At 44.5% G+C, this 121896-nt stretch overlaps 1 protein-coding gene across 2 annotated transcripts; it reads left to right on the top strand.

Moving 5' to 3' along the window:
* The first annotated feature begins 1667 nt into the window (after positions 1–1667).
* BTAF1 (B-TFIID TATA-box binding protein associated factor 1) lies at positions 1668–115442 on the top strand. Of its 2 annotated transcripts, XM_053308218.1 has the most exons (38): positions 1668–1977; positions 13156–13279; positions 15467–15581; positions 17399–17545; positions 18654–18817; positions 19362–19498; positions 28352–28463; positions 31183–31251; positions 33584–33673; positions 47905–48000; positions 48105–48281; positions 48621–48761; positions 49056–49180; positions 49775–49895; positions 50182–50286; positions 50568–50717; positions 57536–57678; positions 57825–57999; positions 59007–59210; positions 61459–61885; positions 69044–69231; positions 70576–70729; positions 70812–70921; positions 72807–73008; positions 75630–75778; positions 94514–94666; positions 105367–105488; positions 105582–105749; positions 106009–106086; positions 106172–106301; positions 106773–106914; positions 107027–107157; positions 108251–108376; positions 109682–109834; positions 110918–111129; positions 112252–112411; positions 113176–113346; positions 113778–115442. In XM_053308218.1, the coding sequence occupies exons 1-38, from the start codon at positions 1964–1966 to the stop codon at positions 113925–113927; spliced, it is 5535 nt and encodes a 1844-aa protein (XP_053164193.1). In that variant the 5' UTR covers positions 1668–1963; the 3' UTR covers positions 113928–115442. The 2 variants fall into 2 exon arrangements, with proteins under 2 accessions (XP_053164193.1, XP_053164194.1); XM_053308219.1 differs by lacking the exons at positions 109682–109834; positions 110918–111129; positions 112252–112411; positions 113176–113346; positions 113778–115442 and adding an exon at positions 109570–109608 and having other exon boundaries at positions 108251–108397.
* Positions 115443–121896: the final 6454 nt, after the last annotated feature.

The following is a 121896-nucleotide window of genomic DNA, read 5'->3' as shown; positions in this document are numbered from 1 at the left end:
TGAGGATGAACTTACCCACCACCACCGTGTTTCCCCTGCCGACGCTTGGTTTCTTAAACATCCATCAGGGCAGCAGCGTACCCCCTTTGCTACATTTTCTGGAAGTACCTGGAAGTAGTGGATGCACCTGCGCATGTCGCGCACAGGTGCATCCGCTACTTCCGGAAAACGTAGCAAAAGGGGCAGCAGGGAGGTAGATTGATTGATTGTCAGGAAATTTAGGACCAGCAAACAGAAGTACTTTTTCACATAACGCATAATCAACTTGTGGAATTCTCTGCCACATGACGTGGTGAAAGCCAACAACCTGGATGGCTTGAAGAGGGGCTTGGATAACTTAATGGAGGAGAGGTCTATCAACAACTACTAGTCAGAGGGCTATAGGCCACCTCCAGCCTCAAAGGCAGGTTGCCTCTGAGTACCAGTTGCAGGGGAATAACAGCAGGAGAGAGGGCACGCCCTCAGCTCCTGCCTGTAGGCTTCCAGCGGCTTCTGGTGGGCCACTGTGTGAAACAGGATGCTGGACTAGAAAAGGCCTTGGGCTGGACTAGATGGGCCTTATGTTCTTATGAGGTACGCTGCCGCCCCGATGGATGTTTAAGAAACGGAGCGCCGGCAGGGGAAACGTGGGGGTGGGGGATGTAAGTGCATCCTCTCCCGCCCTTAAAGCTGCATCCCCACCCCCACCGTTGAACCGGCATTCCGTGCACATTCCTACTTCCAAGTAGTAGTACAGTGCAATATTTTTAGAAGCTGAACTTTCTGTTCTTCCTCGAAAATGACTTTTTAGTATGTTTTTATTTTGCATCATGTCTATATTCTTTCTGTTAATCTGGAAAGTTTGAGAAGGGGGATACACCTTATTTTCTAATGTTTCAGACTGACAGAAACTGTATGGAAAGGTCCAGGGGTGTAGCTGAGGGAGAGGGGTTTTGTGTTCGCCCCTCTCCCAGTAGCCCCCTGGGGAGATAATGAAGAAATTAGGGAGGGGTGGATCTGAGGGGCTCTTGGGTTCTTTGAACCCATCAGCTCAATTATAGCTACACCCCTGGAAAGGTAACTGAAAAACTATTGTACAGGCAGGAGCCTCTTCATGTCCCCATGAAGCTGGCCTCACGGAACCGTACATGAGAGTAACAGTAACTGCAAGCCATCATGTATCCCTAAAGCACTCGACAAGGAAGAAGACACGCCCACTCCATACTTGAGCGCGCAATGCGCACTGGGACTTGCAGTCCTATCTTCAAGTTCAAGGCGTAGGCAGCCCTGTTCTTGCCTACAGCCGGCCACAATTGCAGGTTAATTCCATTGCATGAGCTTGCGGGGGAGGATATTTGTCTTTTGAGTTAATGTATTCAGCGCTTTGTTTTACTAATCAAATATATTAGACAAGTCGCAGAAACGAAAAATATGGGCTGCTTTCATCTCCGAAGCTGGGAGACTGATACAGTTGCCGAGTTCGTTTTTTCTCCTCTCACCCGGGTGGGTGAATGGCACTGCCCACAGCTACTGCCTCCTCTGCGAGGCTCGGCGAAATCAATGGCAGATTCCGATTTAGCCCCCGTCTGTCCCCACCCTCGCGCTGCTTTTCAAAGGGCTCGTGCTATTGGCTACGACGTAGCGTTCGTACCAATCAGGAAGCAGCTTCCATGGAGGAAGGGAATAAATACAAGATGGCTGCTCATATAAAACCAGGCATCGGGCTTCTCCCTGGTGATGGAGGAATAGAAGCTTTAATCCGCGCGGCTACTATTTCGTGTCGCCGCCACTCGCACAGACGCCCGAAGGGGGGAGGGGGGCTTGAGCCGCCGCCGGCTGCAGCCGCGTCTAGCCGCTGTCCCGCTTGTGGGCCGCGGCGGGCTTCCCGGAGGCCCAGGCCAGGGCCCTGCCCCCCTCCTTCCTGCCAGAACCGTGGCGGCTCTTTTCCTGCCCAGCCAGGCCCCGGTTGCGTCTCTCTCCAGCCATGGCCGTCTCCAGGTCGGTGTGAGGTGGTGGGCATGTGGGCTAGGGGAGCCGGTAGCTTACACGAGTCTAGTCCCTTATCTTGGCAAGTTTCTCCCTACGCCCGAGTTTCTGTCCCCGAGGACGAGGAGGCCTCGTGGGGCGGCGGAAGGGAGGCTGCCAATTGAGTCCTGGGGAGGCAAGCATCGCTTCCGTCCGTGAGAGCAAGGGAAAGTGCAGGCCAAAGGAGCTGGGCCCTTCACCCCCAGGTTAAGGGCTTGCCTAGCTTCTCCCTAAGCTTAAAGGCCCCCATGCGGGGAAGCGTTATCCGCCGCTTCTTCTTTTCGCCCTCTGGGCAATCTAAATTATTAAGAGATTTCTGCTGGATGAGTAGCCACCTCATATCCGATGAGCCAGAGGAGTTACTCATTCTTTAGCTTTCAGAGTGCAGTTCTGGCTCGACGGAAATGAATGAGAATCCTTAGGGCAGTCAGGATTTTGCCTGCTTATATGTGTGCACCTGTGTGCAGTTAGGCTTTCATTTTAATAAAGAAGCATTTCATCTGTCAACCTATGTTCATTGGGCATGGAATGCTTTATAATGCTACTGCATTTCAGTACCAAGGGATTAGCTATGCACCCCGCTTAGCTAGTCAGATGTTTTTCTATGTGATGCTCACTTATTTGCTCATATATGTTGCAGCCTTCTAGACTTATTATAATTGTACTTCTGTATGGGGATTTTCCACAATTGCTGCTGTTTGTGCCTGTCACTAGTGCTGTTTCCACAGCACTAACTGTAAGCTGAAAACTATAATTCAGGACAGTTTCAAAAATGAACTCTTTTCTCATAATGTGCAACTTGCTATCTGTTTGACATATTTATTAATGTACTTGGTCTTTTTCCTAGTAACGGGGGGAAGCCTTATTGGTGTGATGCCTGGCCAAAAAAGAAAAAACATTGTAAAGCTAATCAGTAGTGTACAGAATGGTAAAACTTGTTAAACATCATTAAAATCTTGTGTTCATTGTGTGTATTGTACACAGCTGTTGGTGAAAGACTGTCTGAAAAATGTGTGTAATGTATGACTTTGAGAAAAGTAATAGTGGTGTATTTTGAAAGCGTTGAGCATCTCTGCAAATTAAGTCTAAGTCTTTACTCTGTATGTAAAGTAAAGACTTTGGTTACAATTTTAAACATTCTATCTAGAGCAGTGTTTCTCAACCACCAGTCCATGGACCGGTGCCGGTCTGCAAGTTGTTGGGTACTGGTCCATGAGGCATCACTAATAAAAATCACTCTCCCACACACACAAAAACCCCATTTTGGGCTAGCAGGGGCTCTCCAGAACTCATTTTCAGGCAGCCCTCGCTGCTGGATAATGTTCACTTCAAAATGAACATTATCCAGCAGCAAGGGCTGCCCGGAAATGAGCTCTTGTTTTTTGTGGGGTGCCTGGAGGTTGGGTTGGGGGCGAGGGTGGAGATCCCTTTACTAACTGCGGGTCTGGGAAACTGTGCACGAATAACATACCAGTCCATGACGCCAAAAACATTGAGAAACACTGTTCTAGAGAGTAAGTTGCATTGAACTTGCAAGTAGTTTTAAACCTACTTAAGAATGTGCTGTTTGAAGCTCAGTAACCCAGTTCAGATTAATGAACATTATGGTGTAGCATAGGACTGTCTCAAGCCTTGAACTACAGCACTCCTCCCCATTTCACATAGGACAAGAGAAAGTCTCCAACTAACAAGCTGAGGTTTGTCATGATGTCCAAATCTGGTACATTGTGAAGTGGTTAGAACAAACCAGGATTAGCTTGGTTCAGATGTCACAACAAATCCTGGCTTTTCTTTTTAAAAACTTTGCTTTTAAGGAGAGGAAGGAGTGTGTGAGCCCAAAGCTTGCAATGTTCACAGTAAACCACAGTTAAGCCTTGGTGTTGAATGACATACGAACCAGGCAAATGGAACTTAAGCCCATAAAATAGCAATAGAAGTTGGAACTTCCTAGGTTGTGATCTTTTTTTTTTTAAATTTGGTCTCTCTCCTGTTAATCAGTGCTGTTATACCATAAATCCCCCCCTCTTGGTAATAGAGAAAGCTTACTGAAGAACCTCTGTTTCTGAACATGTGAATGTAAAATCTATTCTTATCTGTATTAGCCTACAATAACGATAGTTGGCTTCTGCCATTGCCCACTGTGTGTGTTAAATCTTCTTTCTGTTTCTGTTCTTCCTGTTTCTTTGGGACCAGCGTTCTTCAAGTTACTCATAAATGGTTTAGAAATTGGAGTAAGTAGCAAGCAAGGTAATCAAGTTCGCAGGTAACACAAAACTATTTAGGGCAGTGGAATCCAAAACTAATTATGAGGAGCTCCAAAAGGATCTCTCCAAACCAGGAGGGTGGGCAACAAAATAGCAAATGTGGTTCAGTATAAGTAAGTGTAAAGTTATGCATATTGGGGCAATAACACACACACACACCCCACACATTTCCAACATTGCATATACACTGATAGGGTTTGAACTGTCTGGCTAAATAGGAGAGAGATCTTGGGACATTTCACTGAAAATGTTAACTCTGTGCACAGCAGCTGTGAAAAAGGCAAACTCCATGCTAGGGATCACTAGGAAGGGCCCTGTTTGAAAGTAAAACTACTAGCATTATGATGTTTTTATACAAGCCTATGGTCTGGCCACACTTTGAATACTATGTACAGTTCTGATCACCATATATCAAAAAGAATAATGTAGAGCTGGAAGAGGGCAACCATGGTGCTCAGGGGTCTAGACCAAAGATTCTCAACATTGGGTTCCTAGATGTTATTGAACTTGAACTCCCATAATCCCTAACCAAAGGTCACTGTTTTTTTTAATATATATTTTATATCCCGCGCTTCCTCCAAGGAGCCCAGAGTGGTGTACTACATACTTAAGTTTCTCCTCACAACAACCCTGTGAAGGTAGGTTAGGCTGAGAGCTAAGTGACTGGCCCAGAGTCACCCAGCAAGTATCATGGCTGAATGGGGATTTGAACTCGAGTCTGGAAGTTGAAGTCCAATAACATCTGGGGACCCAATGCTGAGAATCCCTGGTCTAGAGCACTTTCCTTATGAAATTAGATAACAACAAAGCTGCTTAACTTCAGTCCCCTTGCAGATGTTGGTCTACAAATCCCATAGTCCCTGGCTGTTGGCCACTGTGGCTAGGGATTATGGGAGTTGTAGTCCAAAAATAGCTGGAGGAGGGCAGAGTTGAGCAGGCCTGGACTACAATATCTGGTGCTCTTTGGTTTAGAAAAAAGGCAACTTGCAAAAAAAAAAAAGGCAAATGATAGTAGTTCACAGAACTATGAAGGCCTCTCGCAGTACTAGAACCAAGAGGTATCCCCTGAAATGGATTGCTGGGAAATAAGTACTTTTTGTCAGTTCTACTTCATGCAGTGCTTAATTAATCTGTGGAATTCTCTGCCACAGGATGTGGTGATGGCCACTAGTTTGAATAGAGGATGAGCCTGTCAGTGGCTACTAGTCTTGATGGCTATAGGCTACCTCCTGGTTCAGAGGCAGGAATGCCAGCTGCAGAGGAAAAGCAGCAGAAGAGTGGGCATGTCTTCATCTCCTGGTTTTGGCCTTCCCAGAGGCTGCTGTGGGAGACAGTGCTGGACTAGATAGGCCTTGGTCCTGATCCAACAAGGCTGCTCTTACGTTAAATATCAATTTGTTTTTTGCATAATTGTTATGCTGTACTTCATGACAGAATTACAGTGTATCTCTTTGAGGAGGGCTGCAGCTCAGTAGTAGAGCTCTTGCTTTGCATGTAGAAAGTGCCTGGATCAATCCTTGGTATTCTCATCGAATGGCTCTTTAGAAGGAAGATTTAGAAAGACCTTTGCCTGAAGCCTTGGAAGCCTGCTGCTGGTTTGTGTAGACTAGGACTGCACAATTCTGGCTCTCCACATGTTGGACTCCCATCATCCCTGTCTGTTGATCACTGTGGCTGAGGATGATGGGAGTTGTAATACAGCAACAGCTGAAGAGCTGAAGCATCCTTGGAGACAGTACTGAATGAAAAAAATCGAAGGTGGCATTTTCAGAATAAGGTTAAAGATAACAAAACAAATACAGAAAGTGAAAAATCCTGAAGATAAATGTGCTGAGGACATTATTTCTAAAATAAGGCCATAGCTCTGAGTTAACCACAATATCCTTAACTCTTTAAGAAACCAAGATTCCAACATGGTTGCATGTGTTTCATACAAAGGTATCTAAAGGGGATATCTTCAACTACCACTTGACATCACTACTTCTGCTACTTTATGGAAAGACTAAAATGACTGTTAGATATGATGCACTCAGGTTTATCGGGTAATGAGTCAGCCATTATTTGTGTTCACCTCCAAACCCTCTTCTTCCCCCAAATCCTTTTTGGCACACAAGCAGAGGACTTGAGAGAAGTGGCTCTTCTCTCATTTGCACTGGAATGTGAAGAGGGTAATATATAGTGGGAGTTTTCTTCTATTCAAAAGGAATTCCTGTCATTTCTTACCTTCTCAAAAATAGCATAGGGATTCTTTGGGGAAGAGATCTGTATAGTGCTGGTTATCCTGCTTACCAAAAGGCTGGTGGCAATTGGTGAGCTGGCAATTGTTTTTGTGGATATCTGTCATTAGTAGTAGTTCACTTTATAGTGGTGGGGAAATGAACCTAGCTGACATCAAACATAACGCAACACGTCTATGGCTCTGTTACGATTTGAACCCAGATCTGTTTTTCTACTCCCTGGTTCCCAGCAAATAATTTCTACACGGCAGTTTGTCACTATTTTAAAAGTGGCAGCCACTTTGGCAAAAAACTTTCAGTGTGAGAGCTAGGGATGTGCACAGAACTGGGCAGGGGTGGCTCGAGGGGGTGGGGTTGCCACTTTAAGGGCGGGGGAAGGGTGCTCTTACCCCCCCCCCACCGGTGCTCATTTTCCATAAAAGCCTTTGCAGCGGCAGTGTACCTCCCTGCCGCTCCTTCCCACTCTTCGGCCGGAAATACTGGATGTGTGTGCTCGTGTCAGGTGGGTGCACGCGCACCTTGTACTCCAGTCAAAGAGAGGGAAGGGGCGGCAGGGAGGTACACTGCTGCTCTGAAGGCTTTTATGGAAAACGACTGCTGGTGGGGGGAGGGGTAAGTGCATCCCCCCCCCTCAAAGTGGCACCCCCCCCCGGCTTTGAAGTTCAAACACCACCACCCAGTGTTTGAACCTGTTTGGAGGCCCATAATAGGGTCCTAGTGAGAGCCATTTCCCACTGTGCTGACCTCTGTACAGTACTGTATGTTTCTCAGTGTTGGGATGGCCCTTTAAGAAAAACAGAGTCCTCTGAAGAGCTCTATGGGGAAAACACTGGGAAGCACTCAGTACACACCTTTCAAGACGGTGCAGGGATTTGAGCACTCTGTTCTTCTTAAAGGTTACACACAGCCTGCTGAGCACTGCACAGTGGGAATGTCACCTCCCAAGTGGTGCTAGGGGGACTGGCAGAGTATTTGGCTTTGGCTGAAGCTTCATACAGGCCCAAGAAACAGTTAAGGGGCTGCACTCAGGATTGATAGGGCCTACCACTAGCCCCTGGGCCTTACAATGAAGAACACAGATCTAATCTTTTGCAGTAATATATCAGGTTTTTGTATATAGGTTTAGTGTACATAAGAACAGCCCTGCTGGATCTAGTCCAGCATCCTGTTTCACACAGTGGCCCATCAGATTCCTCTGGAAAGCCCACAGGCAAGAAGTGAGGACATGCCCTCTCTCTTGCTGTTGCTCCCTTGCAACTGTTATTGAAAGGCCTTTTGCCTCTGAGGCTGGAAGTGGCCCATAGCCACCAGACTAGTAGCCATTGACAGACCTGTCCTCCCAAGAACATGTCTAAGCCCCTTTTAAAGCCATCCAAGCTGGTGGCCATCATCACATCCCATGACAACGAATTCCATAGATTATGAGCTGTATAAAAAAAGTGCTTCCTCTTATCAGTCCTAATTTTTCCCACCTTCAGTTTCATGGGGTGACCCTTGATTCTAGTGTTGTGAGAGGGAGAAATTTTTTCTATCTACTTTCTCTACTCCATGCATAATTTTATGCAATCATGTCTTCCCTTAGTTGCCTCTTTTCTAAACTAAAGAGCCCCAGATGCTGTATCCTTGCCTCATAAGGAAGGTATTCCAGGCCCCTCACCATCTTGGTTGACCTCTTCTGTACTAGGGATGTGCACGAACCAGTTTGGCTGGTGCAGGGGCATTGTCTTTTAAGGAGCAGGGAGGGTGTTCTCACACACACACACCTGCGCATTTCCCCCGCTGGCGCTGTACGCAGAATCGCTGGTGTGGGGCAGTAGCATACCCACTTGCCATCCTGTCAGACCAGAAGTGGCCGGTGTGTGTGCATGCACGCACACTGGCTACTTTTAGTCTGGTGCTGACTGAGGTGGCAAGAGGGTATGCTGCCAGCCGCCCAATGCCAGGGATTTTGAGCATAGTGCCGGCGGGGAACCGTGGGGTGGGGGTGTAAGAGCACCCTCCCTGCTCCTTAAAGGTAACCCCCCCGCCGCCGAACCGGCTATCTGCCGGTTTGTGAACATCCCTATTCTGAACCTTTTCCAGTTCTACAATATCCTTCTAAAGATATAGTGACCAGAATTGTATGCAGTACTCCAAATGTGGCTGCACCATAGATTTGTATAAGGGCATTATAATATTAGCAGTTTTATTTTCAATCCTCTTTCTAATGATCCCCAGCTCCTGGTATCCTCAGGAGTGCAACAGGGTCCAAACTTCAAAATGAGTTTGGAAACAATACAATGGTTACCTCTGTCAATATTAAACCTTCTAGGGTTTTGTTTTTTAAAAAAGAAAATCACTTAAGCTGCACTTATTCAGAATTAGATTTTAGGGTGATAGTCTTGCCTATCAATAGTAACTATTTTAACATTAAAAAGCCTTAGCTTAAATTAGACTTCTGTTGGGAACATAACATCTGCATCCTTCCTGCATTTCCTTTGTCTTTATCTCTGTGGACATACTTGGTCCTGTGTTACATATATGCCTGCTTGAAATAACAAATCTGTGACTTTGTAGTACTTTTAGAAAACTAAAAAAAGGCTTGCCGCACTTGATGTAGGTATGTCGAAGAATTGTTGCTCAACTTCGCAGAATTGCCTAAACCACTCCATATTTCTAGTTTGGTATGAGACCAAACACCTCTCATACACAGAACACATTGTCCTATTCTTTATTGCAACTCAGTTACATAAAGGAAGATTTATACTGTAAATTAATAGTTTCAATATTTCACTAAAGTCTTAAAGCATCTGACTTTTTAGTGCTGGGTTGTTGTTTTTAATTAATCCAAAAATAATTCTTACAAATATTCAGTTATTTTACAGTGGAAAAACCCTTCCCATATACCACGTTTTTTAAAATACAGGCAAACCTCATTATTTGTGATTCGATAGCCGCGTATTCACGTATCCGTGGTAAGGAAAAAGAGACCCAATCTTGGCATACATGGGGAAAAAACACCAAAAAAACCCTCTGCAAAATCTCTGCTTCTTGGTCCAATGAAGACATTCAGAAAACTTGACAAAGAGTGTTTAGGAAAAAGCTGAACTTTACTTATGCATTTAGGATTGTTTAGCTGCAATAAATAGTACTAGCTTAACCTGCACAGAGCATCTACATGCTAGTACTTGATTGCTCACCTCACCCCCCTCACCTGAACCGCACTCCTCCTCCTCAATCCTTTTGTTTCCATCCCCCTCACCCCTTTTGGTCACGGCTGCAGCATTGTGGTGCCTATATGCCAAGCTATCCCCAGAGACCTCCCCACCCAAGCCCTGCTCCTGCTGCTCCCCACAGGAGCAGCAGCAGTTGACCAAGCCCTTCCTTGCTGCCGTTTGTTCCACTCAGTGCCATGGCTGCTTGGTCCCCTCGGGCTGCTGACAGACTCGGGTCCGTCCCTCGCCCTTCCTTCCTTCCTTCCTTCCTCTCTCTCTCTCCCTTCCTGAGTTAACTGATCTTGTTTTTCTTGTTTCTGGCTCTGATTCACACAATGGCAGCCTCCTCATGAAGGGGCTCTTTCCTCCCTCACGACCCCTCTTTTCGCAGACAGCTGCCCACTATACGTGTGTGTGTGTGTGTGTGTGTGTATTTCCCCTCCCTCCTCTACAATCAAGAACTTTTTCTAGCCATTACTCCTTGAATTCCAACTGTCCTTAACCATCACAGGCTCCTCTTCCCTATCTGCATATGGAATCCCCACTGCCCAATCACCATGGTGCTTCTGCTCTCACAGGCTCCTCCTCCCTATCTGCATATGGAATCCCCACTGCCCAATCACCATGGTGCTTCTGCTTGCGAACTCTCGCGAGAGCTGCCACACATGGGATTAGCCATGGGTACGTCTTAGAGAATTATATAGATAGAAGATGTTAAAAGAGGAAATACTAAGACATACAAAACAGCACTGAAATATCTGATAGTTGATCCAGAAGTCTTTTAATCTTTTCTGTGGTCCACTGCGCAATCACACATATGGGAGCTATGCCTTCATAGATTCCTGTTCAAGAAACTTCTTCAGCTCCTCAAGGTGCTCTGTCATAACTCCCATGTGTTCAGTGTAGCTGTTAGAACTGGGCCATTAGCTCAAGATCTTAATTTCCTTTCTGATTGCCGTGCAAGCAGCAGGAGAAACCTGCTCCTCTGGGGGAGACATATTTCAGAGGGAGAGGTTCATCGTATACTGACTTTCTCCTTCTTTTTGGGTGAATAGGGTTGTACTGTTCTTGTTAAACTGTTTTTATGGACTCTAAACAAACACACTTAAGAGATGTCAGTGCAATTAAAAAATCCCTTCCTCTTGGCATGATTACTGTCTTCTTTTTTCAGTCTAGGACCATAGGGCAAGGCTGCTTCAGCCTTCCTGCAGATGTTGGCCTACAGCTCCCATAATCCCTGGCTATTGGCCACTCTGACTGGGGATTATGGGAGTTGCAGTCCAAAAACAGGTGGGGGACTTAAGTTGAGCAGGCCTGCCATAGGGTCTTAAGCTGCAAAATTTGTTTACGTTCTTCCAAACAAGTCAGGAAAAGCAGCGAGTAGTGTTGTATATGGTCTGGTAGTTAGTTAACTAGTAAATTTTTGTTGACTTATTGTAAGTGGCAAAAATAGCTGTTAAAGACTCTGCTGTGGTCAAAACATGATAGACATGTTTTTAACTGTGGTTCAGAGGTAACATGGGTTTTGTGTGCCATCTCACACACACCCTTCCATTTCACATGGATGAATTCAGATTCTGGTTAAGGACAAGTCAGGTACATTCATTATATTTGAACTGTGGATTCTGACTAATTTTAACCAGTGTTACCAAACAAACCAGGATCTGAACCTGAAATTGAATCTTGGGTGGACAACTGCCAACTTCTGATAAACTACTTAGTACTGCTGCTTGCTGGAATTATTGAACTGAATTCTGCACAAGGTAGACCATGGTCTCTTCAAGTGAGATACCCCTTACGCTCTTCATCAAGAGTACATATTTGCAATCTCTTCAGGCTATAGAACTGTGGCAGACTTGCTTATGCCTTTATACACAACTGTCACATCTTCTCTGACATGAATTCAGGCTTTTGTTGATGTGATGGTTTCTGAGCTATTTGTCTTCCAGACAACTTCACTACAGGGATAACTTCCTGGAATAATGAAAATCAAGTACCAAAAATTGGCATGTTAGTTATGAGTAGCAATGAGTTCTTGAACCCCTGCTGCATGTTGAAATTGCCATTGTGAAAGTCTCAAATTCACTTTGAATAACTGCTGTTGTTTCTCACCACCTCTTTGTCTGGGCCAAACACAGCATTGCATTAAGTTCTTGCTGCCCTTTCTGTTCTTGTTCCATTGGGGAAAGCCTGAGACTCTAGTAATGCCAGAAATGCTTTGTGTGGTTTAGGTACCAGGCTAGAATTCAGCCCTGTGAATGGCTTCAACTGCTTTATGACTGAAGCAAAAATTTAGATCCCTATAGGATGCATACCACACTTTCATTTGAGAAAGCTGCAATCTTCCTAAGCACACTTACTCTAGTAAATTCCTTTGAACTTGGAGTCACAGCTGAGTAAACATGATTAGGATTTCATTGCCCATCTCAAAACCATCTATGGCTGTTAATCCTAAATTTAAGTCTCACGATTTGCTTTTGAAATAATAAAATTATTTGAAGCTTTAACTGAAGTCAGTGTTTTGTCCTAAATATGCTGGAAAAAGTAAACGCTAAGATATAGATCATTTTGCAAGATGGATGAAACTGTCCCATGCAGATTGAGTCATATCAGCTTATGTTGCCTTACAACATCTTAAGATTGGATTTTGACAATTATTCAGATCTCTTTTCAAATAGGTTTTCATTGTGTTTGAATTCATATCAGACATTTTATGCTAGAAAACCTGGTTTATATCTAGAAAATAGGTATTGTTTGCCTTATCATTAGACTACTTAGCTATTTTTAGCTAAATGTTTTAAAATAAGCATGCTACTTTTAATTGAGCTTGGTTTGGCTGGCATAGTAAGGAGACTGGCTGTCACTACTTGAATATGCAATAATACGCATGTCTGCAGTATACAAGTGGCCTTGTGGAAATATGCTATATATAAAAAAGAGAGAATTGTCCTATAACTGTAAGATATGCAACAAACTTAAAGAAAGCTGCTTGCTGTGCAAATTAGTAAATTGGCTGATTTGCTTTGTGTAACTTTTGAATGTTTGAAATTTTCAGTTTACACAGTTAAACTAGGTTAACTGTTTCTTTCTTTCCAAAGTGTGTGTGTGTGTGTGTGTGTGTTCTTGGATGGGGGAATCCAAGTTGGCATGCAATGTTGCAAGTCAGCCTGAATATTCAAGATTTGGATGACCATATGATTATGCTTTGCCCTCTGCTCCATTAAATAAATGACTGAACCCAAGTTCTTGGTCAATTTCATTGTCGTTACCAAGATATTTAATCCCCTGTGAAGTACAGACAATGGAAAGTATAGTAATGAGCAAGTCATATAGAAAGAGTAGCTACTACACTGTTAATCTTGTCATTTTTAGGATAAGTAGCCTCAAACTTTGTTGGGGCAGGATAAAAATATTTTAAATACAGTATTTATACATTATTTTTGTCATGCATATTAGGCTTGATCGTCTCTTTATCTTACTGGACACTGGCACAACACCAGTGACAAGGAAAGCAGCTGCGCAACAACTTGGAGAAGTTGTGAAACTTCATCCACATGAACTAAATAATCTCTTGGCTAAAGTAAGTATTTTGTTAAGTAATGTTATGCTGAAGCTATTCTTCATCATTAAAATGAACTCTAAGTGAATTTCTGCAGTATTCAGTCATTGGAGATTGTGCTTCTGCCACATAAAGAATCCTGAAATGTACTCAAGGAGATCTCTCATTTAGGGCATGGGCCATTCATATATATTGTAACTTCTAATTTTCAGCAAATATATAGACTATCTGTATCATTGTGTACAATATGTTGATTTTCTCCATCACTCCCTATGGTGCCAGACTTAAAATATGTGTGGCTATTCTTTCCTAATTTGAGGTAAACCAATTTGTCATTTCATCCATACTGACAAATTGTGGTTTGTCCAAACAACTCTATGCTGACTCCTCTATTCATGTCAGGTTTGACCCGAAAGGGGCTCTGACAGACCCCATTGCCATGTCTAGAGGAGTCAGACAAGGTTGTCTTTTGGCCCCAGCCCTTTTAAATTTATTTATTAATGACCTGGCCTCTGAGTTGAATAAGGTGGACTCTCACTCCCCCAAGTTGGCAGACATCGGGTTCTGGTGCTCCTATATGCAGATGATTTGATCCTTCTGTCCCAGACCCGAATTGGTCTCCTCAGACTTTTGAGAGTGTTGCTCAATATTGTAATGATAACCATCTTACCATCAACTTTGCTAAATCTAAGGTGCTGGTGTTTTCAAACGCGAAGTGGTTTTTATTAAAGGAGTATAAATACATTTTCCCCTTGATGAAGTTATTTATTTATTGGTTTATATCCCACTCTTCCTCCAAGGTTGTTTATCCTTCCAATAACCCTGTGACTTAGGTTAGGCTGAGGGATAAGTGACTGGCCTAGATTTACCCAGTGAATTTCGTGTCTGAATTGGGATTTGAACATGGGTCTTCCCAGTCCTAATATTTTCAAATATTTTAAATAATATTTTCAGAACATGGTGGAAATGCTAAGAATGTGAAGCTGTTTTCTGTTCTTTGAGTTGTTGAGCTTCTGTGCCACCATTGCCTCTGTCTTCTGAAAGATTAAGGATATGCCTGAATATTGAGTATCTTCTGTAGAAATACATAGTTTCAGCTCGGCTACAGAACTGCAATGCAGAAAACCTTATGATGCTCAGCTATTTTCATGTAAATCCTTAGGTTCGATAATCTCAGGTCCTTTGAGTAATAAACCCACATTGTTTTATTTAAAAAACTAGTAGGTGAGGCCTGTCATTGACCAGGCAAAGTCACTTGCTTAAATTATATTGATAGAAAAATTAAATATAATATATATATATTATGTATGTGCTTACAAAAGGGAAGTAAAATAAGTTTGACATTTGTAGGATTTCAACTTCAAACACTATTGATTTAATTGAATAATTACCACGTATGGTGAATTTGAATCATAGTAAAATTGAATTTGTGAAAGATCCTCTGCTTCTTTTTGGCATGATGTTTTTGAATTACCAATCTGATTGAGTCTTAAAAATCTGTTGAGAACAATAATATTTAAATCTGCTGATTATATTCAGAATTTCTTCTTTAAAAATCAAACTATACACCAAGCACATTCCAGTGTAAAAAGTAGTGCATTCAGTTAATTTCAGTGCCAGGGTTGTGTATGCAAAACTTGGTTTCTGTAGGTCATCGGGAAGTATGACAATATTTTGCTCAGTCAACCAAGTTTTTCAAAGTATATAATAGATCTCTTATACAGTTCAAGAGTGGCAGAGGCAGCCACTCACATTTTGGATATCTCTATGCAGTTCCTTACATTTCTGGTTCCAGTGGGGAGGGCCTCTTCTATAGAAATGGAAGCCTATATGCCACATTGGGAAGGTACGCAAGGCATCTGGGAACTATAGTTCCTCTCGGGTTTATCCCCATGGGGGCTGGGAGGAACTTCAGTTCCCAACTAGGCTGTATGCTTCTGTTGCTTTAGAAGAACCACCCCCACCCCACCCCAGTGCTGGAAATGTGAGCAGATGCACATATGAGTGGCTGTCTCTGCATGGCACCAGGGAAGTGCTGCAGATTCATTGGCATTGGATGTTCCAATGCACAGCCCTATCCATTGTACTGCTAACGTATTGAGTATCATCCAGGATAGATAATCATCTAGATAGATAGATGGTTACTGAATGAATACCATATATTTTAAGATGTGAAGTACAACTAATTCATATTTGAACTTCATAAAGGTATTGATACACTTAAGGAGTACAAATTGGGATACCCGAATCGCAGCTGGACAAGCTGTGGAAGCAATAGTGAAAAATGTACCAGAATGGAATCCAGCTCCACGACCAAAACAAGGTGATTCAAAGAAAACTATATAAAATTACTGTGAAGTACATTATGTTGGGCTTTCTAAACTTGTTCTGCAACACCTCTTTCATTGTATTGTATATTAAGAAATCAGTAATCAGCTCCAGGCAGTCCTGGATGAATCTGATTACTTAGATCCTTTCCAGTCTGGCTTCTGACCTGAATATGGGACTGAAACTGCCTTTGTCACCCTGGTGAATGACCTACACTGGGAGATAGACAGAGGGAGTGTGACTCTGTTGATCCTCCTGGACCTCTCAGTGGCTTTCGATACCATCAACCATGGTATTCTTCTGGGATGTCTCTCTGGGTTGGGACTTGGGTGAATGGTTATACAGTGGCTCCGCTCCTACCTGGAGGGTTGTACTCAGAAGGTGGTGTCAGGAGATGCCTGTTCCACCCCTTGGCCTTTGGCTAAGGGGTGCCACAGGGACCTATTCTGTCCCCCATGCTGTTTAACATATACATGAAACCCTTGGGAGAAGTCATCCGTTGGTGTGGGCTGCGCTGCCATCAGTATGCTGATGACACTCAGCTCTACATATCTTTTAAGTCAGAAGACACTAGGAAGGCAGTGGATGCTCTGAACTGGGGCTTGGAGGCTATTCTGGACTGGATGGGGGCAAACAGGCTGAAACTTAATCCAGATAAAACGGAAGTGCTCTGGCTTGGTAGAACTGATCATCTGAGTAATGAGGTAAATATGGTCTTGGACGGGGTCACACTCCCTCTGAAAGACAAAGCCTGCAGCTTGGAAGTGCTCCTGGACCCGTTGTTATTCTTGAAGGTGCAGGTGGCGGTGGTGTGCAGAAGCGCCTTTTACCAACTATGGCTGGTTCGCCAGCTGCGACCCTTCTTGGAGAAGTCGGACCTGTCCTCAGTCACTCATGTGTTGGTAACATCCAGATTGGACTACTGCAATATGCTATACGTGCGGCTGCCCTTGAAGACTGTTCGGAAGCTTCAGCAGATCCAGAATCCTGCTGCAAGGATGCTTGTGGATGCAAGTTGTTCCATGAGTATCACACCCATCCTGCGGCAGCTTCATTGGTTACCAGTCTGCTTCCGGGCTAGATTCAAGCTGCTGGTCTTGACCTTTTAAAGCTCTCCACTGCTTGGGGCCAGGATATTTGTTGGACTGTATTCAGCCATATCAATCTGCCAGGTCCCTCTGTCTATTGTCTCAGGCCCTGCTCATGGCCCCGCCACTAACAGTGATCCGGTTGGCAGGGACTAGAGACAGGGCCTTTTTGGTTGTGGTCCCTTGGCTTTGGAATGCCCTCCCTGGAGAGCTTTGCCATGCTCCTTCCCTCAGTATTTTTAAAAAACAACTAAAAATGCACCTTTTAAAGGAGGCTTTTTAATGCTCCATCCATCTTTGGTTATATCTGGTAGGTACTTTAGTTTTTAGTTTTTATAATTCTCTTTAGCTTTTAAAATATAACTTTAATTTGAACGTAATACTGATAGTTTTTAACCTAACTTTTCATTTGTTTACTCAAATTTTTTAATTTTATTACTTTAATTGTATACTGTATCTATTTTATTGTTGTGAGCCGCCCCGAGCAGTAGTGTACTGGAGGGGCAGAATATAAATATTTTAAATAAATAAACAAGTGTTTTTTTCTTGTCCTCTCTACAATAAGTTACATGGTTTGCTTTTTATTTTTTACTATGCTCGGACATGTGTAAGGCTTCAGCTTATTTCTAAAATAGAAGACTTTGAATGGCAAAAAACTTTATGGCACTTTCTTTGGTCCAGTACAGTCTTATTCCAATTAAGTTTTCTATCCATTTTTACCTAGAGCGTGGCTGTGAAAGTCCAGTGGAAGAAATACCTGCCTCTGATCGGTTGCACTTTGACCGATTTGATATCTGCCGACTTTTGAAACATGGTGCTTCTCTTCTTGGGTCTGCTGGTGCAGAATTTGAAGTTCAGGATGACACATTAGGTACCTGTCCCTTTACTACTACTCATCAGTTATGCAATATCTACTTTGAAGAACTTCATATTTTGGCATCTTGTTTTATCTTGAATAATTAAGTTAGTATTGTACTCCATAAGCTTTCAGGTTTTGAAAGTACAAACTATTTTTAGTACAAGTTCTTCGTTCTGGAACGAAGCAAATAATTAGTTGAGCTTTTGTAATTCAGATATATATGTAACATGTTTATCCTTAACTCATACTGAGTAGGGAAAAAAAATCACTCATAGCATAACCATGGAAAATATGATGGCATTTTGCATGTACTACAGAGGTGCATGTCCATATTTCTCAAATAGTTCTGCTCTAAATTTGGTCCCAAGACTTTTCCTGAAGACATGTCTATTTTTAGCTTATGAGACATAATGTTGGAAGCCAAGGAAATCCTCAATCTCTAACTCCTCAAATGTGTAGCAAACTGTTTATAGAAAAGGTTTTAACTGGTTAAAGGTTCAATTAGTTAGCTAAAGGATGTCAATTTCTTTAATCTTTCAATTACAAATCAATCTGATACATGACATAGATATACTGATTCTACAGCACTGATGTAGTCTGTGTCTCTGGTATGTATTTGACTTTAACAGTCTAAACACTGTTTGTGTTTGCACTTGAGTAATCTGAAATAGCAAGAGAGCTTTTTCAGAATATTTGACTTTGAATAATACAGTATGTTCACCTGTTGATTCTGACTTATTAAAGCTGGCTTGAGTGTATTTGGATTGAAGGATGAATGATAGATCCAACAATAATCTGGTGTCTATATAGTATAATGTACTTCCAAATAGGCAGAAACTTTGCCTCTTTAAAGAAGGCTGCACGGACAGACTAAATATACATATTTGTATCGTAAACAGATATTGATATGGAACTTTTTCCTAACCTTGCTACACTAGTCAAGAGAGATTTTAATAAAGTAAGTTGCACTTCATGCCTGAAAAGTTCAATGAAGGTGGTACTGAAAGATGCAAGAACACTTAGGTTTCTCTTTAACTGAATGCTTGATTTTAAATGAGTTCAAATCTTTGATTTTATCAAAGGATAAACATGGTTTAAAAATCTCTCTTTTGCTTTTAAGGGGAAATTGATTCCAAAGAGAGGATAGCACGACAGAGAAAGCTGCTCCAAAAGAAACTTGGCCTTGATATGGGAGCTGCAATTGGAATGAATACAGAAGACCTGTTCAATGATGAGGATTTGGACTACACGCCTGCTTCATCATTTCTTGTACACAAACAACCTGTAGGTAAAACCTCAGGCTGTTTGACTGCAAGGACTCGAATAAATAAGGCTTTGTTTGTGCTCCTGCCATTGTAAAGCATTACTCTCTTTTAAAAGATGCCTGTCCTATAACTTCAGTTTTATGAAAATATGTTATTCCAAACAGTAATCTTATTTAATACATTGGAAAAATTGCTGCTCTGGTTTCAAGTTGAGAATTATATGGAACATTTCTGTTTCATTCTCTCCAAAATCACCAACATGGGATGGTGTCAGGAGAGCCTTTGGTGCAAGCACAGGGCACTTCTGCTTGCATAAGGGGCTGTGTTTCTAATTTCCAGTGATTTCTCCCCCTTCTGGCTTCTGTGCCTTCCGTGCAACATACCACTCTCTTAAGGAAAGTCTCTTAACCTTCATGAGTAGCTTTGGGAGGCAGAACACAAGGGTTGAAGTGGAGAAGAGGCGGCATGAAAGCCTCATTGTGTGAGCAAAACTCTACTGGTGCTTCTCTATATCAAAATAACTGCAAATTGGATTAGGCACTGAATCCTTGAATATTTTTCAGACTCTTCAAGCTGCTGAGTTGATTGATTCAGAATTTCGAGCTGGTATGAGTAGCAGACAAAAGAATAAAGCTAAAAGAATGGCCAAGCTGTTTGCGAAACAGAGATCAAGAGATACAGTAGAAACCAACGAAAAGAGGTACTGTACAAGTTAGGTGTAACTGAAATTTATTCTTATAGAACACACAAGAACTTGTTCATTGTGAGGTCCTCCGATCACTCAGATTTGCATAAAGACTTTTGACATAATCTCAGTGTGCAACAGCCTTGAGTACTGTTTTATAATCTTATAATCTGGATCTAGATGAATAAGAATGGGTTCTGCGCCTGTGTGGAGACCATGCGGTAGCCATGCCATAGCTGGCTATATCCTGTCGAGGCGTCCAAGCCCCACCCCCACACGTGCAGCGTGCTATTTAAGGGCAGCTGGACATCGCGTTCCTCAGTTCTTTTCTGTCCGCCTTAGCGTTAGGACCTCGGTCTGCCATTGCAGTCGGAAGTTCCTTGTGAGTTCGTTCTTTTTAAGAGAAACTGCTTTAAAATTTGTATCCCGTTTTAATTGGACTGGCTGATGTTTCTTGCTTGTGTGTTACCCGGACTGGCTAAAATGACTGTTTTTGTGTGTTGACCCGGACTGGCTGACGTGCTTGTATAATGTTTGACTCGGACTGGCTGACAAAGTGTTCCCGGCTCTAGACCAAAGGAAATGGACTTGACCAATCTTGTGAGATGGCGGACATGAGGGTTGTAATGCCAAACTCCCCTCAAAAGACTTGCACGATCTTTGTTTAATGTGCCTGGGAGAGGAGCATAATGTGGCAGCGTGCAAGATTTGCCTCTTCTTCTCCAAGCAAACCCGAAAGAATGGGGACTTGAGACTGCATGCCACAATTTATGATGAGGTTCTGAGCCCTTCGACACTGGGCACCCCTCAAAAGCCTCCGAAGGCTTCGACCTCAACTACTCCGACGTCGAAGCACTCAACTTCGAGAACGATGGTCACACCAACTCAAAAGAAATCTTCAAGCTCTCGACCGCACTCGTTGTCCTCGTCTCCACATTGGCGGCATTCAAAGTCGTCCTCAATGCCGACTCGACACCGGTCCTCGGAATCGATGTCGGTATTGGCAACTTGTCCAATGGCTTCAGCGTCTCTGTCAGGGCACCCGACATCGATATCTACCCCGAGACACAAGCCATCGACATCGACAAGGGATCGAGACTCATCAGCATCGACACCTTCTACTTCAGCCAGCTCTGGTGACCAGCGGGACAGCTCGATACCGAGGAGATCGTGCCCTCTGAAATGAGTCGGTCCAGATTGCGCTATTCCAGCTGCTGACAAATGCCGGCGCTTAATTGACCTAACGGGTGAAAGAACACCTTCCCCATCGGATTTACAAGACCCGCCTGAACCAGCATTGCCCTCACAGCCTCCTCCTTCCATGGTCTCCATGCCGACACCGACTCCTCAACTAGAACAGGCACAATTGTTGGCGGCTTCTACGTTGGGTGCTCGGGTGCGCTCTTTGTCACCAGCCCCTACCCCAGTAGCTTTGTCACCGCCCTCGAAACCTGTACAGCGGGCATCATCGGTATCAGTACTGCACACACCGATAGTATCGGTATCAAAGCAAGTGACGCCAAGCCTTCAAGCTCCGCTTCCGATACCGATTTTCTATGCCTGTGTGGGTGTTGACAATGACCCTGGAGTGGCTAGTTTGGACCCGTCCACGACATGCACCACACTGTTGATATTGGACTCCACCTCGAGCACACCCTCGGTGTCGACATTCAAAGGTTTTCCACCGTCTGATATAGAGGACCCAGCTCAATTGACACTGTGTCCTTCTTTCTCTGCTCAGCACCTCAAGGCACCACTGCCTTGGCATACTTGTGGTTTTGCGCATGACTCAACCACCATACCTGCACTTGCTGTTTTGATGGGGACTACCTCGCCTGGTGCTCCCTATGATTATTCCAATCATACGCAAGCTTGGAAACCATGCACTCCTTCTAGATCCTACGTAATGTCAGTGACTCAAATGGAACCTGTGGCAACATCCCAGCAGTCTGCACAGACTGAAAGGTCATCTACACAGTCCGTAGCCGTGCAGACCACACAATTGGCAACCCCACTTCTGTCTACTGAGACTCAGACCGTAGTGCCTGCTTCGCTGGTCTCTTCAGCTTCCGATCATTATGGCTCTTTAGAGTTTGAATCTGACCAGGAGGGTGAGGGCCCTGTGATGGAACCACCAACTAACATAGCCCCAATCACTTACATGTCACCCAACGAAGAAATGAAGTCTTACCATAAACATGTTCATACAATCGCTGAAGCACTGGGCCTGAACTTGCGCTCCGAGTTACAGACCATTGATGATCCGGTGTATAACTTTATGGTCAAGACCCAGAGCACTGCCCATGCTCCTGGTCATTACGACAGCTCTGAAATGCACATGGGAGGTCCTTCACACCTCAACTAACACCTCTAAACACCTGGAAAGCTTATACAGGATCCAGGAGAACGACAACACGTATCTGTTAAAATATTCAAACCCAAACTCTTTGGTTATGGACTGTGCAACCTCCTCTAAGTCAAGGAAACATCATGTGGTTCCCCTGGAGAAAGAGGGTCGGAAACTGGATTTTCTAGGCCGCAAGATATACTCCACCTCGTGTATGTCCATTAAGGTGGCAAACTACACTGCATGCATCACAAAATATACTCGCAGCATGTGGGAGGACTTACAAGTGGATCTGGACCCCATGACACCAGTAGAGTTCAAGGCTAAGTTCCAGAAAACTTTGGAACGCTCTGCGGATTTAACCAGACAACAGCTGGGTATAGCCAAGCATTTGGCTGAATCAGAATCAAGATCGCTAACAGCAGCTATTACTCTACGAAGGCATGCCTGGCTTCGGTCCTCTCAACTACAGGCACACATGAAGGACAAGATTGAAGGTCTGCCATTTTTTGGTGCAGGCCTTTTTAGCGAAACAACTGAGAGCACATTAGAACAAATGAAGAAGTCAAAGTTTATGGCAAGAACATTCGTTGACCAACCGACAACTTCCTCCTTTGCACAAAGGTACCATTCAAACACTACAAGGCAGTGACCTACTTAAAGGTGTCAGGGCCGCCAAGACTATAGGAGACGGTACTACCCGTTTCAGAAGCGCACTTGGCTCAATAAGTCTAAATCAACTCCATCGCGCACAGCCAAGTCTGCCGAGACCCAGAAGCGTCTTTGAAGCTTTCCACCGTCACCACTATCCCCCGCCACCTGCGTGGGCTCAGACACTATGGCTGCTGGACAAGAACACCACTCCGGACCTGCCGTATTCTTCCATCAGATAGGCAAGCCATGCCCCCGCATGGCACCATATAACATCAGACCGGTCGGTCTTAAAGATAATCTCTTCCAGTTATGCCATAGAATTTCGGAAAATGCCACAATTGACGGGGATGAGGTTTACCCCTCACTCAGACTCTGCAAACAGAGGTGAGGGAACTATTGGGAAAAGGAGCAATTGCTCTGGTGTGGTGGGCGGACAGGCAGGAAGGCTTCTGCTATTTTCAGATTCCAAAGCAGGAGGGGGGGCTGCGCCCTATTATGGACCTTCACCTCCTGAACAAGTTTGTTTGAGTCAGGAAATTTCAAATGACAGCGTTGCAGCAAATATCGACACTCCTGCAAGGGAACGGTGGCTGGCAATGCTCGATCTACGGGATGCTTATTTCCATATCAGCATATGCCCAGAACACAGGAAATACCTGCGGTTTACTCTGGGAAGACAAGTATACCAATACAATGTATTGCCATTTGGCTTGTCCAACGCCCCAAGGGTTTTCATCAAATGCATGGCGGTAGTGATCGCCCAACTGAGAACTCAGGGCATCTCGATTTACGCTTTAGACGATTGGCTCCTGACATTGAGAAGCAGAAGCGAGTTACATTCGCAAATCCAATATGTGTTGGACCTTAGTGGTGTGCCCGAACCGGTCCGGCGGCCATTCCAAAGAATGGCCGAACTGCCGGACCGGTTCGGACTGGGCTGGTTCGGGTCCGGGTGGGGGGTATATCTTTAAGGGCGGGGAGGGCTTGCTTAGCCCTCCCGCCTCCTTGCCCCCGCCAGCGCCCGTATTTAACATTATAGGGGCGCTGGAAACCAGCCGCCCCCCCCCCCCGCCACCGCCGCCGCCGCGAAATCACTCTTAAAAACATCCAGCCCTCCCTCCCTCCCAGCTAGCTGCCCGCCCGCCCACCCACCCACCCACCCAGTCGCTCACCCGGTCGGTAGATACTAAGCGAGAGGAGCTCCGGCACAGAGCTCCTCTCGCTAGGAAGGCCTCCGGGAGAATGGTGGCATGCGCGCGCGCGCATGCGCGCGCCGCAAACCACGCCGTTCTCCGGAGGCCCGGTCTACCCGCCGGGAAAGGGCCGTGTAGACCGGGCCTCCGATCGCTGGGTAGACCGGGCCTCCGGCGATCGGAGGCCCGGTCTACCCAGCGATCGGAGGCCCGGTCTACCCGGCCCTTTCCCGGCGGGTAGACCGGGCCTCCGGAGAACGGCGTGGTTTGCGGTGCGCGCATGCGCGCACGCAAGCCACCATTCTCCCGGAGGCCTTCCTAGCGAGAGGAGCTCTGTGCCGGAGCTCCTCTCGCTTAGTATCTACCGACCGGGTGAGCGACTGGGTGGGTGGGTGGGTGGTGGGGCGGGCGGGCAGCTAGCTGGGAGGGAGGGAGGGCTGGATGTTTTTAAGAGTGATTTCGCGGCGGCGGCGGTGGCGGCGGCGGCGGGGGGGGGGGCGGCTGGTTTCCAGCGCCCCTATAATGTTAAATACGGGCGCTGGCGGGGGCAAGGAGGCGGGAGGGCTAAGCAAGCCCTCCCCGCCCTAAAAACAAGGCCCCCCCTTCGGTGCCGGTCTGGACTTCTCCGGACCGTGCACATCCCTATTGGACCTGCTACAGGACTTGGGCATCCAGGTGAACTGGAGGAAATCTCACTTAGATCCAGTCTCGGTTATCAATTACATTGGAGTCGTACTGGATACCACTGCCCAAAGGGCATTCTTGCTGAAGGACTGTTTCCAAAGCATTCGGTCCCTAGTCCAACAATTTCAAGACCAGCCTCTGCAACCTGCAGAAGCGATTCAGCGGCTTCTGGGGTTGATGGCTTAATGCAACACGGTCATCTGTTTTGCTCGACTAGAGAAGTGAAAAATCCAGCTATGATTTCTCTCTGTGTTCAGCCCGAACCCCAACGGAAGCTGCTGCTGGTTTCGCTGCAAATCCTGAGATTACTGTCTTGGTGGTCAGACCGGAGGAACCTCCTGGAGGGTGTACCTTTCCAGAATCCATTACCATATGTCTGGGTCACAACAGACGCCTCTTTTCTGGGATGGGGGGATCATTGCCATGGCCGCCAAATACAGGGGAAGTGGACCCTACACCAACGCAACTTGCATATCAACTTTCTAGAACTGCTTGCAGTATTCCAAGCCCTACGTGCCTTTCTACCACTAGTCCAGGACAGCACCGTACAGATCCACCTGGACAATACCATGGCCCAGGCTTACATCAACCGCCAGGGGGGAAGTATCTCACACATTATACGCCCTCAGTGTCCAACTGTGGCATTGGTGCCTACGTCACCGAGCTGTTCCGGTAGCAGTTCATATCAAAGGCCTGGAGAGTATCCTAGTGGACAACCTGAGTCGTGTCTTCCTGCAGGATCTTTAGCAGGGAGCTCAACTCGAAATATCGAACTCCCTTATTCCGACGCTGGAGGAGGCTGACAATCAACCTGTTTGCACCCTCCAAAAATGCGAAATGTTTCTGCTTCTGCTCCAGAGCGGGTCACGATAATCAGTCATTGGGGGATGATTTCAGTTGGACTGGTCGAAGGAGGCACTTTACATGTTTCCCCCTCAACCGTTGATCTCCAGAGTGGTAGCACGCCTCCTTTTGGAACCGACCTCCAGAATCCTAGTGACCCCATGGTGGCCAAGACAGTCTTGGTTTCTGCAAGTACGCAGACTAGCGAAGAACCAGTACTATCCACTACCTCGAGTCCCGGACCTCCTGTCCCAGGACAACTGGCAAGTGCTGCACCCGGACGTCAAAACACTTTGTCTAACCGCCTGGCTAATAGACTCCTAGATTCAATTCTGTTGAATCAGAGAAAGCTCTCTACCAGATGGAATTACACATCAAAGTGGCTCAGATTCAAAATGCAAAAATCCATGGTTTCCTGCCCAAGCGGGCTACTGTGAAAGATGTGCTGTTCTACTTATCGCAGCTGAAATCCTAGAGCTTGGCCATTGTTTCCCTTAAGGTTCATTTGGCGGCCCTATCCTCTAGACACCGAGGATACAAAGGCAAAACGTTGTTCTTGCACCTGCAACGCAAAGCATTTTTGAAGGGCCTATCTAATCTGTTTCCACCAGTCAAGCCTCCTGCTGAACCGTGGAGCCTGTCTCTGGTGCTCTCTACTCTGACACAGGCCCCCTTTGAGCCTATGGCTGCTTCAACCATGAGACTGCTCTTACTCAAGACAGCCCTCTTAGTGGCTGTCACCACGGCAAGACTGGTGAGTGAACTGACAGCGCTGAGGATAGACTCACCTTATACAAGGTTCTACCCGGATAAGGTCCTCATGCGCCTGGATCCGAGTTTCTTCCTAAGGTCGTCTCGGATTTTCACTTGAACCAAGACATTGTCCTTCCAACCTTTTTCAGGGCCCCAACTTCAGCCCTGGAACGAGCAATGCACTCATTAGATGTCCAGCAGTCACTGCTTTTTTATCTGGACCACACAAAAGACTTTAGGACAATGCCTTGCCTATTTGTCGCCTAAAAGGGCGGTTCAAAAGGCTCCTGTTTATCCTGACAACGTCTATCAAGGTGGTTGGTCGAGCTTATCCGACTAACGTATAAGCTACAGAAGAAATCTCCGCCAACAGTCATCAAGGCCCACTCCACTCAGGCTTATGCTTCCTGGGCGGCACACCTCTCGGGGATCAGCTTCCAGGACATTTACAAAGCGGCGACTTGGTCCTCGGACACGCCTTTCATTAGACACTATGCCATAGACATGTGCTCTACTCCAGAGGCTAACTTAGGGAGAAGTGTACTGAAGCGGGTGTTGCAATAGTACTCCTGCACCCTCCTCCTTAGGGAGCTTGCTAATCGCCCATTCTTATGGATCTTGATCCAGATCGAGATAAACAGGTTGCTATCGATCCAGATAAACAGGTTGCTTACCTGTAACTGATTAGGGGTGTGCACGGAACCGCACAGCTGCGGTCCGGCACTGTGGAGGGGGTTCCTTTAAGGGCGGGGAGGGTTTAATTATCCCTCCCACCACTTGTCCCCCTCCAGCGCTCGTATTTACTGGAGAAATGCTCCTGTAGAAATGCTCCTTGAAATGAAATGTAGAAATACTGTAGAAATACTCCTTACTGCTCCTCAATGCAAAAGGCTCCGACAAGCCTTCTGCGCACGCAGCGCGCGAGCTTCACGTCTCCCCGACGCTGGAGGCCCGGTCCACCCGGCTTTGGCCCCTGCCGGCGGGTAGACCGGGCCTCCGGCCACCGGAGGCCCGGTCTACCCGCCAGGCTGAGGCCAGGTAGACTGGGCCTCCGGCGATCGGAGGCCCCGTCTACCCGGCCTCGGCCCGGCGGGTAGACCGGGCCTCTGGCCGCCGGAGGCCCGGTCTACCCGCCGGCAGGGGCCGAGGCCGGGTAGACCGGGCCTCCGGCGTCGGGGAGACATAAAGCTCGCGCTCCACGTGCGCATGCGCAGAAAGCTTGTCGGAGCCTTTTGCATTGAGGACCAGTAAGGAGCATTTCTACAGTATTTCTACATTTCATTTCAAGGAATATTTCTACAGGAGCATTTCTACAGTAAATACGAGCGCTGGAGGGGGCAAAATGGCGGGAGGAGTAAGTAAACCCTCCCCGCCCTTAAAGGAACCCCCTCCACCCAGACCGGCCCGGTCCGGAGGCCTTTACAATGGCCTCCGGACCGGTCCGGACCCATCCCTATAACTGATGATCTGGTAGAGATACATCAACATCCATGAGACCCTTCCGAGCCAACCCCTCTGCAGTAGTGCTCTCTGCTATGTGCATACCTTTGTTTGAAAGCTTGACCTTGATATTGATGTGCTCACCTGTTGACGAACTCACCTGTTCTAAGGGATGGTCGTCCACTTGGGCGTTCATCCAAGAACTGAGGAATGCAACGTCCAGCCGCCCTTAAATAGCACGTTGCACGCATGGGGGAAGGGCTTGGATGCCTCAACAAGCTACAGCATGGCTACTGCATGGTCTCCACACAGGTGCAGAGCCCATTCTTATGGATGTCGACGGATCCCTACCAGATCGTCAGTTACAGGTAAGCAACCTGTTTATCTTGCAGAGATGCACGTTTTGGGTGGTATAGAAATATTTTAAATAAATAAATATAATTTGAAAGTGGCATTGCAATAGCCCTGTTTAGGCATTTATAGAAACTGGAGATGCTGTACTCGCATATAGAACCCCCAAGAGGGTCCTCTTTCACCTATGTGCTGAGAAGCCCCCTCAGCTGTACTCTTGTGGACAGATTCTTCCTATGATTCAGAACACTGGGGTACCCCAGCATTCTGCATCATGGGAAGAATCTGTGTGAATCTGTTTGAATCTGTTTGTCTCTGCAGACAAACGCTATAATTGTGGAGTGTGGGAGTGGGGCTAACACTTGAACAGGGCTAATATATTAGTGCAAACCGCACCCTATCCATTCACATTTGTATGAGAGGGCAGAGCAGAATAATCGGACAGCTGTATAGAAGCTAATGTGTGTTAGAAATTGCCAACTTATTTATCATTCCTATTTATTATAATAATGTGTCCAGTAGACTTCTTTTTTTGGAAATAACTATTCTGTTAAATTGCTTGGCACTTTGGAAACATGAAAACATTTCATTGTTTCTTTCTAGTAATGATAGCACTGATGGGGAGCCAGAAGAAAAGAGAAGAAAAATTGCAAATGTTATCCTCAATCAGTCTACACCTGACTCCAAACTCCTAGTGGATAATATACCAGAAGAGGTACAGTATACCCTCTTAACCAATTAATTTAGCACCACAATCCAACCAGAGTTAATTATTTTAAGCTCAATCTATCCCCCAGGATAACTGAGTACCTACCAAACTCTTTCGCATTGAAAAAAGAGTAACTATGGAATGTAAAATTCAATGATGTTAGATAATGAACTCCCTCAAATCAAAACACCTCATCCCAATATGAGGCAAGCCCAGACTCTTCCAAATTTGGGCTCATATGGGGTTCACCCATCATCATTATGGTTGCCTGTGGCCACCCCTCTTCTTTGGATCAACCCCCCCCCCAATTCATTCAACCCCCTCCTTAGTGGCTTTTAAGGCCCTTCTTAAAACTTACATTTTTCACCAGGCATTTGCCCTTTAATTTTTTTCCTTTTTAATTATTGCGGCTATTATTCATCGCCTAGAGACTTTGGAGCAGGCAGTATACAAGAAATTTTTAATAAATAAAGCATTTTGTGAACTTGTGTTGCAGCCTATGCATATGTGGCTCTTGTTGAAATTGGTAGGATTTAAATGTGCTTAATTGATGCACAGGATTACCACTTCCATTCTGTTTTGGTGATTTTGTCTTGTTTTCATTTAGTTTTTAGTTAATACTATTTAATGAGGCGATTCTCACAATCACCCGAAAGCGGGCTAAGGGAGCCTAGCCTGCTTTCGGGCTAACGTGTGCTGCAACGGGAACCGTGCAGCTCCTGGCAGCTAGCCCTCTTTACCCCTCCCCTTAGCCCAGGTTAGCAAAGTGAGCGCTCCGTTAACCTGGGCTTCTGGATCATGTGCCGCCATGACGTGACTCCGTGCTGCAGCAACACACGAGTACACCTCCGTGGCTTGGGGGTGTCTCCAGGATGCCCCATGCACTTGCGTGGGGCATCTTGGGACTTCTGGGGGCTGCACGGCCCCCAGTCCCCACAGCCCCGCCGGCTCCATGACGGAACCGGCAGTTGTGTGGGCAGCCGATCCAGCCAGCCAGGGCTAAGCCTGCTCTCCCCGCAGACCTCATTTCGGTGAGTCTCACTGATGGTGAGACTCACCTGATTGCCTGACATCCTGACTAACATTGTGTTTGCATGGTAAGCAAAGTTGCACTAGCACAAAAAGTCGCATAGCTACACAAAGGCACTGGGATTTTCAAAACTACACTGTTTGTTTCCCTTTAAAATATTGAGCATGTCACAGGTTGCACACCTGTTGTCACAAGCAAGAGTCACAAACATGTTTGTGCTATGCAGCACTAATATGAAACTCAAGTTTGAGTTAGCACAAGCAGCTCCCTTGCACTAACGCAGCATTAGGATGTCTGCCATTATGTATAAAGAGCTTTGAAAAGAAGGCCTTGTATTGAAATTACATGTAAAAAGATAGACCCTGCTCACAAACTAAAATTTAAAAAGAGACCTAAAGTTTAGGAAAGGAGAAGGGATTAAGGAAAGGGAAAGGAGACTGAGAGAATGGTAGCACCAGTGGTTATGGCCACCCCGGGAGCATGTGCTCTGCCCCCTCCCCGCCTCTACTTCCTTTCTAGCTTCTGGTATTCCCTCAGAGAATCCCACATCTATAAGTTGCTTCAAATCTCAATTACAGATATTGGGTTCCCTCAGTAGGGCAGTATTTACTAAGATTGGTTGTGTTATCCAGACCCACCAATCTCAGCATATCTACAACAGAAGTAGAGGTTAACGTGTAGATGGGGAGGAGCACACACACCCAGAGTATCTACAACCTCAGATGCCACCATTGCATCTGAATCCATCCAGTGAAAACATCACATGGAAGAAGAGTGTTATGTCTAATCAAGAGGAAAGTATCAGCTGAGAAAAGACGTTTAAAAATATTATTAAAACATAGGCCGCCTTCGGACAGAACAGCAAACCATATGCAGGGTTCAACAGCCCTGCAGTTTGCCTCCATTCCCCCCGCTGCACTCCCAGACGATCCCTATCTGCAGTCTGGGAGACTGCAAGCGGGGAGGAACTGGCTGTGTGGGCTCCCTCCTTCACATGAAGGAAAGCCACGTCAGCCAATCTAGAAGAAAAGAGGGGGAAACTTCCTACCCTCAACTCTCGTTTGTGCAGCTTGCACAAACCAGAGGAGACTTTTAGACCTGAGGTTTCAGAGGCAAAACCAAGAGCTGACTGAAGGTTCAAATTCAGGTTTGGGGGCTAAAACCACCCTGTGGCTCGGTGATGAAACCTCAACTTCACGCATTCAGACAGGCAAAATCTTGAACCTCTGGCATGGTTGCCTCTGGTTTCACGTTATGTCTGAAGGCGGCCATTGTATAGGCTTGTGTGCTTTCCCTCCTCGTCTCCTCTTTGACATTTAAAAAATAAAAAGTAATAACTTAAAACTGATATAATATGGAAATGCAAGCCAATGAAGTAAGTATGGGAAATGCGGGCAAAATTAAATGCAGAAAAAAACAGCAGGCAGCAGAATTAATAATTGAGGTGAGAGGAGGGTGAAGTTAGAATTATAGAAGTTCAGTATTCTGATTATAAAAATGTGAAGATGAAATGCTTTTCCTATTCTCTGGATCAGCCAATAAACAGTTATTTTCTTTTAGTATCCTGTAATTAAATCCAGGCAATAATTTAAACTGTAGATTAAGATTCAGTTTAATTGTGTAACTGAATGACTTGAGGGTTGTGTGCTCGATCACTTAATTTATTCTTCCCCACTTCATTTTTGATTGTTTTAGACCAATGAATGGCCTTTGGAAAGTTTTTGTGAAGAAGTGTGCAATGACCTCTTTAACCCATCATGGGAGGTAAACTTGTGTTTGATATTGGGTTGACAGGAACAGACCTTCATATACACGGTGCTTTATTTCATGGTTGTATGTCACAGAATGTTTCTAGTCCACTTAGTAAGTTTAATTATATTAGCCATAGCATAATAGTTGGAATCCTTTGCCAGGTTTTAACAATCCATATTCAAGACCACTACATCTCATTTTATTTGTTCCTTATACAACATGGATGATAAGAATTCCAACACAATATTTGCTGAAAGCACTAAGTATTATAGTTTCTGGTTTTCATATTTCTTTCTTTGGGAATGGCTCAAGTAGCCTCACTAAGGAACATCATATGTTCTTAACAACTTAAACATGGCTACAGATCTAGCAGTTTGTAAACTACTGCTTCTGCTTTTGCTACTTAATTATGCATTTATTAGCAATCTGAAGCATAATAATCTTAAATTAGGGTCAAACATATTTTTAAATAATTTGTTTTTAGTATTGCTTCCTGTTTGTGTAAAAATGTGTATTTCCAGTTGACTCCAGTTATTTTATACACACACACTTGCATACACACCCCTCATATAATGACTTCCATTCTTAAATCTCTAGGATCTTAATCTGTTTTACCCTTAAATAATAAAGTTATTTCACGGTGCCTTAAAGACGAAAACATTTACTTTAACATAAACCTGCATGGATTAGAGTCTGATTCATCAGATGCATGAAGTGTTATCCTCGAGTAGGCAGGTATAGATACATTCATGGGTATAAAGGAAAAATGTGCCTAATAACAAAAACATCATTAATGTTATGTTTACAAATAAAATTTGTACATAACAGAGTTGGGAAATGTAAAAGACATAGTTGTGATAATTCTATGTAAAGCTTAAAAGTATATAAGATTAGTAATAGATTATGCTGCCTGCATTTCGCTTTTTTTCTTGCTAAACATTACCTGAATGTTGGTAATGGCAAATGCTGGCGAAACACTCCAACTATGCTTTTGGCTTAGCGTGGGGAGTTAGCTTGATTAGACGGAGAAGTTTGTCTTCAGTATCCATTTGAGCAAGTTTTGCGTTTTGGAAATGCTGAGGAGGCAGAAATGAAATACAACAGTTTTATTAAGGATAAGGAGTACAGGAAGGCAAGAATTTAGTCAGGGAAGGCAATAGAATTTTAATGATTCTATTAATGATTCTTCGACAAGAATCTCACTCAGGGTAATTTAGCTTAAGGTCCGAATTGCAGGTTAAGGCTTTCTGTAGAAAGCGCTTGGAAGCAGGAAGAGAGGTGAGAGAAGGGAGCGAGGAGACTCTGAGGCAAGAGGTTAATTTTGCCTCTCCTTGGTCTGGTGGTGTGTGTTGTGTACTTGCAAGTCTCCTCAGAGGAAACAGTTATAAAGGCAGGACAAAGAAATGGCAAGGAGCAAAGGGCTACAACTCACTCTTGAGAACCAGCAGAGTAAAGATCTGTACAGATTCCAAGGCCATGTGGCTTGTTCAGGAATACATATACTCTAAAACGTGCCTGGAAGCAATGCCCAAGCCATGCTCTTGCCCTGAAGAGGCAGAAACACGGGTAGAGCTATGAAGTTCATAGTTGCATGAACTGATTAGTCCTGGGTATGGCCTGCCAAACAAAGCAAGAGTGGCTTGTGGAAGTGTGTGTATAAATGTGAATAGCTAGGTTTAAGGCTTATCTTGAGATGGAGATTTCACTCCAGGTAGAAATATATTTTTAGGTTTTAATGGGCTGTCTCCGCTCTGGTTGTTGACAGCCAATTAAGCTGTTGATGGTGGGTTGGGAAATGTTGCTCTTATTTGGATTGCTGCATAGAGTACTAGCAGTGCTATCTTCCTTGTGAAAAGGGAGTATTTTCTTCTCTTGCAGTGTACCTTTTGGAATTAGGTCTACTTGATGGTTGATTGCTTTCTCTTAAGATAAAGAGAGAGGTCGGGAATGGCCTCTTGCAGTCATAGCTATTACAACCTCTGAGTGCATTGCTCCATGTTTTACTCATGTCAAGCAACCAGCTGTGAGTCATTGCCAAATATGGGTAGGTGAAAAGTTCATGGTCCCATGAACTGAAGCTTCCAAAATGGAGAATGTGATCCCACAGTTCCAGTTACATGGAGGATGGAGGGGTGCTCTCTGTGCTACCCCAAAATAAGGCTGTTTGGCAGCTGTGTGTATGTATTTCTGCCTAGTGAGGACATGCACTTGACGAAGTGATCTGTAGTCCACAAAAGCATGTGCTAAAATAAATGTGTTAGTTTTTAAGGTGCTACAAGACTGTTTTTGCTGCAACAGACTAAAACTACTACTTAGCTGATGTTTTGCTCTTGCAACTTTTTAGATTCGACATGGTGCAGGTGTTGGATTGAGAGAGGTACTTAAAACTCATGGGAAAAGTGGAGGTAAAGTAGGAGACAGCACTGTTGAAGAGGTGAGCAAGTTTAGTATGCAAACTTAGATAATACAAATTTAGCATTCCGAGATATTCTGGTGGTCAAAGCTGTGCATCTTCATATAAGCTTTTATTAAGGAAAATGGAGTCGCAAAATTCACTTTTTGGAGTTCTAAAATTTTTGAAATTTGAATTTTCATCGCTGTGTGAGTTGGTTTTTGTTTGTTTTTACTACTGAACAAATTAAACATGACCATAGCTTATTTTGCAATATTCTAGACCAGTGGCTCCCAACTTGGGGGCCTCCAGATGTTGTTGAACTACAACTTGCATCATCCCCAGCTGTAATCAGTTGTAGCTGAAGATTGATGGGAGTTGTTGTTCAGCAACATCTGGTTGGGAACCACTGGTCTAGACTCGTTCTCTTCCTAGCCTCTTTATTAAAACACATAGCTGTTAACAGAAATTTTAACCATGAGAACTTTTTATTCGAGCAATACAGAATGATTTCTTTTTTAGACATATTACTTACTACTTACTATGAATATTTATATACTGCTCTTCAACAAAATTCTTTAAGCAGTTTACATAGAAAAATAAATAATACATAAATAAATAAGATGGTCCCCTGTCCACAAAGGGCTCACAATCTGAAAAAGAAATATAAGGTAGACACCAGCAACAGCCACTGGAGGGATGCTGTGCTGGGGTTGGATAGGGCCAGTTGCACTCCCCTGGCTAAATATAAGAGTATCACCAATTTAAAAGGTGTCTCTTTGCTCAGTTAGTGTAATATAATATAGTATAATCTTATATTAATATTCCATCATTAATTTTTGACTTTTGGAAGAGCGTGGTGTTTTAAATAAAGTAATTTGGAACTTGTTACTGGTTCTTTCAAAGCCGCAAAAGTGGTGGAGTGCTGAGGTTGTAGGACAAAGTGTGCTACTTCAGGCTGCGAGATGGGGGAATTGCATTTATAGTTTGCTCCTGCATAAACAAAAAGATCTGGGTCGAGATCCATCAACAGACAGAAGAATGGGGTTCTGCGCTCATGCAGGAACTACACAGTAGCCATGCCTCAGCTTGTAAAGGCGTCCAAGGCCCGCCCCCATGTCAGAGCGTGCTATTTATTTTATTTATTTAACATATGTTTATACTGCCCAAAACTTACGTCTCTGTGAGAGCTGGACGCAACGTCCCTTGGTTCTTTTCCGACCACCTTTGCGTTTGGACCTCGGTCTGCCGCCTTTTAGTCGGAAAGTTCCTCGTGAGTTCTTCATTTTTATTTTTTTTTAAATCGAACTGATATCAGTGTTTTGACCCATTTCTGGCTGACGAATTAATCTTAACTTCTAACCTGGACCGGCTGACGAACTAAGACTGGCTTTGACCCACGGAAAGGACTTGAAATGGCTGAAGAGAAGAAATCATTTAAGAGGTGTGAGTGCTGTAATGCCAAACTTCCCTCTAAGGACCTCCATGGCCCTGTGCCTGATTTGTTTGGGTGAGGAACATAATGATCTGGATTGTGATCCGTTGATTCCATAAGGAAATGGGTTCTGCGCCTGCTCAGGTACCTCGTGGGCCGACTAAGTAGCTCCTCGTGACGCCCAACTGTCTCACGCGCCTTTAGAGTCTGTTATATTGAACAGTTGGGCGTCCTCCTGTCAGTTTCTGTGTGGACTGCTACCAATAGACAGTCTGCTATGGCTTGCTTTCTTCCTTGCTCTCTCTCCTTCTTTATTTCTAAATGTCAATGAGAGAACCCAGGTATATGTCCCTCTTCTGCACCCACCACCATGGTGGAGAAGCTGACTATTCACCCATTTCCTTATGGAATCAATGGATCACGATCCAGATAAACAGGTTGCTTACCTGTAACAGATGATCTGGAAGTGATCCGTTGAATCCATAAGACCCTCCCAAGCCATCCCCACTGCAGAAGAGGGACATATACCTGGGTTCTGTCATCAACATTTAGAAATAAAGAAGGAGAGAGAGCACCTCTCCTTCACTCATTCTTATGGCTGTCAGCAGATCTCGATCCAGATAAACAGGTTGCTCCCCTGTAACTGATGATCTGGTAGAGATCTGTCAACATCCATAAGACCCTCCCAACCTCCCCTCTGCAGTAGTAGTGCTTTGCTATGTGTGTGGTGGTGTGCATGCCATTGCCCTTGGTACTCTGTCATCAATGTTGAATTCACCTGCTTGCCTGGATGGTCATCCTCCATGGCGGTCGTCCAAGAACTGAGGGATGTCGCATCCAGCCTGCCTTTAAATAGCACGCTCTGGCATGGGGGCGGGGCTTGAGCACCTCAACAAGCCGAAGCATGGCTACCGCATGATTCCCGCGCAGGTGCAGAACCCCATTCTTATGGATGTTGACGGATCTCTACCAGATCATCAGTTACAGGTGAGCAACCTGTTTTTCCTGCAAGTTGAAACTTATATAGCAGGGGGAGCGCTGGGCTAAAACTTTCCTCCTCTTGGTGTGCTGTTTTTTAATGGCAGGGAGTTTGTGTTATGTGGGGGAGCACTCCCTTTTATCCTAAAGTGGGAACTGTCTATTCTACCATTTTATTCTGTTGCATATACAGAATAACCCAACTTTCTGGTAAAGCCAAATTGTTTGTGAATGTAGTTGCATTGAAGACTCTTGGATATACCACTTAGGGAACTTTGGTTGAAGAGTGGTATATAAATATTTGTAACAGTGAATAGTGATATAGTTCCAATCTTGTATTACAAGCATAGCTTTAAAAAAAAAAAAAACTTGCATGCTGTTAATTGTTAAGATGGGGCAACTGTACCTTGCAGAGTATAACTACCCTTTTTCTGCTTCTGGATGAGGGCATTTCATGTGGGTTATCCTTTTCATATGCTCCAGAGGCAGGACTAAATAGCTAAATAGCAGTGTTTTAAAAGCCTGGGAAGGATAACCTCGCCCAGTTCCTTTCATCCCTCGTTCAGCGCCAAAGACAGCCTTTTCTCTCTACTTCTCAAAAGCCTTGCTCTTTATCTTTTTCACTGCTTTTTTGTCTGTTACTTCATTTTCTTCATTATTGCTTATATTTCAGCGCTACTTTCTCATTTTCTTAAAAAAAATTCCTTTTAACTTTTCAATCTTTACTTTATCTGGAGCCAGTCTCTCAATCATCCCGTGATCAGGGCTGAAGATCCACAATGTGCTCGTTCCTAAGGGAAAGACTAGCACTCAGTTTCAACTGTGTATACCCCCAAACAGCACGTTGAGCACCACTAGGTCCTAGCTGTTGCCAGAAATTGTGAGGAGGAAACTCCAGGTCTCCCGCTGTGAGACCTGTTGAGACAGTCAGGAGTGCCAGGACACTTCAGGAGATGATACTCTTCCAACATGGCCCAGAGTTGGGATGGCAGTAGCCACAGTTGTGGAAGACCCTCCCCCAAAGTGTTGGAGTGCCCTCTACTCTGGTGCCACCCTCAATTGCCTTCACACATGTGAAACAGAATGGTTGTGGCACAAGGGGGAGGCATGGCTTCATCCGGGACTTTAGGGCCTTGCAGCAAGAGCCATACTGAAAGTACTGAGAGGAGCACAAGAGCGCGAGAATCCAGAGCAGGTTCCTCCCACTGATGCACCAGTGGTGGCGGTACTCCCAAAGAATAGAGACAGCTCCCTTTAGAGATTCATCAGATAAACAACAACAAAGTATCCAAAGCAGTTTACATAGAGAAATAATAAACTAACTTAACCCATGCAGAGCATCTGCTCTCTAGTACTTGATTGTTCCCCTCACCCCCTGCCACAGCCCCCCTCACCTCAGAGATCTCTCTTCCCTCACCTGAGCTGCACTCCTGCTCCTTGTCCTCCATCCGGTTGCTTCCATCCCCCTCACCCCTCTTGGTCGCGGCTACAGTGTTGCTGGCGCCTATTGGCCAAGCTGCAGCCCCCTATCCCCAGCGACCTCCCCACCCTCACCAGAACCCCACTCCTGCTCCTCTCCACAGGAGCAGCAGCAGCAGTGGTTGACGGGGCCCTTTCTTGCTGCTGCCACCGCCATGACCGCTCGTTCCCCTCAGGCCACTGACAGGCCTGGGCCTGTCCCTTGCCTGCCTGCTGCCTCCTGCCAATGGCCTTGATATCCCCAAGCAGCAGCAGTGGTTGACTGGGTCCTTCCTTGCTGCCAGTAGGTGCCACCATGGCTGCTAATTCCCCTCAGGCCGCTGACAGGCTCAGACCCATCCCTCACTCTTGTTTCTCTCTTCCCCTCCCTTCTTTTCCTCTCTTTCTCTCTTCTCCACTTGTTCTTCCCCTCTGCCTTTCTTCCCCTCCCCTTTTTTTCTTCCTTCCTTCCCGAGTTAACAGATCTTGTTACTTCATCTAATTCACACAATGGCAGCCTCCTTTTCCTGAAGGGGCTCTTTCCTCCCTCACAACCCCACTCTTCGCAGACTCCTGCCCACTATCCTGTCTATATATATTTATACACACAATCAAGAACATCTTCTGACCAGTAACAGTTGCATTCCAACTGTCCTTAACCATCACAGGCTCCTCCTCCCTATCTGCATATGGAATCCCCACTTCCCACTCATCAAGATGCTTCTGATCGCAAACTCTCGCGAGAGCTGCCACACACTGGATTAGCCACAGATACAGCATAGAGAATGAGAGATAGATAGAGATAAAATGGCTTTGAGATGATAAAAGGATTGAGGCACCACTTAGGAGAGCACATGAGGCTTCATCCTTGTCTATTCGATCATTCCAAGCATGGAAATACTCTCTTAAGTGCCCCCCCACCCGAATAGACAAATGATTCCACAATCATTTCCAGAGCATCGCTCCTCTGGTTAGATGATTTGATTCAGAACCCACCTGAGGATCATGTTCAGTTAAAACATGTTAAAGATCCATAAGGCGCAAGCCTTTATTGCTCATGCCCCCATGGACTCTGTGCATTTTGCAGCTCATTCCATGGCATCCACAGTTGTGGCTAGACACAGCGTATGGGTAAAACATTGGCAGGTGGGTGCCACTGCTTGCTCTTATCTATCCTCAGTGCCTTTTTGAGGGTTCTAAGGGATGAGGAATTGAAGGATATACTCACTGAAACCAAGGATAAGAGAGGTTCTCCCCAACACTCATAGAGAGGGCGGTAGACAAAATTAAAGTCCTTTGGTCCGTTGAGGTCCCAATTCAGCCCAAAGGAAAAGAACAGTCGGTCACAGCACCCCTATTGGAACAGATTCAGTTCAAACAATAAATCATCAGGCCAACAATGTCAGGACTTCACAGTCCAGTCCAAAACAACCAAGCAACAGTCCCCTGACTCCATGCCTTTTCGGGTGGGGGGTGGCACTTAAGAGAGTATTTCCATGCTTGGAAGCTCTCCACCACTGATAAGCAAGTGCTGCAATTCGGTTACAGAATAGAGTTGACCTCCAATCCCCAAACGGGTTCTTGGTCACTCCCGTCTCACACTTGCTGACCAAACATGTTAGAGTGCTGGATTAGGACTGGGAAGACCCGACTTCAAATCCCCGTTCAGCCATGATACTAGCTGGGTGACTCTGGGCCAGTCACTTCTCTCTCAGCCTGACCTACCTCACAGGGTTGTGAGGAGAAACTTAAGTATGTAGTACACCGCTCTGGGCTCCTTGGAGGAAGAGTGGGATATAAATGCAAGTAAATAAATAAATAAGTAAATATTAATAATAATTAATATTAATATTATTAATTATTAATATTAATAATTAATATTAATAATAATTAATAATTCTGGGTTCATATCTGCTAATCTTCTTTGACACTGCTGTTATTTGCTGCTTTATTAAGTCCTGGAAATAATAAAGCAGCAAATAACAGCAGTGTCAAAGAAGATTAGCAGATATGTAGCCAGAATTACACAACACAGGCAGAATCTGCAATTCCAGTCGAATCAGAGACGTTTCTACCAAAGCATAGAAGGAGAAACTGCAAGAAATGTAGAAATACCAAATAAAGAAGAAACAGTACAATTCTGGGAGAAATTATGGGACAATCCAATAGATTATAATAAAAAAGCAGGCTGGATGAAAGAGGTCAAAAAATGTAACCAACAAATGCAAGATCTAATAATAACACCAGAATTAATAAGTGAAAGAGCAAAGAAAATTAAAAATTGGACTGCGCCAGGCGACGATGAACTGCATGGCTTTTGGCTTAAACACCTAACAAGCCTTCATAAACAACTATCAAAACAGTTCAATCACATTATGCAAGGCGGTGATATTGAACAATGGCTAACAACTGGGAAAACTCATCTCATAATGAAAGACCCAGCAAAAGGTGCAGTTCCAAGTAATAATAGACTGATCACCTGCCTGCCAACCGTGTTCAAATTATTAACTGGAATAATAGCAGATGAAGTGATGCAACACTTATTAACTAACAAACAGCTTCCAGTTGAACAGAAAAGAAATTGCCAGAACACCAGAGGCACAAAAGACCAGCTGCTGATTGACAAAATGATTTTAGAAAACTGCAAGAGAAGAAAAACAAATCGAAGTGTTGCATGGATTGACTACAAGGAAGCCTTCTATTCATTGCCTCACACATGGATACTAAAATGTTTAGAAACAACTGGTGTCAGCAAAAACATTCAGATATTTATAAAAAAAATGCAATGAGCATGTGGAGTACACAGTTAACAATCAATGGCGAGACACTTGGACAGGTTAGCATTAGAAGAGGCATTTTCCAAAGGGACTCACTATCCCCTCTGTTGTTTGTAATCGCCATGACCCCACTTTCACAAATACTAAACAAAACAAGCCTCGGATACCAAACATCTAAAGCATCAAGTAAAATCAACCATCTGCTGTACATGGACGATCTGAAGTTGTATGGAAAGTCCCAGTCAGAAATCGAATCACTGCTAAACACTGTCCGTATATTCAGTAGCGATATAGCAATGGAGTTTGGACTAGACAAGTGTGCTGCATTAATAATGAACAGAGGGAAAATAAGAAAAACAGAAGGAATAGAACTGCCCAATGGAAGCAAGATCAAGAACCTGGAAGAGAAAGAACATTACAAATACTTGGGCATTCTCCAGGCTGATAACATTGCACACACTGAATTTAAAAGAAAAATTGGAAGAGAATACATCAGGAGAGTTAGAAAAATCCTCAAGTCCAAACTCAATGGCGGGAACACCATACAAGCCATAAACACCTGGGCTATACCTGTTATGAGATACACTGCAGGAATAATAGACTGGACCCAGGCAGAGCTAGAGACTCTAGATCGTAAGACCAGGAAAATCGTGACCATCAATCATGCTCTGCACCCCCGCGGTGATGCAGATAGGCTCTACCTCCCTCGCAGCTCAGGTGGAAGAGGAATGCTGCAAGTCCATCAAACAGAGGAGGAGAAAAGAGGCCTTGCAGAATATATCAAGGACAGTGAAGAAGATGCACTTCAAGGACAGTGAAGAAGATGCACGTCAATAACATGAAACTATTCAACACCAATGAAAGAAAGCAGGCCTACAAGAAAGAACAAGTCAAGAACTGAGCCAAAAAAAAGGAAAAATAAGCCCCTGCATGGTTAATATTTGCATAATATAAGTGGAAAATCAGACATCACCAAGACCTGGCAATGGCTTAAGAATGGCAACTTAAAGAAAGAAACAGAGGGTTTAATACTGGCTGCGCAAGAACAGGCACTAAGAACAAATGCAATAAGAGCCAAAGTCGAAAAATCCACAACAAACAGCAAGTGCTGCCTTTGTAAAGAAGCAGATGAAACAGTGGACCACCTAATCAGCTGTTCTAAAAAGATTGCCCAGACTGACTACAAACAAAGGCATGACAAGGTAGCAGGGATGATACACTGGAACATCTGCAAAAAATCCAAGCTACCTGTAGCCAAAAATTGGTGGGACCATAATATTGAAAAAGTTGTCGAAAATGAAGATGTAAAAATGTTATGGGACTTCCGACTATAAACAGACAAACATCTGCCACACAATACACCAGATATAACTGTAGTCGAGAAGAAAGAAAAACAAGTGAAAATAATTGACATAGCAATACCAGGTGATAGCAGAATAGAAGAAAAAGAAATAGCACAAAGATGATTGTGCATAAAGGCAGCACCACCTGGGGATTCTGATAGACATCACCCTAGACAGGCCGATCTTACCTCAGGATCGTATTTAGAAAATTCTGTTCATCATTCAATTGATACTTTCAAACAAGAGGGTCCCATTGTTGACACTAGCACACCTCCTAGGTCTTATGGTGGCAATGTTTGATTCTGTGAATTGGGCCAGATTTTATTACAACCCCTGCAGTGGTTTTTATTTGCTTATCAGAAAGCAATAGTGCAAAAGAGCCTGATGAAGGTTCTGGTGCCTCCCAATCTCCTCCATTCCTTGGACTGGTGGACAACACCAGGCCATCTTACCAAGGCAAAACATTTCCTAGATCTGCCCCATATCATCTTGATGACCGATGCTAGGGATGTGCATGGAGCATTTCAGCAGAATTGGGAGCGGGAGTGGGACCTTTTAAGCACAAGAAAAGCAGGTCCTTACCTGCTCTCCACCACCCCACCTTATTTCCTGTTGCAGTGTTTAGAAGTCTGAACTCGGCGGCCATATGCATGGTCAGCAACCCCATGTTGACCATGCACATGGTTGCCACACATGCGTGGTGGCCATGTGTGTCCCACACCAAGGGCAGGCTTCTGGGTGCAGTGCAGCAGCCACATGTGGACCTGAGCAACTCAGCACAGCAGCAGGAAATACAGTTTGGCAGTGGAGGAGCAGGTAAGGATCTGCTTTTCTCGTGCTTAAAGGTCTTGCTCCCCGCCCCGCCAAAATGTTTTGGGAGGCCGCACCAAAGCGATTTGATGCATCCCTATTGGACGCACTGAATTGTTTCATGCACATCCCTAACCGTGCTCTAGTGTTGGAGCTCACTGCCTCCAAAACACAGCCCAGGGTAAATGGACCCCAGAAGAAAGGAGGCACAGCATAAGCTGCTTTGAACCGAGAGTGATATGCCTAGCATTTGTAGCCTTCCAACATCTTCTGAGGCACAAATGTGCTGGTTCGCATGGACAGCACAGCAAAAGCACATGTCAACCAGGGTGGGGGTGGGGGACACACCAGATCCTGGTCTTTGCATCAGGAAGTGGTTCTTCCAGTGGACAGATATGCATCTGGCATCTCTTTGGTTTCTTCATGTGAGTGGAGTACTAAACACTGAAGTAGACTGGCTCAGCCAAACAGAAATCCACCCTATGGAATAGAGCCTCAATTGCCATATATTCAATCTGATCATCGCACACTTTGAAGCTCCACAGGTAGACCTGTTCGTTGCACTAGACAATACAGAACTCAAAAGTTTCTTTGCCTGATTCCCATGCAAAGGCACGGAAGCAGTGGATACTCTGTCAACAATATGGCCACAGGAACTCTTATATGCTTTCTCTCTAGTACCCCTGCTCAGCTGATTTATTTTCAAGGTGTGCCTTTACAAAGTGGAAGTAATTCTAATAGTCCCATTCTGGCCAAGGAGACCTTGGTTTTCTGAAATTCTCCATCTTTCAGTATCAGATCCATGGTTCCTCCCTGTATCGCCAGACTTACTACAGCAAGGTCCCATATGGTCTCATGACCTGCCGTAGTTAAAATTAACCACCTGAAGAGAAACATCCTGACCCATTATGGATATTATTCTACGATAATGGACACTATCTTGGCATCAAGGAAGGCATCCTCTAACTGCATTTACCAATTCACTTGGCAGGCCTTCTTACATTAGAGAAAAAGGAACCAGAGATATAAGGAATCCTGTGGGATCAAAGAGCTTCTAGGTTTCCTACAGGATGGCCTAGAGAAAAGCTTAAAAGCGAACACCTTGAAAATACAGGCAACTGCCCTTTCAGGTCTTCTTGTTCCAAACGGTCATCAAAGTATTATCTTTCAGGCTTACGTGAAATGGTTTCTCAGGGATACGGATGTGCAGAACCAGTTTGATCACCAGATCGCCACAAACCAGGCTGGTTTAAATGGTTCTGCACATTTGAATCACAAAACACTTCAAATAGGTTCGAGCCAGTTTGTTGAACCGACTGACCCAATCGATTGGTTCAGCTGAACTGGTTCACTTTAGCATGGCATTTTCAGTTATTTCTGAAAAACAACTCTATGCTGACTCCTCTATTCGTGTCAGGTTTGACCTGAAAGGGGCTCTGACAGACCCCATTGCCACGTCTAGAGGAGTCAGGCAAGGTTGTCTTTTGGCCCCAGCCCTTTTAAATTTATTTATTAATGACCTGGCCTCTGAGTTGAATAAGGTGGACGCTCACTACCCCAAGTTGGCAGACCATCAGGTTCCGGTGCTCCTATATGCAGATTATTCTAGCCTTCTGTCCCAGACCCAAATTAGTCACCTCAGACTTTTGAGAGCGTTTGCCCAATATTGCAGTGATAACCATCTTACCATCAACTTTGCTAAATCTAAGGTGCTGGTGTTTTCAAACGCCAGGAAGGTTTACAGCTGGAGTATCAATCATATCAAGATTGACCAGGTTTTTACGTTTAAATACCTTGGTATTTATTTCCAGTCAAACCTTAATTGGAAATCTCAGCGTTTACATGCGATCCATACTGCACATTCCACTTTATATGCTTTTCTTTGGTTTCCCCCCACTAGAAGTGGTCAATACATACCTATGGATCTCAGAGTGTTCTGAGTCAAAATTGTAGCTCAAATGCTCTTTGGGGCTCCACTTCGGATTCAGGGGATATAGTCAGAGATGGATTCTATTCAGTCCAGATTTCTCGGAGCCATCTTTAGAGTGCCGAAATGTGTCTCTTATGCCGCTTTGTGCCTGGAGTCAGGTTCCTATTCCATTGCCTGTCGGGCTTGGGAACTTACACTAATTCGCTGGCTTAACTTCTGACTTGGGTCTCTGGGATCATTGTACATCCAATTTATGTGGAGGGACAACTTCCCTAACTCCTGGCTATCTGTGGTTACCAAAAAAGTGCTGAGTTTGGGGCTTTCTCCCTCCAGTTTATTGTCTCTCTCTTTTACCAGTGCCAAGGCTATTACGACCTGTCTTAGAGACATTGAGTATCAACACCTTGTCTCCCTAGCAAATAGATGTTGTTCTCCCATATATCTTGGTATTTCCCTTCCTGCTCATAATCATCCTGCCAAATATCTTTCCACGCTTCATCTGGTCAAACTGAGGTCAACCTTTGCAAGAGCCAGGCTGAATGTTCTACCCTCTGTCTTGCTCCTTAGAAGGTTTTGCAAGGATGCCTCTGTATCGGGGCTATGTTTTTGTGGTGAGGGCTGCTTAGAAACAGTTGCTCATGTACTTTTATACTGCCCTCTGTTTCGTGACTCAAGGAAAGAACTATTGACCCCCTTATTTGTTCAGTTTCCAGGCAGACCTGACTCATTTTATCTTAATTTATGTCTTGCTGATGTTAATGAGAGTATTATAAAACTGGTTGCTAAATTTTTATATGGGGTTATGAAACTGACGTCTCGTCATGGGGTTTTATGAGACCGATTGTGTATCTTATAGTTACTTTATGTTGTGTATATATATATGCCTGCTAACAGTCAATAGTTTTAATTCCGTTTGGCTTATGGCTGCAAATAAAATGATTCTGATTCTGACTTTAGCATGGTTTGTTCTGAATTCAGACCAAACTGCACCAAACGGTCCATCACTTTCCATCTTGGAATCTGCAAACAGTTCTCCGGGCCTTACAAGTGTCACTATTCAAACCCATCTGATACCACTTAACTTTGTTGTCATTCAAGCTTGTTTTTCTCATGGCAATAACTTCAGGAAGAAGGGTTTCAGAGCTGCAAGCTCTGTCTATAAAAAAGCATCTATGTATTTCCCCCTGACTCTGGTACAGTTGATTCCAAAACCATTCGTTCTAAAGGTTCCATCCGTGTTCCATTGTTCCCAAGACATTGTTCTACCAACTTTCTGTCCAAAACCATCATATCCCTCAGAATGCTCCTGGTACAATTTGTATGTCCATCATTGCTTGAAGGCTTACCTCAAACGAACAGCTTCTTTCCATTCTTCTGAGGCTCTACTTGTCTCCTACCTACCTGCCTACGTCCATGGGGCAAAAAGCACCGGCATCTACTATAGATATATGGATTAAGGCCTGTTTCGCTTTAGCATATGAGACTTGAAGCTTTAAAGTTCCTTTACACATTTCCATGCATTCAGCGAGCAGCCTTCTCTCCTCTTTCCAAGATATGTAAAGCAGCAATATAATCTTCTCTGTCTGCATTCACAAGACACTGTAAGATGGATGACTATTTATCAGCAGTAGGGATGTGCACCCAGTTGCTTCGGCACCATCCCATGGGTGGCAAGGGGTTCCCTTAAGCGGAGGTGGGCAGGTCCTACCTGTCTGTCCCCCAAGCCTCCGCCACCCTTCACTGCTCCATTGCAGTGCTGTTCCCATCCAAGCTTCTCCATGAAAGCAGCAGCCTGTGCCACTTGCCCCTTTAAAGCGCCACACCGCGGCGATGGGATACTTCCCCCAGCATCCCTCGCACAGCGTCAGCACGCAAATGGCATCAGCACATGCCTCAATGCCATTGGCAGGGCCAGCAACAGCATGCTGGTCCCGCAGATGGCATCAATGCATGTTGAGAGAAGCATCCCATTGCCGCAGCGTGGCGCTTTAAAGGGGCAAGCGGCACAGGCTGTTGCTTTCATGGAGAAGCTTGGATGGGAACAGCACTGCAATGGGGTGGCGGAGGCTTGGGGGATGGGCAAGTAGGACCTGCCTGCCCCCTCTTAAGGGAACCCCTTGTCCCGTGCTGAAATGTTTCAGCAGCAGGGAGCCGAATCGTTTTGGTGCCTCTTCAAAGAGGCACCAAAATGATACGAGCACATCCCTAATCGACAGAGGCAACTTTGGGCAGAAGTGTGCTACAACATGTACTTCCTCCGCGGTAGACCGGGGTGCTCCCATTTGGGATAGTCGGCTGTGGCATGCCCCACATGAGATGTCCTCATCCAGCAGCAGAGAAAGGAGCATTGGTTTCTTACCATGAAGTCTGCTTCTTGCTGCTGGATTTGAGGACATCTCAACTCACCCACTTGGTCTACCTGGGTCTACTGTAGGGACTGACTGACTTGTGTTTTTTTTCAGTGCACTCAAGTGTAAATTAATCATTATAAACTTTATTTTTGATGTTACTTGGCTTCTCTGTTTTTGGGCTTGGCTAGTCAGAACTAGGCAGGGTTATCCTTCCCAGGCTTTTAAAGCTGTGCTAGCTATTTTGCATAGTCCTGCCTCTGGAGCATGTGGGAAGGATAACGCACATGAGATGTCCTCAAATCCAGCAGCAAGAAGCAGCCTTAAGTAACCAATGCTCCTTTGTTGAGGAGTCCTTTATGTTTCCTTGCTTTTCTACAGTCATCCCTGTCCTAAAACAACCAATATTGTTGTTGTTAGGGATGTGCACGAACCGGTCCGGAGGCCATGTTGGAGGCCTCCGAACCGGTTCGGAGCTGGACCGGTCTGGTGGTCCAGCACCGAGGGGGGGTCTACCTTTAAGGGCGGGGGGGTAGAACTTACCCCTCTCGCCGCTCTTCCCCCTCCGGCGCTGTAGTTTTAAGCGAAGTTTTTGGGGCGGCAGCATTCCTCACTGCCACGCCTGCCCCCGTCGTCGCCTGGAACTCTCCGTAATAGCAACATGCATGCGCGCGTGGCGGTGCATGGCGGCGGTGCGCGCGTGCCTGTTGCCGCCATGCGCGTCCACCTATGTCACACGCAGCATGCGTGTGACGTAGGCGGCGCGCGCGCACATGGCGGCAACAGGCGTGCACGCGCCGCCACGCACGCATGCGTGTTGCTATTACGGAGAGTTCCAGGCAACGACGGGGGCAGGGGCGGCAGTGAGGAATGCTGCCGCCCCAAAAACTTCACTTAAAACTACAGCGCCGGAGGGGGAAGAGCGGCAGGAGGGGTAAGTTCTTACTCCCCACACACCCTTTAAGGTAGACCCCCCACCTTGGTGCCGGTCCGGACCAGTCCGGACCATGCACATCCCTAGTTGTTGTCCCACCAGTAGCACAACATGGTAACTTCATTTGTCTTGCAAAAAAACTTTGCATTAATTTTGCATGTTGAATGGAGTATACTTGCTATTGTGAGAGCCTGTAAAAGGAAGAAGGCTAAGAACATCTAAACATTTCACCAATTTAACACTTACTGTGTTTTAAATAGATGATTCAGCAACACCAAGACTGGCTTGAAGACTTGGCTATCAGACTGCTTTGTGTGTTTGCATTAGACAGATTTGGTGACTTTGTTTCCGATGAAGTAAGTACTATTTTTGAAACCATACTCCTGTTGCAGTGAAGGCTTAATTTTAAAATGCCTGTATATTCTTCTGTTTTCCCCCACTTCTTCTTCTTAAATCTTAGGTTGTGGCACCAGTACGAGAGACTTGTGCTCAGACTTTGGGAGTAGTCCTAAAATATATGAATGAGAGTGGAGTTCATAAAACTGTGACTATCCTGCTAAAGTTGCTTACACAGGAACAGTGGGAAGTGAGGCATGGTGGCCTGCTAGGCATAAAGTATGCTTTGGCAATTCGGCAGGTAACTTGCTTTAGAATTTTTCAGAGTGGTACTGCTTTATTTACAGATTTCCTGGAATAGTGGGAAGCTTAAGTGTTCTGCTTTGGGACGTATTGGAATATATATGTTGCATATTGAAATAAAGATGTTGCACATGTGTGAATTCTGCAATGAAGTAGGCAGGGCGAATTGCACAGATTTTTCTTACCTAGTTTGGGGGTGAGGAAGAGTTGGTTTTAGGGATGGTATTGCTCTAAGACAGTGAGACTAGGTACTAGGCTCTGTACGCTTGGATACTCCTGCTTGCAGGTATACACACCTGCTGTTTTATTTGATCCTTGATGGTTCTTGCTTTTTCAGGACTTAATTGTTACTTTGTTGCCTAAAGTATTGCCTGCAATAACTGAAGGTCTTCAGGATCTAGATGATGATGTCAGAGCTGTTGCAGCAGCATCTTTAGTTCCAGTAGTGGAAAGTCTTGTCCACCTACAGCCACAAGAAGTGAGTAGTAAACAGTGACATTTTATCCCCCACCCTGTCCTTCAAATAAGTGCCCAGGCAAGTTACTTTTGTGAAAGTAACTTGCCTCAGTGTTTTAATCTTTGTACTTGTATTGTTTGCTTTCTCTACTTTCTCTCTCTGTTGTTAAAAAACAACACCCCATAATCTGCCAACTGAGGACACCAAGACATGCATCTATCCAATAGATGTATTGATCTTTTAAGGTGCCACAAGATTTATTGTCTGTTGTGCAAACACAACCAATCTTGCTCTCTTTGGAACTTGTACTTGTAGGTACCTTTCATTCTAAGTATATTGTGGGATGCACTCCTAGAACTGGATGACCTGACAGCTTCCACAAACAGCATCATGACCCTTCTTTCATCGCTTTTGACATATTCTCAGTTCCAAAAATGCAGGTAATCCATATAGTTAGTTTCCTTATGGAAGATCTTTAATTTTCTGTTTCACTTTGCATTTTTTAAGGTAGTAAAAAATTCTTATTATAACCTTGAAATACATTTTATAATTTTTAAAATGCCAAACTTTAAATGTAAAAGTATTGTTTACGTTGCCTGGAGTTCTAAAGTAAAGTGTGCCATCGAGTCAGTGTGGTGACCACAGAGCCCTATGATTGTCTTTTGGTAGAATACGGGAGGGGTTTACCATTGCCGTCTCCTGCCTTTCAGCATCTTCCTATATTGCTGCTGCCTGATATAGGTGTTTCCCACATTCTGGGAAACATACCAGCGGGTATTCGAACCAGCCACCTCTGGCTTGCTGGTCACGTCATTTCCCCGCTGCGCCATTAGGTTCTAGAAGTGGTTAAAGGAAAGGATTAAGGATGCTGCAGAGGGATAGAGGCTACAGTAATTTAAGGGTTGCCTGTTCTTGTGCTTTCATTGTAATGCTTGTTCTTAGCACCAGTATCTTGACTTGACATGTAGAATGCATTTTGTTTCTTAATATAAACATGTTGTCCACACTTTACATCTTCTCCCACCCCACTTTAGTATTCAACAGTCACTTACAGTTCTGGTACCACGTGTGTGGCCATTCCTACATCATACAATATCATCTGTTCGGAAGGCAGCATTGGAAACCCTGTTTACCCTATTGTCCACACAAGATCAGGTGATAACCATTTATCTTGTAGTTAGTTTATTGAAATAGGAGCAAGAGAAAAATGGGTGCACTTTATTTCTAATTATGCGGAAGCCTTGTATTTAACTTGATTCTTTGAAACAAATCCAAAGTTGATAAATATTGAAGCCATCAAAAAAAATTAAATCACAATTAAAATAGCAAGTTAAGATGCAGCATGCTGTAATTAATATCTCAGTATCATAATCTTTAGCTCAGTGTAATAATGGCCTTTAAGATGCTTTTCTCAACTTTGTTTCTTATTTGCTGTTTCTAGAGTTCTGCAGCCTGGCTTATTCCAATTTTGCAAGACATGTTAAGACACATCTTTCAGTTCTGTATTTTAGAAAGTAATCAAGAGATTCTGGAACTCATTCATAAGGTATGTATCCTTTTTGTACCTTAAGTTTGTCCTTATCCTCTTTATAAATATTGTGGTGCATCATTTTCGTTTTGTTATTTCTGCTAGTGTACTTACCTTATTTTAATCTGTACTGTGCAGTATCAAATGCTGTAAAATGTGTCTGTGGCAATTGTGAGAAATCTTGTGCACTGAAAAGCCTTAAAGAAATCAAAGAAACTTGTCATAATCAACAATGCAACTTGTCATGAAGAGCACATATATTTTAAATTGTATTGACCTTCTTCCCCTTTCTTTTATAGGTGTGGTTGGAATTGTTAAGCAAGGCATCTCTACATTATGTGGTTGCAGCTGCTTGTCCATGGATGGGAGCCTGGCTCTGCTTAATGATGCAGCCTTCCCACTTGCCTATTGATTTAAATATGTTGCTAGAAGTGAAAGCCAAATCAAAGGTCAGAAAATAAATTGAAATTTGGGGAAATGAGCTTGTTTTGATCATGGAATAGTATTCAGTTCTAAAACATGGAAAAGCATGACCAGGCTCTCTTTAAATTAAGAAATGTAGTATCATAGTTATGTATCGAACTGTCCAGAGAGCTATAAATCCTGTATGTTGATATGTCTGTAGCAATGCACATCGTTGTTCTCCTCAACATGCGTTCATGCTTGAAAACCCAGCGCTTGTCAATTTGGAAATGGCTTAAATAGTTTTGGCACTTTCATGAAAGTGGTGATAATGTTAGTTCCAGTCTTGCAAACTTATTATTAACTCCCCACTGTCTGTCTAAACTTCTTTGTGTTGTAATGTTTGGTATCATTGTACTTTATTTATGCTTGACCAAGCCACCTTGAAAAGAAGCTTAATTCTTAACAGCAGATGGCAGTTTTTCATTATCTGTCAACACATACCACAAACAATTGCTTTGAACATACTTGTAGTTAGAAGGATTTTGCTATTTCTGAAGAACTTTGGATGGTTGAGTAGCATTTGTTGATTGTTTTATGACATTGTAAAAAAAATACTTCAACAACGCAAAACTATAAAGAATATTATGGCTTGCATTCTTGCCAATCAGCTGTCGTGATTTCTTTTGGAATCTAATTAAACAGATTATACATGGCATCAAAGAAGCTTGAAATTAAATAGAACAGATTTCTCAGATTTTTTTTCATAGTGCATCTCCAGTCAAACAACTACTTTTTAAGCAAAGACTTAGGCTTAAGGCAAAATGGAAGCTAATTTTCATAAGAACATAAGAACAGCCCTGCTGGATCAGGCCCAAGGCCCATCTAGTCCAGCATCCTGTTTCGCACAGTGGCCCACCAGATGCCACTGGAAGCCACAGGCAGGAGTTGAGGGCGTGCCCTCTCTCCTGCCATTACTCCCCTGCAACTGGTACTCAGAGTCATCCTGCCTTTGAGGCTGGAGGTGGCCCACAGCCCTCCGAATGGTAGCCATTGATAGATCTCTCCTCCATGGCATGGACCTGAACAGATTAGTGAAAAAGGAGTTTTGCATATCTAATAGTCTCCTACTTCAGTACTCCTTTCCTTCTTTCCTAACCCCTGCTTTCCATGGTATCAACCTCATTACAGAGCAACTCCTGCTACAAGACTCCGTTGGAGTCTCCTAGGCTTATGGTGGTGGGGGACTTCAGTGTTCACTTGGGGACCAAATTGTCCAGGGTGGCTCAGAGGTTTATAGCAGCCATGACACTATGGGCCTATCTCAAGTGGTCTCTGGACCAACACATATTGCTGGTCACACACTCAGTTTGGTCTTTTACTTTCATCAGGGTAGTATTCCGTGGGTGGATGGGGTGGAAATAAATATATTCCCTGTTGTCATGGACAGACCACCATCTGGTTAAGGTTGGACTTACAAACACATCCCACCTCTGCAATGGTGAGGGACCTATTAAGTTTATCTGCCTGAGGTTATTGGATCCAATAGGATTCCAAGAAGTCTTGGAAGGATTTAGTGTTGGCTCTGCTTGTGATTCTGCTGATGCCCTGGTGAAGAACTGGAACAGCAAGCTCACCAGGGCACTAGATGTGATTTTTCCTAAACACTTTTTGTGACCTAGTTCAAAATTGGCTCCTTGGTACTCACAAGAATTACAGGAGCTGAAGCAGCAAGGTGGAGTGCAAGTGGAGAAAGACTTGATTTGAATCTGACAGATTACAACACGGAGCACATTTTAAGACCTATGCCCTCGCAAGGTCTAAACATGCCACAAAGAAGCTATTCTTTTCTGCTTGCGTGGCATCTGCAAGCTCACATCTAGCAGAGTTATCCAGGGTTGTGAGAGGACATGCACCTCCTTCCCTGAATCTGAATTTGAAGCTATCAGTTACCTGTTTTGACATTTTTAATAAGCGTTTTATGGATAAAATCTCTCATTCTGGCCGACATGGACTCCATACTTATCACAGAATCTATAGTGGAGGTGTCCAGTGACGACTCTTATATGGTGAGCTTGCATCAATTTCATTCTGTTACTCCTGAGAACACAGACAAGCTGCTTGGAGCGGTGTGACCTACCACATGTTCTCTTGACCCTTGTCAGACATGGCTTATACTCTGGAAGAGAGGTTATTGGATCCCTTCTTTGAGGGAGGGCAGAATGCCTTCCTGTCTTAAGGAGGCAGTTATCAGAACTCTTTTGAAGATGCCTACATTAGATCCCTCAGAGTTGAACAATTATAGGCCCATCTCCAACCTTGTATGGTTAGGCAAGGTAATTGAGAAAATGGTGGCTTCTCAGCTCCAGATAGTCTTGGAGGAAACAGATTGTCTAGATGCATTTCAAACTGCTTTGGGGGTCAGCTATGTGATGGAGACTACCTTGGTCAGCTTGATGGATGGTCTCCTATTAGGAATTGACAGAGGGAGTGTGATTCTGTTGGTCCTTTTGGCTCTTTCAGCAGCTTAAGATACCATCGACCATGGTATCCTTCTGGAGCATCTGAAATGGTTGGGAGTGGGAGGCACTGCTTTGCAGTGGCTCCACTCCTACCTCTTGGGTAGATTCCAGATGGTGTTGCTTGGAGACTGTTGTTCTTCAAAATGAGAGCTGTGGTATGGAGTCCCACAAGGTTCCATACTCTGTCCAGTGCTCTTTAATGTCTACATGAAGCCTCTGGGAAAGATCATGAGGGGATTTGGTGCAGGGTGTTATCAGTATGTCAACATCATCAGGGAAAGGGAACCTCCCTTAATGCCTGCCTGGAGGCAGTGATGGGCTGGATGAGAGATAACAAATAGACAGAATCCAAATAAGATGGAGGTACTTATTGTTTGGGGTCAGAACTCAGGAGACAACTTGGATCTGCCTGTCCTGGATGGGGTTATACTCCCCCAGAAAGAACAAGTGCGCAGTCTGGGAATGCTTCTGGATCAAAACCCCACTCTGGTGTCTCAGTTTGAGGCAGTGACCAGAAGTGTGTTCTGTCAGCTTTGGTTGATATGCCAGATGTGTCTGTTTGTTGAGATAAACTACCTCAGAACAGTAGTGCATATGCTGGTAACCTCTAGACATGATAACTGTAATGCACTCTGTGTGGGGCTGCCTCTGTATGTCGTCCAAAGTGCTGGTTATAACCTATAAATCTCTAAACAGCTTAGGTCCTGAGAAACTAATTTAAGCGAACACCTTCCTTATTAACCCCACGGCCTATTGAGATCATCTGGGGAAGTCCGTCTGCAGCTACCACTAGCTTGTTTGGTAGCTACGTGAAAACTGGCCTCTTTTGTTGCTGTCCCGATACTCTGGAATGTGCTCCCTGTTGAAATAAGACCCTCCCCATCTCTGATAACTTTTAAAAAGTCAGTTAAGACACAATTGTTCACCTAGGCTTTCAATTAGACTTCTAGACTTTCTAGATCTAGTAGTTGCTCTGCTGTGATGCCTTTAATGGGTTCTTTGCAAATAAGATCTCCTGTATTCGGGCTGACTTAGACTCCACTATTTCTGCAAAGTCTATGGAGGAGGTGTCCAGCAATCCCTCTTGCAGTATTAGATTGGATCAGTTTCAATCTGTGACTCCTGAGGATGTGGACAAGCTGCTTGGGGCAGTGCAGCCTACCACCTGTTCTCTGGATCCTTGCCCGACTTGGCTGCTTCTGTCTAGTAGGGAGATTGTTGGAGGTGGCCTCGTTAATATTGTAAATGCATCACTGAGGGAGGGTAGGGTGCCCCCCTGCCTGAAGGAGGCAATTGTTAGACCACTCTTAAAGAAGCCTTCCCTGGACCCCTTAGCGATGGACAGCTACAGGCCAATCTCCACTCTCCCTTGGTTGGGCAAGGTGATTGAGAGGGTGGTGGCTGACGAGCTCCAGGCAGTCTTGGAGGAAACTGATTATCTAGACCCATTTAAAACTGGCTTTAGATGGCTATGGGGTTGAGATAGCCTTGGTCGGCCTGACAGATGACCTTTACCGGGGAATCGACAGAGGGAGTGTGACTCTGCTGGTTCTTCTGGATCTCTCGGTGGCGTTTGATACCATCAACCATGGTATCCTTCTGGATCGCCTGGGGGAGTTAGGGTTGGGGGCACTGCTTTGCAGTGGTTCTGTTCCTATCTCTCGGGTAGATTCCAGATGGTGGAGCTTGGTGACAGTCACTCCTCAAAACGAGAGCTGTTATATGGAGTCCCTCAGGGCTCCATTCTGTCACCAGTGCTTTTTAATATCTACATGAAACTGCTGGGTGAGGTCATCAGGAGGTTTGGTGCTGAGTGTTATCAGTATGCTGATGACACCCAAATCTACTTCTCCTTTTCATCTTCAGGAAATGGCACTCATTCTCTAAATGCTTGCCTACAGGCATTGCTAACCCCTTCTAATTGGGCAAAGAGGCACCTTTTACCGTGGTGATTCTCTTTATTTAGCAGGTGGAGAGTAACTGGCCCTATCCACCCCCAGGACAGTACTTCTAGTGACTGTTGCTGGTGTGTATCTTATGTTTCTTTTTAGAATGTGAGTCCTTTGGGGACAGGGAGCCATCTTATTTGTTTGTTATCTCTCTTTGTAAACCGCCCTGAGCCATTTTTGGAAGGGCGGTATAGAAATCGAATTAATAATAATAATAATAATAATAATAATAATAATAATAATAATAATAATGGGCTGGATGAGGGAGAACAAACTGAAGCTGAATCCAAGCAAGATGGAGATGCTCATTGTGGGGGCTCAGAATCTGAGGGGTGAGTTAGATCTTCCTGTGCTGGATGGGGTTACACTCCCCCAGAAGGAGCAGGTGCGCAGCTTGGGAGTACTCCTGGACCCAGGCCTCACCCTGGTATCTCAGGTGGAGGCCATGGCCAGGAGTGCTTTCTATCAGCTTTGGCTGATTTGACAGCGCGCCCATTCCTCGAAGAGGATGACCTCAGAACAGTGGTGCATCAGCTGGTAACCTCCCAGTTTGACTATTTCAATGCGCTCTACGTGGGGCTGCCTTTGTACGTAGTCTGGAAACTTCAGTTAGTTCAGAATGCGGCAGCCAGATTGGTCTGTGGGGCAACCCGGAGAGACCATATGATGCCTGTTTTGAAACAGTTACACTGGCTGCCGATATGTTTCCGGGCAAAATACAAAGTGCTAGTTATTACCTTTAAAGCCCTGAACGGCTTGGGTCCGAGATATCTTAGAGAGCGCCTTCTTTTACATGATCCCCACCGCACGTTAAGGTCATCTGGGGAGGTCCGTCTCCAGTTACCACCAGTTCGTTTGGTGGCGACTCAGAGGCGGCCCTTCTCTCTAGCTGCTCCTGGGCCGTGGAATGAACTCCCAGCAGAAATTCGTCATCTTAGTTCTTTACTGACCTTCAAGAGAGTCCTTAAAACCCATCTGTTTGGCCTGGCCTTTCAGGGTTTTTAATTAGTTTTAATTGTTTTAATGTTAACCTGGTTTTCAGGGTTTTAATTGTTTTGATTGTTTAATTGTTTTTTAAGATGTTTTTAAATTGGTGTTTATATTTGTATTTCTGTTTTAATTGTGTTTAATGATTTCTGTTTTTTAATTGTAAACTGCCCTGAGCCAGCTTGGAAGGGCAGTATAAAAATGAATGAATGAATAAATAAATAAATAATAGATTTTAACATGGCTTTAAATTTTTAAATTATTTTAATTTGTTAATTTTTGCTGTAAACCAGAGATGTGAGTTTGGGGCGGTATATGTTAAATTAAATAAAAGGTGCAAGCATTAGTTTGAAGGCATATAAGCTGCTGACATGCCAGCTCAGGGCCAAACTACACTGCAAGCACACCAGGGAGCAATCTTATTTTGTAAATAGCAGCTCTGCAGAAGCCTGATTTGTGTTGGAACTCTGGTGGAGAGGTAGATGCTCCTCCGATGGCCCTGATCCAGCCTGGGAACTCCATGGGTGCTATTTGGCAAAGAAAAAAGCTCTCGTTGACATCTGTGGCAAGCCAGATCAGAACAGTTGAAATGCATTACAGCTTACCTACCTTTCCATCACAGTCTCAGTACAAATCAGCTCCCTCCTGCACATGTACTATCTGCAAAAGAAAACTGTCTTGGCATGCTTACAGTAATGCTATTAATGTCACATTAATAGCATAATGGTGTGGCCATCAGTTTGTGTGAACATTTTAATCAGATACCAGGCACTACAAAGATTTGTTCTCCCATTTCCAAGTATAACACAGGCAAAGTTTTGTCTTTGGGACGTTTATGGCATGTTTCCAATAGCAAAGGAGTAACTCCTTCCTTTATAATGGACATGGATGCCTTGTACTCCCTTTGAGAGTCTGAAAACGTGCAAATATATCCAGGAGTTGGGACTTATCATCTTTGGCCCACCTGTTAAATAATATAACATGTGCAGTTCTGAGCCACCTGTGTTGCTGTGGGCTCCTTAGCAGCTGGCAGTGGTCTTGTGCGAGTAAATAAAGTAGTGTTTCTGCGTCTGGGGGGCACTACTTAGATTGGAAGTAATGTAAGTAGTGCTCCCAAAGTGCGGGCACACTACTTTTTGTGCTTTTTCACAAGACCACTGGTGACGCCTTAGGAGCCTGCAATAGCACATGCAGCTGAACTGTCTGCGTTACTTTGTGAAACATGTTGGCCACTATTATTGTCTCATCAGATATATATTATATTTAAGTGGGGAAGGTCTTACATTCCTGTATAGGACTAATTGTGATGGCCATGTGAATTCCTGATGTTTGTAGGCTATCTAAAAAAATGTGTATTAAAAGCAGATCGGACACTTGCCTAAACATTATTTCATATCTTGTTTACAGGAAAAAACAGGTGGCAAAGTGCGTCAAGTTCAAACCCAGATTAAAGAAGTGATACAAGAGTACATTGCTGGTGCAGAAAGCATTGCTGAAGATCCAGCAACCAGGGATTATGTTGTTATGAGAGCCCGGATGATGGCAGCCAAGTCAGTTTATTGAAAATCTTCCACAGTTTAAAAAAAACAAAAAAAACCCAGTATGATTTGATAGGCAAGGCACAGCCTAACTTAAGTTAGATTGTGCAGAACATTGTGTTACTCCAAATGTAACTATTGTTTTGGTTTTGTTCCAGATTGCTTGGAGCACTTTGCTGCTGTATTTGTGATCAGAGTGTGAATGCCATTTCTCAAGACATAAAGCCAGCTGAATCACTAGCCCAGCTATTGCTTTTCCATTTGAATTCCAAGTCTGCTTTGCAGAGGTTTAGCGTTGCATTAGTAATCTGTGAGTGGGCTGCCTTGCAGAAGGTAATAAATGGCAAGAAACATGGTTTTCAAAGTAATACCATTTCTGCCTCCATTAGAGAATTGAAAAGTTATAATTTTGTAACACATGAAAACTTACTCTATGCAGTCAACATCTAATAATGCAAGAGACTAATTATTTTCATCTTGGAGCCATGTAACTGACAAGACTGTGTTCAGTACTAGTACACATACACTGGGATCCAAAACACTACTTTAGGTGTGCACCTAGTGGAATTGACTTGTTTGAACAGTGGATCCCTGTGCTGTGCCAATATCTGCTCTCCAGATTCATCTGAGAATGAAAAGCAGTTGAGGGAGGGGGGCAGGTTGGAGGGCACACTAGCAGCCCCACTGGGCACACAGAACTAGTGTCATGGGTTCTTTGGATTCATAGTGTTCCTTTCTTGTGGCTTCCAGGTAAGTGTGTAGAATACTCGATTTTTATTTCACAGTCAGTATAGATAAGTTGCCTATGTTAGAAATGTATCTGTGTTTTTGTAAGGTTAATTTTATCCTTCATATAACTGAAGATTTCCCTAGACCTATGGCCAGCCTACAGGTTATAAAAGGTATGATTAAGACATTTTGTTTTAAGTCTGACATGTATGTCTTCTGAAAGCAGCCACAGGAGGTCCCTGTCCAAATTGGGACTGTGGCAAGGGGGTGGGATGGTTAACTCCCTTCTCCTTGCACTTTCCCCACAACCTCCCCCCCCCACACACACACAACCAAGCAGCTTTTTGCGGCCTTGTGGGGGTGGGGACAGGCATGCTTTTTGTTGGGGAAATGGTACAGAGGGAAGGGTTAATTGCTGTGGCCTGACCCAAATGGAGTGAGTGTCCCCCACCACAACTGATTTTTGGGGAGTGGGATGTGGGTTTATTTTTTATTTTTATTTAAAACAAAAACATGCTGCCGGACTTGTGCATCATTTAATGACACATTCTATGTAATGTATAAAAGTAGCCCACTACGCAGCTAAATGGATGCTTTTTCTTTGTTTTCAGGAAAATAAAGCTGTGGCTCTTACTGTTCAGTCACGTTTACTTGCTATCCTTTCTGAGCATCTTTATTATGATGAAATTGCTGTTCCTTTCACACGAATGCAGAATGAATGTAAACAACTCATCTCCTCATTTACTGATGCAAACCTTGATCTTGGCAGTAGAGTAAACTGCAGTGTGTTTACAATAGATCAAGCTAATGAATTGGTGAGTGAATCAGTGAAAGAACTAGCCTCTAATCTTTAAATGAGCTGTGGGGAAAGTATCTGAACAGCTGTGGTGGATAAGTGAATAACAACATTCAGCACTGTCACTGAAGGTGGTTTTTGAAATGCTTGTATACAAACACACAAATGTATGCCTCCCAGGCATATCACTAATTGGAATATTGTTGAAAGCAATAACCATATTTAGGGAGAAGTCCCCATCTAGTTCAGAAAGGTGATTAACCCTCTGAGTGTGAGCCCTATATGAAAATAAAGGGAGGGGGCACTTGTTTAGTTGACTTTAACTGTTGGCAATGCAGTGGGGAAAACTGAGCTTCACTTCACCAGAGAGGCTGTGTAAGCTGTTGAAATTTTAAATAAAAATTAAGCTTTCTTATTTAGCATCTAGGATTTCCTAGAATTAGCTGGTAGGCTTTCAAAATATACTTTGGGTCAGTTCTTCAGTAATGAGGTCTTGAATTTGTTTGTTCATTAGATTGATAGGCCGACCTATTCCAAGGGCTCAGAGCAACAGACAGTATTTTTTAAAAATAATCCTGTCCCCAAGGGTCACAATCTTAAAACAAAATGAGAAGGGCCAGGTGGCAGTTGGTCATTTGCAGACTGGGAGAGGGGCTTCTCTGCTTTTACCTCAAGGCTTCCCTCTGCTGCAGCCTGAGTTCAAATCTATTATATCGTGCATACTAGACTTTAAATAGTACACTAGTTTTCTGTGGCACATTGCCATTGAAGGTGTCATTTCTTTTAGGTAAAGAAATTGCAGGTATTTGCTAGTCACTTCTGATTGAGAGGAAAAGCACTGAAGCATATATCAGTTTTATTGCTCAGTCTACCCAACTGTAAATAGGCCTTTACTGATCAAGAGGTTGAACCTATGAAGCTGCCTTAAACTGACTCAAGACCATTGTTCCGTCTAGGACAATATTGTCTATACTGACTACCAGCAGCTCTCTAGGATTTTAGAAAAGGGTCTTCCCCTCCCACCCACCCCCTGCCAGCAATACCTGGAGATGCCATGGATTGACTCTAGAACCTTTTGTACCAAAGCATATGTTCTACCACTGAATTGCCCCCGCTCCCTGTTCCATGTCTATTGTTCACAACTTCACAAATAGTTGTTCTGTCCACATCTTCTTGTGAACAATAGATATGACAATTTGTCCAGTGATTTGAGAGGGGAGAGCTCAGCTGGCATCAACTAAGCTACAACTGCTTTAGAACAGTTAGATGCTGTTGCCAAGGATCTGAATGGGTCTATATCTGTTTATACTCCCATTTTCCTCTTTGGGACTACAGGGAAAGATGGTCCTCGCCTGCAAACGTCTTCATCCCACTTTACCTATATTAACTGTTGGCGAAAAGGGACTGTTCCTTTCTTTGAGATCCCAAACAAGCACTGGAGTATTCAAATACATTAAGAGGACTAAAGTAGATTAGTCCATAACTGAGACCTTGTTTTGGACTTCTTCCTTTGAAATACTAGGTAGTCTTGCAGGTTGCATCCTGTCCTTGCTAAGGGTAAGCATAATGCAACTAACCAATATCTGTTCATGTGGGACAAGCACACATGCAGATGGAGCTTTCTTTAATTCTTTTCTGCTTCCCTTTGGCAGCTCAGAGGTTAAGATTGATCTATTTTCATTGTACACTTATACTGCGTTTCTGCCTTGGCATTCAAGATGTTTTGATATGAAGTACACTCTGTCCTGAAACCTAGGTTCACGAGTGTTCCACATATTGTTTTTAATGAGAGATAAAGGAAAACATTCCTAAAGAGACAGAAAGATGTGAAGATGCTAACAGCATACTAATGCTGGAGTTCCAGTTTATGCCAATGAAACTTTGTGTTGATGTGTCAGCAGTACATAGATCCAGATAATTTAGGTATATTGTCCAGCGTGCTATACACTATCCTTGCACATTATTATCCACTTCCCACTCTCTGATTATGCTGAGAGTATTACCTACTAGCTTTATATGCCATAAATATAGTCTTATTTTGAATTTGGATATACTTTTGACTTGGATATACTTCTGATTGACTCACTTCTGGAGAAAGTAGAGTTTAAGATCATCTGCATGAGAAAAACATAACTGAGTTCCAACTTATACCACATGTGGGGTGAAAAAATGCTATAATATCCTTTCCTTCAAAAGTAGATGTTGAATAGTTTTGCTTTTAGTAGAAGTACACAAACTGGTTTCAATTTTGAATTCCCCTCCCTTAGGTCACTACCATCTACAATGAAGCAACATCCACTCTCAATCTAAATCCTGAAGTTTTACAGCAACTGGAAAGCAAACGGCAACAACTCCAAATGACTGTTGCTGAAACAAACCAGGAATGGCAAACATTGCAGCTGAGAGTGCATACTTTTACTGCTTGTGCTGTTGTGAACCTGGAACAACTTCCAGAAAAATTAAACCCTGTGATAAAACCATTGATGGAGGCTGTGAAGAAAGAAGAGAATACACTAGTGCAAAATCATGCAGCTTTGTGCATAGCTAAGTTACTTTGGCAGTGTACAACGAGGTCTCCATGTCCCAATTCAAAGATTATAAGAAATCTGTGCAACTCGGTTTGTGTGGACCCACATCTTACTCCTTTAGCATCATGTCCTGCACAACCCCAGAGCAGCCATGAAAACTCAAAAGGTATGTTTGACTAGCTGTCAGCCCTCAGAAGGCTTCAACTTTTTGATTCCCATACAGTTTAATGAAACCCATTTTAGAGGAGTAGCCACTTCAGTGTTGTTTTTTTAGCTTTTAGTGCTTAAAGTTTCTCATAGCAAGAAAAACATCCATGTTTCATACTGACTTTTCTCTTTGGGAAAGTAGCTGTTTCTGATTATATGCATAATGTTTTGTTCATGGGTTGACTTTCCTCCCAGGATCCCATGGAGAGATCACAGTTATTTGAACACAAGATTTTATTTATTATTTATTATTTATTTTACATTTTATATCCCACTCTTCCTCCAAGGAGCCCAGAGCGGTGTACTACATACTTAAGATCTGGTTCAAGATCCGTCGATGCCCATAAGAATGGGTTCTGCGCCTGCGCAGGAACCGAGCAGTAGCCATGCCTGAGCTAGTCGAAGTGCCCAAGCCATGCCCCCACGCTGCAACGTGCTATTTAAGAGGTGGCTGAGGCGTGAAGTCCCTCAGTTCTTTTCCGACCGCCTCTGCGTTTGGACCTATGGTCTGCCTCTGTAGTCAGAAAGTTCCTCTTCTTGTTAGTTCATCCAAACCTTTTTTGCTAATTTTTTTCCTGGTTTTTGACTTGGACTGGCTGACTTCCTTCTCTGGTTTATTGACTTGGAATGTGTGACGTATTCCCTGGCTCTTGACTTGGACTGGCTTTGACGACCTCTGGTGCTTTAAATATGGAACGGACTTAGGACACGATATGGCTGCTGAGAAGAAATCATTTAAATGGTGTGAGGGCTGTCGGGCTAAATTGCCATCGAAAGACCTTCACAGCCTATGTTTGTTGTGCCTCGGAGAGGAGCACAATGTCTCTACTTGTAAAATATGCCTGTCCTTCTCGAAACAGACACGGAAGAATCGGGTGCTCCGCTTCCAGGCGGTGATTTATGACGATGTGCTCAGTCCTTCGACGCCGGGCACTCCTCGTCCCTCGACTTCGACAATGCCCTCGAAACTGGTGCCTATATCGGCATCAACACCTCCCTCGCTTTCGAACAGGCATAAGTCTTCGCGTCACAACTTGACATCGACAAGTTCGACATCTACAAAGGATCGTCCCTCAACATCGACGTTGACAAAATCTTCGACATCGGCGAGATCTTCCGGATTGGCATCGGGATCGAAGTCGACATCTTCTTCCTCGTCTTCTTCCAAGTCCCGTCACTCTGAAGAATCTGGAAAGTCTGCTAAGCGTTGAGGGTCTGACCATGCCCGTCCGCCTAATGACAAGTGCCGAAGGCTCCAGGACGATCGTCGGGACCGTACACCTTCGCCTTCCTCAGTGCAGCCTACGATGCCAGATCTTCCAACTGAAACGCCACCAATATCTGCGCCTTCAACATCGACCGATCTTTCGGCATCGACGACTGCTATGATTTCTCAGCAACAGTCTGCAGTAACAATGCTCGATGTCGAGCCTCCTCTGGTGAACGTTCGCCCAGCGCCGATGTCAGCGTCTATATCGGTCTCCATGCCACTAGCCAGCTTGCTCTCCCCAGCTCCGACACCGTTGGCCTCTTCGACTTCTCCTTCGCCACAGGCTGTTTTGAGAATGCCTTCCGCCCTGCATACGCCAGTTCTCTCCGCGTCGACACAGGTGACTCCTCGATACCAAGCCCCGATACCGAGTTTTGACACCATCGACATTGATGCTGAGGAGAATCTTCCATCGGCTACACATTCTCTACTTTCCTTACTGGACTCTACTTCTAGTGCACACTCCGTGTCGACGTTCAAAGGTTTTCTCCCTGCTGGTGTTGACCCTGCTCCACATGTCGTATCTCCTGCTATTGCTTCTACATCTGCTCCTTTGCCAGCTGACCAACTCCAGCCGTCCACCTCGTGGCATACGTGTGGTTTCAGCCATACCACACTGGGTGCATCTTCCCCGGGTGCTCCTTATGTTTGTGAGAGCAACAGGCTCTGAAGAACCGTGTCACCCTCACAAGATGCCCATCCCATCAGCGTTGCTGTCACTGTGGCCACTCAGACCTCCCACCTGGTCCTCCTTCAGCAGGCATCTCAGACTGCTGTGGTGTCTTTTCATTCAGTGTCCACCCAAACTGTCCCTATAACGTCTACTCTTGCTACTGCATGAACACAAACGATCGCTATACCAACAGATGGGGACAGGACTCCACCAAGCTCGCCGTTGGAGCATTATGGTTTGTCTGATTTTGAATCGGACCCTGATGATGACAGTTCGATTGTAGAACCTCCCATGGATGTAGCCCCAATTACCTACGTTTCTCCTAATGACGAACTCAAGGCTTACCACAAACAGATAAGATCAATGGCTGAAGCTTTGGGTCTGGATCTTCGTTCTCAGCTCGCCACTATCGACGATCCAGTGTATAACTGGATTGGAGAGTCTTTATAGAGTTCAAGACAAGGATAATGAATACCTTCTTAAACATCCAGCACCTAATTCCTTAGTCATCGACTGTGCCACAGCCTCAAAGTCCGGCAGACGCTACACTGTCCCTCCCGACAAAGAGGTTAGGAAGCTAGACCTAATCGGGAGGAAGGTCTACTCAACATCATGTCTCTCTATAAAAGTAGCTAACTATGCTGCCTGCACAGCTAAGTATTCCCGTGGCTTATGGGAACTTCTTGAGAAAGACCTGGACTCATTATCCTTTGAGGACTTTAAGGCCAAATTCCGTCAGACCCTTGAGAATTCAAGGGACCTGACGCGCAGGCAACTCAGTATTGCCAAACACCTGGTGGAAAGTGAATCCCGCACAATGACAGCGGCAATTACTTTGAGGAGGCATGCCTGGTTAAGATCTACAGGTCTGCAGCAAGATATGCAAGATAAGATAGAAGGGTTACCCTTTGATGGCTCCGGCCTTTTTAGTGAGAAAACTGACTCAACCATGGAACAACTTAAAAAGTCTAAATTTACTGCCAAGACTTTTACCGCTCACACGTCTACTTCAACATCTACCTCTAGATTCCGTTCTAATTATAATAAGTTCCGCCCGTCTTACCGAAACCAAGATCAACAGGACTTCAGGAGGCCCTACTCTACCTATCAGCGCCGCCCTTTCCACCAGAAGGCAAAGGCCACTCAGTCCTAGTGTGCTAAATCGCAAGACGCTCAGAAGGGTCTTTGAGATTCAAGACTGCCCATCAACACCTCTCAACTCCCCTTTCCCACCAGCGGGGGTCCCAACAACAGTTCATTCCATCCGGCCATCCCAGCCGACCATCAGGCTGGCAAGCCATGCCCCTGCATGGCACCACATAACATCGGATCGCTGGGTCCTGAAGATTATAACTGCTGGTTATGCGATCGAGTTCAGGTCCCTACCGTGGTTCTCGGGAATGAGACTCACTCCTCCTTCAGACGCATTGCAACAAGAGGTGGGGGAGCTATTGGAGAAAGGGGCTATTGCCCCGGTGTCATGGGCAGACAGGCGGGACGGGTTCTACTCTTGTTATTTTCAAGTCCCCAAACGGGACGGGGCATTCGGCCCATTATGGACCTCCGCCGCCTGAACAAGTTCATCAGCGTCAAGAAATTCCGTATGTTGGCGTTGCAACAGATTCTTCCACTGCTCCAGGGAGAGAAGTGGCTTGCAACACTGGATCTAAAGGACGCCTATTTCCATATCAACATAAGGCCTTGTCATCACAAATACTTACGTTTCACTGTCGGAAACCAAGTGTTTCAATACAATGTATTGCCCTTCATACTGTCCACCGCTCCGAGGGTTTTTACAAAATGTATGGCGGTAGTGATTGCACCCCTGCAGACCAAGGGAGTCTCAGTCTATCCTTATTTAGACGACTGGCTCCTGACCGCACAAGACAAAAACGAGTTACTTTCGCACATCCGCTAAGTGGTGGATCTGCTTCAGGACTTGGGTGTCGAGATAAATTGGAAGAAATCACATCTGGAACCGGTTTCAGTAACCTCATACATAGGGGCGACCTTGGATACCGTGCAACAGAGGGCGTTCCTGCCAGTGGACAGATTCCTCAGTATCCGAGACCTTGTGTTTCTTTTTCAAAAGCAACCCTGGCAACCAGCCCGCATGATTCAACGTCTGCTGGGCCTGATGGCGTATTGCAACACGGTGATCCTCTTTGCACATCTAAAAATACGGAAACGCCAACTCTGGTTCCTGTCTGTGTTTCATTTCATCAGGGACAGCCAGATGAAACATTTACTGCTTCCACCTCAAGTACTTCAGTCACTTACCTGGTGGACTCAGCATAGAATCCTGCTCAGTGGGGTCCCTTTCCAGTCTCTGTCACCTATGATCTGGATGGCTACAGATGCATCCCTTCAAGGCTGGGGAGCCCATTGCAACAACCACAAAATCCAAGGGAAGTGGTCCACACAGCGGGCCCGTTTGCACATAAACTTCCTGGAACTCTTGGCCGTCTTCCTGGCATTGCAAGCCTTCCTACCTATCCGTTGGGGCAAAATTGTCCAGATTCATTTCGACAACACAACGGCACAGGCCTATATCAATCGCCAAGGAGGAATGGTATCCCACAGCCTATGCGCCCTCAGTGTACAGTTATGGCACTGGTGCATTCAACACCACATATACCCGATAGCCGTACACATCAAGGGTCTGGACAACACCTTGGCCGACGATCTCAGCCGGATCTTCCTACAGGACCATCAACACGAGTGGGAACTCCAGACAGAAGCTGTGTCTTCCTTTTTCGACAAATGGATGAGACCGACTATAGACCTCTTTGCTTGCTCCATGAACACGAAATGCAACTGCTTCTGCTCAAGAGCGGGCCACGACCCACAATCTCTCGGAGATGCTTTTCAGCTAGATTGGTCTCTGGAGACCCCTTACATGTTTCCACCCTTATCGCTAATTTCCAGAGTAGTGGCTCATCTGCTGTCCAAACCAACCAACTGCATCCTAGTGACACCGTGGTGGCCAAGGGAATCCTGGTTTCCACAGGTACGCAGACTGGCAAAGAACTGCTACGAACACTTGCCTCGCCGACAAGATCTACTCACTCAGGACGAGGGTCGCATTCTAAATCCAGACGTCCTAACCCTCCGCCTGACCGAATGGCAGATAGTCTGTTGAACCATATTCTGCTTAATCAGCGGAAGGAATCCACACGCCGAAACTACCAAAGCAAATGGTGCCGGTTTAAAGCCTACGCACGTACCAAAGGATTTCTACCTTTAAAAGCTTCAATCTGTGAGATTCTGCGGTACCTCACGACTCTGAAATCTGAGGGTCTAGCTAATGTGTCTCTAAAGGTCCATTTAGCCGCCCTATCTTTATATCACCCAGGGAGCGATGGATGTACGTTATTTTCACACCCATTGAGCAAGGCCTTCCTAAAAGGTCTTACGTGTGTTTACCCTTCAGTCAAGCCGCCAGTGGAACCACGGAGCCTGTCATTAGTCCTGTCATCATTAACCCAGGCTCCCTCCGAACCCATGGCCTCCTCTCCACTAAGGTTAATTTCTTGGAAGACAGCCTTCTTGATTGCCATTTCCACTGCTAGACGTGTGGGTGAACTCACAGCCCTCAGGGTTGATTCCCCTTATACGGTTTTTTTATCCAGACAAAGTCCGCATGCGTCTGGACCCCTCGTTTTTACCTAAAGTTGTGTCTAATTTCCACCTAAACCAGGAAATCATCTTACCAACCTTCTTCAGGAATCCTGGTTCTGCTCTTGAACGTTCACTGCATGCCATGGATGTACGTCGTGCCCTCCTGTACTACATGGACCGTACTAAGGAGTTCAGATTGTCTACACGACTTTTCGTATCCTATAAAGGTCTGACTAAAGGTTCCCCGATCTTGCGGCAAAGATTGTCAAGATGGTTGGTGGAACTCATTCTGCTTACCTATAATCTACAACACAAGTCTCCTCCAGAAACTATTAAAGCCCACTCCACCAGGGCTCATGCTTCTTCTGCTGCACACCTTTCCAGGGTGGCCTTTGAGGACATCTGCAAAGCAGCCACCTGGTCCTTGGAGACCCCCTTTGTAAAGCACTACGCCATAAATGTACGCTCTGCTGCGGACGCTTCCTTTGGGAGAAGTGTTTTGAAGCAGGTGTTACCTTAGCTACTACTGCTTCCTCCTCCTAATGGAGCTTGCTAAACACCCATTCTTATGGGCATCGACGGATCTCGAACCAGATAAACAGATTGCCTACCTGTAACTGATGATCTGGTAGAGATCTGTCGATATCCATAAGACCCTCCCTACCTCCCCTCTGCAGTAGTGCTGCCTCTATGTGCCTACAGGTGTGCGGCCTCCTTCTGTTCACTCTAATATACCTCATGGATGAACTTACCTGATAGATGATCGTCCTCCACGGCAGTCGTCCAAGAACTGAGGGACTTCGACTTAAATAGCATGCTGCAGCGTGGGGGCATGGCTTGGGCGCTTCGACTAGCTCAGGCATGGCTACCGCTCGGTTTCTGCGCAGGCGCAGAACCCATTCTAATGGATATCGACGGATTTCTACCAGATCATCAGTTACAGGTAGGCAACCTGTTTTTTCTCCTCACAACAACACTGTGAAGTAGGTTGGGCTGAGAGAGAGAAGTGACTGGCCCAGAGTCACCCAGCAAGTATCATGGCTGAATGGGGATTTGAACTTGGGTCTCCCCGGTTCTAGTCCATTCTTTCAAATGTCAGAAGAGATCCCATGCTCAAACAGATCAATTAACCATGATGCAGTCATTTCTCCACACAGATAGAGCAGCAGTAGAGAAAGAGAGAGTATATGAGCCAGAGTCCCTCTTCTGGGGACAGTTGCAGGGAAGAGGGGTAACTTCCAAACAGGCTTTGTCCAGTTATTTATTTCCTTTAGGAATAATTTGGCTTTTATTCATTCTCACCAAAATGCCTCTTGGTTATGAAACTGTGGACAAACAGATTGTTCTAGTGATCATTATGATCCGATTCCTTTCTGTATTTCTGTCCACCATTTTTAGAGAATTGATATTTCAGTCTACATCCTTCTTTCCTCTTCTCCCTGCTACCTCCAAATATTAACATGAAAACAAAATCAGCAGGGAAGACCAGCAGCATTTATCAGCGCAATTCCTGTCTAGTATTGAATTTTTTTAATCACCTTTATTTACTGTAGGTTCCAATTCTGAAAGAGATGGGATGCATCATACAGTCACCAAGCACAGAGGTATAATCACACTATATAGGCATCAAAAAGCGGCCTTTGCCATCACAAGCAGACGGGGTCCAACACCAAAGACCCCAAAAGCCCAAGTTGGAGATCTACCTACAAACAGTAGTGGAATAACCACAGAGCTTGATGAAGTGGGTGCAAACTTACTTAATTTTGAATTTTGTTAACTGCATTGTGTAGTATTCCTCTATAGGTGCATATGACCCAATGATTTTACGTAGAAGAAATAAATATTGCATTATGATAGGGTTTTTTTTAAAGTTAACACTTCTGCAGGGGCAAAAGAAATCACATGAATGAGAAAACATAGGCTTTTCTGTGTGTGGCTTTAAATATACATGTGTCAAATTGCATACTTTCATATGTTCTCTCTTCTCTCATACTTCTTGTTTTTAAGGAGATGAGAGAAATCTCCCTGTGTGCCATGCTATGCATGTCAAGCTGCCTATTTAATTATTTTGGTAACTCTCTGCTGAGAGAAAAGAGTGACTGTGGCACATCTATGTGACTGGTTCCTTCCACTTGCAGGGTCAGTTTGAGAGAATATGGAATGGAGGGTGATGCAGCTGCAGCACTTTTCTGGGCCCTCTTCCTAGTTCCTCTGATTTGGAGAGCTGCAGTCATGTGTATAATTTGATTACCCAACACTTGATGACTCCTACCTGAATGTGTAGATTAGCTTCATTTTACACTATGATGAAACAGTTATTTCTCTGGTTTGTGATACTGTGTGTACTTACACGTCATGAGCTATTTTCTGTAACTCTTTAATTTTGTGAAAATTTGATTAATGCTATCGATGAAGACAGTTATGCCTGTTTATGAAAACATAACATGAACAAATCTAGTTACCACATTGGTGGCTATTCTGTTGTCTCTCTTGGTTATAAGTCTGCAGGGATTGAACTTGAAGTAGTAGTGTTGTAGGTCTCTTCTGATCACTGGAGGTGCTGGCTAATTGTTAACAACTGTTGCCCCTAAACTACTGCTTTCATTTTCATTGGAGGTATCTTTTGTTAGTCTTCTATGTGTGGGGTTAAGGGTTAATTGCTTTCTGTTGGCCTGATATGCAAAAAGACTGTCTTAGTCTGAACTGGGCCATTCTCCCCAGAATATCATCTAAACCAGCTAGCGTTAGAACAAGCCACAGTTTGATTCTGGTTTAATATCCTGGTTCTAACTCTAGTTTAACAAGTGGCAGTTCTTGGAGTTTGTATGCAGCATTGAACTGCGGTTTGCTCCTAAAGTGAAAGCAAAATTTCACTCTCCTCTGGTATGTAGGGGAGCAGAAGGGGGGAAATGTTCAGGAGCCCAAGGCTTGCCACAGCACATTCACAATAATATAAACCATGATTTATATGTGGTTTAGATTATCATCTGAATCACACTCATGTATTCGATAGCAGTGCATTTCTTTATTTTGCTGCATAACTAGTTTCCTAAGCCTTTTTATGAATCCTCCTATTTAATTCTAGGCTCAGAAGCCGTATGTTGTACAAAGAAGAGGAGCGGAATTTGCTCTATCCACTATAGCTAAACATTTTGGTGGGGAAATGGCAGAGAGTTTACCACATCTCTGGGATGCTATGGTTGGTACTCTAAGGAACAATATTGACATAAACAGTTTTGGTATGTATATACTTTCAGTTGGATAGATAGTTTAAAAATTGAAGCTTAAATGTTCTCTGATTAGGGATATTTTTTCTAATAGATCGAAAGTTGCTCTTGGAAAAGGGAGATGGCCCAGCTCAGGAACTGGTGAACTCTTTACAGGTTTTTGAAACAACAGCAACTTCTATGGATGTTCAGCTTCATCCTTTGGTAATTACACTGTTTAGAAGTTATATTAAAACACACTTTCTATTATTAATGAAGTATGTAAAATTAGGCAGCAATGTTGTTGACATTTTGAGATTGATTTTTGGCTTTTTAGCCTACTTTCTTTAAGAAAAGTAAGCTTATGAGATCACCCAGCTTTCTGTGTCCATGACCGTGTGTGTGTCCCTATCAACTCTGCAATGCCTGGACCAATTTGGACCAAATTTGGAACAGTTGTGGGGACACCTCAATGGTGTAGTTTGTGGTGATATCATCCACCCCAATTCAAGATGGCAGATGTGTCAATGTTTGAGACAGGAGTGGGCTAATTTGTGAAGATGTTAAGATTATAGTGAAAGAAAAGTAGGCAGATTAGTTGACAGAATTTCTTGTTATACTTCTAATATAGGATAAATGTCTATACCTTGCAGCAGCTTAAACTGTTGGCTGAAGGTTACATAAATATCCTAGTGTTTAAATGGGGTAAGGGGTGGTTAGACACTGACCAGTTAAAGTAATTGTGAGAGCTTTGTAAGTTTGTGATTTTAAAGGTGGTAATACTACTTTGCACAGTCTTATAAAACGGCTTGCAGGACTGCTTTTTTAATATATGTACTTTGACTATTTTTTACCATGATGGTACTTGGAAGGAACTTCTTAGAGGAATTATAGCTATACCTTTCAAAATAAGTCAAAACATTAAGCTGCTGAGCACCTTTTCATTTGCATGCTGACTTATAAAAAATATACACCAGTTTAATGCATTTTTCTCCAGGATTTGAGAATATTTGTTCCAAATGCAAGTAGATTAGAAGCTGATATTATGTGTGTAGGCCATATCAGTGTTTCTCAAACTTTTTGGAGTCAAGGACCGCTAAATTCTTCGTGCAGAGTTTCAAGGACCGCTACATTCTTCATGCGCAGTTTCCCGGACCAGCAGTTAGTAAAGGGGTTTCAAGTCTGTCTATCTATCTATCTATCAGACTTCTGTACTGCCCAAAACTTGCATCTCTGGGCAGTTTAGAATGAAAATAATATAAGCATTAAAATAATTAAATTTGGAATCTTTTGCAAACATGGAATATTAGGGGTTCTTAACCTTGGGTCCCTCAGTTAAACTCCCATAACCCCCAACAACAATGGCATTTGGCCATTATGGCTGGGGATTATGGGAGTAGAAGTCCACCAACGTCTGGGTACCCAAGGTTGAGAACCCCTGAATCTAAAAGCCTGGGTGAACAAATTTGTCTCCAGTATGTCTGGAGTGGAGGTGCTTGTGATTACTCAATGGAGAGGGGATGTTGGGCCATTAGAAAAATTCAAAAGCTACATGGGGCCAATGAAAACAACATAAAAGCAAGCCCCACTGATGCAAGAGGGAAACAGCGTTCCCTCTCAAGGCGCCTCGACCACAACAGGCAGCTTCAATCAACCAACCTTTGGCTGCAAACAATGAGCATGCAAGAACCAGCAGCCCTTCAAGTGGCGCCCACTGCCATACTTTTTCCTCCATGCCCCCGCACCGCATACAGTTTGAAGCTGTAAAGATAGGGAATAAGATAGCTGTAGGAAGATCTCAGCAGCACGTGGAGGCAAGGCACAAGAAGGGTCCCATGCCTCCGTGATACTCTTCCTCTTCCGTGCCATGTGCAAAACTGAGGAAGTGAGTGCCTTGATTTCAGTTGGGGGGGGGGTTGACTCCCAGTCAGGGACCGGCACTCAACCCTTCGGGGACCGGCAGCGGTCCAGGGACCGGTGGTTGAGAAACACTGGGCCATATAATTCTCTGACATTATGTGGGTTACAATATTTTGATGACATTGAATAGCTTCTTTTAAATGGCATGCATCTATAATAGATACAACTGAAATACTGTTTCTTTTTGCAGTTGATTCAGCATTTGCCTTATCTATGTATGTGCCTTCAACACCCCAGTACTGCAGTGAGACACATGGCTGCTCGGTGTGTAGGTGTAATGAGCAAAATAGCTACCATAGAAACCATACACATTTTCTTGGAAAAGGTTCTTCCTTGGCTGGGAGCAATAGACGACAGTACCAAACAAGAGGGTGCAATTGAAGCTCTTGCTTGTATCCTTTTTTGATTCTATACATGAGTAACTCTGCCTTATCTTGACAAGCAAATTTTCTCCAACTGTATGATTTCATAATAGGGACACATTTCATAAATGTTATAAACCTTAGGCTAAACAAAAGAAAGTGTAATGCTTCTGCAGAGACGTAATGGACCAGAACGCGTTGCTGCTAACTAGCATGGTATTAAGTGATCACTATCCAGGCTGCATAACGGCAAGAAAACTTTAGAGGAAATCAGTAAAAAATGTCAACCCTCTTGACATCTCTGTCCACTTTATATAACTATGCTGCAACCTATCTCTTATTATGCTAAATGTAAAATCATTGTTAGGTGTCCCTTAGTAGGTGATAAGGCATGGGTGCAGTTTTAGTCATTGGTGAAATATAGGGCTTTAGTTATATCTTAAGTAGTGTTTATGCAGTAAAGTCAGACTTCTTGGAGGAAGGGAAGAAGTGGGGGGAAATGAACAATATACTAAAGAGACTGAAGTTAAATGGCAGATCTTAGCTCTATTCTTCATTGAATTCACAAACCAGATTCCCTTTCTCTCTCCCTTGGAGCAATTGTAGCTCAAGCTCCAGGATAAAGTGACCTTCCACAGCCGTTTCTTCCAGTTAGCTGTTGGCTACAGTTAGTGGTTAACTGGTGAGCACTGAAGGTTCTGTGGCAGATTTTTAGTTGCTGAAGGCAAACTGCTTAGACCAAGGGTTGGGGTATGATACTCAGCTATCCGAAGCCATCTTGAATGGATCTACATCTAGTCATCAGTTCCAAGGTGTTTGCCCCTTGCACTCTCCTCTCTGAGCCACCTTTTCTCTTCAGCACTTCCCAGTTTCTCCTGTCATCCCCTTTTCACCTCGGAATCTTCAGCAAGAACTAGCCAATCATCGTAGAAGTGCAGCTCTTTAAACTGATTGGCCAGTGCTTTCCTTGTGGAGCTCTTCCTATTCAGGATATCAACAGAATTCTTATATTTTAAACAAAGCTGCTATCTATATTTAGACAGAACTAGAACCAGCCAGTCCAGTAAACAATCCCTTCACTAAATGCAATGTATCTGCTCCAATTCACCCCAGAGGCCTGATAAAAATGTAACCATGCACCCACTCTATCATATAAAACAATCACAGAAGAATTCACCACAGGGCTCCAGTACAGCTCCCCATCTTGTTCAGAATTCTGTGTGTTGACATTGGATAGTGTTGTGGTACTGCGTAGAGAACAATTCTAGAAACCGTGCTACAGCCCAGAAATTTTGATCCTAATGATCAGACACTGGCCCTAATTTGACATGGGAAACTCTCTTCTCTGGCTTTCAGTGGAACATATTATCAAACTTTATGTTACAAAATTGTGGCAATAGGATGCTCTACACATTCTTCACACAATTGGCTAGCCTTAATATGATGATAGTACCCACTACTTTTATCTGATACTTTTAAAAATAGGCATAATTCATTCTGTTGGCCAAGATTTTGCTTTGTTAGAGGCTACGTTTGAAAGGTCCCCAGACCTTCAGGAGTAGTTGAGGAAGCTGAGATGTTTAAGTGTGCAGGTGGAAAAGCATGTGAAACCACTGAAATCCCGGCCATTATCTGAATAAATTGTATGCAATGTGATATTTTTAGTATGTTTCTGTAACAAATGACAGCAATAAGCCACCACTTGCAGAAACTGTGAATTTGAACGGTGAGTGATGTATCGCTATCGGAGTGGAGAAAAAAGTTTGTTATAAAACTTCACAGCTGAGATTACTGGTTTGCTCTCCATACTAAACATTGCCACACTAATTAATACTACTGAATAGTTATACTATGTTGCCATATTTAATTCTGGTACAAAAGGTATTTCATATTGGTAAAGCATTGCATTGCATTTGCATTGCATTGCATTGCATTTGGGGTGTTTGGGGGGGGGGTTTTGCACTGCTTGTTTAGTATGGTTCAGTACCAAAAGGGGAAGTTTCAATAAGTTTCTCACTTGTAATACCTGTGCTGTAACTTACTTCTGACATTGTTTTTTGCTTGATGCTACAAAGTTCGATCAAACTAATTTACATGCTTTGGCTAGACTATAAAAATACCCACAGTTAACTGGGCAGCAGATTAAAATTAGTGGTCAGCATCCACATTTGCATTTTGTCAATGGAACATCGCTTCCATTTATGAGAGGGGTATAGTATTAGTGCACGGACACTTCCATTTGCAGAACTGACACTCCACTGACAGAACATTCTTCTGGATATTAACCATTGTTCTTAATATAACTACTTACTGAAAACTACAGGTGGCAAGCATCATCTTAAGAGGCATTCCCTCTTCACTCATACACAGGAGAGAATGCCTATTTGAAGACGCCAGCCATGACACACGTGTCTATCAACTAAAAAGAAAGTGTGCTTGTATTTTTGTGAGAAGTTTAGTGGACACAAATGTAGATGCAGTTTTATTTCTATATTTGAGTAGGTCCTATTTAGATGCATCTTGCACTTAAGATCTTCAGATGAGATGATCGCGATGTAAGACTTGATACAGATACAGAATAAGCCAGAATTGTTGTTGGCCTGGAAATGACTTCAGAGTTGTTGAAAGAAGTTCCTTAATTACCAATCCAGCTGTAATGGAACAACTAGATGTTGGAATTATTCCCTACATAGTCCTCCTTGTGGTCCCAGTTCTGGGCAGAATGAGTGATCAAACAGATAGTGTGCGTTTCATGGCCACTCAGTGTTTCGCAACACTAATTAGATTAATGCCGCTTGAGGTAAGTCAGAGTATTTCACTTTTGTCTAATATGTATGTTCTGCTTTCTGCAATTCATAGGTTCTCAAATTGTGGGCATTGGAGTTGTGATTGTGAAGACGTGAGCAATTCACTATGCTGAAAGTTGAGCAGCCACTGGTGTGTTGGGAGGAGGGATCTTCATTTTGTCTCAGAAGTATGTATCTCAGGGTCTCAGAGAGTGAGTGTGTGCATTAGCAGAAACTGTTCAATGTTTCCCCACTCTCCTGGAATTGCACAGCCCCCCCGCCAAATAATCTGGACAAAAAAGCTGACCAGTGCTGAGTTCAGGAGGTGTATAGTTGGAATTAGACCCAGGTAAAAGAGAGTGAATGTTGGGGAAAGAGTGGGGAACACTCCTGCTAGGGCTGTCTTGATAATTCCTTTCCTTGATCCATAGATTTTTCATACAGAATAGTGAAATGTACACAATTGCACCAAGGATCTCTCTACATTTATTCCCTCAACTGTTGTCAGTTGAAGGGACTTGGTCCAGAAATGTAGAGTAAGTGTTGAACTTCAGCCCTCTTAATAACTTCAACAAATCTCTACACAAATGTTAGATGCAATTCTAGTTGATGCCACTAGAAGATCTCCTAATTTTAAGGGAGAACAGAACTGGCTTGTACCAGATTTGTATCCTGTTCTTATTCGAACTACTATTTGATCTCTGAGGTGATCCATGTTCTCTCATAACTGGGGTTTTCTGCGCCTGCGCATTAGCCCCATGGAGGAATCCTTAGCTCTGCTAGGCACTCTTCAGCATTCTGAGACACGAGGAAGCGCCCGTTAAAATAAATGGGAGAGCGCCTTCCCATTTAGTTCTTTCTTGTCTGCCGCTCTTGTTGCTACACAATGCTTCTTTCTGCGTTCCCCTTGCTGTTCCTGTGAAGAGAAATGTATCTGCTTTTGACTTGACTTGGACTGTTTTCACACTACTCTTTGGACTCGTGTTCTGGTTAGTGTAATTTTTCCCATTTCTGACTCAGACTTTCCCTCAACCTTCAGCTGTTTTTCTCCCCTGCCTACTTGTTGTTCCCCTCATGTTTTGACTTGGACTGTTTTTGGACTCCCCTTTTGCCTTTCCCTTTGCTCTTGATGACTTTGGTGGATTTTTTTACGGTTTTGACTTGGCCCGTCCCTCACATGTTATGGATTCTCCCAAAACTTGTAAATGTTGCAAGTCCTGCAGAGGGACCCTGACTCCTTCTGACAGGCATGACAACTGCCTAATTTGCCTAGGGGAGGCAAATACCAGCACTTGCAAGATCTGCCTTTCAATACCACAGTAATAGCACTTGCAAGATCTGCCTTTCCTTTAGTAAACAAATGAGAAAAAGCAGGGAATTAAGACTTAGGGCCACTCTCTATGAGGATGTCTCTTACTCTGGTATGGCCTGACCAAGTCTGCCGTCAACACCACAGAAGCTGTTGACATCAGCACAGTTGATACTGTCAGTGTCAACTGAGTCTGTTGAGCACCTCTAAGCGCCATGATGACTCATCCTTCAAAAAGCTGCCATTGGTGGCTAAACCAAGGGGACATTCCCATAAGAAAAAGAGGGAGTGGGGTGAGTCGTCCTCAAAGAGACAACCCGACAACAAGCACCACCACTCCTCAGACTTGATGCTGAGATTGGCTGTGGTTGCGGCTGTGCATCTGTCTCCAATATTGCAATCGGAGTTGGGATCGGCTGTTGCGTCACCGCACATGCCATACCCTTCCACTGCCCAGTCTAGGGGTCCTCCTCGCCTTCTCCAGGAGCTGCAAAAACCCAATCTTCCAAGCCGACATCAAACTTGACATCGGGGAGAGCTGCCTCAGATTCTGCCACTTCAACATTGGGGGCAGGGAGCAGCTTCAAGTTTGGCTGCCTCAACGTCGATATGCTCAACATCGGAGACTCTCCCAAGGAAAACTGCCTTGACGGTGTCAAAGCCTCTGATTCCAGGCTCAACAACTTTGTTCTGCCAATGTTGTTGGTAACATTATATTTCGCCCATCTGTTCCCACCTGCCTTTGCCTATTGTGATCTTGCAGGCCTCGACCAGGACGCTTCCTTAGAGGAGGTGCCAGTGGCTCAGACACCAAGGGGCACAGATTTCCTCTGGAACCGTCCCCTTCTGTTTCTGTTCTAGCAAAGCATCATTTAGTCACTATTGGGCTCTACTAATACCACATCATCTACTAACACTTTCAGAGGCTTCCCTTTAACTGGGGGTTTTGACATTGATGAGACTGGGTCTGCAACTGCTGTGCCAAAAACCCCGCCTGCTTCTCCAAGGCACCACTCTCCTGCGTGCTCCCCCACTCATCTCTGGAAGGATCATTACCACTACTCAACTCCTCAGCTGCCAATGTACTACCTGAGCTCTCCTGCTGCCTTTTGACCCAGGTCACCTACAGCTTCATGACAGCCATAGGGATCACGCCTTTTTTGGCTCTCCTGGTCTGTTGTACAACTTCTGTGATTATTGCTGGTGGAAAACTATGAAGCTTAGAGGCCTGCTATCTGAGCCTGGTACTCCAGCACCTACTGAGACCTTCAAACGTCCCACCATCCCTGTGGATCACAGCAGATATGTTATCCCGCTGCTTCACTCTCCTACTAGGAAACATTAACTTCCTCGTCGCTCCTCTTCCAAGGAGTGTGAATCTCCTAACAAAGAGGTAGATTGTTAGGAGATTCACACTCCTTGGAAGAGGAGCGACAAGGAAGTTGTTTTCCTCAGCCTGTGGGCCTGGCCCAACCAATCTCTGAGCACACGCACACACACACCCGCAAATGGCAAGTCTTCAGCCTCTTCAGGGGATGAATTGGATGTGACTGAAACTCCATCAGGGACTTTCCCCTGATGATCAGGTGGCCACTGTCCCTTTTGCCTCTCCTACAAAAGAGACTAAGTCTTATTGGGTCCAAGTGGCAGAAATGGCCAAGGCATTGGGCTTTGAGATTCCACCTCCTGCTGCTGAGCCAAGGACCCTGTTTATGACTTTATGGCCTTGACTACTCCTGCCCATCCCATGGCTCTGCCCATGCTACCTGCGCTGGTTGCCACTTCTAAAGCAGCTTGAGAGGCACCTGTGACATCAAATGTGCTTCCTAAAAAAACTGGAGAGCTTGTACAGGGTTCAAGAAACATCTTGCCCGTTCTTATTTAAACATCCAGCTTCAAACTCACTGGTGGTTGACTGCGTACTCCAGTCCAAATATACGCAAAAACACTCTGCCCCTGTTGACAGAGAGGGTTGCAACCTTGACGCTGTGGCAAGAGGTTCTACTCTGCCTTCTGCTTTTCACTGAAAATTGCCAACTACATGGCCTGTATGGCTAAATTCCAAAACCCCTTCTGGGATAACCTTAAAGCAGATCTTTCGGATTTACCTGACTCTTTCTGCTCCAAATTTGTGTCCACACTGGCTGAATTGACTGATTTGACTCGCCAGCACCTTAGCAGCACCAAGCACTTGACAGGAACCAAATCTAAGGTGCTGGCAGGCTCCATCTCTCTTAGGTGTCACGTCTGGCTGTGCTCTACCCTCCAGAGGCTAACGTGAAGGACAAGATCGAGAATTTGCCCTTTGATGGGGAAGGTCTGTTTTCTGACACAGATGAGCTGATGGAAAGACTCGAAAAATCGTGCTACACTGCCAAGAATTTTGCTCAGTCTTCTCAACAGTCTACCTCCTGTCAAAGGTACTGCTCCTTCCACAGGCAACACTACCAGGCCATGTCTTGTGAGTGCAGAGATTTCAGGTGTGGTTCTAGTTTCTACTCCAGACGCCCTTTCCAGCAGTGGCAAGGCCAAAAACAAAAGCTAAAGCTACAGGAACAGGCTAAGCAGCCTTTTTTATTTTTATTTTTTTTAATTTATTTTATTTATTTTGCATTTATATACCGCCTTTCGTTAAAAAGATAACCCCAAGGCTTTTTGATTGCAAAGTCCTGGAAATACCTGAAGGCCCCCAACACTTTACTGCCCACCTTGCATACTTCCTCCCTTCCTGGTGTCAAATAACAGATGCCTGGGTGTTTTGCATAGTTGCCTCTGGCTATGCTATTTAATTTGACTCTTTGCCCATGAATACAGGTATAAAATACACCCACTCAACTTCTACTTTAGAGGAGGAAGTCGCCACCTTGCTACAAAAAGGTACCATTGAATCTGTCCCTCCTGAGGCAATGCACAGTGGTTTCTACTCTCGGTACTTCCAGGTCCCTAAGCAAAACAGGGGTCTTCGCACTATTAAGTGACTTAAGTGACGTCACTATTAAGTGACGAGTCACTTAACTTGTTAAGTGAGTTAACGAGGTTGTGTGTGTTTGTGTGTGTGTAAACAAGTTCAGGATGCTCTCCTTGCAAACCATTCTCCCTCTCCTATTGGAGGAGGAATGGTTTGTAATGCTATAGACTTAAAGGATGCTTACTTTCATATTGCAATATGCCAGCATCACCTACAGTACTCCATTTCTGTTTGGGATCTCGTCATCAATATGGTATTGATAAGCACGAGATCCCAAACAGAAACAGAGTACTGTAGGTGATGCTGGCATATTGCAATATGAAAGTACTGCCATTTGGTTTATTGACGGTACTCTGTGTTTTCTCAAAGTGTAGGCACCACTTTGTGTAGTTTATTGCCCACCTGTTGTACGCAGGATGTTTCTATTTGCCTGTATTTGGCTTCTGACTGGGAAAAGGGAATCCTCTTTCTGTCCTGATGTCCAGTTCTCTCGCTCCCCCATCGCCATCTACACTATATTGGTGCAGTCCTGGATGCAGCTTTAAAGGACACACCTGCCCAAGGACAGGATATTGTCTATTACCAACCTGATATCTGCATTCCAGTTTTCACTCAAACAGAGGGCTTGATCCATACAGCACCTGTTGGGACTGATGGCATCCTGCATGACCATGGTACTTCAAGCTCACCTGAAAATGTATAGGTTGCAACTGTGATTCCTCTGTGTTCCACCCAAGCCTGGATGGACAAAGTGGTTAGTGATTCCACTCTATGTCCTCTAATCTCTGCAGTGGTGGACCATGCCAACCTCCCTCTCTCAGGGCATGCCCTTTCACCTACACTCTCCATCAGTCACTCTTAATAACAAATGTAGAGCTGGGAAGCCCACTGTTGCAACCTACTAAGATCTCAAGGCCTGTGGAACTCTCAGCAGCAGGAGCTGCACATAGACTGCCAGGAGCTTGAGATAATTTTTATGGCCTTGAAAGTCTTCCACCCTGTCCTACAGGGACAGGTGGTCCAAATACACCTGGACAACACTGCAACTATTGCATATGTATACCACCAGGGTGGCACGTTGTTGCAGTCCCTGAACAATCTGGTCCTACAACTCTGGGTACTTGACCAACAGCATTCATCCAAAGGCCTTTCACATAAGAGGAGGACAAACACGCTGGTGGATTACCTAAGCAGAGATGTGGCCCACTCGTCGCTTCACGAATGGGAGCTGAATGAGACAGTTCTTCAAGATCTGTTCCATCATGGGGGGACTCCGGAAGTGAACTTGTTTGCCACACAGAACAATTCCCAGTGCTGTCTTTTTTGTTCCAGGGTAGGCATCGGCAAGAAGCTCTAGGGGATGTGTTTCAGATACCCTGGAAGGAAGGCCTATTTTATCTGTTTCCACCCTTCCCTCTACTTTCCAGGATAGTGGACAGAATTGTGCAAGACCATACCCACTGTATTCTGATCTTTCCATGGTGATCGAGGCAGCCTTTGACACTCCTGAATTTATCCAAGGGCCTACATCGTTGCCTCCTGCAGCGAAAGAACCTCTCTCAAAAAGCCAGTCAAGTCCTTCACCATGCCCTGGGCACCCTCAACCTGACAGCATGGAACCTGTCCACTACTAGACATAATCCTGCTTAATGAAAGGAAGGCTTCCACAAGAAAAAAATGCATGTATAAGTGAAAGCGCTTCACATCTCATGCCTCAGCAATGGGCTGTGGCCCCTTCTCCACTTCAGTCAAGCAGATCCTTCTATAGTTGACCTCTCTTAAGAGGATGGGCCTCTCAAATACTTCTCTGAAAGTACACCTTGCAGCAATCTCTGCGTGCCACCAAGACTGAGATGGCAAATCAGTTTTTATTCACCTAGACTCTAAGCATTTCCTGAAGGGCTTGAACAACCTGTATCCTCCAGTTAGGGAACCAGTTGAGCCATGGAGCCATGGAACAGGTGATCCATGTTCACTCACAGCACCCGCCCAGCCGTTCCCACTGCTAGTGTGTATCTACAGTGAACGTGTTTGCTCTTGCCTGTTTCGCCTGCCTTTCCTGGACTTCTTCATATCAATCTTGACGCAGTGGCCGAATCAGGAACTAAATGAGAGGGCGCTCTCCCGTCTATTTTAACAGGTGCTCCCTTGCACCTCAGATTGCACCCCCAGGCCCCAATAAAAACAAGAAACATATAGTTGGATGAACTAGGGCCACTAAATTAAATTGTATTTATTTGGTTAATACAAATCCTGCAGCAAGGCATGACAATTCAGAGTGCAGTTACTCTCAACTAAGGTTCAGTCTCATATGGAGGACCGCCCAAGCCCAGGCAACAGACTGGGCATTAGTTCTGCCTGGACTGAATCTGGACATCATAACGGCCACGGGGTGAAAGCCCGCTGAGGGGAGGTCAGACAGCCCCACCCACCCAGGCCGCAATGTCTGAGTGGTGGGTACTATCCTGCCCCCAAGTAGGGGCAGATCCTAGCCCAAGAGCCGCAAGACCTGCAAGGGCTGTTCTTTGGCTTACCTACTCGCCATTAAATGGTCCTCCAGTCAAACACCAATAAATATACATAAACAAACCTGCACTCATCAGCAAAGTGACCAATCTAAAGGTGCCAAGCCTGAATTAGTTTCAGTGAGTAGTAGGCAGGAAAAGGCCAAACCAAGGCCAATCAGGTGTGACCCAAAAAATTCCTACTTGGCCCCAAACAGTGACCAGACTTCCCTCACTGAAATGGGTGGGAGGGAGGGCTGCTCAGTCCTAGCAACTAAGAGTGAGTGCTATGGAGCCAGCTTCTTAAAATGCCACTCCTGAAATCGGATTGTCTGGTCTGCGTCATGTGGCAGACTCCAAAATGGCGGACTCAGTGCTTGCCTCAAGGGTCTGGGAGTACATCTCCTCCCCACCATGAAAGCAGCAGGGAGCAGCAATGTCTGAGAGTGCTCATCGGAGCTAAAGATTCCTCTGGGGGGCTACTGTGCAGGCATAGAAGACCCCAGTTGTGAGTGGACATGGATCACCAGAGAGATCAGCTGTTAGAGGTGGTAACAACAACAACAAATATTTATATACCACTCTTCAACAAAAGTTTCCAAAGTGGTTTACATAGAGAAATAAATAAGATGGATCCCTGTCCCCAAAGGGCTCACAATCTAAAAAGAAACATAAGACAGACACCAGCAACAGTCACTGGAGCGATACTGTGCTGGGAGTGGATAGGTAAGCAACCTGTTTTTTGTTGTAGTCTTGAACAAAACTTGATTGAGGCAGATACTTGCTTTGTTTCAGTATTCCTGTTTTTTTAATCAATTCCTTTAATTGTATCTTAGAATTTACTAATATTCACCGAATAATTAAATATCACCCTAACCCTTGGAGCAAGAGTTAGGTAACATTTAGTGTCTTATTGTAGCAATAAATCTGGAGTTTTTTAGGAAAAGGGCAAGATTGTAAAAATGGCCAAAATACAATCCCAAAATACAGTACTTATGTCATCCAATGCTTCATATATATGCATAAAGAGCCTGTCAAAATAGTATTTATTTAGTGAAAATACAGCAAGGAAAGATGTTAAGTTAGATGGTAGTATCAGTATCAGGTAATACATTAAAATTTCACTGTAAAGTATAAAAACAAGGTGCTTCATTAATAAATGAAACCACTTAATTGTTAATGAGAAACTATTTCTGAGCCCTTCCTTGGGAGAGCGGAGTGTCATTCTTCTGACTGAAATACTTGAACAATACTGGTGCATATATTGTACAACTTACTTTATTATCAATCAAATTCTTAGTAGGGCTATCATGTAATATTGAGGATAGCCTGTTCTCTTTGGGGGATTTTCTCTTTGGTCGGGCTCCTCTTGCAGCAAAGCAATCTGCTTTCTGACAGGGATCGAACCTGTTTTGCAGAAGCTATATTGACTCATTGGCTTCTTGGCATAATTTAAAGTACTGGTATTGACCTATGAAGTCCTACATAGCCTCATCTATGTAGAGTTAAGGGAATATCTCTTACCTGATGAGTCTTCCTATCCATTAAGATTTGCCAGTAGGCAAATGTGATTTTTGGCCCGGCGGATCTTAACCTGTAGAGGCTTAATGCCTTAATAATCTTTGTACTGTGTTTCCAGAAAAGAAGCTCCCAGCAGCTAAAACTAAATTTCCATTCCAAAAAAATATCCTTTAACATAGCATGCATTTTAAACTGTTTTGAGCCACCTTGAATACTCTAAAAGGACACTGTATAACAATAGATAATATGCTAAAAGGGAAGGGTGCAGACTTTAGATACACATAGCAGTTGAGCTTCCAGCATACGTTGGCCAAATTCAGGCATAACAAGGAGCATCTGAATCCATTCTTGCTCTTTTTTTCTCCCCCCCCCCTTTTTTTGCGCAAAGGTGAAAAGTTTAATATTCTGGAAATAATTCAGCTTGTATTAGAAATAAGTGGAGATACATTCCCGTCGGCTTAAAATCAGCTTTTTACCAGCCTAGAATAACAACTAACTTCAATAATACACTAATTGACCACTTACACTTTTAACCACAAATTCGTACATTTTAAATTCATTCTTGGTCCTAGCACCATTCTAAGCTCTTCTCTCCTGTGCATTTGCTAACACTAAAATGATGTCCAAGATTATCATTAACACAGAAAGATTAGAAAATAATTCATGAATAGCAAGAAACATACCAACGTACAAAGACATGAGTGTTGTAAATGTCTTGTTTATCTTATCTGAATTCCCAGCATCCCTCCAAACTTTGGAAAGGACACAGGTTTTACATTAAAAGTATCAGTATGACACAAAGCATGGTTAAATGTTTGATTTACTGCAGTTTTATTCCACTTTAAAAAATGCATTGCAGAATTTTAAAAAATGACCAGGAATTGAGAGTTAAGATGGGCTGGGGGAAATCCTCTTCTCTGTATAGTTAGGACCTCATCTATTCCCGCCCCCGTGGTGGTGCAGCATATAGCTTCTTCATTTGATATAGACCACTGTTATCTGACTGGTTTTCCATGTAAAATAGATCTCTTATCTAGGAGCATGGGGATATTCTTGAGCATCATTTAATACATTTGCCCTGTATATCAGTGTTGTAGGTGTTGGCTTCTAACACATATGTTCTTGACATACCTTTTATGTAAAACCATCCAGAGCCTTTGGATGGGACGGTTTTTAGGGATGTGCACAAAACGGTTTCGCCCGGTTCAGTTCAAATTTCAACTGGGTTCAAACTGGGGTGGTGGTTCGGTTAGAATTCGAACTGTTTTTGAACTGGTTCAAACCTCAAAAAGTAGGTAGGGTGGTAGGCACCCTTGGGTGCCAACTACCACCCAAACCTCAAATCAATTGGACATTCCTAGGATTTTTAATGAATTTTTAAAATATTTGTCATTGTTGCCCATAACTCCCTCTGTGGAGTGGGGCAAAAAGCTGGGGTGGGTGGTAGGCACCCATGGGTACCCCTCACCTACCAATTCCAAAGGCATTTCGGTGCTTCTAGTATTAATGGTGAATTGGGGGGGGGATTTCCCCATAGGATATAATGGAGATTTGGGGCAGCCCCAAACTTCTCCTCTGGGGGGTGGCAGCACCCCAAAGTGGGTCTGGGGCCATGGCAGAAATGGCCTCAGTCCATCCCAGACATCCCCAGATTGATAGGAGTGATTGCTTTTTTTAAAAATGATTTTCTAAGGCATTAAATAATATATCATTGGAAAGCATGGAATGTGTGTCACTGGGTGAAAGGTTAAGCCATCAATCCCAATGATATATTATTTAATGCCTTAGAAAATCATTTTTAAAAAAACAATCACTCCTATCAATCTGGGAATGTCTGGGATGGATTGAAGCCATTTCTGCCATGGCCCCAGACCCACTTTGGGGTGCTGCCACCCCACAGTGGAAGGGTTCGGGGCTGCCCCAAATCTCCATTATATCCTATGAGGAATTTTTCTTTCTTTCCAAAATTCACCATTCATACTAGGGGCACCCATCAATTACCACCCTAGCTTTTTTGCCCCTATCGGGCTGCCCTAACACCACCCAGGTCAGTCAACCTTACCTACCCAAGCAACTAAGATGACACAGACCACCAACTGTAGTGTTGACAATAATCTGAAAAGCCACTGCCTGCCAGCACAGCACAGCACACACACAGAGAAGAAGCAGACCTGCTGTGCTGCTCCTGCAGGACGGATGCCCAAAAAAACCCACCGCCCCAGTGCCTGCCCACTTAGGCCACCACAGACAGAAACAGACCTGCTCTGCTGCTCTCTTCCTGCATCATGGATGCACCTTACAGCTGAAAAAGCCAAGAAGGGGGTCCAGGCAGGGGACCAATCCAAACAAAACCAAGCACAGTCTAGACTAGCTACTACTACTAGCTACTGCTACAACAACATCACACCACAGCATAGCACACAGCCAGCTGCTGCTTCCCACACAAGCCAACAAGACCTAACTAGGCAGTGTGTGGCAGTAGTAGCCAACCCGTGTGATGACGCACACAACTGCAAGAAAAACAAAGGAGGGCATAATTACAGGCAGGCAGTTCTAACACAGATAGAAACTACTGGAAGGAACTACCACCAGTCTACACATAGTGTGCAGCTGATAGGTCAGGGAGAGCAGAGCAACACTCACCTGCTGGTTCACTAGTTCTTTCTAGTTTTCTTGTCCAGTGTCTTCTCTTTGTGTGTGCAGTGCATGCCTTTTGCCTTGCATGGGAAAAGAAATACTTCTGTGTCTGGTCCACCACATCCTTGCTCTAGGACACAGAGGCCCAAGGCAGGTGGTGACACCAGTGTGTGTGCATGTGTGTTTGTGTGTGTATGCTGCTAGCTAGGAGAGGGGAAGGGAGGGGAGGGGGGAGGGGGATGTTTCTGAAGGGAGAGGAGGTCCAGCTCAGAGTAGGTCATATGCCACATATATGTACACGTGATGTGTGCTTCAGTGGGAGACCAGTTCTCATCAGCCTGTCAGACCACGTTGGGGCAGCTGGGTGTGGAGGGGAGGATGGAAGGGTAATGAAGAGGATGGAGGAATGGATGAGGGGAGGGAGGGAGGGATGAGGGGAGGAAGGGCGGGAGGGAGGGGGGAAACATGCAGACACCGACAGACACTACACTACAGCAAGCATCCATCATCCACACAGACAGTAGTAAGTAGCCTAGCATCCAGACACACAGACACAACAGAAACAGCCTCCACACTCTCTCTCTCACACACACACCTTTCTCTCAAGACAAGTATACAGACACAATTCCCTCCCCTCCCCTCCCCGCAAAGAACCCATTTAAGACAGAGGACAATCAATCAATATGTTGTTTTGACAAGTTCTATTCTTAAAATTGGTTTTTGTTTTTTTTCCATCAGTCAGCATCAACAGTAAAACCATAATCAACATGAGAATTCATTCAGCTTTAAAAAGTTAACAGTTAATGAAAATCAACTCCACATGATTTCTTGGTTTACATATTTTTCAAAATCAGTACTTTTTTGAGTCATTTTCAAGTATGATTTTTAATATGTTTAGAGGGCTAACATTTTTTATAATTATTATTTACATATTTACAGAACATGTACCCACTGCCGCCGGTGCTAGTCTAGTATTATTATGGGGCTGTGTTACTTTTGTGTGTGTGTGCTGTGTCCACACCAGGGCCCCAAATGCTGACAGGTGGGAAGAGATAGAGGCTAGTGGTCAGCATCGGGTTTCTTAAGTGGGCGCGGATGGGGTGTATCAACGTTTGGCCACTACTGGCGTGGCCAGTAGGGGGCACGCTGCGAATTGGCAGGCACGGCTCAATTATCTATCACATCAGCTCAGTTAGAGGTGGAAAGGGGGAGGGTAGCGATGAGCAGAGGATGAGCCAGGCAGGTGACCAACCATGGAGCAACCACAGTAATCACTCACCCAGTTCAACCTGCAGCTCGGGGTAACCCAGCAGGGGGAGGTTGACCTTAAGGAAGACCAACTGCTTCACCAGACCAGCATCCAGCTGGGACCGAGAGGGTGTTACCACGTATCCAGCACATGAAAACACCTGCTCGCTCTGAACACTGGTTGGTGGGCAGGAGAGGAGGTGCACAGTAACCACTGCCAGGTCCGGCCAGACTGCCAAACTTGGCAGCGGGTCGCCCAGAACTGTGCGCGGTCCATCGAGGTGTCTTTCTCCACAGGCTCCTCCAAGTACTGGGCAACGCATTGCTCAGCACTGGAGGGCCTGGCAGGTCGAGCCTCCTGCACACCAGGCAAGGCGCCAAGGCACACCCGCTGAAACCACTGGGCAGATTTCGCAGTGGGAGGAAGTGCCTGCTGCGTTTGCGCGACTGCTTGGGATGCCACACTGCTGGACTGGGAAGAGGATGTGGGAGGGGAAGCTGATGCCGCCACACTGCCGCTGGATGCGGGTCGCTCGGGGGGAGGCGCACCACCGCCACCCTCCTGGTCTTTTCTGGTCCTAATGACCTTCTCCTCCCTAACTTTCTGGACCAGGAGGTCCCTCCACCCGGGCAAGTCGCCGCACTCACCACATTGCCCTTGATGGTTGGGTCGCAGAGACAAGCGAGGACATACTCCTCCCTGCTACCGAACTCACCAACAAGCCACTTGGCCACCCCAGACTTCAGCCTTCCAGCCAGAGCATGATCCTCTGGCGTAGTCAGAGAAGTCTGGAGTTCACCCATCAGCTTCTCGAGACCCAGAGCTGTGGGCAGCACCTGACTCAAGGGAGTGGTGTCGGCACACAAGCCCTTCATGGCAAGCTGGAAGGGCTCGAGTGCTGACACTGCCTCAGACATCTGCTTCCACTCTGCATTCGAGAGGTTGCAGACAGCCAAGGACTCGTCCCTCACCAGGGCGCCAAAGGCTCTCTCCTGCTCCAGCAGGTGCTGGAAAAGGAGGAAGGTGGAGTTCCACTACGTCTCTACATACGTTGGGATGAGATGGTGGGGAAGCCCGAGGTCGGCCTGCTTCTTGCGAAGCAGGCACCTGGACTTCTCACTGTGGTGGAAATGGCTGGCCAGCTTGCGAGCCTTCTCGACAAGCGTGGCCGTGACAGCAGAAGCAGCAGCTGCACCTTGCGGGGGAGGTGGGGCTGGTCCACCTTGGATGCCTTCAGCTCCCTAAGGCCGAGGGCATCCCTGACAGCCAAATGGAGCGTGTGTGCCATATACCGTATGTTCACACAGCCCATGACTATCTCGACAGCAGCGGTAACATTGGAGCCATTGTCTGTGACAATGAAGCCCCGGGAGAGGTGTGGACACCCGCCAATTCACTCCTCTATCTAGCGTCCAAGTACGGCCGCCACTTCGTCCATGGTGTGCCTCGTGTCCATGGTCTCCACATGCAGAATGGCCCACCTGTGCCGTAGTGCAGCGGGAGACATGCTGGAGCCAGAAGCAGCGCCCACGAACGTCCCCACTCTCTCTGGCCCCACCAGTGGGCAGTGAGGGCCAGGAAAGCAGCGTGCATTCCACTGACACGGGTCCAGAGGTCTATCATGAAATGCACGCTGGTGCCAGCCGAGGCTGCACTCAGCCTAGCTGACTCAAGCTTCCTGCACCAGTGGTACAGGGAGGGGACCGCGTTTCAGCTGAATGTGGTCCTTGAGGGGATCTTGTAGTCAGGAGCAAGGTATTGGAGAATCCTGCGGAAGCCCGAGTTCTCGACCACCTGGAACGGCTTGTCATCAGTGGAGATAATCTCCCCTATGAGGCTGGTGAGGTGATGATGGTCCACATGAACAGTACGCTTGCTGCCCGACACCTGCGTCCACCGCTGGACTGGCAGTGTAGTCTGTTTTTTAGCTGGCACAGGCAGACTGCCCTTGTTCACCCTAGTGGCAGGAGCACGGGGTGCACTAGTGCTGCAAGCGGGGCCAAGGAGAGCTGGGTGATGATGATCCATGTGTCTCCATATGTGTGTCGTACCCGGCCACTTGGGATCCTTGCCCCGACTGACCTGCTCCCTGCAGTGGACACAGTGGGCATGGTTTGGGGCATTTTCAGGCACCTCAAAATGCTGCCAGACACTGCTGCTCTTGGAGGCCTCCTGTGCCCTGGGCACCATCTTTGGCCTCTTGCTCCTGGGTGACTGCAGTTTTGCGGGGCGTCGCCCACTGCTGCCACCCAACCCCCTTCCACCCTGCATGGAGGAGGAAGGGCCCAGCTCCACTGGCAGAGGAGAGGCAGGCCTCTCCACTACCTCAGCAGACCCTTCCTCATCAGAGCCAGAGTGGGAGGACCCACCACTGGTCCCTGACACAACTCCCCGGGCTTCATGAGGGGGGCCCTATTGAGTGACAAAATAATAGGGGGAAGGGCCCCAAGAGGGAGGGAGAATCTGGCTGCATCGCTGGCAGCCGTAACATTCTCCCTGCCCTCTGCCTGCTCCCCCACACCACCAGTCTCCTCCACCACCACTGGTGCACCAGCACCTGGCACCAAGGGACCCGCCACAGCCCTAGTGCCTCAGCCGGCACCAGCAGCAGGCTGGGAAAAGTCCAGCCTGTGTACAAACCCCTCAGCTGGGGCAAAGAATTCCTCAATGGGGAGGACTGGGGTATCATTAGGCTCGTCCCTGTGTCCTCTCCCTCTCTGCCCCACAGCTGCAGTCACAGCCCGCCCCCAGCCTCTCCCACCTCTGCCTGGCAACCTTATGCGAGGCCTGCCCTGAACACGGCGCTCGTGTCGCACAGACATAGTAAAGGTGGTGGTAAACTTAAGGAGAAAGGCCGGAAAGGGGCGAAAAACATAGTTTTAGAGAAGGGGGGGGGGAATGCCAATTAATTGAGGGAGGGATTTTTTTAAAGAAAAAAAGCCAATTGGGGGGGGGAAGGGAAGACTTTTAGTAGGGGGGAGGCCAATTGAGGGGAGAGGAGGGGAGGGGGACCTTTTAGTTTGGGTGGAAAAAGCCAATTGGGGAGGGGTGAAAATTTAAAGGGTGGGCCTGGGTGACACAGGCAGTTACCCTAACCAGGTGGAGGAGTCGGGGGGACAAGCTTTGGGGGGAGAGAATTGGGGGGGTTAATAACACGGAGCACCTACCGTGGAGGGATGGAGTCAAAGCTTGGGGAACCTAAAAATCAAACAAAACCCTTCTTTAGTGAAAACTGAAGTTTTAAATTTCTGGGGGTAACAATTTATTTGCTAAGCCTAGCCTATTTTAAATGACCCCTTTAACAAAACCCACCCACTCCATCCAAAACAAGCAATACAATAAAGCAATCAACAATAACAATAGCCTGGAGGGGAACCTGCAAAAAAAAAAAAAAAGAAACTACCTGCAAAAGAAACAACAATTTCTGCAAGCAAACAACACAATACATCACAAAATATCCCTCTCCACACCCAAATGCATTGCAAAATAAATGAGGCCGTATTTAAAACTACCAACTAGGGTTGGGGACAACAAAAGGTACACATGGACACACTCACCCCTCTTCTTCCGGTCCTTCTGCCGCACACTGCTGGTCAGAGACAGAAACCAGCAACCGACCACTGGGCTGGCACACAGACAGGGCGGCACAGGCAGCCGGGGTGGTCAAGGGTGAGGGGCATCATGAGCCACTACTTGTGACTCACCCACCACCAAGCAGCGACAAATAAAATCAAATACTTTGAAAAAAATATTTAAAGGATAGCAGGTGCTGGCTGCTGCTGTGGGAATGGAAGGAAGAAAAGGAGGAAGAGAGAGAAGACAGGAAGAGAGACCAGAAAGAGCAGACAGAGAGCGAAGAAGAAGAGCAGGAATTAAAGAGAGAAAGAGTGTGTGTGAGAGAAGGGGGGGAGGTGAGGGGGGGAATCTAGCTGGGAGAGGGGAGATGGCAGGAGGAAGGGGCAGCAGCAGCAGGCCCAAGGGGCAGAGGGGGGGGATGAGTGGGGGGATCTAGCTGGGAGGGGGGAGACGGCAGGAGGAAGGGGGCAGCAGCAGCAGGCCCAAGGAGCACAGGGTGTGTGTGAATGGGGGGAATCTAGCTGGGAGGGGGAATGTCAGGAGGGAGGGGGCAGCAGGCCCAAGGGGCACAGAGAGGGGGGTGATTGGGGGAATCTAGCTGGGAGGGGGGATAGCAAGAGGGAGGGGGCAGCAGGCACAAGGGGCACAGAGAGAGGGGGGTGAGTGGGGGGAATCTGGATGGGAGGGGGATATGGCAGGGCACGAGGAAGGGGGCATCAGGCCCAAGGGGCACAAAATCAACAACAACACACAGCAGGAATGAACAGCAATACCAGCAAACAATAATAACTCTTCAATAATAATAATAATAATAATAAGAAATCAAGCAGAACCAACCCAGCAGCACAGCACACAGATTATTATTTTTTAAAATCCAAAGCCAGGCAGGCACAGAGGAGGGGGGACAGTAGGGGTGAGTGGGGGGATCTAGCTGGGAGGGGGAGATGGCAGGAGGAAGGGGACAGCAGGCCCAAGGGACACGGGGGGCGGTGAGTGGGAGAAAACTGAATGGGAGTGGGAGATTGGCAGGGCAGGAGGAAGGAGGCACCAGGCCCAAGGAGCACAAAATCAACTACAATACACACCAGGAATGAACAGCAGTACTAGCAAACAATAACAACTCTTCAATAATAATAAGAAATCAAGCAAAACCAACCCAGCAGCACAGTGCACACATTTTTTAAAAAAAAAACCAAACCCAAAATCCAAACAAGTGAAGCCACCAGGCAGGCACAGAGGAGGGGGGGCAGTGGGGGGGGGATCTGGATGGGAGGGGGAGGGGAATGGCAGGAGGAAGGGGACACCAGGCCCAGAAGGGGCACACAAAAATCAATAATTAAATCTACAAAGCATTAAACAACAATTAACAGCAAACAGTAATCAATAAAAATAAACCCAGCCGAACAAAAATCAATCAAATCCAAACAGAGAGGGAGGGGGTTCTAGAAGGGCAGAGGCAGGAGGAGGTCAGCGGAGGACCAGGCTGGGCTGCAGGGCCTAGGCCCCGGGTCAGCCAGGGACTGGCCTGGGATGCGATCCAGGGAATTGGATGGGAATGGGATGGATGCAGGGAGGGATGCAGGAACAACAATCAAAAGAACACACTAAACAAAAAACAAAATCAAAGCAAAAATAAATCAGCAAACACAGGAAAAGAGATGAACGAGAAGAGAGGCAGGGTAAAATGAAATCAATGCAGATGGATGGGGTGGGGGTTTGAAGGGCCAAGGCCTAGGGCCTTGGCCAAATGAAGGAGAGAGAGAGACAACAACAATAAAAGATGGGAAAAGAAGGTGTAAAAAGTAAATTTATGGGAAGAGAGCTGGTCTTGTGGTAGCAAGCATGACTTGTCCCCTTAAGCTAAGCAGGATCCACCCTGGTTGCATATGAAAGGGAGACTAGTAGTGTGAGCGCTGTAAGATATTCCCCTTAAGGGATGGAACCGCTCTGGGAAGAGCATCTAGGCTCCAAGTTCCTTCCCTGGCATCTCCAAGATAGGGCTGAGAGAGATTCCTGCCTGCAACCTTGGAGAAGCCGCTGGCAGTCTGTGTAGACAATACTGAGTGAGATGGACCTATGGTCTGATTCAGTATATGGCAGCTTCCTATGTTCCTAAATCACAGAGGAGGACACAGCACAGGACATACACAGGGCAGAGATAAGGCAAGAGGGACAAAAGAAAGAGCAGGAGGACACAGTGAAGGACTCACACACACCAGTAGCTCAAGCTCACGAGCACATACGGTCCAGATGCTGCCACAACTGCAGCCAAAGAGAATTTTCCAGGCCAGAGCCTTGGCTTAAATAGGTTTGAAACTCCCTCCTTTGGGAGCCCCCACCTTTGCACTCCCCCCCCCCACCGCCGGCCAACAGGGTGCCAGCTCTCAAACAATGGCACAGTCAACAGCCTAGGAGAGTGCAAGACTCATTCTGGCCAATCAAAGGATCAACAGCCCAGCCAATGCAAAGTCTGCAGATAGGCTCACAAAATGGAGGACAGAAGGGAGCAAACGTAAACAATGGTACTCAAAATGGAGGCCAGACACAGCACACAGCAGAAACAGACCCTAGGCACTCTATACCACATTTGAACCGGTTCGATATCAGACCAGAAGGGCAAAACCAGAGCCCTATCTGGTCCGAGTTTGAATCTTTGAACTGAACCAGTTCGAGCTTGAACCAGTCTGCACATCCCTAGCGGTTTATAAATGTAATAAATAAATAATAAATAAATCTAGGGAAATATCCATCAATATGTAAGCCTGCATTTCACTGAGATTTACCATTTTCCCTATAATGGTGGTTTTACACTGCTGCTTCACATTTAGTGACATTTTACAATTATGTGATTTTGGTATTTTTGTTTAGTAGAAGATTAGTACTTGGCATAGTTTGATATAGGTGAATAAAAAGAATCTGCTAGGTAATCCTGGATTTTATTTCTTTTCTTAAGTAAATATGCAAGGAACTTTTGTCTTGATTCAGGCTGGCATTCCAGACCCGCCAAATATGTCTGAAGACTTAATCAAAATTAAAGCCAAGGAGCGCCACTTTCTGGAACAATTATTGGATGGGAAAAAACTAGAAAACTATAAAATCCCAGTGCCAATTAAAGCAGAACTCAGAAAATACCAACAGGTGAGTTCTTAAGGAAAGTTCTGATACTTTATGACTGTCTTTAAGATTTATGATTTATGTAACTTGTGTAACATGTTATGAAAACTTGTTTATGTTAAAGATGTATCCCCTGCTTTTTGATCTAAAACATCCCCAATGCTGCTTACAGTAACTTTTACAATAAAAATGGTGCTGTTGGGATAGTTAAGAGAGATGCTGCAACTGAAGCCACTGACTACTCTGCCTAGGGACTTGTGGCAAGCCCCTAGAAGGAGCCACCTCCAGGACTGTGCTGTTAGTCAGAACCAGTTGATATACATTGACTGGGATGGGCCTCTCATCACACAAGCCCAGGTGGTTTGTGGGTCCTTCAGGTTTCTGATCTTCTATGCATTACTTCCAGTCAAAATTTCATAAAGACATGAAGATAAACCTGTTTTTAAAAACTTATCAAAAGTAATAGATGCTACAGGCCTACCAAAGATTTGAGTGTGTGCAGTTACAGTGAGGGAAATAAGTATTTGATCCCCTGCTGATTTTGTCCATTTGCCCTCTGACACAGAAATGACCAGGCTATAATTGGAATGGTAGGTTTATTGTAGCTGTGAGACACAGAATAACAACAAACAAACCCTCAAAAGCCCAGTGCCCAAAAGTCAGCGATGGATTTGCATTGTAGTGAGGGAAATAAGTATTCGATCCCCTATCAACCAGCAAGATTTCAGGCTCCCAGGTGTCTTTTCACTATATGCAGGTAATGAGCTGAGATGAGGAACACCCTCTGTAAGGGAGTGCTCCTAATCCCAGCTTGTTACAGTACCTGTATAAAAGACACCTGTCCATAGAAGCAAGCAATCACTCAGCTTCCAAACTCACCACCATGCTCAAGACCAAAGAGCTGTCGAAGGATGTCAGGGACAAGGTTGTAGACCTGCACAAGGCTGGACTGGGCTACAAGACTATCGCCAAGCAGCTTGGTGAGAAGGTGACTACAGTTGCCACGATAACTCGCAAATGGAAGAAACAAAATAACTGTCAATCTCCCTCGGTCTGGGGCTCCATGCAAGATCTCACCTCGTGGAGTTGCAATGATCATGAGAACGGTGACAAAGCAGCCCAGAACTACACAGGGGGAACTTGTCAATGATCTCAGGGCAGCTGGAACCATAGTCACCAAGAAAACAATTGGTAACACACTACGCTGTGAAGGACTGAAATCTTGCAGTGCCCGCAAGGTCCCCCTGCTCAAGGCAGCACATGTACAGGCCCGTCTGCAGTTTGCCAATGCACATCTGAATGATCCAGAGGAGAACTGGGCGAAAGTGTTGTGGTCAGATGAGACCAAAATCGAGCTCTTTGGCATCAACTCAACTCGCCGTGTGTGGAGGAGGAGGAATGCTGCCTATGAGCCCAAGAACACCATCCCCACCGTCAAACATGGAGGTGGACACATTATGCTTTGGGGGTGTTTTTCTGCTAAGGGGACAGGACACCTTCACCGCATCGAAGGGACTATGGACGGGACCATGTACCGTCAGATCTTGGGTGAGCACCTCCTTCCCTCAGCCAGGGCATTGAGAATGGGTCGTGGATGGGTATTCCAGCATGACAGTGACCCAAAACACACAGCCAAGGCAACAAAGGAGTGGCTCAAGAAGAAGCACATGAAGGTCCTGGAGTGGCCCAGCCAGTCTCCAGCCCTTAATCCCATAGAAAATCTGTGGAGGGAGCTGAAGGTTCGGGTTGCCAAACATCAGCTTCGAAACCTTTCTGACTTGGAGAGGATCTGCAAAGAGGAGTGGGACAACATTCCTCCTGGGTTGTGTGCAAACCTGGTGGCCATCTACAAGAAACGTCTGATCTCTGTGATTGCCAACAAGGGTTTTGCCACCAAGTACTAAGACATCTTTTGTGAAGGGATCGAATACTTATTTCCCTCACTACAATGCAAATCCATCGCTGACTTTTGGGCACTGGGCTTTTGAGGGTTTGTTTGTTGTTATTCTGTGTCTCACAGCTACAATAAACCTACCATTCCAATTATAGCCTGGTCATTTCTGTGTCAGAGGGCAAACGGACAAAATCAGCAGGGGATCAAATACTTATTTCCCTCACTGTAGATATTGAAATTGAAATGATCTCTCCTTTTAAAAAAAGCTAATTTCACTGGCTAACATCCTAATGTTGCGCTTGCACAAGGAAGTTGTGCAAATGCATTCCTCAATGTCAGGAGCTTGCATTCCAGACTAATGTTGCACTAGCATAATGCTGTTGTGATAACTTGTTGCACAAGGAAAAGAATGTCTGTTTGAGATTAGTTCTTGTGCTAGCAGAAGATGTTGAAAAGTTGTGCAACACTCGTTGAGCTTGATTGAACCACCAGGCCCCAATAAAGACAAGACACGTATAGTTGAATGAACTAGGGCCACTTTTATTAATTTAGATAACACAAATCCTACAGCAAAGCATGACAATTCAGAGTGCAGTTAACCCAACTAAGGGTCAGTCTCATAAGGAGGACCACCCAACCCCGAGTGACAGACTAGGTGTTAGTTCCACCCAGATGGAATCCGAACATCATAACATCCATGGGGTGAATCCTCACTGAGGGGATGTTAGGCAGCTCCACCTACCCAGGCTGTAAAACTCTTGAGTAGTGGGTGCTGGCCTGCCCCTGAGCGGGGCGGATCCCAACCCAAGGGCCGCAAAACCTGCAAGGGCTGTTCCTCGGCTTGCCTAACATACCTTAAATGTTCCTCCAGTCAAACACCAATTAATACACTTAAACTAACCTGCACTCATCGGCAAGTGACCAATCAAAAGGTGACAACCCTAAATCAGTTTCAGTGAGAAGTAGGCGAAAAAAAGGCTACACCAAGGCCAATCAGGTGTGACCCAAAAAATTCCTACTTGGCCCCAAACAGTGTCTGGACTTCCCTCACTAAAATGGATGGGAGGGAGGGCTGCTCAGTCAAAGCAGCTGAGAAGGAGCATCTTAAAATGTCACTCAGCATCTGATTGGCTGGTCTGTGTCACATGACGAACTCCAACATGGTGGCCTCCCTGCTTGCCTCAAGGGGGCCCGAGAGCACAACCCCTCCTCATGAGTCATGTTAGCTTTGCATGAGTCTGGCAGGGAACTGCATTGTTGCTCAAGACTGTTGGAGAAGATCTGCTTTTAGCAGTTTCAAAGCATCAGGGAACACCACAATTTCACACAGCTCTGCCACCACTGGTTTAATTTCTGCCTCTGATCCACAAATCTGAGTGTTACTCTTTTTATGCAGTGCAGTAGAGCTAACATTAAGGGGTTGGAGTTCTGATTGAGAATGAATACCAAACGTTTACTCCTTGTAGAATCCTTTGCTTGTAAGAGAAAAAACAGGTTGCTCACCTGTAACTTTTGATCTGGTAGTGATCCGTTGCAATCATAAGAGGGGTTCTGTGCCTGCGCGGGACCATTCAGGCAGAATTGACTAGCTCCTCAAAGCGCTTAGCCCCATCCCTTACAGGTGGTGCATTCCTCAGTTTGGGCAGGCTCGTGTTTTCTCCTCAGTTCCTGGAGGACCAACACTGGAATCCAAATGTCTTATGGAAGCAGTGTACATTTCTACAACGTAAGTAGTGTCTCTTTTTCTCTCTCTGCAAATATACATATTGTCACTTCGCATACTGCAGCGGGGCTGGCAGGAGGGTCTTATGACTGCAACAGATCACTGCCAGATCAAAAGTTACAGGTGGGCAACCTGTTACCTGGATCATGATCCGTTGCACTCATAAGACTGGGTGACTAATGAGCTGATAGTCTGGAGGCTGGCGTAGTATGCTAAGACAAAACCCTTTTCAGCACACCCCTCCCAAAATTGGCCTAAGCTACAGAGCGAAGATCCAAGGCATAATGCTTGGCAAAGGTATGCTCAGAGGACCAGGTTGCTGCACTGCAGATGTCTCTGAGCTTGATTCCTGCCATATGGACAGCAGAAGTAGCATAAGCCCTAGTAGAATGAGCCCATATGGTTTTAGGAGGGTCCACTATTTGGTGCTTATAAGCCAGAAATATCATCTCCATGATCTAGTGGAAGAGTCTCTGTCTTGATAACTGGTAGCCTTTTACTTTACATTTGTAACTTACAAAAAGCCTTTTTGTCTTTCTGTAGGGCTTGGTCTGTTTCAAGTAGAAGAGGAGAGCACATCTCAGATCCAGGGAATGCAACGAGCACTTGAGAGCCATTGTGGGGTTCTGGAAGAAGGTAGGTAAGATGATGTCACTATTAATAAGAAAGTCTGTGACCACTTTAGGCCTGAATTCAGGGTCCAAGCGAAGCAACGCCTTGTTATGATGAAATTTAGCATAGGGGACATCTATTTGAAGAGCATTTAGTTTGCTGACACAGCAAGCCGACATTATGGCTAATAAAAAGGCCATTTTCAACATTACCAACTTAGGAGGTGCCATAGCCATGGGCTCGAATGGAGGGTCCTTCAGGGCTGATAGGACAAGGGATAGACTCCATTGATCAGTGGGCCGCCGGATAGGCGAGTAAAGATTGTTTAACCCCTTAAGGATCCTTTTTGAGTCCAGATGAGAGAAGACAGTTTTCCCATCCCATCTGGGATGGCAAGCAGAAATAGCTGCCAGGTGAACCTTGATGGAAACATTGGCCAGGTTACAGTTCTTCAGAGATGTGAGGTAAAGCAGGACCTCCCAGGAGATAGCTTATGAGACAGGAAGCCATGTTCCTGAGCATAAAGTCTGAACCGTTTCCACTTGCTGTTGTAGTTGACATGAGTGGATTTCTTTCTGTCATTGAGGAGGATGTCCTTCAGGAGCCTTTCTTCCACGCAGTTAAGTTCAGAGTCCTTAGGTCAGAATGGCAGAGCTTTCCATTTTCTTGCAGGAGAAGATCCTTGCGTTGAGGCAGATGCCTTTGGTGACCTTTTGACAGTCTGAGTGCTTACTGAAACCATGGCTGTTGGGGCCACCATGGAGTAATCAAGATTTAGTTTGCAGATTCCTGAAGGACTTTCGCTAGAACTCTGTGCATCAGAGGGTAAGGCAGAAAAATATATAGAAACCTTCAACCCCAGTTGAACTGGAAATCATCCCTTCTGGAGCCGTGGCCGATACCAGACCTCAAGCAGTACTGGGGGCACTTTCTGTTCACAAGCGTAGCAAACACATCAATCTCTGGAGTACCCCAGGTCCGGAACAATGAGTGGAGGTATTGGAGACTGACCTATTCATGTTGCTGCAGATAAAGTGAGGACCTGTTGAGATGGTCCGCCAAAGTGTTGTCCATTCCTTTGATGTGAATCGCAACCAGGCCTATCTGTTGTGTTATGGCCTAGTTCCAAATTTGCAGACTGAGCATGCAAAGGGAGCGGGAGACCGTCCCTCCTTGATGATCTAAATAGTTGATCGCCATAGTATTGTCCAGGCTGACTTGAACAAGCTTGCTTGTTAAGGATGGCTGGAAGGATTTGAGAGCCTGAAACACTGCCAGAAGCCCTAAGAAGTTGATATGCATCTGGCATTGGCTCGATGACCACAGACCTTGAGCTTGAAGATCCCTGCAATGGGCTCCTCAGCCCCATAAGGATGCTTCTATCATCAACGAGGCAGAAGGTTGGGGTACCCAGAAGGGGACTCCAGAAAGCAAGTGGTTCTGTTTTGTCCACAATTGTAGGGGCACAAGGATTGGAGATGGAATTAAGAGCATCTGTGCATTGTCCACATTCAGATGAAATACAGAAACTAAAACTGAACACACCGGAGACATAGTTTGGCGAAGTGCACAGTGGAGTTGCACATCGCCATCAGGCCCAGCAGTTTCTGAACTTCATGGGCTTTCTGTCTGAGTTGCATAATGAAGGAAGTCATTAGCACCTTGATGTGGAGGAAGCATTCCTCCAGTAGAAATGCATGTTGCAACCATGCATCAAGGACTGCCCCTATGTAGTCTATGTGCTTGACAGGTTCCAGTCTGGACTTTGTCCAATTGACCTGAATGCCCAGATCCTCGATTAAACTCGGGACCGTTGAGACTTTCAAAGTTAACTCAACTTTTTGTCTTCCTGCCAGTAGCCAATCGTCGAGGTACAGAAAATTGGTTAGGCTCTGTGCTCGAAGGTGAGCCACATTGGCAGCCACACATTTCGTAAATACATGGGGTGCCATCACCAGTCCAAACAGCAGGACATTGTACTGGTAGACTTGGTGACCCACTGTAAACCTTAGAAATTGTCTGTGGCTGGGTTGGATTCCTGTGTGGAAGTATTCATCCTGGAGATCCAACATTGTGAACCATTCCTCCCCGTGAAGAAGAGGAAGGATGCTCTGCAATGTTACCATGCAAAATTTGCGCACGTCCACATTACTGTTCAGCCACTGCAGGTCCATGATTGGTCTTATTCCCCTGTATCATTTGGGGACCCAGAAATAGCGGGAGTAAAGGAGCAGCCGTAGTGGTTGACCGGGCCCTTTCTCGCTGCTGCCAGCACCATGGCCGCTCGTTCCCCTCAGGCCACTGACAGACCCAGGCCTGTCCCTTACCCTTCCTTCTTTCTCCTCCATTCACTCTTCCCCCTGTCTTGCTTCCCTCCTTCTCTCTCTCTCTCCCCCTTCCTGAGTTAACAGAACTTGTTCATTTTGTTTCCTCATCTAATTCAAACAACGACAGCCTCTTTCCTCCCTCACGACCCCTCTCTTCGCCCACTATCATTGTATATAGATATAGATTCCTCTCCTCTACAATCAAGAACATCTTCTGACCAGTAACAGCTGTACTGTAACTGACCTTAACCATCACAGGTTCCTCCTCCCTATCTGCATATGGAATCCCCACTGCCCAGTCACCATGGTGCCACAGGCTCCTCCTTCCTATCTGCATATGGAATCGCCACTGCCCAATCACCACAGTGCTTCTGCTCGTGAACTCACGTGAGATCTGCCACGCAAGGGATTAGCCACGGGTATGCCTTATAGAACTATATATATGGATGGATTCTCCAGATGCTTGGAGATTGGGGCAGAAGTTTGTAGAGTTTGTCAAGCAGATTTAGCTGCCTTCGATATAACTGGCAACATGGGAAAGTGAACAGGCTGGGTTGAGGCAGTGGAACTAAAGAATTTGTATACTGGATCTTGCATGTCTAGAGTTTGCTTTTTTAGTTCTAGTCCAAGTGTCGTTGCCATTTCAGAGATTTGTTGATGGTATGAATGCATTTCTTCATTTGGCGAGATGTTATCGGAGAGTACCACTTTGAGAGGCGGATCATCAGGATGGTCAGATGAACACAAAAGTTGAGGATGTAGATTAATCAGATTCATAGTCTTCTGTCAGATCACACGTCGTGGTTTAGAAGGGACAGGAACTTTCTTCTTAGACACCGTTTGAGTGGTGGAGGAAGTTCTGTCAAGGATTATAGTCTGCATAGGCTGGCTCTTTTGAGGTTGAGGTTGAGGAACCTCCATGGTCTGAGTGGAGATGCAAGAAAGTAAGACAGGATGCTTCAGTACCATGTCAAACTCAAAAATTGGAGGGATAATCTGCATTGATATCAAAGTTACCCCAAACTGTCTAGTCACAAAATGGAAGAGCTGAAAGGCAGAAGAAGTCAAAGTGCCTGGCATCTTCGGTATCGAAAAAGTCATGCTGTCGTCCTCAGCATCGAGACTGTGGCTCAAAAAGCCATAGAAGGTCCAGCTCGAAGGTGTACTTTTGCTAGAGCCTAGCAAGTTTAATAGTGGCTGGGCATCACCCGGTCCCAAACTGGCTTCCATGTCATCGACATTGATGCTGAAGGAAACCAGTGAGGGACACATAGTCTGTAGAATCAGATGGAGTCAGGTGAAGGCAATTGTATCGGTGTTGTGGCTGGTGAGAAAGAATGTTCTCGACACCGGGTAGATAATGATGTTGTAAGTACTGCTCTTGATGTCGAGGTAGATGTTGATGCTTGGCGATGGACGATCCAGGACCATGACTTCTGGGGTCGCAGGGCAAGTTCAAGGTGTCATCAACACCAATTGGAGCGTAGTTGGGGAAGGAGTGGCTTGGTATGTGGTGGAAGCTTCCTCAGTGGTAGCCTGTGTACTCTTATCCCGATGTTGCTTGTGCAGTGGTGCCTCTCCAGCATTGGAGTCCTGATGCCAGGACTTATGCCTTTTACAATGGGAAGAATCTGTAGGCGGCTTTGGCACTTTAAATGTCTCATTAGAAGCTGCCGCAGAAGCTCGGGTTGAGGATTTAGACTGTGGTGGCAGTCCCCGACTTCAGTTTCAGTATCATAACCAGTGTCAACTTCGACACCATACACAATGTCAAGGGAACAGGATCATCAATTGGAGATCTTGGCATTGGGGTGCTAGGGTGGAGCACTTCATCGTAAAGTGCAGCTCTCAGCCTTAGCACTCTGTTTTTTCTCATTTGATGAGAGAAAGTTAAACAAATTTTATGTTGTGTTCTTCCCCCAAACAAAGCAAACACAAATCATGATCATCTGCTGACTGGAGTTTAGCATTGCAGTGAACACAGTGTTTGGAAGTCTTTTTCTTATACCTGACTGGGAAATAAGGGGGAAAAATACTCAAGTGTGAATGAAAAGCCACTCCCCACCCCCTTAGCTGAATCAGCAGTGATATCGTGCGATCAGGGGGTGGAATTGCGGGCTCGTCCCGAGAGGCAGGCACGCAGACCTCCATTTATGTCCCCCGTCACATTTTGTGTACGGACCAGTCGCAGCTCAGGAGCACCTGCATAAGCAGCCAGCTCTGTCTGTCCTTTCTTAGTTGCTGTGCTGGCAGGCATCCTCCCACCCATCCCTTGACTCAGTAGGGAATATTCCGGTCGCCTTTTGGGGCCAAGTAGGATTTTTTGGGTCTCAGCTGATTGGCTATGTTTGGGGGCATTTTTTCACCTGCTTCTCACTGACTTTGTTAAGGTTGGCACAGGGAGAGCCAGCGTGGTGTAGTGGTTAGAATGCTGGACAAGGACCGGGGAGACCTGAGTTCAAATCCCCATTTAGCCATGAAACTAGCTGGGTGACTCTGGACCAGTCACTTCTCTCTCAGCCTAACCTACTTCACAGGGTTGTTGTGAAAGAGAAACTTAAGTATGTAGTATATCGCTCTGGGCTCCTTGGAGGAAGAGCGGGACATAAACGTAAAATAATAATAATAATATTTGTAATATAAATAATATTACACCTTTGTAAAGAAGCAGATGAAACAGTGGACCACCTAATCAGCTCTTGTAAAAAGATCGCACAGACTGACTACAAACAAAGGCATGACAAGGTAGCAGGGATGATACACTGGAACATCTGCAAAAAATACAAGCTACCAAAGATTGGTGGGACCATAAAATTGAAAAAGTTGTAGAAAATGAAGATGCAAAAATATTATGGGACTTCCAACTACAAACTGACAAACATCTGCCACACAATACACCAGATACACCAATGAAAAACAAGTCAAAATAATCGACACAGCAATACCAGGGGATAGCAGAATAGAAGAAAAAGAAATAGAAAAAATCACAAAATACAAAAGATCTACAAATTGAAATTGAAAGGCTGTGGCAGAAGAAGACCAAAATAATCCCAGTGGTAATTGGCACCCTAGGTGCAATTCCAAAACAACTTGAAGAGCACCTCAACACCATAGGGGCCACAGAAATCACCGTCAATTACAAAAAGCAACATTACTGGGAACAGCCTATATTCTGCGACGATATCTATAATAACAGCAACAACATTGATAATAAAATTCAGCCATCCCAGGTCCTTGGGAAGGACTCGATGACTGGATAAAACAAACCAGTCAGTAACACCTGTCTGTGTAAACAACAACAACATCATAATAATAATAATATTTGGACACTTTGCAGTTGAGTGTGGGTCAGGGTAGGTTAATTTGCAATGGTGTTGGGCTGGAGGGCCGTTATGGAGAGTGGGAATACGGAGGAAGGCTTGGTGATCTCACGACTCTCGGTCTGGATCTGCTCTCACTCGGACGTATGCTAGTGAATGCTGCTCAGTGCCTCGCAACCTGGGTTGAAGTGGGCTGGCATGCATCCCCTCGTCGGGGGTAACCTTGTGGTAGAGAGGAGGTTCAGACCAGTTCTGAGCTGAATCAAATTGTTCGTCCTCCTGTGGGCATACCTCCTATGAGATTGACCCACATAGGGGATACCTGCACTTTAGTTCAATTCCTCATTGCAGGTTTGTGATTATTTAATAAAGTGGCCCTAGTTTCTTCCAACTACGCATGTCCTGTCATTATTTGGGTCTGGGTTCACAAGTCCGAGTCCAATCCAAGGTCGTAACTGAATAAACCATCTGTCCGTTTTGACTAAGTTGAGCGTATTTAGGGTAAGAATTGTTTGGTCCAGTCCGAGTCATTACACGTAATAAAATAACTACTATTATACTTTTTTTACACAGAAATTGTTCCAATCCGAGGAGCTCACTGTCCGAGTTGCCGACACAATGGCGGTCAGAAAGGAACTGACGAGAAAACACTAGCTCACCCAAACTGAGAAAATGCACCACGTGCAAGGGGCGGGGCTAAGTGGTTCGAGGAGCTAGTCAATTGTGCCCAAATGGTCCCGCACAGGCGTAGAAACCACTCTTATGAATGCAACAGATCACGATCCAGATCCTAAGCTTCATTCCTTTTCTGTTGCTCTTAGGAAAACGTTTTCTTTTCTCATTTTCAGGAAGGTGTGAATTGGTTGGCATTTCTCAACAAATACAAACTTCATGGTATCCTCTGTGATGATATGGGTTTAGGAAAAACCTTGCAGTCCATTTGTATTCTAGCAGGAGATCACTGTCTCAGGTAGCTTTGAACCAGCCTGTGTATTTATTGTACTTAAGTATTTTTTAGTGTTAAAAAATGTAACATTTCTTTTAATGTGGCTTATTCTTTAAGGGCCCAGGAATATGCAAGAACTAAGATGGGTGATAGTGTTCCACTCCCATCTTTAGTGGTGTGCCCTCCCACACTTACAGGCCATTGGGTGGATGAAGTGAGCAAATTTTGTTCCAGAGAGTACCTTAATCCTTTGCACTACACTGGTCCTCCCACAGAAAGGGCAAGGTAAGCAATAAACTGCAGAATCTGCTTCCATTTAAAAATACTGAGTTGGATCCTTTATCTGGTGGAAGACTACTTGCTCTAGAGCAAAGAGTCCTTCCTCTAGAGGAAGCACCCTACAGGAAGATATGAAGGAAGTAGGTCTTAGGATCCAAGTCCCTGAAATTGCGCCTCTATCAAAAAAAGAACATTAGAGAATTGAGTTATTTGTTTCCATGTGGTATTTAAAGACTAAATTTGTTCATACCTTTTTCCTCTTAAGGTTGCAACATCATGTAAAAAGACACAATCTAATTGTAGCTTCCTATGATGTTGTGAGAAATGACATTGATTTCTTCAGGTAAGAACTATTGTGCTTGCTTCCTGTTTAATAGCTTTCAAGTAAATGATGTATTAAACTTGACTAGCTGTTTTTTCTTTCCTAGAAATATTAAATTTAACTACTGTATTCTTGATGAAGGACATGTCATTAAAAATGGAAAAACAAAACTGTCAAAAGCAATAAAACAATTGGCAGCCAATTATAGAATAATACTCTCTGGGACACCAATTCAGGTAATTCCTATTTCTCTGTTGAAAATCACAAGAGGTAGCAGTGGAATATTACTTAAAACTATGTGGCTGATTCTGATTAACTTACTGGCTGCATAAAGTGGGGGAGTAATATCCTGGCACCCCCCATAAGCATTTGTCCTACCTCCAGGCCTGCTGAGTATGCTCACATGGCCATCTCATTTGCTTAGTTCTTATATGTTAAAATCCCAGTGCATGTAAGCCTCAGTCCCGCAATCATCTACCAGCTGCACATTTTGAGCCTATGCACATTGAATATTTCATATGTGAGTCCTAAGCAAACAAGTTGTCAGTGCATGGACATCCATCCTACTTGGAAACGAGAAAAGCTTTTGCAGTAGGTGGCACAGGCGTTCATGATCTCACTGCCCCATCATGTGGTAAACTGATCAGAATTAGTCCCATATGTTTTTTAACTGAAGGTTTCCTAACTAATGTTTCTCCTGTGTTCAGAACAATGTCTTAGAATTGTGGTCACTATTTGACTTCCTTATGCCTGGATTTTTGGGTACTGAGCGTCAGTTTGCAGCTCGCTATGGCAAGCCTATATTAGCAAGTAGAGATGCTCGGAGCTCCAGTCGAGAACAAGAAGCAGGTAAGGAGCAAGCTCTTGTTGCTTTCTGGAGCAGTGTTGCTGTTGAAAACTGAAAGGTCCTACATCTGAGGAATTTTGTTGATTGTAATGGTTCTCTTATGGTCATTTGCAGGTGTCCTTGCGATGGAAGCATTGCACAGGCAAGTCCTGCCATTTTTGTTGAGAAGGATGAAAGAAGATGTGCTACAGGATCTTCCACCGAAAATTATTCAAGACTATTACTGTACCCTCAGTGCTCTACAGGCAAGTTCAAAAAGGACAGGAATGCTTGTTTGAACAAATATTGGCTTGGCATCAATCACACTGCCATTGGTAGGCAACAAAAGAGCCAGTTGGGTATCTTCTTAGAATCTTGGGCTTGCTCTAAATAGGAATTTTATTATATTTTAGAGTGTCCTGCTTGGAAAATGTTACCTTAAGTGGCACAGTGGGGAAATGCTTGACTAACAAGCAGAAGGTTGCTGGTTCAAATCCCTGCTGGTATGTTTCCCAGACTATTAAGAAACACCTTTATTGGGCAGCAGTAATATAGAAAGATGCAGAAAGGGATCATCTCATACTGTGTGGGAGGAGGCAATAGTAAATCCCTCCTGTATTCTTCCAAAGACAACCACAGGGCTCTGTGGGCACCAGGAGTCAAAATCGACTTGACAGCACACTTTACCTTTTACACTTTTGCATCTAAGGCAAAAGCATAAAAGTGGTGATTCTCTATTTAGCAGGGGGAGAGCAACTGGCCCTACCTATCCCCAGCACAGCATCCCTCCAGTGGCTGTTGCTGGTGTCTATCTTATGTTTCTTTTTTCAGATTGTGAGCCCTTTGGGGACAGGGAGCCGTTTTATTTACTTCATATCTATTTAAACTTTTTTTTTTTGAACTTTGGTTGAAAAGCGGTATATAAATGTTCATTATGGCTGTGGCCCTTCACCATTGTTAAATTAGTATTTAATATTATAGTTGGAAAATCCAACAATCTGAATTATTGTTTGAATTAATTAGAATGATCTAAAGTATCCCAGGGAAAATCAGCAAGCGATTCTGGTGTGGAGTAACAGCTTCTGTCCCCTTGGGCCAAAATAGTTTTGGCAGAGTGCCCCTTTCAAAGCAGTATTTGCATTGCTTTGTATCATGCTGAAAAGAAGCAAATATAATTGCAGTTGTACATTTCTTTGCAAAGAGGAAAAGCAAGGGATTAAGCCTGACTGAAATGGCTGTAGCCTTTCTTGCTATAATGTGGGACCTGACTTCTGCTTTGAAAGGACAGTTTGCACACACCCTTGTGAGGTAATTTTGATGTTAACAATGGTCTAGTAGTATTTTCCTTCCTTTTAATAGGTTCAACTTTATGAAGACTTTGCCAAGTCTCGTGCCAAATGTGATGTGGAAGAAACTGTTTCAGCAGCTTCAATAACAGAGGAGACTGAAAAACCAAAGCTTAAAGCCACAGGACATGTGTTCCAGGTTGAAATTTCATCATATTTTGTAAATCTCATCATTTTTAAATGTTCAGTCTTGTAAATGAACATTTTAATAGGCAAGCAGTTTTCCTATAATCATTGCAAATGCAGTTAAAGCGTGATCAGGCTCTGAAGCATACTGAGAACTGTTTGCTTAACACTACAGTTAAATTGAAGTCAAGCAGTGTTCTACCTCTGATTAAATTTAGATAGATAGATAGATAGATAGATAGATAGATAGATAGATAGATAGATAGATAGATAGATAGATAGATAGGAGGTAGAACACTGCTTTGCTTCAATTTAACTGTAGTGTTTGTTTATACACACACTCTCTCTCTTTTATTAGATCTTTATTGTACTTTATAATTTGGAAGGAAAGAAACCATGGGTTTTTTCTTGTTTGTGGGTCACATTAATAAATTGTTAGCTATGAAACAACCTCATAAAGGACTCTCTCTCTCTCTCTCTCTCTCTCTCTCTCTCTCTCTCTCTGCCTGCCTGCCTGCCTGCATGCTTTTCACCAGGAAAAGTTGTAAAAAGCATTTGACTAAAAGGTTAGGGCTTGATTAAGGATTGCCTTGTTTCTGCTTTTCTGTGCTGCTCGTTATTGATTTTGGTATTATTTAATGGTACAGTATATGATTTTAGATTATGTGAGCTACCTTGAACATATGCAGAGGTGGGATGTTACTATCTTAAATAAATTCTCTTGGTTTCAAGTGTATTGTAAAATGTCTCTTATCAAATTGTTCATTGGCAAAAATGTCAAGCCCCGAATTAGTTTAGCTATTAAAACAAGATCATGAATTACATGAAGACACATGTAATGATTTTTACCTTTTAATAGAGATAATATTTGTGTTAGGACTGGGAGTATACTAGAGTGCTGCACCAGAGCCCATTGAACTTAGATAATAGGTCAAAACAGTTTAGCATAAATTGTGAAGTCAATTTTTTCATGGGCAGCAGATAATCCTTGTTCAAGTTACATGGAGCAAACTGATGGAGTCCAGGACACAATTGCTCAGTGGGCAAATTTTACTGCCCCAAAAAACTTCACATTAAAATTTTGTACACAGAAAGAGAGAGAGAGAGAGAGGAAAATGTTTCCCACATTGTGTCTCTGACAGATAAAGTATTTAACATTAACCATAGATAGGTGTTATGCTTATTGCTGTCTCTTTTTCTGGCAAGGTTTTCACATCAAGATGTCTGTAAGAGAAGAACACTGTATTCTGCCACAAGTGAATATATCTTTAACAGATTATTGCAACAGTTTGACCTCATCCTTGATTTTTTTTTTAAGGCATTACAGTATTTAAGAAAACTATGTAACCATCCAGCATTAGTTTTAACTGCTGCTCACCCAGAACACAAAAGAATCACAGAGAAGCTAGCAGCTGAGAATTCTTCCCTTCGAGACATCCAGCATGCACCTAAACTCTCTGCTTTAAAGCAGGTAGGCAAGATGGAGCTTTGTATCTGAGTTTGAGAGTAACCAGCAGAAAAATCTAATTTTTGATCTCATTCCTATTATTCTTTGCATACAGAACAAAGAAGGGGAAGAAAATTGGGCGGGGGGTGGGAGTTAAAAGTTTTTATAAATTGGTAAAGAAATTATAGGGCTATTTGAAAATACAAGGCAAAATACCCAACCATTTTAAAAATCTTTAAAAATAAATATACAATATTCTTATAAAACAGTTTCAAAAAAGCATATATTCATGAGAACATTCATGCTGTAATGACCATGAACACATTTCTGGTGGTATTACAGTCTTGGATTCAAAGGGCCAGTTTGAATGTCATATGGAGCTAATATCAGGTTCAAGAGCATGCCCCTTGCCTGTATGCAGGTCAGAAGAATTCCACATCTGATTGTTGTTGGAAACAAATCACAGCTGGTCATGATGTGGGGACTGATTGACTGATCCATGCTTACTCTAACCCAAAATGCTTGGAATAAACCACAGTCTGAATCCTACTTCAGACCTTGAGTTCAGATTGCAGTTTATTCCACACATTTTTGGCTACAGAAGCCACTTCAGACATCTGAAGTGATTGTGCCTTTTTTCTGACCACCATCAGAAGTAGAACTCTTCTGACTCACGCGCAGGCAGGAGAACAGGGAGCATTTTAAATCTTGTCTTCGTGTGCTATCTGGACCAGACATTGTCTGCTAAGAAAAATGAATTCTTGCCGTCAGTGGGATACCAGTATAGTACTTTTTTTCATTATAAGCCTTAATAATTAAACACCAGTCAGTGATGCTAAGTAGACTTCAACCACAACATATCTTTTAAACATGATACAGCTAGTACTGTACTCATGTGGCATAACACTCAGTTACTTTCTAATAGAAAATGTGCACTTTAAAGTTTCTGAACATCAATAGACTTTTAACTTCCGCTGGCTACACAACAATTATAACTCTTTCGTTTTCTGAGATTGTGGATTATCTGGTATTATTGACTGGAGTATTTACCTCCCAGGTTCAAGTCTTCAGTGACTGACAGAATGCTTTTATTTTTGGTCCTTTAAGTTGCTACTAGATTGTGGCTTGGGAAATGGCGGTTCTTCAGAAAATGGCACAGAAACCATAGTTGCTCAGCACAGGATACTTATCTTTTGTCAACTCAAGAGCATGCTGGATATAGTAGAACATGACCTTCTCAAGCCTCACTTGCCCTCCGTCACCTATCTGCGATTAGATGGCAGCATACCTGCTGGGCAAAGGCATTCCATTGTTTCACGGTAAGATATGTTTGCCATGTCACCTGTTTTCAAACCAAGGAATTCTTGTACTTGGAACACCCGCTGTTGCTGACAGGCCTGGTGTCTTGTGTAGGTATGGCAGTTCTACAGAGATGCTCAGTTGTGTTTCTTAACACAGGCCACACATGTCAGCCGTTCTTGCTGTAGAATTTTAATTTAGCACAGCTCTAGGGAGGATATTCTGTAGAAAAGCAAGCTTCTTTTTCGGTGTTGAAACAGTGCTAGCATTATTTTGAATGATGCGGTTTCTGAATTTTTTAATAGTTGCTCATGGTTGTAGGTTGTTCGCAATTGCTGAATGAGATTCTGAACGTTAAAATTAGCAGATATGTCTAGAATTTTATCAAACACCTAGATTTTATCAAAACGTCATTTGCAGCATGGTTGCAAATACGGCCTTCTATGCTTAGCCCTACATGACTGGTTCCATGACAAAAGAACCTCCTTCCTGTTGAGGAATGCACACTTGAAGTTGCACTGATTGCCTGACTTCAGGACCATTCCCACCTTAGGATGTCTCCCCCCCACCTTCTAGCCTCCCCAGTGCCTTGCAAGTTTCCTTGTAGTTCTCTTGAGAATAAAGCTTCAAAAGTAGGTATGCTTCTAATTCAGTGCTTAGAGTTGTGGAGTCTTAGAATTGAAAGAGAACTTGGAGTTGTTCTAGTCAAGTACAGGAAACTGCAACAGTGTCCCGGAGAGATGGCTGTCCTCTTTGAAAACTTCCAGCAAAGGACAGCCTAATGTTGAATAGCTTTTACAGTTAGGAAATTTCTTATGTTTAGCCTGAATTGGCTTCATTAAAATTTCAGTGCATTGGTTCTTCTGCCCGCTTGTGTCACTAGCTATCTTAATCCACCGCCCCCCCCCCCACGCTCCCTCCACTCCCTCCCACCCCGCACATTGGCTGGGAATGGCAGTGTCAGAAGCACCATGCAGTACCAAAAGATCTGGAAGCAATAAAACAGTGACTTGTGATAATCCAATCTTGTGGCAATTTGTCTTTTCTCCCTACCCCACCCCTCGCTGCTGTGTGAACACAAGCATTTTTCCCTGCGTGTGTGTAACCAGCTAACCTTTGAAGTGTCTATTTTTCATGCACAGATTTAATAATGATCCATCTATAGATGTCCTCTTGCTTACCACCCATGTTGGTGGGCTGGGGCTAAACCTAACTGGAGCCGACACAGTAGTATTTGTGGAACATGACTGGAATCCAATGAAAGACTTGCAAGCGATGGATCGAGCACATCGTATTGGACAGGTGAAACACCCAGTTAATACTGATTCAGAGACAGTTAAGACTACTTGAATAAAATGAAAATTAATTAAAGCAGCCTTTTAAAAGTTGTGATCTTGGTTGTGGCTCTTTTCATAACCTTTGGTTTCTAAAATAATGAAGATATTAGCAGCTTGATAAGGCAGTTGAATTGGAGAAGTGTTAGTCAGCTAGCTAACCTAGCTAAGCTAGGTAGGAAGTCCATATTTTATTCCAATCTCGTTTTATGGGCGTGTGTGTGTTGGTTTTTTCTTGAACTGTGCAGTGGGAACAGTTCCACTACATAAGAGGAGCTTTCAAGCCCCTAGAACACCCCCTGGGGAATTCTGTTGTGTAATTTATTACCATTTCTTCACCAATTTTAGGGGTCAAAATTATTTATTTATTTATTTATTTATTTATTTATTTGATTTCTAGACCGCCCTTTCAAATATGGCGGTATTAATACTCTTTCAAAATTTTACCTTCCCTCCTCCACCAAGAGCAGAACTAGCCTTCTCTTATGCAATGAAAACACCTTTCTGCTGTTCAAAAATTGATCAAAACTACCATGAAAAATCCTTGATTAGCCAAGAATGCATTTTGTTTTGTTTGTATGCTGTCATCCCTGTGGTGGTAATTCAGTGTTGCTGATTTTAAACGTTTTTCATATGTCAGATCCTTTGCTTCCTCTTGTCATGTGGTATGGCTGGCTTCTGTGTATGTATAACGCATTAAATTCTTATATAAATGGTAACTGTGTTTTGCAGAAACGAGTTGTTAATGTTTATCGCTTGATAACACGGGGAACCTTGGAAGAGAAAATAATGGGTCTGCAGAAGTTCAAAATGAATATTGCAAATACAGTCATTAGTCAAGAGAATACTAGTCTTCAGAGCATGGGAACAGACCAGCTTCTTGACCTCTTCACTCTTGACAAGGTAAAGATCGTTTACAGCTGATTTGAAAATAAGCAATTAAAGTCGCAGAAGATTTTAGACTTCTGACTAATCCTCGGGTAAAATCTGAATGGAACTTTAGTCATTTTCTCCTTGCTAATTGTAACCTTCCATTCAGTAGATGTGATGACAGGTGGAAGCATGAAGGTCTTTGTTTGGCTCATCAGTATCATTCCAAAACGTCGTGCAAAGCCACCTTAGCGCTGCTTTAAAAAAAAACAAAACCAGTTTCCTTGTTGACATGTTATGTATTCATATACATATCTTGTGGCTTTTAAAAATGAATATGTTTTTATTGTTAAATACTATTTTTGAACAAAAATGTGCTCAGATTGGTTTACATAGCAAAAGATATAAGGAAATTTAGTGTGCTTTTCTTTTCTCTTCCTCCCCGCCAACGTCATCCCTTCAAGGATGGAAAAGCCGAAAAATCAGATGCTGCCACTTCAGCTGCTGGAAAAGCAACTATGAAGTCAGTTCTTGAAAATCTTGGTGAACTTTGGGATCAAGAACAGTACGACTCTGAATATAGTCTAGAAAAGTTTATGCATTCACTCAAATAACCATTTGTTGTTAATACAATGGCTGCTAGTTCACATTTGTCAGCTGATATTCAGCAAATTTCAAAACCTTTATAGCAGACTTCTAGGAAAACATGTAAATATACTTCTTGTGGGAAATATATGAGAAGTCTGGCATTTTGAATAGAGCCACCTACTTTCCTTTGGGGTAGTCAAGTCTTAAATACTTGCATTGTACAAAACACTTACTATAAGGTAGTTTTGAATTTCTAAAATAGCTACAGATTCTTATTTGATAGAAAAATTTAAAACCTAACTGGCTTTGCACATGTTGATAAGTGTTACTTCTGTTTTGAAACAAGTCTGTCATTCCCCTTTTCATAAAAATACATTAACTTGTACAGATTATTTTGACTATTTCATCTAAGTGGTTGTACATCTTTCTTCTTAAACCTAGCTTGCTTTGATAGTACAGTTGAGTAATGATATTCAGTTAAACAAGTTAGAATGATGTTTGGTTTAGGTAATTTCAGGGTGTACAGTGACATATAGTGGCAAAGCCTATCATCCTGGAATAATATTGGGGAAGGAAATGAAACTTCAAGTATTAAAGTTCCCACTTTTTATATATTTAAGTATGTGGTGCTCTTTAGTCTTCTGACATCATTTTGAGAGCAGTCGACTTTTTAATAGGAATTACAGATAATGGCTTACTTTAGGCCATTTCTGCATCCTGTTCAGAGGGTGCATTTTTAAGGGGGTGTGTGTGTGTGTGTGTGTGTGTGTGTGTGTGTGTGTGTGTGTGTGTACACAACTAGAACATAGCCCAGTTCACAAATCAAACGTATGCAGTAGGTTTCAATCCCTTTTTGTTTGTTAGAAAAAGAGCAAATATATAAATAGAACTTTTCCAGACCTAGATCTTATACAATGGAGAATCCATGCTGGAAAGAACACCTTTAATGCACTAGTGCACAAACCTCTTAAATGGGGGAGGAAAAATCATTTATTTACAAATCTAGATATAAATACATCTGCTTAGAAATGCCTACACTGCATCAGAAGGAATGGAGCATTTGAGCTGGAATCATGTAATAGAAATTTTAGAAAGCTATAATATGAGAGAAAAACAATGGCTATACATTTAAAAGTGGCTTATAAAAGGGAGTCAGTAGTGACATATGTCTGTGTATAGATGTGCATGTGCGTCCCAAATGTGTGCACAATTTTCTAACTATATTAAAGGCAACCTACAGTACATAATAAGCTGTCTGAATACATACATAGAATATATGTATAGACGTCATATCTAAGGTTTGGAGCTTGCTGTGCACTTCAGCGTCAGAACCTGAATAGCCATGAGACCTCAACAATGTAAAGTAATTGTTTTGATTTTTTTTTTAAGGGGGGGGGAATGGCTTATGGAGCAAGATTGCTTTGCAGCACTCAAACAGGAACGAACATGTGTCAGATTTTGGTAGATATAAAAAACTGCCATATTGTACCATTAAACTAGCATTCCGTGAAAATAAAAAAGCCAATTTGGCATTAAACAGCCCTTTGTATATTGCATGTTCTTTCTACATAAGCATTACATCTGTATGGTGGGGGGGAAATAAAATATTTCTGTTTAATAGTTTCTGTGGGGAAACACCAGCTGGATTCATGATGGTGAACACTTTAGAGCTTTCATCATCTGATTTTTGTTTTTTTAATTGCATATTCAAGTAAGAGCATGCTATGCTACAGATTTATTCTGGCACATGGATCCTTGGCTGTCCTAGCAGAGGATTTTAATGTCAAATCTTAGTTCTTGCAGCCTGTCTGTAATGCATAGTCTTTAGGAAATAATTTATGATGGAGAAATACTCATACGTGGAATGGAATAATTGATACACATTGTGCTTTTGGATAAATGATGTCTGATTTTTAAGAGGAATGTGTCCCAATTTTTGTTGAGATCTTGATTTTTTATGACAAGCATAAAATAGATCTTGCCCTCTTTTCTCCTACCTCCTTCTCCTCCTCCAGTGGTTATTCCAAATTACCTCTTCCCCAGTTAAAATCAGGTAGGGAAATCAAAGATTAATTTTAGGGTGTGATTTGTTTTCATTACTCATCAGCTGTTAACCTCTCCCTTACAAAATTTCTGCAGGAGTTTATTCTTTGCAGCGTGTTTCGAAATGATGGTCTTATTAGTTACGTTCTCTGTTGCCATTTTGTACAGCTGCTGGCAAGAACAGTAGAAAGCTCTGGCTATTTATAGGATCTGTAACTATTGTCCATAATTTTTAAAAGTTGTCTAGCTTGATTTGATCTCTTTTAGTCCTTAGGACTGTGGTGTGTGTGTACGCACACATGTATGCACAGTTTGAAACTTAAAATTTTCTATGACTTTCATGTCATATAGAGTAGTCAAGACTTTGTACAGTTTCATATATTATGCTCTAGGCATCCACACTTTCCTTTGGTCTTTCAGCTCAACATTGGGTTCGAAAGAGATGCATCAAGGCACCTGATGTATTTCTGCCTGCTGCATCTCTACAACACAGTCTTTGCAAATCCTGCATGATATGCAAGACTGTATACACTCAACTTTCATGCCATATAAGCAGTATAGGTGAGAATTTTTAATTTCTATGCTTGGAGGAAAGGAAAACTGAGACATCTGAAGGAGCCTCCGTGGTTGCCCAAAAAGCTTAGTGAAGAGCTGGAAATAAAGAGACCAATATAAGAAACAGCAGGAAAGACAGGTCACCAAGGAGAAATGCAAATGAGTAGCCCCCAGACTTGTAGGAGCAATGACTGACATCCAGACTAACCCTGTGCATATGTGTCCGGGTTTTCCATCAAGTGAGGGGGAGTGTGGTGGTGGTGGTGACTGGTTTTGTTTTGTTGATCCCTTTCTTCTGCAACCACCTACTTTAGAGAGGCCTATGTCCCTGCAGAGGGAAAGGGAATCATTGAAAATAAAAGAGAGAGGAAAAACCACTACCATGTGTGGGAAACTCTGGCACATTGGCACAAGATTAGTCTGGATGATAGCCTACATCCCTACAAGTTGGTGATGATCACAAGAGGAACATGAGTCAGCAGTTTGACATAGCTATAATAAAGGCTAGTGTCATTTTAGGCTGCATACATCGTTTCCAAGTCACAAGAAGTAATCATTGCATTTCACACTAGACCTCATCTGGACTACAGTACTGGGGCCAGTTCTGAACACTGCACTTTAAGAAAGATCTAGACAAATTAAAATGGAGGAGAGCAACAAAAATGGTCAGGGGCCTAACATACAAGTCCTATGATGTTAGATTGAAGGAGCTGGGTATATTTAGTCTAGAAAAGCCATGGAAGCATTTATGATGGAAGATGGGGGCCTGAGCTGGTCAAATTTCAACTGAGTGGGCACAGAGGCACTCTTACCCCGGAACTTCCGGGTGGAAATGCAAGGACACAATAAGGGATGCAAAGAGAGAGTTTGAGGAGCATATAGCTAGAAGTATCAAGGGGAATATCAAAAACTTCTTTAAATATATCAGAAATAGAAAACCTGCCAGGGAGGCGGTTGGACCCTTAGATGATGAGGGTGTGAAAGGGTTTTTTTTAAGGATAAGGAGACTGCAGAGAAGCTGAATGAGTTCTTTGCATCTGTCTTCACGGCGGAGGATACTGACCATATAACCTCTCCAGAACTGAGTTTTTCAGGTTTTGCGGCTGAGGAACTGGGTGAATTTGAGGTGACAAGGGAAAATGTTCTAAACTGTCTTGAAAAGCTAAAAATTAACAAATTGCCAGAGCCAGATGGCATCCACCCAAGTGTTCTGAAGGAACTCAAATGTGAAATTGCCAATCTCCTAGCACAAATATGTAACTTGTCCCTACAATCAAGCTCTGTACCAGAGGACTGGAAAGTAGCCAATGTGACTCCAATTTTCAAAAGGGATTCAGGGGGTATCCGGGAAATTACTGGCTGGTCAGCTTAATTTTGGTGCCGGGTAAATTGATGGAAAGCATACTTAAGGACAAAATTGTTAAACATACAGAAAAACAGGCCTTGTTGAAGGAGAACCAGCATGGCTTCTGCAAGGGAAAGTCTTGCCTCACTAACCTTTTGGAGTTCTTTGAGAGTGTCAGCAGGTATGTGGATAAAGGTGATCCAGTTGACATAGTATACGTGGACTTCCAAAAAGCTTTTGATAATGTTCCCCACCAAAAGCTCTTGAGTAAACTTAGCATTCATGGAATAAGGGGACAGGTTCACGTGTTGATCGGTAACTGGTTGAAGGACAGGAAACAGAGAGTAGGAATAAATGGACAGTTTTCACAATGGAGGTAGGTAGGAAGTGAGGTCCCCTAGGGATCAGTACTGGGACCAGTGCTCTTTAACTTGTTCATAAATGATCTAGAAGATGGGGTGACCAGTGAAGTGGCCAAATTTGCAGATGACACTAAACTGTTTAGGGTAGTGAAATCCACAACGGATTGTGAGGAACTCTAAAAAGATCTCTCCAAACCTGGGGACTGGGCAACAAAATGGAAATTGAAGTTCAATGTAAGCAAGTGTAGAGTGATGCACATTGGGGCCAAAAAATACCAACTTCACATATACGCTGATGGGATCTGAGCTGTTGGTGATTGACCAAGAGAGAGATCTTGGGGTCATGGTGGACAGCTCATTGAAAGTGTTGTCTCTGTGCACGGCAGCTGTAAAAAAAAAAAGCTAATTCCATGCTAGGAATCATTAGGAGGGGGGTTGAAAATAAAAATGCTAATATTATAATGCCCTTATACAAATCTATGGTGCGGCCACATCTGGAGTACTGCGTACAGCTTTGGTCACAGTATCTTAAGAAGGATATTGTGGAACTGGAAAAGTTGCAGAAGAGGGCAACCAAAATGCTCAGGGGCCTGGAGCACCTTCCTTATGAGGCTAGGCTACAGCATCTGGGGCTCTTTACCTTGGAAAAAAGGCGACTAAGGGGAGACATGATCAAAGTGTATAATATTATGCATGGAATGAAGAGGGTAGACAGAAATTTTTCTCCCTCTCTCACAACGCTAGAACCAGGGGTTACCCCATGAAACTGAAGGTTGGGAAATTTGACTGACAAGCGGAAGTACTTTTTCACACACAGCATAATTAATCTATGGAATTCCTTGCCATGGCATGTGGTGATGGCCACCAGCTTGGATGGCTGTAAAAGGGGTTTATACAGATTCATGGAGTACTGGTCTATCATTGGCTACTAGTCTGATGGCCGTGGGCCATCTCCAGCCTCAGAGGCACGATGCCTCTCAATACCAGTTGCAGGGGAGCAGCAACAGGAGAGAGAGCATGCACATACCTCTTGCCTGTGGTCTCCCCAGCGGCATCTGGTGGGCCACTGTGTGAAACAGGATGCTGGACTAGATGGGCCTTGTGCCTCATCCAGCAGGGCTGTTCTTATGTGGAAGTTCAGGGCATCCACACCCCCTGGGGCCCCCCAAATCCTCTTTAGTCTGTTCCAGGTGGAGTGGTTGCCTCTCTGCACTACTGGCCTGCATTGCACTGGGCGGCCAAGCATGACCTCTCCTTTAGAGACAGATGGGGGAAGGGGGAAGAAATGTGTGTGATGGAAATATGTTAAGTTTCATATTTGCATCAATATACCTGTTTCATAGTCTTGCATTCCTGTGAGTTCAGTTGTTGTTTGTGCCCTCAAGAACCCACATGTTAAACCCACATGTGTGTCATGAGGTGTGTGTGGCGGGGGTTATGTTTAACTTGCAGGTGGGGGCTGCTCTAAAGGCCTCTAGGTCCAGGCTCCAAACTTACCTAGGTACACCTCTGGGTAGGCGGTGGCACCCGCAAATTTTTAACTTAAGTAATTATGCTGCCACCACCCAGCATTAACATCTGGGACTTCAAAAAAGACCATAGTTTGGGCCGCCCACAGTCACTAGGGATGATCCTGTGTGTTACTACAGAATTTGCCTCAAAGATGTTCCCCAGAGCCTTTTCGATAGCGAATGGCCAAAGTGGTAATAAGAAGAGGCAGAATGCAGTGATCCCACCACATGATATATAGAATATACATATGTCTAATTCATTAAGTATAAAAACAAAGGAAGAGTTTATAGGCAGCTAATGTAAATGACAGGTATACAAGAGGTAAAAGCATTTTACCTTTCTTCCTGGCTGGTGGTGTTAGCCAACAGGCTGGTTAATCCTAGTTGCAAAGATAGCCTTAGTAGTTAGCCGCTGGTTGCATGTCTACACAGTCTTTGCCCAGCCAGGACAAAGAAGTGCTCGTATGATGGATATGGCAAGAGTCCCTCATTGGAGGAACAGAAAGAAAAAGGTGCCCACCAGTAGATTTTCCTCCCTTTATAAGGAACTTCAGAAGGAAAGCTTTGTTTATATTACTAGTCTGACACTAGTAAGCAGTAGGGTTGGGTTTATATTCATGTTAGGATTTTCTCTAGCCCAGTCATCCCAGCTACATTGGTGGGTGATCTGTAAAAGTCAGTGCCTTACCCACTACTCTGATGGGCAGCAGATTGGACAAAGGGAACCTAATTTGCATGATATTTCCTTAATTAACTCCATTTGGTGGAGTGTAGGTGTTTGTAAGCAGCCAGGCTGGGACATACTAACTAGACCTGCTTGAAATGGTGGTTCAGAGTCAAAATGACAGCTAAAAGAACCCTTTCTCCACAGCATTCTTCAAATACCTGAAGGGCGGTTACATAAGAGTTTTGTCCTCTGCAGTCCCAGGACTAGACTTAACAGGCTTAAGTTACAGGAGGGTAGATTTCAGTGAGACATCAGTTGGACCGTGGAGGGATGGTGAGTACCTCTCCTTCAGCAGTCTTCAAGCAGAGGCTTGTAACAGCTACATCACTTGGGGATGCTGCAGCTTTGGGTTTTCTGCCTCAAGTATGTGGTTAGACTAGATGGCATCCAAGGCTGCCTCAAAGTCTGTGGGCAGCTTCCAGACTAGTTAGTCGTGACTAAGCACCATTGAAAGCAATGTGACAAAGATTCACATATCTATCTAAACGTCAATAGGACTGTAGGTGTGTTATGCTGAAGAGTGTTAACAGATCCTTCAAGCTGAATTTGGAACAAAAATCTTAGCCTAAACATCAAATTGGGGTAGGGTGGGGGAGTAAACATTGCAGGCTTTTAAATTAGTTTTTCAGACTGGTGTAAAAACTAGGGTGAAAACACAGGTAATTTTTTGAGCAAAAGTCTCAGCACTTAACTCCTGCTAACTGAGCAAAGAGGCACCTTTTTAAAGTGGTGATTCTCTTTATTTAGCAGGGGGAGAGCAACTGGCCCTATCTATCCCCAGCACAGCTTTCCTCCAGTGGCTGCTGCAGGTGTCTTTCTTATGTTATTGTTTAGACTGTGAGCCCTTTTGAGACAGGCAGCCATTTGATTGATTGATTGATTGATTTCTGTTTGTAAACTGCTTTGGGAACTTTGTTTGAAAAGCGGTATATAAATATCCGTCATATAACTCACTGAGCTGAAAATTTGTGTATATTCCATTTCCCATCATTTCTATATTTCTACTCTGGTTTACACAACATGCATCCCCCATACCAATGAAGGACTAGGACATTTCATAATAACATTTGAATGTTTTTTTTTTTAATGTATATCATCCAAGACCAATAGCACTGATTCAGTGGTCAAGAAGCAAAGGGAGATGTTCTTTTCAGTGGATGATCTGTCTTCGAACAAGAATAAAATCCTCTATGGAGGCCTTTTCAAGGCAATATATTACTTTGGCTTTGTCTTAGCCTAGCTTTTAATCAGCTGCAAAAGCTGTTCATTGCCTCATATTCTTCTACAGCAAACATTATTCCTTAATTAAAATGATTAGGCCTGTAGATGTGACTTATTTTGCACCTGCAAATAAAGAAGTCCTCCCCTCTTTCCCCCAATGTTAATTTTGTTTTATGCAGTTGTCTTTGGCACAAGTCCAGCATTTAGTTCAACCAGCAGTAGCTCAGCAGG

Source organism: Hemicordylus capensis, chromosome 3, assembly GCF_027244095.1.
Source record: "Hemicordylus capensis ecotype Gifberg chromosome 3, rHemCap1.1.pri, whole genome shotgun sequence".
NCBI classification, from domain to species: Eukaryota; Metazoa; Chordata; class Lepidosauria; order Squamata; family Cordylidae; genus Hemicordylus; species Hemicordylus capensis.
The sequence above is the reverse complement of the archived record's forward strand: the minus strand, read 5'-3'. Positions and strand labels throughout refer to the sequence as shown.

Bases quoted from the DNA above. Each gene is read 5' to 3' on its own strand.
- BTAF1 (XM_053308218.1), top strand. The intron at 94,667-105,366 runs GTGAGTTCTTAA...TCTCATTTTCAG, and splicing joins AACTCAGAAAATACCAACAG to GAAGGTGTGAATTGGTTGGC. The intron at 105,489-105,581 runs GTAGCTTTGAAC...TTATTCTTTAAG, and splicing joins GCAGGAGATCACTGTCTCAG to GGCCCAGGAATATGCAAGAA.